Genomic DNA, 144,179 nt, shown 5'->3' with positions numbered 1-144,179 from the left:
TATGCGTACGTGGACTGAACTCATGCAGAGAACTTTGCGACTCATGTACTGATGGACTGTATATTTTTTATTGATCCGGTGTTCTACTGAGTGTTATATTTAGTGTCGCTATTCTTCCTTTTTGCGCAAATTTGTTTCGTCAGCCAAGTGACAAGGAGTAGCCGGTGCCACCACATAAAGGCGCCAACCTCTCCTAACATTCACTTCAATAAAAAAAAACTGTCTGCAGTGTGTTCGGTCTTTATAAATGTCGATACTTTGCCTTAAAAACATTACGCATTTTTATTTGCCTTCTATAGAACAGCGGCTGCCGCTGCTAAGGACGCGATCTCTTGACCCAGTCACAAATTGTCACGCAGAGTAAACTCCAGTCGGCGCAGCTACGGATCTGCAGTGCCGTCTTAAGGCTCCGTCGCAAAATGGCGTATCCAATAGACACACAAGTAGTTCAGCACAAATTTTACATTTCCTCGAGTTTGGTTGGCTAGGTTCTACGCAAATGAAGCTTTTGTTGAGCTAAGCATTCGCTAATTTCACTAACAAGTGGTTACTCTCGAACAATACTGGAACACCGTTCATTATGTTTCGCAATCCTTACGCATAGTTTACTCAATCTCCCGGGATACGAATTCTTTATTTCGTTTGAGTTCTAAACATTTGATATTAATATTTTGCAGCGCATGATGGAGTTCTTTCTGTTCATTGCACCTTTAGGAAACATGAAACCAGTCCCAAAGCATCACGTTGTATTTGCCAAAAAATAAAAACTTTTCAAAGTACGAGAACATGTCACCGGCAATTGAGCAGTAAATGTCAGAGAAATAAATCATCTTTACGTCGCACCTCGCTGATGGGCCGTACCAATGATTTAAGCCGCGCTCACGACGTTGCAAAATGTTGTTTAGCAGCTCATTCTACACACGCCCTTTCTCTTCGAGAAGTGAAGAGGAATTCACTCTGATCTGGAGAAGATTGCCGAAAGCTGCATTTTAAATAAATTTATGAATGAATGAATGAATGAATGAATGAATGAATGAATGAATGAATGAATGAATGAATGAATGAATGAATGAATGAACATCAGCGGCCTTCTTTATGTCCGTCTTGAGAAGGCCTCTTCCTGCGATCTCCAATTACTCCTGTCCTGCGCCAACCGATTCCAACAAGTGCTTGTGAATTTTCTAATTTCATCGCCCAACCTAGGGTACTGCCGTCCCCGACTACGCTTCCCTTCTCTTGTTACCCTTTCCGCAACCGTAATTATCCACCGCTTGTGTATCCTATATGTTGCATGACTTGGCTAGCTCCATTTTTTACTGTTAATGTCAATTAGAATGTCAACTATTGCCGTTTGCTCTCTGATGCACACCACTCTCTTTCTGAATGCACACCACTCCATCGCTCTTTTCGTGGTCCTTGCTCTCAAGCTGCTTCATCAGTCCCCCCCCCCAAGTTGTGCCCCGCATGTTAGCACCGGTAAAATGCAGTTATTTGCACCTTTCTTTTCAATGATAACGGTAGGCTTTCAGTCAGGAGCTGACAACGTCTGACGTATGTGCACCAACCCATTTTTATTCTTCAGTAAGTTTCTTTCTCATGATAAGGGTTCAATACGAGTAGGCAAACTGTGACCTAGGTGTGACCTGTGACGTAAATGTGACCTGGGTAAACGAACGCTTTCAGAGAGTGTATAGGCTGACTGGTGATCCTGAACTCTTCTTTCCTGGCCAGGGTATTGATAATTATCCTTGTCTTCGACATATTAAGCTTCGACCCTACTCCAGCACTCTTTCTGTTAAGGTCCTTCATCATTTGTAGCAACTCATCCCCCCTTTCCTAAACCAGACAACGTCATCTCCAAACCGAAGGTTGGTGACATATTCGCCGTTGATTCTCACTCCCAAGGTTTCGCAGGTTAATAGTTTGACTACTTCTCCCAAGCAAGCACTGAATGGCATTGGAGAAATTGTGTCTCCTTGTATGACTCCTTTATAGGTATCTTCCCACTTTTCTTGTGAAGGGCTAAGGTAGCTGTGGAATCTCTGTAGATATTTTCAAAGATAAATACGTAAACATCATGTTCTCCTTGATTACGTAATGTCTCTATGACTTCTCGTATCTCTATTGAATCAAATGCCTTTTCGTAATCTGTGAAATCAATATAAGAGAGGCTGATAGTACACTGCGGATTTCTCCATTACCTCATTCATGACATGGATATGATCCATTGTAATGTAACCCTTCCGGAAGCCAGCCTGTTTCCTTGGTTGACTCAAGTCCACAGTTGCTCATATTCTATTGCAAATTATCTTGGTGAATACCTTATGTAACGCAGGGAATAAGGCAATACGCCAATTATTTTTAATTCTTTAACATCTCCGTTTTTGCGGATTAGTATAATGTTCACATTCTTCCAGTTCCCTAGGAACCTTTACGTCGATACACCGTTTGTAGAAAGGGCCGCCAGTTTTTCAAGCAACATGTGTCCTCCATATTTGTTTAAACGGACTGCTATTGCATCTTCTCCTGGAGCTTTTCCCTGTTTCATGTCTTGCAAGGCTCTCGTAACAGAATCCCTAGTTGTAGAAGGAGTCTGCATAACGTGTTCGTTGCTACTTCGAAAGGAAATGTCGTGGCTGTTTTGAGTACTGTTCAGGTGAGTATGGAATTATTCGGCTGTTTTCAATATATATTCGAGGTTGCTGCTATTATCCGGTTTATCTTTCAGTGCATACATATTGGTTTTTCCTGTGCCAAGTTTCCTTCTCACTGATTTCATGCTGCATCCATTTTTTACTGCTTCCTCATTCTATCTCACGTTATAGTCCCGAATATCCAGTATTTTCGGCTAGTTGATCACTTTTGACAGGACCCGCCGTGGTTGCTCAGTGGCTATGGTGTTGGACTGCTGAGCACGAGGTCGCGGGATCGAATCCCGGCCACGGCGGCCGCATTTCGATGGGGGCGAAATGCGAAAACACCCGTGTGCTTAGATTTAGGTGCAGGTTAAAGAACCCCAGGTGGTCAAAATTTCCGGAGTCCTCCACTACGGCGTGCCTCATAATCAGAAAGTGGTTTTGGCACGTAAAACCCCAAATATTATTATTACTTTTGACAGTTCCATGAATTCTACCTTCTCTTGAATTGGAAGATTTCTTTCTTTGTCATTGCTTTTCTAGGTGCTTTGTTACTAAGAAGAGCTTATCTACTGCTTTGCTTGGTACCTTACCTCCCATTTCAACTGCTACTTCTGAAGCCAGCCTAGTTGCAATTTCATTGACTGCCTCTATGTCATCTTCATCCTTCTTTTATAAAGCTCGATATTTGTTTGCAACTACCCGCCTGAACTGGTCTGCTTTTACCCTAACTACGTCTATGTTGGCCTGTTTCTTCCTGACCACTTTTACTCTTTTTCTCTTCAAAATCAGGTGAATCTCACACCTCGCTAACCTATGATCACTGCGCTTTACCCTACTTAACACTTTTACATCCTACACTATGCTGGGACCGGCAGAAAGCATGAAATTTATTTCATTTCAAGTAGCATTTTAGTGCTTTTGCAGGTCGACTTTCTGTTGCTATGCGTCCAGAAGAAGGTCTCGATTATTCGCTGCTTATTTCTTTCCGTAAATTCTATGACCATCTTTCCTCTAGCGTTCCTAGAATCGACGCCGTAGGTGCCAATGGCTTGTTAATCAGCCTGCTTTTCCCCCACTTTTCCATTGGAAAGCGCATTGCCAAAGTACGCTCAGTGCCCTTTTCTTATGGCTAATTCAACATATTCAGAAAACTGATATATTTCATCTTCATCATGACCGAAGTTTGGAATGCAGCTTTTCACTACCTTTGTTCTGCACCTCAAGTTTTACTGCAACTACTGCTACCCTGTCATTAATGCTGTATAATTCGTCAATGTTGCCCTCTGTGTCCTTATGGATTAGCAATCCTGCCCCGTATTGCTTCTTATCTGGGAGTCCTCTATAGCAGAGGGCGCGGCCACTACTCAACACTGTGTAAGCCTTACCAGTTCTTCTAACCTCACTAAGGCCAATGATATCCAATACAATGCCTGATAGTTCCTGATACAGTACTGCAAAGCAAGCCTCTCTCGAGAGAGTTATAGACGGGTTAACCCTGGGAATGCAGGCGAAGATCCGAAAGAGTGGCTGAGTCATCACCAACGAGTACGCAAGTCCAACGACTGGGACACTACCGAACAACTAACCAACGTTGTCTTCGCACTCACTGGCACTGCCCTGATTTGGTTTGAAAATCATGAAGAATTATTAGAGAGTTTTAGAATTGGGGGCCCAAGCGGCTTGGGGACCCAAGAAAATTGCGCGCCACAAGTGCGCATGCGCAGAACCCAAGCCAGTCTTGGGTTCTTGCGTTCGCGTTAACCCAAGACCCAAGAATGGAAAACTAGCGTGGGCCCCCAAGCCGTCTTGGGCCGCCCTCGCGGGTGACAGTGATGACGTACAGCAGATGTTCGCAGAGCAAACTTTATTTACTTCAACTGATTTTCGCCATTTCACGCGAGTGAACTCAGTTTTTTCGCAGCGCGACACAAGAAAACACCAACTAAGAGCATCGCACACTTAATTTGTAATACTAACCGGTACTAACACAGTGATTAAGTTTCTTACATTGTTCGCTCTTTTTGCTCAAAACTGCATTCTGTTCGTTTTCACTTGCAAGAAAAAAGGTTCCTTTTTTTTTGCGTTCAAGCACCTGCCTATTTTCCACACTGCGGCGCCCCGAGCGCTCAACCCAACGCTGTGTGCGTTCGACCCAATCCTCAAACTCTGCTGCTCATCTAAACCCAAGAGCAACCGACGCAACGCGGCTTGGGGGCCCAGTGCCTTGCGCCCCCAATTCTAAAACTCTCTATTCACTACGTGGGAGTGTTTCGTCATTGACCTCAAGAAATGTTTCGGTGATTCAGACGCAAAAAAAACACGCAAAGCACAACCTGGCGCGGAGAGCATAGCTACCAGTTCAGACTTGCACTACCTACATCGAGGAGATTTTGAAATTGTGCAAGCAAGCCAACGCAATAATTTCAGAAGAAGACGAAGTCGGGTACCTACTTTAAATCATAGCGGATGATATCTAGGATTTCGTTAACAGCAATGACAGTGTCGCTTCAGCGTCTGATGTCATGAAGCACTGCCGTACGTTGGAGGCACTGAAGATGTGGCCAGTGTCGACATCAGCTCGTCATTTGTCCTGGTGTCAAATCGTCCGTCAGATCGTCATGACAGATCGCCCGTGAAGAGTTATACAGGCACAACGGGACGCCACTTCGCCGGCCTGACGTCTCCGAAGCCACTTTTTCGCAAACCCCCTGCCACATCTCCACCTCCAAATGTGTGGCATCCGTCGGTCGACGTCGCATATTAGAGTACCGACGCGGCCCGACATCATGCACCATCTACTCTTCGGATGCCGGATTTTAGCCTCGCCCTCGTTAAGTGCGCTCCTCTCGACGTCCCACGACAGGCACTGCTCCGCTTTTTGACCCAGTCACTCGTCCTGGATGTGCTGAAGTGCCTGACTGTTCAGACGACTACCGGACAGGCCGTTATTTCCTACGTGCTACATCTGCGGCGTTCTTGGCCACAAATCCCGATATTGTCCTCATCGTCAAAGCCTTGGTAGGATCAATTTGCAGCCCCAGCGCCCAATACCCAATGGCCTTCAATGGCACAATCGCCTTTTAGCATCAACATTTGTCAAGGAAACTTCCGGAACCATTCCCCCGCTTCTCACCGTAGTGTGGCGCCGCCTCTGGTCCTCGACTGTGCCGGTCTGCTTCAGCAGTCACCACTAGCGGGAAAATAGAGAGGGCAACCAATGGAGGTGACGTCGCTGGAAATTTGCTGCTGAAAGTTGTGCCTCCGCCTGCTTTTATATTGAAGAACAAAGTGGAAGTCCTTCTTGACGGTGCGTCTTCAATGGCGTTAGTGGGCACTAGTGCTATTGTTTCTGTGATGAACATCGCGTTTAAAAGGTTATTAGAGCACAAAGTGGTCTTTGAATGGAACCAAGTGGCCACATTTTGTGGCGTAAGTTGGAATCGTTACAGCCTGTTGGCGTTTGCACTGCACAAGTGTCAATGTGTGGTCATGTTTTCACGACTGAATTTTACATTCTCCGCCAATCCTAACATTATGTTATATTGGGTATTCATTTTCTACAGATGTGTTGTGTCAATGCTGATTCCCGAATAGGGGAGGTGTTCGTAAGTGACCACATTTCGTGCGAGCTCAGGCAGGAGGTTCTAAGCAAGGACGGCGCATTTCATGACTTTGAGGACACTCTCGTGCCTGCTTTGTCCGCCTGTGTATTCCGTTGGGCTATAATCCTCAGGCCTTCAACGCCGCAGTGGAGCCTGCGCATTTACCACGCTCGAAGAGGAACATTTTTCAACCATATTGTCTTGTGTTTGTGCCTCAGCGACGCTATAACTTTTTGATTGTCAACCCTTCAGGCGAAAACGCAGCGGTACTTCAAACGCAGCGGTACTTGCAGCGGTTTCTTCAAAGAATTCAAGTAAACGCGAGTCGCCGTGCTCGCCGATGTTCCACATAAACGAGTTAGCACTTGTTCGGAAGACTCAAAGATTCTTCCTATGATCAGAAACTCAATCAGCACTGGACGAGTGCCGCACACCCTAAAAAAAAGTTTACAACCTTTGGGTTGTATGTTGTCCCCAAACAATAATCGTTATCGGTCTTGCCCGAATTTCCTTTACGCTGCGAGCCCGGTACTTCCTAGTCACGAACGGCTGCCGCGTCATCAGCTTCTCACAGCATTCTCGGCAGGAACGTAGCGAGCGCCAAGTTTTCAAGAGAGAAAACGCAAGCAAGGCAGATGACGATTGCTGTTTGGAGAAAAGGTAAGCCCCAAAGGCTGTAAACTTTTTTTTAGAATGTACATTAGTGGGAACATTCTAACTAAGCACTTATGTATCTTTGCCTTGGCCCAGGAAGACAACGCGCCGCCCATTCCTGCGTCTCGGACAAAGCCAACAATTAACACGCTGTCAGTTCAGCCTATTCGACAAAACCCTATCGAGTATCACCGTCAGAGCGCAAGATTATCGACGATAGAGTTCGCGAAATGCTGCTGAAAGGAGTTGCTTCAGTTATACTTGTAAAAAAGAAAGACGGTACTTGGAGATCTTCTGTGGATTCCCACCGTCTCAATTCCATTACCAAAGAATACGTTTACTCTCTTCCGACGACAGATTACGCATTGGACTGCCTTCATTCGGCGTCCTACTTTTAATGTGTTGATTTGCCATTTGCATTTTGGTACGGGCACATCCCAATGCACGAAGCGGACGACGGAAAAACGAAATTTATTACCCCAGACAGCCTGTTTGAGTTCAACGTCATGCCTTTGGGCTCTGCAACACACGCGCGACTTTCGAAAGATGTAAAGACCCCATTCCTTGAGGCCTCAAATGGGATATTTGCATGTGCTACCTAGACGACGTCGTCATCTTTGGCAGCACATTCGAAGACCACAACTGGCGCCTGAAAGTTGTCTTAGACTGCACCAAACACGCTGGCATAATACTCTATTCTAAGAAATGTCCCTTCGGTGAGCGGCAGACATCGGTGATTTGCCATCAAAAGACCCACAAAAGACTGCAGCTGTTGGAGCATTTATGCCTCCTCGGTCTTTTAAGGACCTTCGTAGTTTTCTAGGCCTGTACTCTTATTTCCTTCAATTTATACACGCTTTTGATTATATCACTGTCTCCTGACTGGTCTACTGCATAAGGACACCGCTTTTGATTTCACTCATGAGTGCAACGCTTCTTTTCATCCACTGAAGTTCCTACTAACGATGTGCCCCATTCTTCGGCATTTCGACCCAGCCGCGCCGACAGAGATTCACACCAATGCGAGTGACGTCGGCGCCGGTGGAGTCCTCGTTCAACGATGTGACCGGAAAGAGCCTGTCATTGCTTATGCGAGTCGCACGCTAAGTAAGCCTGAACACAATTACACCGTTACGGAGCAATAATGTACTTCCGAATAGTAACAAGAATGCCTAGCGCTCATTATGGGCGCCCATTCACAATCATTATGAATCGTCTATCGTGCTGGCTTGTTAGCCTCTGTGATCCGTCTGGTCGTCTCGCGCACTGGTATCTACTTTCCACGAGTACAATTTCTCAGTACAAGAGTGGTCGCGGACGCGCTGATGCAGACTGCTTTTCGAGAAGGCCACTAAACCCGACACTTTGTGATGTGGATAACTTTGACCACCTCATTGCTTCTTTGGCGCCACTCATTTCCAGATAAGAGACCTCCGAGAATAAGCAGCGAGAGGACCACAGGTTACAGCCGCTTTTCAACACTCCGCATGACTCCGCAAGAACCCGAGGCTTTTGTGATCGTGGTGGCCTCGTCAACAAAAGCACTTTTGCAAGAACTCGTGCCCACTTCCTTCTTCTTGTTCCGGAGAAGCTACGCTCCAATATTATGCGGGCCACGTACGACGACCCTATCTCCAGGCATCTAGGAGCAGCGCGTCTGTTTAATCATTCCCAAAAGCAGTTTTGCTGGGCCCGAATGCGTCGGTCGACTGAAATGTACGCAGCTGGTTGCGCTCAGTGTCAGGCCTACAAGCACTTCACTACCACGCAAGCTGGACTCCTACAACCACAGACGCTTCCTAGCTCTCCCTCCGAGCAAGTTGGAACTGACCTCATGTGTCCTTTTCCCCACTCATCGAAAGGAAAAAGTTGGATCATCGTAGATGACGATCATCGTATCCTGTACTGCCAGATGGCTGCCTTGCCATCTGTCACCGCCAGGCAAGTTTCCCTTGTTCTGCTGCACTCGATCATTCTCCGTCACGGCGCTCATTGAGTCATCATCAGCGACCGCGGTCGCCAATTTACTGAAGATGTCGTAGAAGAGCTTCTTCGATTGTGCGTTTCCAGATTTTACCATTTGACACCGTGTCACGCGCAAGCAAATGGGCTGACCGAGCGTAACACACACGTTGAACATGCGGCACACTGGTGAACATATCCATGCACGTCGCATCGGGCCATAAAGACTGGTATGAAATCTTGCCCTTTATTACATACGCCTATCTGACATTTTGTCGTATGCAGTCGCAGACGCAGAGAAGGGAAGAGCCACGGCGTCAACCTGAAGAGGAATCGAGTCATCAGGCACATCACAAACACAGTTTGTGTCCAATTATACAGGAAAACCGAGGCACTCGTCATGATGCAAGCTTGATGAACAGAAAAACGGATTCGAAACCTAAAGTGCGTTTGAGCCCTGGCTAAAGGGAAGGACGGCAAAGGGAACGAAGAAGGAACGACGGCGTGCAGCAAGTTGAGCCGGCGGGAAAAGAACTGCGGAATCGTAGAAAGCAGCACAAGAAGCGGGCACATGGGCGGAAGAGAAAGGAGTGATATCAGTGTCGGTGGCGATGAGCGCTGGGCAGAAGACAGAGGCAAATCTTCAGAAAGACAGCCTCAAAATGGAGTCTGCACGGACACAATAACTGCGTGATGAGATGAAAGGAAGCCTCATACTAGAATGATGGCATGAGAACAGCGAGGAAGAACAAACTCAGTGCGGCGTAAACTATCTTATATGGCGACACGGATGGTGCATGTTCCTAAAGGTTCAATTGCCTCAGCGCTTTCTGTACGTAGCAATAGGGTAGAAAACGGCGTCGCGACTTTTCGGGGCGTACGGCGAAGCTGCTCGGCAATCACGCATAATGAGGCACCCGTGTCGACAAGTATGTGAACGGCGGTTCCTTCGGCGTAGGCTTCAATAACTTTCGCAGGGTATAAACGAGTACTTGAGCATTTCGAAGATGTCGAGTTCTTGCTTCCGGAGCTGCGCCATTTTGTTTTCCTCCATAGGTGGAGGGCAGCGAACGTTGGGGGACGCAAAACGTCGATGGGGAGATGTGGACCAAACAGTGTTGAAGCTTTGGGGAACAGGAAACGAAGGAGCGAACTGCGGAACTGGTGAAGCATAGTGTGGGTTGGGAGTCGGGAGCATTTCGATCTATTCTCGCAGTATCGTGAGGATACCAACCGCGCGGGCACAGAACTCTGCCACGTAGCCAGCAGATCAGCCGGTTGTCTTAGGTACACCCCGAATTGTGAACAAGGTACCTAGTTTGAGGTGCAAAATGCTGAGCCGGGCCTAGGGGCGACGGAGACGCGCAGAAGTCGTTTCTGGGCGAGCAGTTCGTAGTTTCAGAAGGCGAGGCGTAGAAACCACCTGTGTGCGCGCAGTAAGCGACTTCAGGCGGAGGTCTTGAACTTCCGACGACAGCAGAATACGTGAGGAAAACCGGCGCTGGAGGTGGCCGATTAGCGAGAGGCAGTGCGTAGCTGGCTTTTCATGTATAACTAGTCGGAGTTCCGGAGGCGACAAAGAAGATTTCCTGCGACAAAGCGGGCCACAGTGAGTGTTGACGCGTGTCTTCCTCGCAAAAGAATTGTTAGATTTAGTCGAGGAATGAGGAGGGGACGGGAGCAGCACTGGAACTCTCTGTTAGGGCCGAAACCGCGTCGTCCGGCGCTACAGCTCGGCGCGTACTAAGGCGTTCTTTGCAGGGCTTGTGGTTGCTCTGACACAAGATAATGACCTCGTCAGCTGTTTGAGTATATTGAGTATAAGGGCATAGAGGCATCATCCTCTATGCCCTTCATAATATTCTTTATCTTTTCAGTGTCGGGGCGGGATTAATGCACTGGCAATGGTCAACCACGTCTTCAATAGAGTTGGTGAAGTTTTCACCCTATGCGGAGCCGAACACGCAAGCAATTTTCCGCGTGATTCTTGCACGTAACAGGGCGACCGAAGACTCTTTTGAAACAATTCGCAAATGCTGTCCAGCTGGAAAGGTTGCATTCATGATTCCGGAACCAGAGATTTGCGACTCCAGAAAGATCGAAGAAAACGGCAGTCAGTTTAGCTGTGTCATCCCATTTGTTATCTGCATTCACGTGGTCGTATTAAGTCAGCCAATCCTCCACGTCATGGTCGTCGCTGCCGCTGAAGAATGGGGGACCTCGTTGGCGCAGAGCACTGGAGCAAGTGACTCGCGATGCCAGGAAAGGCTCGGGCTACGCGGCGCCCCGAGGCAGGGCAGAAACGCTCGGGAGCGTCCGGCGGCGGAGTTCCAGGTTTGTAAAGGGGCGAGCCCTTCCACCAAAAGTCAAGAGGCGTTATAGTTTAATTGCTGAAACCCTCAGAGAGTAGTGCACCGCAGCGAGAGGTCACACAGCTCAGGCAACACAGGCACAAGGCTTCGAACTCGTAGTCGTCGTCTGTCTCAAAGCAGTGCATGCTGCTCATTTTCCTCCAGTGCAATATATATATATATATATATATGTATATATATATATATATATATATATATGATGAATCAATAACATTATTACCACTTATTAACAGCTCTTCTTGATGCACGGTAACCTGCTCACGTGGGATAGATATATACAGTGTTCACCAAAACAATGCGCAACAAAAAAGGCACCGACGTAAGAAAAGAAGAACACACAGCAAGCGTAACCTTTCAAATAAATTTATTGTTCCACTGAAACGGTTTATTCGTGACGTCCAAACTAACAATCGTTTGTCACAAACAATTTATCGTTTGCACCATACATTTAGTTGAAAGTCTGCGTTTGGTGTGTGTGTGTGTTTTTTTTTTGCGTCCATCTCTTTTTTTGTTGCGCAAGAATACTTGAGTAATGGATTACCAACTTCTCCAGAATGCTGCTCTGATATACAGGGCGGTTTTTAATGACAAATGTTCTTTTTTAATAAATCCATAAGCACAGTGAAGGTGGCCTTTTCGAAGACGAGTTCCTATGTTAAGTGGGCATACTTTACGCCAAATAACGTTAGCTTGAGAAGAATATTTCACAAACAAAATAATAAATAAATGTTTTAATGTTGAAATAAAGGCAGTTTTATTGGCCAAATTTTCATACATTTTCATAGACAGTCGTTCTTAAAAGTCGCCCCTCCATTCGAAGTATTTCCAATAGAATTTTAATGCTAAATCGAGACAATATTGGAACCGAGCGCCGCGTGCGCGCGTGACGTAAGGCACGCTATCGTACCAGACCTACCCGCCCCATGAAGACTAGCGCGAGGAGGTTAGAAACCGAACGTCTCGGCCAGTCGCTGCAGCTACCAATTAATACAGCCCGCTTTACTTGGGAACAGAGTCGGGCTGCGAGTCGGGTCAGGATTTGCGCCGGCATGCTTTGCTTAAAACTTGGCCCATATAGAAATGCGTTCAATGAGACCGGACACTCCCATACAGCCCAGCGGCCGAATTGACTCTAGCGCACCAAGCGGATGGGAATAACATCTTCCAGTTTGGCTTTTGGGCGCGTACGTTTTGAACGCTAGCTAGCACGTGTTGCGCCGCCTACGCAAATTGGCGCGGCATTTTCTTGCTTTTTTTGCATCTGCTGCTCAACCGCGTGCGTTCTTAGCGCGCAATCGTTTTATTTAGCACAAATGATTGCGAAGAATCTTTACAAGCCTCCTTTGAATCTGTGCCACGCGCCATTTCACATAGTACACGCAAGACGCCTTGTAAAACAGGAAATGTTTATTTTGTTCTACATAAATGCTTGTTTCGGGCTTTTCGTGCATCCGTCCAATGTTGTGGCACCAGGTAACAAGCAGCAGTTCTCGTACGAAGCTCCAGCGGACGGCATCAGCTGAAAAAGTTACGAGCGTGCGTCGTTTTTGTATGTAGACACAATACTAGTACTACTGCGTGTAGAAACGAAACGAGCAAAAGTTAAGATGGGCGTCATTACAAGCAAAACAATTCGCTTCTGCGTACACATCGCGCAGAAAATAAAATACCCGACGCATCCCAAACAATAACACAAATTATGAAAACATCTGATTTGCTCATTCCCCATTACCCATTCCAGGTCATTATTTCCTGCACTTTAAGAGTGCAAATACACGGGCATGTTTCCAAAACAACTTCGCCTCAGCGAACGCGATGATAAGCTACATCCAAAGAACTACCCACAGCACACCTTCTCAGCCAGACCATGCTAGACGCTGGCAGAATTCCGTCTACTCGCACTCAACACACATAAGTGGGTGCAAAGCCTGGTTTTAGTCGTTCGGAAGACAGAATTTTCAAGTTCTTGGTTTTTGAGCTCTTCGGAGTTACTTTTCGCGTGTTCTGCCGGCGCAAGCAAGACACTCCAATGTTATCCCTCCTGGCAATCGCTCGTCGCGTTTTCGCAAGCGTGAGTACCGAAAGAAGGTATATACTGTTGCGGGGTGACAAAAATCATCACAAACTTGTCCCAGTGACAGTCGGTACACGGCAAACCTTCTCACCACGACTGAGCTGCTTTACGCTAACTGCGTCACAACGCCAGGCGCGGTGACCGTGCCTCTATAGTACCCCAAAAAGTAAGTAATTAAGTTACAATAACGTTGGGGATCGGAGAATGCGTCGCGAATTTGCCCCAGCAAGATTCAGTACTTGTGAAGCTGCGTCACACAGCCGAACTGTTTTTCGCTGAGTAACAAAGCGGGATGCGGCGAGCGGGCCTCAAAAGTACCCCAAAATGTTACGAATTGCAATAATGTTCGGGATCAGAGAAAGCGCCAAGACCCATCTCAGTAGGATTCAGTACACAAAAAACTAACTGCGTCACACGGCGGAGCTGCTTTTCGCTAACCGTGTCACAACGCCGTGCGCGGCATGGCCGAAAACTCCGGGAAAACAACTTAAAACAATGTTGGGGCTCATAGAAAGCTTTGCAAACACCCCATGGACGAGCTCGAAGCTGCACTGGCCTTGTGCAAGCGCTCATCTTCACCAGGACCCGACGGTATAACCTACCGTGCCCTGTGTAACCTTGGCGATGAGGCTCGAAAAGTGCTCCTGCTCCTGTTCAACAGCTCCTGGCGGACAGGTACGGTTCCCCAAGAATGGAAGAACAGTCGCCTAATTCCACTGCTCAAGCCTGGCAAGTCGCCTGTAGACATTGCATCATACCGACCAATTGCGCTTGCCAGTTGCATCGGAAAACTAATGGAGAGGATGGTTCTAGCACGGCTAGAATGGTACCTCGAACATTACCAGGTATATGCAGATGCAGTGGCCGGTTTCAGGCGTGGCCGTTCTTCCATAGACAACGTTATCGACTTGGTGACGTACGTCGAGCACCAGAAGTCCTGCAAAAGATTATCGGCTGCCCTGTTTCTGGACGTTAAAGGAGCGTACGATAACGTAACGCACGAAGCGATTTTCAACGCGTTAGAGGCAGTAGGACTTGGCGGCAAAGTATATTTTTGGATAAGTAGCTATCTACATAAGAGATCCTTTTTCGTACTTACCGAGGATGGCCCGACCTCCCAGCATTACAGTAACCATGGGGTGCCTCAGGGCGGAGTACTCAGCCCGACGCTCTTCAGTCTAACACTCATTGGACTCACCGACATCCTCCCAGGCACCGTTAGGCTCTCCATCTATGCCGACGACATTTGCATTTGGACGCCGGCTATGACGCGACTGCAGCTTCGCGCGCGGCTTCAAAAGTCAGCTACATTAACATCATCCTACCTTCAAAAACAAGGACTTCATATATCATACGAGAAGTGCGCAGCGGTGGCATTTACCAGGAAATCAATGTCTCCATACGTGATATCCGTCGACAGACACATGATCTCGTACAGCACGAGTCACAGATTTTTAGGGGTGGTCCTTGACAAAAGCTCTCCTGGACCCCTCATGTGAATTATGTGAAAAAACGCCTGACAGGAATTTGCCATATGTTTAAGTTCCTTGCAGGAAAGACCTGGGGTGTGCCAATACACTCTATGCTGCAACTGTACAGGATCCTCTTTATGGGATTCCTGCGGTACAGCCTACCTGTCATGTCCAACACCTGCAGAACTAACCTGAACATAATCCAAAGCATCCAAGCCCAAGCACTCAAGATATGTCTCAGTCTACCGCGGAGTGCGTCAACGACTGAAGTTATTGCAGTGGCTCAAGATTTCACTATTAGAACGCACATTAGCATTGAAACAATGCGTGTGCACATAAGACACTTCGCCCGGACCCCTACCCACCACCTACCAAGTCTCCCAGTAGATAGGCCCCACACGACATTCAGTGCGACTGTCTTCGCGCACCGTGCCTCTTTCAGGTCAGGTTACACACCTGCGGCAAGGCCTTCTATTCCTCCATGGTGTATGCGCCGTACTCAAGTGAACCTTACAGTCCCAGGACTTCAGAAAAAGTCGGACTTGCCATCATCAGCGCTCAAGCAACTAACTTTACTTCTCTTGTACGAGAAATACAGCGACTGCACACACGTCTACACTGATGGATCAACTACATCAACCAGTTCCGGCGGCGCTGTAGTTATACCAGCAATGAGAATAACCAAGCGGTTCAAGACTTCCCATGTCACTACGTCTACAGCTGCAGAGCTCGCGGCTCTCCGCGACGCGCTTCAAGTGATAAATACTGAAAGTCCTAGAAAATGGCCAGTCTTCTGCGATTCAAGGCCGGCCTTGCAATGTGTGCATTCATTTCTCCGACATGGAACTGACGATCAGCTCACGTGCGAAATCGCGGAACTTGTCCATCACTTAAGAGAAAAAGGCCATGATATCTTTTTTCAGTGGATACCAGGTCATTGCGGTATCATTGGTAATGATGACGCCGATAAGGCAGCTCGGACGTCAAACCAAGAAGACCGCTGCGTCCCCATTCCGCTCTCAAGGACCGACGCCGCGAGACAACTTGGCATTCTGGCACGCACGATCTCCTTAGCAGAGTGGAATACCGTACATACAAGGCGCACAAGACTGCACCGACTAAACCCATCACTTCAACTCAGACCTCCAGCCGGTGTGCACCGGCATGAAGCGTCTCTTCTGTGTCGGTTATGGCTTGGAGTGGCCTTCACGAATGCCTACTCAGCACTAATTGGAATGGCTGATAGTCCTGCATGTGATGTTTGCGCATGCGAGGAGAACATTGACCACATATTGTGCCATTGTCCTCAATTTCAAGCACAAAGACAGTATTTGTCCGACAGATTGAAGAAACTAGACGATCGTCCTCTGAGTGAACAGACAATATTAGAGCACCGTCCCGACCGATCATCGGCTCAGAAGGCAGTGAAGGCACTTTTGTGTTTTCTCAGAACTTGTGGTTTGCTCGAGCGACTTTAACTGAAGTGCTGTCCGTACACGTATCTACACCTTCTCTCTCCCTTCTTTCTCTTCCCCTTCACCCTTCCCCCAGTGTAGGGTAGCCAACCAGACTATTGACTGGTTAACATCCCTGCCTTCCTGTATTCTTCTCTCTCTCTCTCTCACCTCCCAAAACGGGTCAATATTTCAAACTAACTACGCCAGGACGACCGAGCTATTTTTCGCTAACTGCGTCACGAGTTCGATGCCGTAGAAGGCTAAACTGCTTGAATTGCGTCGCAGACTGTGAAACTAAATTTCTCACCGTGCCGTAGCCCAATATTGCAGTGGCGCCATGCCGAAATGCAGAAGGAACGCAAGAGGCCACGGCCGCGCAGTTACGATGCCACTCTCACCCCTTATGTTCTTCCAGGTGCTGCGGCTATCATTCTTGGGCTAGCTGTCTCCTGTCACGCCGGCACTGTTACGGATGGTCATGCCTCAACCCTCTTGGTGTCCTGATGCCGCAAGTCATTATGCGACTCCATTCTCAGCCAAGTGCACTGCATCACCGCAACCACCACTGCCAGTTCTGGACACTATTGTGTATGCAGTCCGGCAACATGGAACGGCGTCAGCTGACCCAGCCGCTCAAAAACGCGCACATTTCACCGACGCAACGGGCCACAGCACCGCAGTTACGATGCCACGCTCACCGCTGATGTTCTTCCAGGTCTGTCAGTATGAAACTTTGTTACCGTAACGACGATGTTTGCCCTCTCGCGGTGTCGTGGCCACCCCATTCTTTCAAATGTGCCCTCGCTGCTTTGATGTACCTTTGGCGCGTTTTACTTCTCGGTGGCGATGTTGAATCGAACCCTGGGCTCATGACTAAGGCACAAGAGGTCAAATTAGACAATGTGGTTCTTGTGGTCCAACGTTTGGAAGCTAAGCATACTACAGTCTTGCAGTCATTGAATAAGATCCTAAACATTCATATCAGCCTCAAGAATGACGTGGATGCCCTAACAAAGTGTGTCGTTCAATTGGAATCTGAAACTGAATAGGCGCCATCTACACAGTCCGCGTTAACCCCGAACTTAGAATTGTCTAAAATACAAGACAAAATTGATTGAGAAAACCGGTCTAGACTGTCTAATGTTCTTTTTTATGGAATCCATGATGCAGATGATGAAACTTGGGCGACTTCGGAGCAGCTTATGAACGAATTTTGTTCCAGCAAAGTTGGTGTCGTCACAACTTCAATTGTGGGAGCGCATCGTTTGGGCCGTTTTTCTACAAGTAAGGCGAGACCAATCATTTTACATTGATAAAGAAGTTGAATCTGTGCTAAGCAACGGATCGAAGCTGAATGACACTGCCTTCAGCATCGCTCGTGATTATTCTGAGGCTGTCCGACAAAAGCGCCGTCATCTCTGGCAGTATGGGAAGTCTGTAAAAAAAGAAGGTGACCGCATTCGTCTCGCATTCAACAAGCTTCACATTAATAACAATACATATGTATGGGACACTTAGGCTACTCGCGTAGTATGTGTTTCTCGGCATCCCACGCAAGATTAATATTTGTCTGTCACTCCCTCAAATCAGACCCCAGCTTTCCATTCTCCTCAATGATCGCCACGTAATGTTTCCGAAACCATTTCTTTCCTTTACACTAACATCAGAAGTGTTGTATCGAAGGATATTGCTATCTCTTCACTAATCGATTCATGCTCGGCATCACTTGTAGCGCTAACGAAAACATGGCTGACTGATCGTATTCGTGATAAGTCAATTTTTGTCAGTCAGACACGTTTTAACATCTTTCGATGTGACAGACCGTACTGTAAATGAGGTAGTGTTCTCTTGCGGAATAAGGGATGATTTGCTAACCGTGCCTGTGATGATTAGTTCTTTTCTTGAATGTGTATGGGTTTCTTTTAAGTATTGTTCAACTGATGTAATTATTGGGGCTATTTGCCGTCCTCCAAACATTAATGATGTTTTTTCATCTGAATTTCATTGAATTCTGTGTGAAATATGTACGCGTTTCCCAAAATGTACTTTACTCATATTTGGAGACTTCAACTTCCCTAGTATAAACTGGTTCTCACAATACATCACAGCGAGTGAAACCGAAGCTGACATGTTTCTTCAGTCATGTCTTGATTTTTCGCTAGCACAACTTATTACCAATCCCACGCGTCGCACATCGTGTACCGCCAACATAATAGATTTAATATTAACGAATAATCCCGATATTTGTTCAGATATTATTAATCTAGATGTCTTTTCGGATCATGACGCAATAACAGGACGCATTACCGGTTCCTTTAACGAAAATAAAACTACTATTAAACAAATGAGATGTTACAACAGAGCTAACTATGAAAAAAAAAATAAATTGCGAATTAGATTATTTCACCACCCAGTTCATGAATCAATATATATTGCGCACTGTTGAGCAGAATTGGGATTTATTCAAGAGTACTTTTAATAACCGTGTTGATGGCTTCGTTCCACTTATGACCATCCGATGCAGCAGCAGTGCACCGTGGTTTAAGGAGAAGTTACAGCGTATGAATAATAAGAAAAAGTGATTTTACTAGGAGGTACTAAAAAATGGTCTTCTAAGCGCGTGAGACAAGTATAAGAAATGCGACAAGGACTACCAGTCACTCCTAAAATCCTCTCGACGCCAGTTTTTCAATCACGACCTATCATCTCTGCTGACCAACAACCCTCGTAAGTTCTGGCACATCATAAATCGTAGCTTTCATCCTGACATTTTGCTTACCGACTGTAGCGGTGTCAAAATTAATGTGTCTGAGTGTGCTCAGGTTTTTAATGACACCTTTTCATTAGTATTACCCGCCGTGATTGCTCAGTGGCTATGGTGTTGGGCTGCTGAGCACGAGGTCGTGGGATTGAATCCCGGCCACGGCGGCCGCATTTAGATGGGGCCAAATGCGAAAACGTCCGTGTACTTACATTTAGGTGCACGTTAAAGAACCCCAGGTGGTCGAAATCTCCGGAGTCCTCCACTACGGCGTGTCTCATAATCAGAAAGTGGTTTTGGCACGTAAAACACCATAATTAATTTTTTTCATTAGTATTCACCAAAGAACACATTAGCTCATCCCCTGATTCAAATACAATCCATGACATTTGCGTGCCTGAAATTCTGATAAATGAAACAAGTACCTTAGCTTTATCAAACAATCTTAAATTTACTAGTAGTTCGGATGACCCCGGCTTTAAGGATGAGATACTTACGAGTACATCTCAAAGCATTTGCGTTGTGTTGTGCTGTTTGTTTGCGCAATCTTTATCACACGGACTAATTCCTAATGACTGGCGGATAGCCAAAGTAATACCTATATTCAAATCATGTGAGCGTTCCACTCCATTGAACTATCGACCAATCTCGTTAACCAGCACCGTTTGCTAACTTCTTGAGCATATCATTCACAGCCAAGTCATTAACTACCTCGAAGATCATAACATTATTTTCAATTATCAGCACGGTTACAAGGAATTTTCATGGGACACTCAACTAGCTGGCTTCGTTGACGACTTACAGTTATCACTTGACGCGGGCTTTCAGGTTGACGCAGTGTTTCTAGATTTTTCAAAGGCTTGTGATCGGGCTCCTCATCACAGACTTCTACTGAAACTAGCACAGCTTAACATCCACCCTATCGTGCTCCCTTGGATTAAGGACTTTCTCTCATCTGGAACACAGTTCACCTTGGTTAATAATTCTCACTCTTCCTGTACTCATGTGACATCTGGTGTACCACAAGGAAGTGCGCTCGGACCTTTGCTTTTTTAAATATATATTAATGATTTACCTGCCTGTGTAACATCGAGAATTCAACTGTTCTCTGATGACTGCGTAATTTACCGTAACATTACTAGTGGCAGGGACGGCCAATCCCTACAATCTGATCTCAACGCAGTAAGCTTAGGGTGCTCATCCTCGTTAATTTCATTAAACGTTTCTAAAACAAAACAGACATCTTTCACTCGTCCCACAGATCGCATTCCAACCACTTATATTCTTGACAACAATACTGTAGAACTAACAACAACATACAAGTACCTTGGTGTGCACCTTCAGTTTGACCTATCATGGCATCACCATATCGACCTCACCCTAGCGTCTGCTAACTGCTCACTTGGTCTTCTCAAACGTAACCTCAGACACGCCTCTATGCACGTTAAAAATCTGGCTTATATAACTCTAATACGCCCTAAAATCGAATATGTTGCGGCCACCTGGGACCCTGAGCAAGCCTGCATTATCAATAACATCGAATCCTTGCAGAGCCACGCGGTTCGCTTCATCTTTTCAGACTACCCACCCTTCACAAGTGTTACAGCATTAACCAAACGTACCGAACTGGAAGATTTGTCATATTGCCGCAAACTTGCTCGTTTAACACTTTTCCATAAACTTTATCACCACCCCTTCCTTCGAAGTGATTTGTTTCAGTCACCTCATGCCATCTTTCTACGCCGTGATCATTCTTTCAAAATTAAACGTGTGAAGTGTCATTCCTCTTCTTACGCCAATTCATTCATTCCCGTATTATCATCGAATGGAATAAATAAGCATCAGCCATCACCACAGAAACTGACATCATAAAATTCCAAGAGTTTCTTGGCTGTGACGGAAATGTGTAAAATTTGCTGTCTTTGTTTGTGTTCATTTTTCCTTTTTGTGCTATGCCTTATGTTTTATTGCCCTTATTACTGAAATGTATCGCGTTTATTAAAAGCTGGATCGCCCCCCCCCCCCCTATGTAATAGCTCTCCTGGAGGGCCGTTAGGGGTAACGTGAATAAATAAATGAATAAATAAATAAATAAATAAATAATACACCGGGAGCCCAACAAACCGCCTACGGCCTAAACAGACGGGTCACAGGAGAGGCGAACTTTGCATCCACCGCTGGCTTTGCTCACTTCGGTGACGTTTATGGCGTATGACGCATGCATATGGTGCGTCTGGCGAACCGGTAGCTTGTTGCTAGGCGACGCGAGAAAAATATGTCGCAAAGTATAACTTGGTCTATACGCAAACCTATCAGTCTTAGCGGGAGAAAAGCAATATATATATATATATATATATATATATATATATATATATATATATATATATATATATCATTGTCTAATTTCCTTTCACACTCTTTTTTTGATGCTCGCGTCAGCTAACGGATGGAATTAATACTAGGCGTGACGTGTTTCCTGTGGCCAGTTTTTGCCGCGTGTCCACACTTGTTCAATTTCTGTCTCTATGCTTCGCCCGACGCTTCTTCACGGGACGTTGCCTTCCATAGCAGAGAGGGACGATGCTTGTCAGAGGACCATGCGCGATTTTTAAGATCTACGTACAATTACGTGCCATTTTCAAGATTCTAAAATGACAGGTGCGTAGGAAAATGTCAATGTCTGAACATTAGCCGTTGAGACAACTGCCCCCGAGGCATTAATATAAAATTATTTATTGAATTTTTGTTAATTAGTCATCTGAAGCATACTTAATTACCGGCGAAGTATACACGCCTCATCTTGGAACTCATCTGCAAGAACGCTGTGTAATCTGCTCTCATTAATTTTTATAAAAAATGTAGTTTGTAAAAAAAGTCACCCTGTAATCATATTATGCAAGGCATTTCACGTAAATTGAACGAAGAATATTAAAAAGTTGTTCACCGCAACTGAATGAAACCAACGACATATTGTTTGCCGTCAAGTGGCACTCCTTAGGATATTTCTTGTATTGTTTAATTAGTTCATTAACTAGGATCAATTAAGGAATGTTTTTACCATTCCCTTTAGGGCCAAATGCGTTTCGTTATGTTGTAGAAGGCATCCGAGAAGAACCTTTCTAATTGTTTATGGCAACGTGCATGCTGCACGGGGTCTTTTTTTCAGCATTTAAAGAAATCCCGCAAAATAAGAAAACCACCTGATTGTGCTCGTGCGTTATCACATTGCAGTGCGCTCAACCGTGCATCGAGCCTATCGCTTATCGAGGACGACGATGCTACCTTTCCCACTGATAACTTCACGGATGTTGACGCATTGTGAAGCCGATGCCTAGAGACGTGGCCGCTCACTTCGGCACGGTCCGCGAGCACTGTTCTATCGCATGAATTGAGTTCAAGGTCATGCCATTCGGACTGTGGTCGGTGCCTGCAACGTTCCAGCGCGTAATGGACACGGTGTTAGCAGGATTGAAGTGGCGCACTTGTCTTGTTTACGTGAATGACGTCGTCGTCATCGCCGCAGATTTCAACAATTGCCTTAGGTGACTTGGGAAAGTACTACAAGTTATGAAGTCATCAGGGCTCATCGCAAGCAGGAGAATTGCCCTTTCGCTTACGACGAGCTTCTAGTTTTGGGCCACATCATCAGCAAATCTGCAGTCTGCCCTGGTGCACAGAAGGTATTTGCCATCGTTAACTTCCCACAACCCACGAATAAGACAGGAGTGCGCAGATTCCTTGACTTGTCTTCCATTACAGAGGCTTCTTCAAGAACTTTTCGCATGTCGCCAAGCCAAAAACTTCTTTGAGAAAATCATACGTCAATCGCAAGTGGCAAGCGCCGCAAGCCGAAGCCTTCCAAGAGCCTAATTAGCGCCTGCAGTGAACACCACTGCTCGCCCACTTTCACGAAGGTGCCAAAACCAAAATCCACAGCGACGGAAGTAGCGTAGGCCTCGACGCCGTGTTAGTTGCAATGAAAGACGGATTTGAAAGCGTCACTTATTACGTTAGTCGTTCGCTGTCAGAAGCGGAAGCCGATTACGCCGAAAAAAGAATGCCTTGCCATAATTTGGGCTACCACGAAATGCTTCCATTACCTTGATGGCAGGCCTTTAAATATCGCAAGCGACCACCACGCCTTGTGTTGGCTCGCCAGCTTATAGGACTCCTCAGCACGCCTCACACGATGAAGTCTGAGGCTCTAGGAATTTACATAACCATCTTCTCCAAATGCGGACGGAAGCACTCTGATGCCTACTGCCTATCACGCGCCCCCATTGACCCGCCGCCACAAGACAATAATGATGATGACGGCTTCCTAGGAACAATGAGCGCAGAAGACTTCGTTGAACAGAAACGCGGAGATCCGGAAATAAAAAGCCTCGTCCAGTGTTTGGAAGGCAACACCGACGTTGTCCCTAGGGCATTTAGGCGAGGATTGTCTTAGTTTTCCCTGCAGAGCGAAGTAAAAAGCTTCTCACCAGTCCGCTCAAACTATCTTGTCGTTCCTTCAGCACTGCGCCCAGAAGTACTGCACGCACTACATGACGATCCGACCGCTGGGGACATGGAGTTTCAGGGACGCTATTAATAACAGAGGAAAGGCATTACTGGCCGTGCCTGACTATCGACGTCGCCCGGTACCTCACGAAATACCGAGACTGTCATCGACCCGAGACACCACCGACAAGGCCAGAGGGGTTATTACAGCCGACTGAGCATCCTTATCGACCGTTTCAACAAATCAGGATGGACATATTGGGGCAATTTCCGACGTCAATGACCAGAAATGAGCAGATTGTCGTGGCTACCGGCTCCCTTACCCGCTGGGCCGAAACGGAAGCCCTGCCTAAAGTTGGTGCGGTCGAAGTGGTGAAATTCTTCGCCGAAAATATACTGCTACGACATGGTGCCCGGGAAGTGCTCAACACGGAATGAGGAGCGGATTTTACAGCAGAGCTCAGGCAACCCATTCTGCAATACAGCGAGACAAACAGTGGAAGGATAACTGCCTACCACCCGCAGATGAACGGTCTTACGGGGAGCCTAAGCAAGACCCTCGCCCACATGTTGGCAATGGTCGTCGACGTCGAACACAAGATGTGGGATGCCGTCTAGCCTCCCGTACACAAGCTTTGCTTATAACACAACCGTATCAGAAATAGCGAAGATCATGTCATTCAAGGTATTTTGCGGAAGGAACGCTACGACGACTATCGACGTCATGCTGCCACACGTTACCGGCGAAGAGAATCTTGACGTCGTCGCCTATCTCCAAGGCACTGAAGAAGCCCGACAGCTCGTCTGCCTGTGCATCAAGCATAAGCAAAGGGCCGACAGTCAGTTATGATCTCCATCGACGATACGTGTAGTACCAGCCCGGTGGCCGTGTTGGGGTTTAGACTTCTCCGGCACTACTTCAGACCATATAAGATAATCCGGCGAATTTGCACACGGGACTATGAGGTCGTGCCAGACGGCATTTCGATATCACAATGAAGCCTCTCACTACCTGAAACAGTCCATGTTAAAAACTTCCCGATCTGTTTCTTTGTTACTCTTTCTTTGCTAAGCGTGCTTTTCCTTTTCATTGTCCTGTTATGTTTGTAGCATCGGGATTATGGTTTTTAAGAGACATTAAGACATTTAAGGACATTGCCACGTGTACTTGTTTATCTTTCACGGGTGACCATTTTTTCACCGGCTAACAAAGGCTAAACGATGTCTCTCAACCCAGGACGCGCATGCCTATATCGGAAGTTTCTCGAATGTTATCGATGGTTCTATCCGTTGTCTGTTGTCACCGAACAGTGTGTAATTTGACTGTAGGCGCGACGCGCATTGTGTAGTACTTGCTGGAAGACACGCAGGTACCAGCGATTAGTGTGGAAACTTCGATGACTCACGTATAAAAGCCTATGCGCTTGCCCCGAAGGTGAGATTTCGAAAATCGCCTCCTGTATTCGCTGCTATTGTTGGGCTTTGAGTGCAACTTGCCTGTGTAAGCGCAGGTCTGCAAAATAAGTAGTTTCGTCGTCAACAGTTTCGCGACTTTCTTCTTCATCGTCCCTACGACGTGACAATATATTGTGCGACTGGTGGTGGTGTGTTCCTTGAACTGGTAGGACGTATGTTGAGTGAGCTGTTGAACAACAGTTCAAAAAAGAGATGAATGCGGTTTAAATCATGCGCGACCTCAAGGAGTTGCGACGTAAAGCTGACCCATTTCTGTCTCATTTACCGCTAAGTCGCAATTGAATTTGTTTTATGCCTCTCACAAGAGAGGGTGAACATATGGGTCAAAATTGTAGGTGAATTCAATAGGGCAAAGTGTGAATTGAATGAAATATCGAATATTTGTCAAATAGTTTTTGTGGATGAACAGCGTTTTTTTGCCTGCAATTTTTACTTCCCAGTATGCGATAATAGTAAGTTCCCGCCATTGTGAAGCACGCTTTATAGAAGCGCATAAGGAGCTCTAGAAATAAATATTCAGTATTCTATAAAGCTTGAGTGGTCGACAGTTTGGAGAATGACGACTCTAAATGCAATCTTTTCTGCAAGTTAGCCTATGCGTATACTTCAAAAATAAAACGAAAATGTGCGTTTAACGCGGCGACAGCAGAGCAAAGGAGGCACTCTTCTTTTAGTTGGGATGGTCGCTACAGGGCATGCAAATGGAGCGTATTCTTACTTATTTCTAAGGGCACAGAGTTGCGGTATTGATGTGTAGTACCTGAAATGAGGCTTATTGTAGCGGTAGGCGGGCGAACAGGCTGCAGCCGGAAATGTTCGATTGGTCACAGCAACCACTCGCTCATGCACTGCGCGATGCTGCTGGAGCAACGGCCACTCTTCTTCGCTGAAATCACACTCCGAACAAAAAGGCGCCATCCTGGCGGCTTAAGACCAAAGCAGAAGAAATAGATCATAATGCTACTTGATGCGATGGATCTTCGCAAGTTCATGGCCCCAATGGTGCAGGTCTGTTGATGGCGTGACTAGCTCCGCGATGTATCAAACGGAGGACGTTTGCTAAAGAACGTGATAGGGCCCATGATATTTAATGACAAGTATGGTGGAGAGGCATGGTGAGGTAGCGGGTAGTCTAAGCCAAACCAAAGAATCAGAAGAAAGTTTGCGGAGAACGGCCGTCAGATAAACGGAAATGCTAGTGTGAAAGGTCCTCGGAACAAAAAGAACTGACAAACTCGCGGCATTCTTCGGGTTGTCGAAACAGATTCGAACAGCGGGATACCTTCGAGTGCATGACGATTGTGGGACATGATCGTGCCATGCGTATTAGAATGCTCTCGTCCGTAAAATAAAGTAGGGGAAAAATTAAGTAATGGCTTGTGGAGCGGTATTGTAAGCATATGTTAGAAAAGGAAGAAGCTGGTCTCGATTAGAATAATCACATGCGTTGTACATTGACAGCATATTAAGAAGACTGCAGTCGAAGCACCCTATCATGCCATATGTTTACGGATGGTGTGCTGTTCAGGTACGGTGATAGCTTTGCATTATTGGAAAATGCCTCCGAAGCATCCGAAAGGAACGCGCGACCTCACTCGCTGAGGAGCTCGCAAGCGACACTATGTGTGGAGAACGAAATGCCTTGAGTTGAACAAGACAACCACACAGCCTGTGGTCAATGCTGCCGCAGCTCTTTCGGCTTAGCCACTCAAGCACAATCCGCAATGAGCCTCGTGCTCTGGGCTCGGCGAGAAGTCCGCTTGTTGTTGATGGGCTACATGATGGTCTCGCTGCAGAGGTCTTGCCCAGACGAAGCCGCAAGTGATCCGCAATGAGCCTCGTGCTCTGGGCTCGGCGAGAAGTCCGCTTGTTGTTGATGGGCTACATGATGGTCTCGCTGCAGAGGTCTTGCCCAGACGAAGCCGCAAGTTGCGAAGGCGCTGGCTGGCTTCCCGGCTCTTCGGCACCAAATACGATGTATAAAAAGACACTTCTGCCAAGTTTATTGTCACAGAGCGTTCAGCCGTCCTAACATGGCGTACTCAAGGTGACAGGCATAATATCCGCATTTTCGCCGGTCGCGAGCCGATCCCTCTTGTCCTTTTCTTCGATGTGCCGCGCGAGCACGATTTCCAACATCCATCGCCCAAAAGGCTGTTGTGGACAGGGCCACGGAGTACGCCGGCGCCAGAGGCTTCCCGCAGTTTAAGTCAGCGCGTATCTCTATAATTGTTTAACGATAAAATTTTTATCATGATTATCAATCGAAGCGGCTCGGTGACACTAGGAACAATATAGGCTCATCTACGTTGATAACCTTCCCTGGCTTTGCTTCGTTTGTTTGCTTTTTCTCTCCGCTGTTCTGTCCGTCTGCCATTTGGCCTGACACCTCCCCAATTTTGCAAAGTAGCAAACCAGAATCTTATCCTGTTCACCGCCCTGGCTTTGCCATAACGTTTATCTCTCTCTCTCTCTCTCTCTCTCTCTCTCTCTCTCTCTCTCTCTCTCTCTCTCTATATATATATATATATATATATATATATATATATATATATATATATATATATATATATATATATATATATAGAGAGAGAGAGAGAGAGAGAGAGAGAGAGAGGGAGAGAGAGAGAGGCTGGTCCCGGAAATATTTCAGTCAGGCCGCACGAACCATAGGCCTCTGACGCTGACCGCGGCCTCGATTTCGAAGAACACAAATAAGGCCGAGTGCGGTGGAGGCAAGCACAGAAGGAGCTTCGAGGGAAGCACAGCTGACTTCGATAGGCTGCTAAGTGCGGTGCAGTATGCGAACGCATGCTGGCTCGCAAGCCTCAACTGTAACAGCACGTGTCAGGTGGCGACGATGAGCATCCAGAAGCGCGTTGTACATATCGCCTAAAAACGTGAATCGCGGCAGGTTTATGAGGCAGCGAGTAATGGCTTACTCGCTGCCAATACAATTTAATATAATACAATACAATAATATAATATCATACAATTGCGCATCTGGTCTTGAGCACAAGCCCTGCGGGCGTCAAAATTGAGTAGTGTTGAATGCAGTGGAAAAAACCTTTGTATTTAGGGGCTAAAAAATGCTCTTAGAAACACATTGGGCAGAATAAATTTCATTGGATGGCTTCTGAAACACCTTGTTGTGGTGCTTTCGTGCCAAAATTTACAACAAGCAAGGGTTGTTTACGGTGAAAATGTATCAATGCAACTATGCCATGTGGTATCTTTTTTTAATGTTCACTAAGCAAGAACAACTTTTCTCGAAAACACACAAAATTGTTTCGTATAATCTTATTGTCACAACACGTGGGATGCAGGGAATTTTCTTTTGCATAAAAATCTATATACCTACCGCTAATAATTCGCATCTTTAGAAATTAACTCGCGCTTCGAAAAATTAGCCATGTTGTGGAACAGACCAACTGAGGATGTCCACGGCAATATTGTCTTCTACTTCTTTCTGATGCACCGTTTTCTTGCGAGGCGTGACTGACGCGTGAGTTTTCTTTTTTTGAAAGATTTATGACAACCGCAGAATCCGTACCAGTTTTTTTCAGCAGCTGCGCCAAAAAGCATCTACATGAGTGCTGTTATCGGTGTTTACTTATTAGCCTTATGCATATAAAGGGTTCCGAAATGTGTTTTTATAATATTTTATGACTTCCCAAGTGCCGGACCAACGACATGAACGTTATTTATTGTCGAATATCCTGCAGATAATAGGAAGTACCCGGCAATGTGTTTAAAATGAAGCTTGCTTCAATGCTCTTCAAAATCAGCATGTAGTTTCTAGAACATAGATGGCAAACTAATATGCTTTTTTCACGTAATCAAAAACTATTTTCGACTTTCTCTCATCACATATTTGATATGATCAGATGCTAACAGCTCACAGGTCTCGATTATTCACTCAAGCATCCCTTTATACATTACCGGAGGACTCCCTCCTACAATACCGGTAAAGAGCAGCTATGAAATATTACACTCAACTCCTCAATGCCTCATTGTTGGCATACAGCCTCCATCAAACCGTAAGTACATGTTATCTTCTGCGCACTATCAATAATGCAAAAAACTTTCACCCTTCTTAAACGTAATCTGCTCAAATAGGAGAGGCGTTCAGTACATTGATTATCCACATAAAAGGCACGTCAAAATAAATTACAAAAAACAGCTTAGCGTGATCCAAAAATCAAAACTGCATAAGTAGTTTATGTACATAGCTGCATATTGTGCAAAGTTTGTGTGCGTTTATTACATCAACCTAGTGCAATAAAAAATTTAGGAGTTCGAAAAAGAACTGCCGGCAGACGCCTTTTCTACAATTGCAATAGCTTATAGCGGTACAGGAAATCAGTGAAATCAGGGGGTGCAGCGGTGGCGTAGAGGTAGAACATCCACCTCGCGTTCAGGGGGACCATGGTTCGAATCCTGGTGCCGCGCAATTGTCCACCGGATTAAAAAAAACAATCCGCGTGTTGATAAAATTGCACAAACAGGCCTGGAGTGCGGCCTGATCCCGGTGACCAGAACCGGCAATGCACTCCCTCACAAGAGCAGGATTGGCCACCCTGGTGCAGTACTTGGCCAAAACCTCCTATATGAATACAACAATCAAACCCCGGCCCTCAGTCCCCAGCAACTGCCAAGCAAATCACCACGGCGGCGGTCAGACGTGTGACAAGGCAGAGGGTGCTAAGAATCCCTGGTTCGGGACAGGCCGCCATTTGACTCTGAAACTGGCAACGTTTGACGCTAGAACGTTATCCAGTGAGGCGAGTCTAGCAGTGCTATTGTAGGAATTAAAGAGCAGTAGATGGGATATAATAGGTCTCAGTGAGGTTATGAGGACAAAAGAAGCATGTACAGTGCTAAAAAGCGGGCACGTCCTGTGCCACCGACGCTTAGCGGAGAGACGAGAACTAGGAGTCGGATTCCTGATTAATAAGAATATAGCTGGTAACATACAGGAATTCTATAGCATTATTGAGAGTGTGGCAGGTCTTGTTGAGAAACCTTATAAGAGGTACAAATTGAAGGTCGTACAGGTCTACACCGCTACATTCAGTGATGATGACCAGGAAGTCGAAAGCTTCTATGAAGACCTGCAATCGGCGATGGGTAGAGTGAAAACAAAATACAGTATACTGATGGGCGACTTCAATGCCAAGGTAGGCAAGAAGCAACCTGGAGACAAGTCAGTGGGGGAATATGGCATAGGCTCTAGGAATAGTAAAGGACAGCTATTAGAACACGTTTCAGAACAGTATAATATGCGGATAATGAATACCTTCTTCCGCAAGCGGGATAGCCGAAAGTGGACGTGGAGAAACCCGAATGACGAGACCAGTAATGAAATAGACTTTATACTCTGTGCTGACCCTGCCATCATACAACATGTGGACGTGCTCGGCAAGGTGCGCTGCAGTGACCATAGGATGGTAAGAACTCGAATTAGCCTAGACTTGAGGAGGGAACGGAAGAAACTGGTACATAAAAAGCCGATCAATGAGTTAGCGGTAACAGGGAAAATAGAGGAATTCCGGATCATGCTACAGAACAGGTATTCGGCTTTAACTCAGGAAGAGGACCTGAGCGTTGAAACAATGAACGACAATCTTACGGGCATCATTAAGGAGTGTGCAATAGAAGTCGGTGGTAACTGCGTTAGAGAGGATTCCAGTAGGCTATCGCAGGAGACGAAAGATCTGATCAAGAAACCCCAATGTATGAAAGCCTCTAACCCTACAACTAGAATAGAACTAGCAGAACTTTCCAAGTTATTCAACAAGCGTAAGACAGCTGACATAAGGAAGTTGGATAGAATCGAAGATGCTCTCAGGAACGGAGAAAGCCTAAAAGCAGTGAAGAAGAAACTAGGAACTGGCAAGAATCAGATGTATGCGTTAAGAGACAAAGCAGGCAATATCATTACTAATATGGATGAAATAGTTCAAATGACTGAGGAGTTCTATACAGATTTATACAGTACCAGTGGCACCCACGACGATAATGGAGGAGAGAATAGTCTAGAGGAAATTGAAATCCCACAAGTAACGCAGCAAGAAGTAAAGAAAGCCTTTAGAACTGTGCAAAGGGGGAAGGCAGGTGGGGAGAATCAGGTAACAGCAGGTTTGTTGAAGGATGGTGGGCACATTGTTCTAGAAAAACTGGCCACCCTGTATACGCAATGTCTCATGACCTCGAGCGTACCGGAATCTTGGAAGAACGCTAACATAATCCTAATCTATAAGAAAGGGGACCCCAAAGACTTGAAAAATGATAGACCGATCAGCTTACTGTCCGTTGCCTACAAAGGATTTACTAAGGTAATCGCAAATAGAATCATGAACACCTTAGGCTTCTGTCAACCAAAGGACCTGGCAGGATTCCGTAAAGGCTACTCAACAATAGACCATATTCACACTATCAATCAGGTGATAGAGAAATGTGCGGAATATAACCAACCGTTATATATAGCTTACATTGATTACGATAAAGCGTTTGATTCAGTCGAAACCTCAGCAGTCATGGAGGCATTACAGAATCAGGGTGTAGACGAGCCGTATGTAAAAATACTGAAAGACGTCTATAGCGGCCCCACAGCCACCATAGTCCTCCATAAATAAAGCAACAAGATCCCAACAAAGAGAGGAGTCAGGCAGGGAGACATGATCTCTCCAATGCTATTCGCAGCGTGTTTACAGGAGGTATTCAGAGACCTGGATTGGGAAGAATTTGGGAAAAGTGTTAGTGGAGAATACCTTAGTAACTTGCGATTCGCTGATGATATTGCCTTGCTTAGTAACTCACTGGGCCAATTTAAATGCATGATCACTGACCTGGAGAGGCAAAGCAGAAGGGTGGGTCTAAAAGTTAATCTGCAGAAAACTAAAGTAATGTTTAACAGTCTCGGAAGAGAACAGCAGTTTACGATAGCTGGCGAGGCACTGGAAGTGGTAAGGGAATGCATCTACTTATGGCAGGTAGTGACCACGGATCCGGATCATGACACTGAAATAATCAGAAGAATAAGAATGGGCTGGGGTGCGTTTGGCAGGCATTCTCAGATCATGAACAGCAGGTTGCCATTATCCTTCAAGAGAAAAGTGTATAACAACTGTGTCTTACCAGTACTCACGTACGGGGAAGAAACCTGGAGGCTTACGAAAAGGGTTCTACTTAAATTGAAGACGACACAACCAGCTATGGAAAGAAAAAGGATGGGTGTAACGTTAAGGGATAAGAAAAGGGCAGATTGGGTGAGGGAACAAACGCGAGTTAATGACATCTTAGTTGAAATCAAGAAAAAGAAATGGGCATGGGCAGGACATGTAATGAGAAGGGGAGATAACCGATGGTCATTAAGGTTTACGGACTGGATTGCAAGGGAAGGGAAACGTAGCAGGGGGCGGTAGAAAGTTAGGTGTGCGGATGAGATTAAGAAGTTTGCAGGGACGACATGGCCACAATTAGTACATGATCGGGGTAGTTGTAGAAGTATGGGAGAGGCCTTTGCCCTGCAATGGGCGTAACCATGCTGATGATGATGATGTTGATGGTGTTACGATATCGCTACAAGGGCAGCGGACGTAGCACATTTCGGAGTGGAGCCTTAATCTCTCCTGATTTTGCGTGCCGGCAAAACTACCTGTAACGGTTCCTTGTAGAGCTAATGGCGGTCTTGGTTACTCATTCGGAAAGTCTTAACACCTGAGCGATTTGGCTGACCGCACATGTCTTTTAACCAGAGCTGCTATTGTCCCCTCTTTAGATTAGCGCCCATCACTTTCCACGAGACAGGAGCCTCGTCCTCCCTCTAGGCGATCATGCACACATGCTCGTTTACAGGCGTCCCGAGTGGGGCGAACACGACAGCGAGGCACTGTGATAATACCACTCCAAGTGGAGTGGATGCAAAACTCCTTCCGGGAACCAAGCCTTGCTTCTCCCCAACCATGCCTGTCAGCACCGCTGCCTACAATTTCTCCCAATGGAGCTAGTGGCAGTCTGTTGCCACTTCGACCTTCATCGTCTCCCTGAAGAGTTTACGTAGGGTATAGAAGAGTGCAGTGTGCTCAACCATTTTCGACGTCTGTCCATTGGCTCCGAACAGTTCGGGTAGTCGGGTGGCACCGTGGTCAGCTGCAACCCCCAGTGGGACATCCAGCTTTTCCACGAACAATAGTGCTCATCAGGCTCCCTTAGGAGTACAATGTTCAGCGCTGGCCGAACGTAGCTTAAGCGAATCCGCCGCACTCGGTGGCGTTAGAAGACAATGAATGGGTCGGTCGCCCTATGAGCCAGCTTTGCTCTGGGGCTGGGGCGAACGTGAGCCAATCGGAACCCACTCTGCTTATGGAATTGAGAGCCACATCCCCTTCCTTCGAGAACATCCGTCCCGCCCCAACAGTTTCTAGCCAAGCTGGAGCAGAGACGTTGCTGCGCAACGCTGCCAGCATGCTCCCAATCCTATCTGAAGAGGTGAAAACACTTTTCGCTACGCCAAGGCTCATGGCCCCGTGTTCAAGTTGGCCATTCCAATACACAATGGATACAGTTACATGGAGAGTGACCGCGAATTCCTAGAAAATCTGGCAGATTACTGGAGAGCCACGGGAGTCGATAACCACGAGGTGCTGGAACGCGTTCTTCCCGGAGCATTGACGGATGCGGCAGCCAGGTGGTACCGATTTGTCGGCCGCCGGGCAGCAAACGTCGGGGCATTCCGCGTGGTCTTCCTACGCGAATTAAAAGCCCGCAGACTGTCATAACAGGATGAGGCAAGAGCCGGAGGGACGCACGCAGGCTCCCGAGAAGTCAATGCAAGAGTATATGCGTGCGATACAGTATCTCTGACGCGTCGAACGGGTTATAGGGCAGGCAAACCTAACCTTTTCGGCCTAACTGTGTGGCAGTCGGTTCCAAGATTTCGAGGAATTGGCCAGTGAGGCGAAATGCACGCAGGTGGGTATTATCTGCGCCCGCTCATACCGCCCGTCACCACCGGTCAGCGAGGCCCTTGAACCACGCTGTGAGTGGGGAGGGGCCATGCGCTTTCCCATCGGCGCCTCGTTGAGGCTGCCTGTGCATCAATGAACGGAACTAACAAATTGGAGCTGAGCGAACGAGCTTTGGGCCCCTTCCCCTATGCGCGTGGCTTTGGCTACTTTTCACTCGAAATGCACATAAGGGAATGTCATCGTTATCATCCGTTGTGGACGCTCAAAACAGAAAGCCCCTCCACACTCGGTCCTGACCAACCGGAAAGGAAAGCACTGATCCAGCCCGTGATCGAAATGCTGCTGGAATGCGCTGTTTCCGCTGTTCGCAGGGGAAGTCGCATGGCAAGCAGTTGCGCTGTTGATAGGTTTCTGGCGAGGCAGGGAAACGGAAACAGTGGTGGCTCGTGAGCGCACGATCGGCCGAACCCTAGTCTCTTCTCTGGGCGTACCGTACAATCTAATGGTGCTGGCGTGCACGTGCCGTTTATTCCGATCACCCTTTCTGGTAGTCAACTGACGGTGCTGCTGCACGCGTCTGCTAGCGCTTCGCTGTTAGACGATCAGGCTTTGTGTTATTTGAGCAACCACACATTGCGTTTGAGAGACAGCCGAACAACCTTCTACCTTGTGAAAGGCGTGGCCTACTTGGCTGGCGTCGCAAGGCTGATGTTCAGATGGGAAAAACGACGAAAACACACGTGTTTCACTCATCTCCAAGATCTCAGTGTTCCTGTGACTCCCGGACGGGACTTTCTCCTTAAAACCGGGATCGTAGTGAACATTATGGACAGCAGCCAGTGGGGCGGGCTCTTTTCACCGGTTAAGCCATTGATCAACCCGCCGGCACCTAAACTAGGCACCGCACCGTTGCCGCCAGTGCGGTTCACTTGGGTGATGCACAGAAAGCTCGTTTTTCGGCACTATTACGCCAATACGATGAGTTCCTCACCAATATGTTTTGCTCTACCAATGTAATGAGCCACAACATCAAAACCGGGGATGTGTTCCCACTGAAGCACAATCAGAGTCCGGTCAGTTTGGCCAAGAGGCAGTGATTGAGGGTTTGCTGTATGAGGTGCTAGCGATGTACATTGTTCGACGCTCTTCGAGTGCCTGGACGTCTCCGATTGTGTTGGTGCCGAAGAAAATAGCAGTGAACACATTTGTGTCCACTACCACTGCCTGAACGGAGTGACTCGTAAGTTTGCGTATCCGCTCCGGACGATTACCTGCATTGTAGCAAACCTGGCAGTGGGAGGTACTTTACTACGCGGGATGCCTCCAAAGGTTGTGCTTTCGCACGTGTGTTCACGTGTACACAAATTTGAGCACATTACCCGCCCTGTTTGCTTAGTGGGTTGGCGTTACACTACTATGCCGAAGCTTGTGGTATCCAATACCGGCCATGACGGCTGCGTTTCGATGGGCACGAAATGCAAAAATGTCCATGTGTTCTGCATTGGCTGTGCGTTCAAGAACCCCAGCTGGTCAAATTAATCCGAAGATTCCTTATTACGCTGTGGCTCATATTGTGTATGTGGCATGTAAAACCCAAGAAATTAATTTTAATTTGAGCCAGTTAGTGCATACACGGTTAAGTGGACAGAAGAAGGCCACGTCGAGTTCACAGAAACAAAGCACATGTCGCGCAGGAGCTCTGTAAAATTGTGAAGAAAATAGCAACGTGTTTAACGAACTGTGGCATGTTACCTACGAAAGTACAGCGCGCAGCATATTACGCAAGCCTCACCCCATGCTATTACTGCGAGGCTCGCAACTTACATCGCAAACTCGCATCCATGATCTCCGTTCAAGTTCTCGCTGGCAATTCAGCGAATCCAGGTCTTTCTACGGAAGGCATCGTGCTTGCCGGACGTTATTGGACTTGAGGGGCCACCACTAGAAAGACCGGCACTGCCATTGCTATTGCTTAGTAAGTGACATCGCATGACTCGCGTTCGCTAATTTGCCAGAGCCAAAGCACCTCACTTGCAGGCCAATTAAAGCCCTGATTGGGAGGTTCTAAATGCCGTGTTTCATTCTCAAGGCAGAAACTTAGTTTCTCCCTTTTACAGCACGGTTTGATGCTCGGTGCCGACGTGACCGACGTATCGACTGAGCCCAATGTACTTTACTGTACATTGTACCAATGGGAGTTTTCAAACGTACCACAAAACAAAAGGGCAGCGGCATGCTTGCCTGGTAAAGTCACTCAAACCTAAATAACATGGTGATAGTAAGAGTCGAGCAAACGTTGCACACAGGACATGTAGCTTGCTCGCTTGATAAGACATCAGTCAAAATACCCTGCGCCCAGGTGCATGCGACTTGCATGCGACGGAAGTGCTCAATGAGGTAAAAAAAAATGTAGGTGGTCGAACTGGTCGAACAAACCGGGGATAAATTATCGTCGCGTGATGGTTTTGGCGAATGTGGCAAAGTGCACTTTCCAGAGCGAATGCTGTGAATGGTACTTCTTATTGCGGGAAATGCGCACGTAGTTATTTTTCTGAAATATCATGCGAACTCCTTTACGAATATGAAAAAATCAGTTTGGTCGCTCGCTAAAAAACTTTGCTGTCCTACGCACCAGACTGGAACGAGCGCGATAGGTGTGTTGCAACCAAGACAATACACTTATAACGCTTATAATATTAAAAGGCTCGGCATTGACCGTGGCTGAACTGCTGGACATGTCGAACACTTCGCACTCGGTATTACGTGATGTTGCTTTCTACCTCACGAAAATATTCCAGGAGATGGCGCCACGGCATATCCTCGGAGCAAATAGCGGCGAGCTTCTTGCCTTCGCTGAATCAATCACGGTATATCAGTGCTCAGCAGTTCGTAATGACGAGAAGCACCGTGAAGCGACATTGTTCTTTACATGGTATTTTAGTTCAGGGTGCGCACAGAGAACCAAACGATGATTCTCACCAGTTCATCGACGCTAGTGTAGCAGAAGTGGGGGTGCAGCGTGACTGTAAACAAGTGAACATGGCGAATGATGCCACGTGACGCCGTTGCACCAATAGGAATGCGGATGCGTCTTCGGCGAGAATGAGTGAGGAAAATACAGAAATCCTCATCAAGGCGGCAATCTTCAAAGCGTGTTGCTGCTTTACAAAGTTTGAAGGGCTTTACCACCCCGTTGTTTAAAAATCCCGATCAAATGCTCTCGTTATTTATAGGAGGTGGCTATTCTTTGGTTTTAAAGCAAATAGCATTGCCTATCACGACAGGTCTTCCTTATCTAAATTCCTGGCAAGAGGTGAGGGGTGCGCAGAAGTGGAAGGGTTTACGGTGTGGCCTAGACAACGCAGTGAAATTACATAAGAGTGAGGACAGTGGCGCCGCGGTGACCGATTGGTCCGCTTCCCCTTGCTTAGCTTGCGCTGGTTGCTCAAAAATCATGGCCGCGTGAAACGGGGAGCTCAAAAGGCGCTGAAACAGGCCCTCCACGAAGATATGGCAGAGCATTGTCGTATACGTGCCGAAATGGCTCTACAACGCCATGCTGGCACGCAAAACATTTTCAATATTCGAAAGAAATCGATATTTACTGGTAGCTCCGAGTAGCCAATGCCAGAGCGATCGGCAGGCAGCAACTTTTCTGTTCTTCTCAGAACAGCGCAGTCACCTACTATTCCGGAAATATTTTGTCTTTGTGGCATACGTCTCTGTGTACACATCGGTTTTATCACGTCGCATGACAGGCAGTCGAAGTGAACTCCGCCCGAAATTTTTGAAGAATAGTGGAAAGCTAGTGGCGAAAAAGCGGTAGAATCATAAACAAGCTTTCTTTTAACCTAATCATTGACAATAAGTCAGTACATGTCATGTAACATTTCTCTGTTTTTCTGAGGTCACATGACAGACAGGTGAAGTGGACGTCAGCTGAAAATCTATAAGCAGTCGTGGATACCTAATGCCAGAAATGGAATATGAACAGATTGGAATACCACGCTGTTATATCACCCGCATTATACTAGGGAAAATACGGAGAATGCGGGAGATGGAAATTCAAGACGATGAGTAAAACGTGATTAAGTTGAAAGCAGGAGCCAATGCTTCGACAAGCGGACTTGTCTTCTTCAAGGAGGCGTATTCTTTCCTCGCCACAATATATATAGGTGGGGTTTTTCTAAAAGGGAAAGGGTGTAAGGCGGGAGGGTGCGGCAACAAGGGAAGGTGTGTTAGCGTGTCCAATAGAGAGTAAAGGAATGCTGTGCACAAGGCGAAGGCCGGGGCCACCCCGCCCGGTCTGTCAATGCGCGCATGTTAGCCGGCGTGTCAAGGGCGTCTGACACGCCCGCTGAAAAAAAAAAAGGGGGGGGGGATACGCCAAGAAATCAAACTAAGTGTTGTTGCTTATATCTTGAAATGCAGCATAGCGAATAGATTCTAAAGCTCCCTTTGAAACGTTTATCCCTATTGGTTCCAATGTCTTCAACTTATGGATAAGGCATGATTCTCTGTATTTTCTTTCTCGTTCAGAACGGAAATTTGACTGTAAGATGTAGAGTTTAAGTTCATCAAAGTTATGAATTGGTTGGTTGAAATGCTTGGCGACGGCTTTGGGAAGCTTTTTAGCTGTGTCCGCGCGTTGTCCGTTTAATCCGACGTTCATTGATCGTCTTCTTTCACCGATATATTGTTTCTTACAGAAGGAACATTCAAGCATATAAATCGCATGCGAACTTGTACAAGTGAAGATAGATTTTACTTAATGTGTATAACTATTTGCGGTGCTTTTAATTTTATTGTCACTTTGAAGGTGCCTGCAGGTTTTGCACCTAGGGCGACAACATGCTTTTATTACGGGAGAATGCTGTTCGCTGGCTTTTGCGTGCACTAACATGCCTTTAAAGTTCCTGTTTCGGTGGTTGGCAACCCTAGGTACATCCGGGAACGCTTTTCGCAGACGCTCGTTACTTGATAATATTGGGTGGTATTTTCTTAGGATGTTGTTGATTTTTGGGAGTGCATTACAATATTTTATTATAAAGGCCGGTGGTCTGTCAGATTCTAGTGTGGGCTGGCTCTTCGCCAATTCCGACTGTCTCTTCGATCTTCACGCGGCATCATAAGCTCTATCGAGAGCGACTTGGGGATAGTTCCTTTCTGCTAGCGTTGTTTTAAGTTCATTTAGGTGGTGGATATAATCGTGGTCTTCGCTGAAGATTCTTCCTATCCGCTTTGCTTGTTCGACAAAAAATCCTTGCTTGCAATGTCGCGGGTGATGACTGTTGTAGTCTAAATATTGCTGGCAATCTGTAGGCTTCCGGTAAACTGTCGTTCTCAGTTTTCCGTTTTCTATGTCAACCGTCGTGTCCAGGAAGTTCATCTGACTAGGAGAGTGGTGAGCAGTAAATTTAATACTAGGGGGAAAGCGATTGAAATGGCTAATTAAGTCGGTTAAGGTGCTTGTGCCGTGTTCCCATATTATAAATATGTCGTCAATGTAACGAAGATAGGTGTGGGGTTTTAAAGGGTAGGATTTCAACAGGTCTGCTTCAAGCTGTCCCATGAAAATGTTCCCATACGTGGGAGCGAATGGCATACCCATGCTAGAGCCGAAACATTGCAGGTAGTGAATAGAATTGAATTAGTTGAGCGTGAGAACTAACCTAAGGAGCGATAAGTAAACTTCAGGAGCGTGCGCTAGGGGATTGATTTCGAGGGATGTAGAAACGACTTCAATTCCTTCACTCATGGGAATGCTCGTGTAAAGGGCAGAAACATCCAAAGTGACTAGAATAGCGCGGTCGGAAAGATCGGATCGTGGCAAATCATATCCATTGGTTGCTCAAAAAATTGTCTCTCGTCGCGGTACGCGGGGCAATCAAGTAATATGTGCTCCATTGTCTCTAAGTCGCCACAGTTATCACAATAGGGGTTACTGGTAAACCCTATGCGGTACAGATAATTGATTGTGTACGCCAAGTTCAGTCGAAAACGATGGTACAATGTCGCTAAGTGTCGAGGAAGTGGTCGTGGAATTTTCGGTCTCATTTCTGGGTCAATATAACGCAGGAAGTTATCTTGGTGAAGCGGCAGATTCCAGATGCGGTCTTTTTCGTGAGTGGCAATTTTTTTGCCATGTCTTATGCGGAAGCTTTTCTAAAAAATGTTGCTTTGAAATTGCGGTATTGGAGTCCCTTTCGGGCATCTTCATCCGCTTTTTTCATTTCCCGAAATACCCGCATGGCCAGGTATCCACTGGAACTAGATGTAATGCCTAGCAATCTTAGCCTTGTGGTGAAGATAAGCAACGTCAAATGCTGCAGGTTGGTTATTACGAAGCTTGTGTCTGTTCCACATACCTTGTAGGGCTCCTTTTAAATCCGTAAAAATCATCCGTGTCTTTGGCGGCTGCTGTCGACACACATACCGCCACGTGTAGGTAGTGGCTCCAGAGCAAGGGTAGGCGAGCTCACAAGAACAAAGAAGACCGCGCGCCTTCCCTGCTCGCGAGCCAACCACGGCGAACGCGCTTTCCAAGAGCGTGTGCATGGTTTTATCACGTTGTCAGAAACGTCGTACTACAAAAACTCGGCTGTTTGGCAACCTTCGAACTGCAGATGATTCACGCTGTCTAGGACGATTACACGTGGGGGTGGAGTTAGTATTCTGGTTCGAGATGGACTAGTAGTGCAGCGTATAGAAGATTTCTATACTGTGACCGAAGATTATGAGGTACTTTCAGTTATATGCTCAAAGTTATTGGTTACTGTATGGTATAAGCCGCCTGATGGTAACATTGAACGTCTTTTTTTGTTCCTTGAAAACTTCTTTACATATATCTCTAATAATCACTATGAAGTTATTTGGGGTGGCGACCTTAATATTGACCTACTTGAATTAACCCCCTTGTGTCGTGACTTTAAGCTCTTGTTACACTCCTACAGTTTTTCAAATGTTATCTCGTTGCCGACAAGAGTGACCGGCCACACAGCCACCTGTATTGATTTATTTATTACCAATTCCCGCGAGTGTAATACAAAAGTTCGTGTCTGTTCTGTTTTGAGTGATCACTTGCCAATTGTTTTGCATGGCCAAGTTAATTTTCCACCCGGCTAATTACACCATTCCGAATGCAGAAATTTCGTGAACTGTGACATATTGACTCGAGTTCAATTTTTCAGTCAAGATGCGCTAACTTCGCGTATGAAATTCTCTTGGTCATATTTCGTGTTCTCTAAGACCGGCATTTTCCAACTCGCACTAAAACAAAGCGCTCCTCAAAGAAAAGAGAACCATGGATGAAGTCAGAGCTATTCCAAGAAATCAAAGAAAAAATAGGCTATAAAACAAGTTTATCGTGTCTCATGACATGGCAGATCTAGACACGTTTAAGAGATACCGTTATAAACTTAAGCAGCTGCGACTTGCTAAGATTCGCTATAACAATGAATATTTCGAGTTCTGTTCGAGCGATAGCAGGAAAGTATGGAAGAAGGTCAATTCGCTACTGGGTCGTTTACCTGATGCCCTACTCCCTGTTATTATTAAGAAAGACGGGGTTCATATTATCGTTGAAATATTACCTGATGTTTTCAATGACTATTTCACCAACATTAGTACGTTGCCCACAAATAGCAGTGCTTATAATAAACCCGCGCCTCACGACACCGTTTTTCTCCGGCCGACTGATGAAAGTGAAAATATCTGTATTTTTTTCACATTTAAAAGACAGTAGCACATGGAGATGAAACCTGTTAAATATGTTCTCGATGTAATTGCCCCAGTGTTAACGCATATTTATCACCTATCACTCGCTAGTCGTGTCTTTCCACATAAGATGCAAACTGCAAAAGTCTTAGCATTAGTCAAGAAAGGTGATAAAACAGCGATGTCCAATTACAGGCCAATATCTATACTCCCTATCTTTTCGAAAGCTTGAGAAAAAATCATTTTTATCCGTGTATCTAACTTCCTTGAAACTAAAAACCTCCTCACTGACTCGCAATATGCCTTTCGCAAACAGAGATCGACTCAGCTTGCACTTCTTCAGCAGAAAGAACACATTTTACAAAATTTTGAGGACCGCCAGCTTACTTGAAGGGTATTTATTGACTTTAGTAAGTCACTCGACTCCATCAGTCATGAACTATTTTTAAATAAAATTAACTACTTCGGTATCTGCGGTGTAGCCTTAAAATTATTTCAGTCGTACTTGCAGCACAGATATCAATATGTGTACATTAACAACAAATCGTCCAAACTTTCTTGAGTTACGGCGGGTGTTCCCCAGGGCAGTATCCTTGGGACTCTCCTGTTTATTCTTTACATCAATTATCTCGTTAGTAATGATCCTGATGCCAAATTCATAATCTGTGTCGACGACACTACTGTCTTGTTTTCGTCCAATAATGCTCCGGAGCTAGTGTCAGTGGCTAACTCTTGCTTGGAAAAAATATATTTATGGTCTCTAGAAAATGGTCTCAAGATTAAAGCTGATAAAACAGAGGCAGTTTTATTTCAAGCGAAGAATAAGAATACCTGTCTTTGTAGGGACGTGGTGTTAGGGCCTTCTAAAATTGAACTCGTCGCTTCTGTGAAAACACTTGGGTCTGTTTTGATGAAAATATGAGCTGGAGCGATCACATTAATTTTCTTGCAGGCAAACTCTCCGAAATTGCTAGAAGCGTTTTCTCTATTCGCTACATGCCACGGAAGATTAATATGTTAATTTATAATGCTTTGTTTGCGAGCCGCCTTCATTATTGCTGTCTTATTTGGAGCACAACATCTGTTACAAATATTACCCGTTTGCTTGTAATATAAAAGAAAATCGTTCGCGTAATTGGTGATATGTCCTTTGACTCCCCATCTGAGTCTCTATTTAAAAGAACTTCGGGTAATTCAAGTCAGTGATATGTTTAACTACCGCCTTGCTCTTGGATACCTAAAAGAAAGCAAACAGAACTTAAGCCTTGTTTAATCTCTGGCAAGATTAGAACACATCCCATGTTATAACACCAGGCACCCGGAATACTTGCATGTGCCGTATGTGCGTTCAACCTATGGTAACCAAATGACTTGTTACACTCTCGATGCCACTCTCTTAAATAATCTCAAATCTGCGTCCATGGATGTACCTAATTGTTCTGATACAGAACTGTAAAATTTATATTCCCCCATAATGAGGTTTGACCATGTACCTAATCTTTTTTTAACGGTTTTGTGTATCTATATATTTATATTGTTTATTTTTCGCGAGCTGTTTGATGTGCGAAGCCAACTGTTTAAGTGATATCTGTGTACTATATTTTCTCACTCTCTCTTTCCTTTCTCCCTTTTCGTTGTTCCTCTTTCATTTTTCTTTTCTTTCTTTTTTTTTTCTTGCTCATTGCTGTCTGCTGCCTTTTGGACCTTCTGGCTCTTAGGACCAGCGAAGTTGCTTTTTAGCAACTTTTTTCCTAATGCCTTGGCACTTTGTACCACTTGTTTTTATGAAAAAGGTATTATTATGATTTTTATTATTATTTACCACGATTACGGATGCTCCAATATCAACTAGGGAGTCCACACTTCTTCCATTTACCATCATTTTAACAAATAAAATATTTTATTTCAAAGGGCATACATTTTCCATCTTTTCACAATGGTTGGACTCGGTATTAAGACATTCCACCGCTTCACCATGTGCGTCAATGCTCAGTGGTAGAGTATTACGCCTGTTGATGAGACCCTCAATGAGACAATCGCTGGACACATACTTAAGGCAAGCAAATAAGTCATTCGTGGTGCTGGAAGTTGTGCGAGAACCTCTGTTTGGGATTCATTAGCCATGCCTTGGATTATCAGTGGAAGGATTGCAGAGTCCGGTTGACTAGGGTCGGCATCGTAGAGTAACGTCTGTTCTCGAAAAAATAATTCATGACTGTCCCTTCTCTGTGTCTGAAAGCTAGTGCGTCGTCCCATCTGTCAACCGGATTTCGCTCAAAAGCAGAAAGAAAACTATCTTTCCATTTGAGCATGGATCACGGCGTTGACTTGCGATTCGCATGTGCCACCATCTTCCGGCATTGTTAGATAAAAACCGGTGCACTTCGTCGTCCAATGACGTCCAGTGGTTTTGCGTACATGCGTATTCATAAAATATGAGCCACAAGTTGGCGGCACTGGACGCCCCATCGAAACTATCAAGACTAATCTATTCTCGATGTGGTTTCTGTGGTCTTAGTGAGTCGCAAACTGCTTCGAAAATCACTCCCTGTTGCTCAACCTGCGTGGTCTGCTGCTGCAGCAGCGCTTACAACAAGGCCTTATTCGTGTTCTAATTCTCGTTTGAGGAATCTATCCCTGAATTTTCTGGAAACATTATCTCAAGTTCAGGCATAGAAGCATCGATTCGTACCGCACTTTTCTCAGCGAGGGCCGCTTCGCTCAGTTGACTCTTCTCAGCGATGATGCGAAGCAGGTCCGATGAAGTCGCTGATCCCTCAATAAGCACTGGGTCTACGCCTTCAAGCTGGTAGGTCTTCGTGGTCGCCTGCCCATCTGTTCTTACCAACATTACTTCAAGCCACATGGCCGGCTGCACCAAATATTAAGTACGAGTTAAAATACACTCATTTATTTACAGGGATACAGCTTGACGACTTCTTTCTTTTCTTCCTCTTCCTGTTCTTGTCTCTTCCGTCTTCTTGTCCTTTGCCGGAACATCACAATGTTTTGCATGTAACTCTGTCTTTTGAAGCCTCAATTTTCGATTTCAGTAACACAAACGTTTGGTTACCATTTCGAAATTCTCTTCAGAAATGCAATAGATTGCCCGGCTAAATTGATTCTTAATTTTTAAATTGCGCGTTTGGTGTTGCTTGTTTATTTCTGCTTCCTTCCCCACGCTGCACTTTATATTAAGACTAAGTGCCTAAAGACACGTCAGACGTACGCGTGAACAAATACAATGCGTCGTCCGAAAGATGAGGTGGAATGACTGATCCATAAAGAGAATGCTCTTCCGGAACCACATTTCGCAAAGCTTCCAACTGCCTTCACAATTCATGGCTTAAAATATTTAGAGAGCTAGTTATTATACACGCGCACCTTCCCACCATCAGATGTGTGAGCTAGAAACCTCTACAAACAAGAGGGAAGAGTGCGTGGTGCAGCACATTTCGACAACAATCAGTACTAGCGAGGTGAAGGGTTGGCTATTCTAACAAAAAAGGCATTTAAAATGACTGCAGGCGTTGAATAAGTTGTAGAACAAAATGTTAGAGAATAATGTAGGTAAAGCGAACAATGAGTGGTTTTGGAAATGCGAAAATCAACAAAAGTAATGCTGCAAAAGCCTTCAGAATTTCAGGCACGGATCATTATGAGAATTGCAAAAGCCAACTCGAAAGTTGGACCGGACGCGTAGAGTTGAAATCTCTACCTGTCACGCCGCGCTTCGCGGTTCAATTATCCAGCGGGCCCTATTTGCTTTACTCAGCCTTTTTTTTATTTCTTCCTTAATTTTTTTTCTGACAGACACACAGACGTAGAGGAAACACTTTTCGCCACTTAGATATCGTATTGGCAAATGACAGCAAACAACGCATCCTCTTCACCGCTAGACAGCCACATCAATGCACCGTCGGGACATAGGAATAAGTACATTTATTTCGCTTCTTCTAGAATACATTTATTCCACAGCTGTAATATGTGCTCTGTCGCGAATGTAAGAACGACGCGAGAAACTCACTTAAACACGGTGATCGGTCAGTCTGATTCGTGGCAGTCCTGCAGCCGTGACGATGCAGTGCTTCGTTTGTCTGACATTGTCAGAGGCGAACTGCTGCCTCTGACAACAAAACAGAAAAATTGTGCATTGCCATCTAGAGCAGGTACTCAGCGTAGCAATCGATATTTTAGCGCAACGCTAACAAAACCGCCGACTTGTAATAATTTTAATTTCTGTACTTGTAGTAATAACCATTAACTGAGCTAACTGTTCAGATTTCTGTCGGCTGATTTTTGTTTATTTGGGTATGTTTTTTAAACTATTCCTATGCCTTTGACCATCGTTTTACACTAACTTTTATTCTGACATCTTGAATACAAACATAGGCTGCTTGTTTCCTTAGAAAAGCGAGTCCTCAGCCACGTTTGCACTCATTAGCATTCAAGGGAGCTACTGTATTTATATTTTCAGTCACGTTTGCATATAACCCGATCTATAAAGCATTCGTTAATTTACGTTGAAGAGGCAGCATCAAAGAAATATTCTGCATATTCTACGGACACAGTCGCAAATTCTTATAAACGTATGCAGTCTTACACGATGGCGCACTTGGCACTACCAATTTTTAAGTCCCTATTATTGGTCTGCCTAGCATTAGGATTAAACCAGTCTCCCAAAGCAGCCTCAAGAGCAGCCTCAGTTTTAGAATGCAATACCATATCGCCCAATCTTCAACCCAAGTGAACTCAAGAAATAACCTCTTTGGGGGACAAAACAAGTGGTACAAGGGTCATCGCGCCTGCTCGCGAACGAAAAGTGAATGAGGCTCGAAGCGCGATAAGCCGAGCTAAGTGCAGTAAGAAGAGTTGCGCTCCACCGCTTTTGTTACATAGCTAATTTGGTAATTTGTGGATTGCAGTTCCGACGTCGACATCTCCAAAACTGCGAAATGCTGCAACACGACCAGATTTTCCCCACTCGCTGAGTGGATCGGTGGTGAAGATTGGGCCATATTAGAAACTTGAGACTTTAATAGCTAGAGCGAAACAGACATTGGACGAGACCAAGCAGCATACAGGCAGAATGGAGTGTTGCTCTGTTTGCGAAAATCACGCGCTATCTTAGTATCGTGTCAAGGGCCACCAAATGAAATGCACTTGTCTTGAGGTGAGAGCGCGCATCAGTGCTAGGAAAGGTGATGCGGCAGTTGTTACGAAAATAGTGAGCCCACCGATCAGCGTGGGCCCACCCACGCTCATCTAAACAAGCACGCTACACCACAACACATATAACAGGCGCCGACGCGGGGTAAACATTTATTAACTGTTCAGCATGCTTATGTCCGACGTACTTTTGCATGAGAGATGGAAAAGTGAAATTTCGCCGTCACACGTACTTCTCTAAAAACACTGCTCAATCGGTCTAACGTAAGGAAAGTTGAAGGGAACATTGTACGTACCTTTATCCACATACTTACTATTAATTCCCAATTTACAAAATGGTATTTCCCCACAACTTATTCGTTTCCCTTAATTCGTTACGGATGGCCGGTACCTTTATGCAACGTGCCAGAACTTTTTTTTCTTGCCGAGTTTCGATACCTAGTTCTAAGCTTGTCGGGTCAACACTGAACTGCGGGTAGTAAGCGTCATTTCTTGTATGAAGCAAGAATACAGGACATGGAAGAATAACTTTGGTACGCTACTGGCTTTCTTTTGAAATTACGCTCAGTGATTAATGCAATATATCCGGCTGCATTGGTATCGCAAACTTGATGTCAAATCGAATGAAATGTACAGCGCTGGTTCACGTATAACAAGCGCTGTGCGCACACCGGCAAAACGAAGCCATGCATGGCTTGTGGTGAATACCACGTCCAGTTTTCTGCCTTCTGTTTGCCGCCTATTGCTGAAAAAGTTTCCTGAAAATATTGCTTTTCTTTTCGTTGGTTCTGCTTGTTGTCATTGTGTATTGCATATGTACACAAGAAAAGAACAAGAAAATTGGAGGGTGTATTTCTACCTGATTTGTTGCCAATTCCTCACTATGGGTATCCACCACAATCATTGAGGACAACACCACCGACTTAACATACGTTGCGTCGCGTCTCTATGTAAACGAAACGAACAGACCGCCATGTTATTTTATTCGCTTTTTTTTTCATGATGAAAACAAAAATATTACTAGCACATATTCTATAAGATAGCCCTAAAATTGATATTGACGAACATTAGCCGTTTATAGTTCAATTTTTAATTCACAAAATTCAATTTAGGCATTTTTTTCCTGTTTGCCCAGAGCCGCACGATTCATGGTCGATCCCTGTAGTGGGTTGAGCGATACCAGAGGCCCCAAACCAAACCAAACCTGTTCGGATTCGCTCCACAGCTGGTGACTATGGATGTCTGAACTAAACGTAAGCTTGTGCATGGCATTAAGGTGGAGCTATGCCGTAGATAGAGCAATAGCTGACACCGAGAGCGAACGCCAAGCAACGACCCTTGAGGCCGCCGCATCCGCTTCCATCGCTGTCATGATTTTACCGTCATCCTCCTGATAGAGACCTGTGCCCAGAAGCCCGCGTTCTCATTTCTGCAAGAGGAGGCGTAGTTAGATTTCTCGCAGATAACGTCACTTACTCGCGAATACTTCATTGCCATAGATGCGATTCCGGTGCCTGTCGCCAATGACATTTCTAATATTTAGTATAGTCCGCACACAACGCCCCGGCCTCACGTTGCGGCAAAATTAAGACAAATAATCTGGAAAGTGCCACCACATCTCAACACTCCAAGAATAGGAGTTGGTCAACCATCATCCAACATAGGCGCTGAGCCTCATGTTCAATCGTCTCGGCCCACGCGCTTCCACTGCCGACAACACCCTTCCACTTGAGCTTTTCGTCTAGTGCTCACCAATCCAAGTTAAAATGGTACTGGCCACTCGGCCGCCCTCCACGTGCCAGTGCAATCGCCGCATTGACCTATAAAGTGATAGAAATTACCACACCTCAAAATATGGATGCCTCTGTGGGTCTGGCGGCAGTATTTACTGCTGTGCGTTCCTCACCGCCTTCATGCCCTACTAAAACCTCGACACCATGGCACGTCGCTGGGCTGTGTGATTCACTGCATGAGCTTGTAGTGGCGACTGCTCGTCAGCACAATCATATATGACCCCGTCACCATTGCTCTTGATGGCCTCGTCACCACCGCCCATGCATCCAGCAGCAGCGCTACCAAGGCACAGCAGTCAAATATCTATTGTTAGCCCCCGCCGCTTCGGAGCACATGTACTTCGGTGGCTCCTCTCTTGCACCTCGTCGAGAAGCCGACCGCTTGACTGACAACGGCGACGAACTGTCATGGCCTTGCTCCATGTCATCTGTTTTATATCGTCAAAAAGTTCACCCACCAACGCGAAGGTGCCCAGGGCAGTATCTTAGCTGCTACCTGAAGGGATAGCGCAAGCGCTACAATATTACACTTGCAACTCTTGAATAGGACCCGCATTGCTATCTTTCGACAATGGTCTTTCACACTGAACAGGGCCTACGAAAGACATTTCGGTGGCTATTCCTGGTTGCTTGCGTTTGTTCTACCATTATCGGTGGCGATTTTCGCACTGACGATGGTCTCCTTATCGATATCAAGTGACGGCCTCTCATGAATGCAACATCTCTCCATCGAAGGTATTGCTGTGCCGCAGTCAAAGCTGTTGTCACCTCTTGCGGCGCGGTTTCGTAGAGAAAGTTTGCAGCCTTGCTAAAGAGCCCTCGGTGCCCACCCAGCCATAAAAATAAAATGCCCGTCTGCCATTTTTTAGGCCCGTATGTCGTCAGTTCAGCACCTCCTGCATTCTTCCAGCTGCGTCGACTTGCTGCAGACAAGCTCAGGGAGGTACGTGCAAAGTTTGAACATTTGTTGGAGCTATGCAGCATTCGGCGAAACTCGAGTAACTCCACAGAATACCCCAAAATGCAGCGACTGGAGAATATGCGATGTCTACCGGTGTGTTAACACTAACACTGTTCCTGGTCGGCATCATTTGCCCAATACTCAAGGCTCGCTGTCCATGGAGCCTAAATTTTTCAAAGAATGATCTTGTGCGAGCCAACAGCAGCTTCCTATGGCTGAGAAATATATACCAAATTCGGTCATCACAAAACCCTTCAGCCTTTTTGAGTTAATGTGGATGCTTTTTGGTTTCTGGAAGGTGTATAGCCATTCCATCGTTTTATTAAAACGGTAACGCGCGACATCCCATTCACTATTTGCCAACTTGGAAAGCTTATTTGTGAATTCGCCAGTCGAAAAAATTTAAGCCTTTGCCTACAACGTTTATCTCAACCACGCCGCATCATCAATGTCTCAGTGTGCTAGCTCGGTGTTTCAACATTCTATATTTCAACTGGCGTTTCAGCCGCGGCCGTACTTGACCTCCAGCGGCATTTCTCCACTCTCTTCGAAAGTCCGAGGTATAGTCAACTTCCCCAGAATCAATCCCCAACATAAATACGTGCCCAGCTCCATGGAATCGCAAAGTTTTACCACCGATTCATAAGGTGCTGTGCTACGCCAGCGGTGCCCGCGGACCACGGGCTTGTGAAGAATAGTGAGTCTATGCTGTCATGGGATGTCGCCGTCGCCGGCGATGCCTTCAGCACAAGCAAGCCGGCGCCGACTCCACGCGGCTCGCACATCCCAATCCTCCCGCGCCCCGTACCCACGTAGGACACGCATCCGCTAGGATCGAGCGGTTCTGTAGGAACGCCTTCGAGATTCTCGGCAGCCGCTGGCTTTGCTCTCCTGGAGTCTAGCTCCGACCGAAGCCGCCTGCAGCACTTTCGGTCGAAAGTTGCTCGGCATTTACCGCGCCGTCAATCTTATCAACATACGCTCCAAAAGTATACGCCTGACGGATTATTGTCGACGTATAATCCACGGGAAGTCCACCATCTCTCGTTTATTGCTACCAAAGTGTGCACAGTGAAGCTCATATCCGCGTGGACGCCGTGACATTGTGGTCTCATCTGGCGCTTCTCAATCGTCACGCGCCAGGCTAACTATCCCAAACTCCCTAAAATCCACTAATATGCTACAGCATAAGCTCCATACAATAAACAGGCGACGTCACTGAGTAGCAGCGGTGTCACGCTGCTCAGCGCCGCCTATGGCGAGCGGCGTGACACTGGGAAGGTGGGAAGACCGCCAAATTCGAGCTACGTGCACACGTCGCCGAGAGCGACGCCACGTGTATGCGTGCTTCGCCGTTTTATGTGCGCGCGAAGGAACAGGCGTGCTCCTCGGTGATGTCGCAAGTACTTTTTGCGGGTTTAGACATGTTCAAGAAATAGGAGAGTACTTTCATACCGCTGCATTAACCAGCGGAGACAAGCTGTACGCTACTTCACATGTTCTTTCCGCGAAAGAAGTGGACAGCCTAGACGTTCACGCCAAGTGCCGTTCGCAGCAGGTAAAATCTGTACGAAGTCATCCGGCACGTGAGTAAAGTCTACTGGGACACTAACATTGAAGTCACTAAACTTGCACCCTGAAAACGTTGTGCTTCTACTAGCTTGACCGATGTTTAATTGACGTCTTACTATTCGCGATGCATGCTTCCTTTCGCTCCGGCACGTTGTATCCGCGGCCTATCATTTGATGCCCATGTGACATTGTTACTTTAGATCACTATACAGCTCGAACTGGACCGGGTATAGCTGAGCGATGACTTTGGATCGCGATTTTGCTCGATCTGCGTTGAGTCGATCGCGATCCGCGCATCAAGTTCGAGCTTCCCACAAACTCCTATCCTTGCATATGTGTTTTACTTTGTCAATGCGATTTCGCAAATGTCAAACTTTCGCAAACTTTGCCAAAGTGCCCAAATCCACCGGCACCCCGTTCCCACAACCCGCCAGTTGCTACAAGCTGACCATCGCTTTAATGTTTTCAGCACTTACGTCCTAGAACTAACACCATCTCAGAATCTTTTGTCACCTGATCCCTCTCATCGACCAGTTTCCGGATGCGGTGTACGCATACACTCGCCCTACACCCGTGTTACCTACAAGCCCTTCCGTGCCTTGGCTGCAAAATAACAACTAGTTCGGATCATTTTTAGGGATGGTTACCTTCTACATTAAGTTTATGCCAGATCTTTCTGCTGTGTTTGCAGCTTTGTAAAGCCTTCTTTAAAAAACGGTGCGAAATGGATTTGGCACGCAGAAGAAGACACGAGATTTCAGCAGGAAAAGAACGCTTTGTGTTTGGACCCCTGAGCTAACGCACTTTATTCCCCCGCTAAAGGTGCTGTTGGAACGCCACGCTTCGCCCTACGGAGTCGGTGTTACTTTTTTCCACCATATAAACGGCGAACACAGGCCAATTGGTTTCTGGTGACGAACGCTTACCTCGGCTGAAAGGGAGTACTCTCAAATTGAGCGAGAAGCTTTAGCCTTAATGTTTGGAGTGACACAGTTTATCGTTTACCTCTTGGGTGGAAAATTCACGCTCGTACCGGATCGCTGTTCTTTCTTGCGTCTTCTCAAACCATACCGTCAAACTTCTGTCATGGCTACCGCCTCAATTCAGCAATGGGCACTTTTGCTCTGGCCACAAAATAGAAGCCTATTTGTAAACCTGGCGAACAGATTTGACATATGACGCTCTAAGCCGCATACCGTAATCGTTGCAGCAGACGGAATCAGAAACAGAAGATATGACGGAATGGTGTTTGTCATTGGCCAATAGGAACAGCCGGCGGTTTCCTGCAAAGAGCTTCAATCACTCACAGCAGCTGACAGTGTTTTGCAAACGTCATGCAGATATGTGACAGAAGGATGGTCTTGCGTCATCGAAGGTGACATGACAGAAATGACGGATAACCGGAAAAGGCGAAGGGGCATGAGTTGTCCGTGGAGGGTGGGTTGCTGTTCTTGGGCAATCGTGTAGTGATACCAAGGGTTACGTGTGATAAACTGTTGAAGATGCTCCATGAGTCTCATTACGCGGCGCTAAAATGAAGAGAAGGGTTAGGACTTGGTGGCCCGGTCGGGACCAAGACATTAATAGAATTGCTTCCAACTGTTGAAACTGTGTGAAAGCATTGCCCAAACTCCTTGCACCGGACCCCGTCAGTTGGCCGATTTCGCGGATGAAGTGGTCACGGTTGCGCCCAAATTACGCAGGGCCTGTTGAAAACAAGATCCTAGCAATTGTCGATGCATATAACAATTTGATAGAACCTATTCCCCTATCTCGCGCGACAGCTCATGCCACTGCGGATTCCATGCGCACCTTGTTCAGCTGGTGTAGATTACCCCGCATTATAGTTACGGACACCAGGACGCCGAGTATCGGGTCCGACTTTTGCTCACTGTTTGCTAAAATATGCAATCGTCTACGTTCGTACCCTGCCATATCACCCTCAAAGCAACAACCTGGAATAACCCGCCGTGAAAACCAACTAGGGTGCATTGAAGAGAATGCCTGGAGTAGAAGTAGAAACTGCCCTGGCCAGCATTTCTTGTCACGACAGATATCCACTGCAGGCTTCCTGGCTTTTGCCGCGCGAACTCTTAGGCAACCGGTTGCCTACTAGACTGGACATGTACTTTTTTGCCAGGAACCAGGAAATGCCGATTAATCCTGGTCCTAATCCGGGAGCTAATGAAGCAGACGACGGAAGCGAGAAGCATTTTCGACGAAATAATCGTTTGCTTTGAACTAGCTGCTTTATTTTTACTGGGAAGGAAAATTATTTTGTTTTATCAAGAATGTTAGGTTCAGTGCCTTTATTTCAGTTTCTTAAGAAAAATGTCAAGCTTGCGCCCCGTTGTAGTGCCCATAATCACGTCACGAAAGCAAAACAGGGCCACCAGCGCCATTTTGTACGCGTCGAGCCTACGTCACGCATTGAAGAAAATGGCGAAATGCCCAGAGTAGAGCACCCCGTTTGGTTTTCATGCCGTAGCTGCTGGCCACTGCGCGGTAGAACGTAACATAAGCGCTAAACCTTCTTGGTTACTAAGCAATTTCAAGAATACCATGGTTTCGCTTGCCGACTTTACGTAGAACCTGACATGTAGACGGAAGAATTGATGCAGCTGAATAAGCCGTGAAACTAAGAACGTGTTTGCCAATCGCAAAGGCGCCTACCGAAGGCACTCTCAGCAGACTTGAGACGGAAGCCACAGTGTCGTCTACACTTTATCCGCAGTCCCTGAGCTCAAGAAGATGCAGGTGGAGCAGTTAAGCGCGGACGTAGCCAGAAATGATGACCAAGCAATGGACTAGCAGCTGGGCGAATTTGTATGTGTTAATCGCACCAATCGCACTAAGTACAAGCAGTGGTAGCGTTGGGCCGCGAGTGCTACAGCCAATTACTCCTTCCCTCTCCGGTAGGAAAATGTTCCCGAGAGGGTATAAAAGCAAGGCAAATTCATCTACACTTTTCGTTCACGAACAGCTTCTTGTTGAGCTGATCGCTCTTTGCGTAACGATTTAAATGATTACCTTGCGTTTCGTTCTTCATCGCCTGGGCCCTGTTCCTCGATCCGGGCGACTCCATCAGGTTCCCTGAACACCCATAGGTTTCGTAATTTGAGGACATCATCTTTATTTGTCGGTTTACATTTTGGTAACACTTCCGCGCAGTTTTGTACAAAAGGAAATGGGAACAATTCTTCAAAGACCTAAATCAAATTACGTTAAGCATACGTCACAGTCCGTTCTCGTCATTCATTTGGAGTTATTTGCGATCCTTAGAGTTGCTTACAGGATAAAGCTGCTATAAAGGTGGTGTTGCAATCGACATTAAAATTTCCGAATGTGTTCTGGCACTGCTATGTTAATGCTAAACGTGTTTTTGTTTCCTCAAATTTAGAACAGGAATAGGCCTCCTGAAAAATTACAACAGAACATATAATGAGTTTTAGGGTTCGGTAACACATGTAAATACACGCATGCAATATTCCCATGCACTTAATCTTGTTCCTTTTTACAGATAAGACGGCGTGTGCGATGTGGGCTACAGAAACGGCCATCAGCCAACTGCCGTTTACTTGCAAATTTATATTCGGCGAGTATTGCGAGAATCCTGGCGATCTTTTGAAAGAAGTGGACCCTACGTGTTGTAAGTGTAACTCCTCTGAGAGGAAATTATTTTATTGGACACATCGGCTTGGTGTCGTACTATAACTGATTCTCTCTTTCATTTCAGGACAATTGTGTGGTGCAGAATTAATGAAATCTGTAGGACCACTGCGAGTAGCAGTAGGCACAATAAAGTTGGTCACAGCCAATAAAGCATCTGCTTGGGGGATTTTCGCTACCACTGTTCCAGAGAGAGAATTTGTCTTTTCCTGGCCTTACTAGCAGCTCTAGCATTGGGTGACAACTTCGTCGTTGTTCGACAACAAATGCATTAGGGCTGTTAGACATAATAATGACACACAAAACGAAATTAGGCAGTTAACTTTTATAAGATGGGTTCGTCGAAGTTTTCTTGGGAGGGGGGGGGGTGACAGTTTTCGTACATTGCTACGCACGTTTACCTGCTATAATGTATGATGTACTGTGGCGCGATCATCCGCCCTGCCGATGTTTTCACTTCCCTGTGCATAGCTAGATGTCGGCGTCATGATCTCATCAATTTTAGCCACATTGAGAAGTTGGATCAATCTACTAAGTTTAGATTTGTTATATTGCTTGCTTAACATGTTTGCCTGAGTAAAATGGTTTTTTTAAAGCTCCAATTATGCCTAATTGGCCTGCCCATTGCAAGGCGATATCTTAAATTTAGTGAGATATATTTTGGTACCAATGACCGTGAAACAGAATCACGGCAACGATTTGGTGAACGGAAATAAAGCCAAGTGCTTCGGTATCTGGAAAAGAGATTTCGCTTACGAGACCAGCACATTGCGAGGCCCCAGAGGAAAAAGAGAATAGATTTCCTCCCTCCCCCCCCCCCAAAAAAAAGAATAGAAGGAACGCAAGAAAATTTAGTTGAATTACTCAGCATGTCCAACACTGCAACAATTTATTCGCACTCGATACTGCTTACGTTCGCCATGACGTTTCGAATATATACGAGCATCTATGTATTAAATAAATGCCATAAACAAACTGCCCGACGACCGGACTCGAACAAAGGGCCCCTAGCACAAAAGCCGGATACTCTAACCATTAGGCCAAGGACATTTTCAACTTTTTCTTTACTTGCCAGATACATCATATACGGAAAACAACAAAATTATGCTCTTTACGTAAGAAAAGACGTCAGCTAATGTTTAAAATCCGCACAGACACTTTGCTTTGCATATATTATTAAAAACTCTTCAGTCTAACGAGATCATTCACAAGCCTTAAGATTTTGTGATCTGTGAAAATATGATTGCACAACATGTTTTATACCGTGATTTTGTCTTAGATACCTAGATTTAGTGGAGACCTATACGTATATTTAAATAACTTGTTGCGAGGTTTTGTGTATACGTGCCGTGAACTTTGCTTAAAGTGGCACTTTTTTCCCTTTATCAAGCTGTATCTTCACATTTGTATATTCCATTGTACCTTCGCATTTGTAATGCATGAGGGCGAGTCAATTGAAAGTGAGCCAATCTACCCCGCGCTATGATGGTTCGGTTCATTATCGGCGAGGCATGCGCGTAGCACACAGGCATCTCTCACAAATTTGAAACGCAGGTTTGAGGATAAATGTTCTTTAATGATATCATACAGTCGGTTGAACATGGTTGGGTGACATAATGGAAGCTCCAAAGTTGAACAGCGTGGTGTCGTGAGGTTTTTGACAGCTGAAGGTGTTCGCCGAAAAGAAATTACTCGCCGTATCGCTGCCGTGTACATTGAACATTGCATTTTATTGGCCACTGTGAAGCATTGCAGCAAAGATTCAAAGAAGGAAGTGAAAGTTGCAAAGGCGATCCAAGACAGGGCCAAAGCAACCGTGCTATCACCCCCAACACAATTGCAAGGGTTGATGAGCTGATTAGACAAAAACGGAGGATAAGCATCGATGAACTGGCAGCGCGTGTGAACATTCGGTTCACACGCTCGGTTCGCTTCACACAATAATTCATGAACACTTCGGTTATCGGCTCTTGGTGTGCGCAATGTGTGCCCAAGATTTGGAACCACCGCCAGAATACGAAGAGGTTCGGCAGGGCCTCGTCTCATCCGATCCAGTATCACATTGGGTGGTGACTTCTGTCTGCAATTGTGACCGGGGACGAATCATGGTGCCACTAATACGAGCCTGAAACACGACGGCAAAGCTTTCAGTGGAAACACTTGAATTCACTACCCCTCAAGAAAGCAAAGGCCATCATTTCCGCCTGAAATGTGTTGCTGACTTCTTTTTCGATCATCAGGGACTATTACTCATCAAATTTGCTAAAACTGGGTAGTATATAAATTGTTTCCAGTATTGTGAAACGTCAGATCGGCTTCGTGTCACAGTCACGAACAAACGACGTGGAAAATTGAGGGATGGGGTCATCTTGCTCCACAATAATGCCCGTCCCCACGTCGCTAATGTGATTAACACAAAACTGGTAAAGTTGACGTGCGAAACGCTGCAGCATCCGCCATAAAGCCCAGACCTGTCGCCTTGCGACTTTCACATTTGGGGCATTTGAAAAAACAGCTCAAGGGAACCATATTTGTGTCGGGCGATGACAAGAAAGAGTCACCGACTTTTTGAAGCAGCAACCCAAGGAGTTTTGTGAGACGGGAATCAGGTGACTCGTTAGGGACAAATGTCTAAATGCTCATGGAGACTACTTTTAAATAAAAAATCCCGTTTATCATATATTCGCATTGGCTCACTTTAATTATACTCGTCCTCATATATTTTGCAGAACTCCTTTTTATATGTACTCTCTGTTGCAACTATAGTTTCGGTTCCATTACTCACAATACACGACCAGTGACAGCTGCTCCTGCGCAATACATTAGAACAAAGGATATCGTCATTGAGATTTTTCCTAGGCCGTTGCACATTTGACTTAATTCTAACAACTACCCCTGATTTTCTCTCTGATGTTGCTTGCTATCCTGGAATTAGTGACCACTTACTTCTTAACTTTCACATCGAAAGAACCGCGCCAAAGCGCTCAAAACAATGTAAAACTATTCTTGACTACAACAGAGCTAATTCTGACGCAATCAATACTTCATCCATTCTGAGACGTCTTCTTGCGTAACTTCGACAATAATCAGTACAATCGAATTTGGACACATTCGAAACTAAAGCGCACGAATTAATAAAAAACATCCATTCCAAAGTGAGTCATCACCACCCATTCGCAGGCACCATGATATAACAGCCATTTAAAAGGGCTATCCAACAAGAAAAAAACGTCTTCATCGCGCAGCAAGGCTTTCACCTTCCATATTTATGTTGGGATGCGTGCAAGAATGCATCTGACGCTTATCTTGCAGCCATTAGAAAAGCCAGAGAAAACTTTTTATCTACTGTGCTTCCGTCGATGCTTGCCTCTAACGTAAACAATTTCGGCGCACCATTAACCCTTACGCCTCATGACACCATAACCTTACAAGATTCTTCTGACGAACCAGCACCCAACAATCCTTGCACGACCCTTCATAATCAAACATTTGTACAGAATTTTTCCTCTGCTTCTTCAAATGAATTAGCCCCGACACAACCGTTCAATTACGTAGCTATGCTTTCAGTACGAATGGATGCATCTGGTGTCGCTAAGCTTACTGACGGGTTAAATAACTCGTCATCTCCTGGCTTCGACGGTATTAACACCAAATTTTTGAAAAACACTAGCGCCTGCTGCTCTACTATATTAAAAAAAAATATTCCAACAATGTTTCGAGGCGGGTACGCCCCCCAAAAAAAAATTGAATATATAGAAAGTGATTCCAATTTTTAAATCAAGCAATAAAAGCTTTCCTTCTAATTATCGCCCTATTCCCATCACCCGTAACTGTTGCAAAATACTAGAACATGTAACCTACAGTAACTTGGTTAACTTTCTGGAATCAAACTCATCTTTTGGCGCGGCTGAACACGGCTTTCGCAATACATATTCATGTGAAACGCGACTTATATGTTGTACTCACACATTGAACCAAATCTTAGATCGATCACCTCAAGCAGATTGCTTATTGTTAGATGTTTCAAAAGCGTTTGACAAGGTCTCACATAGAGTACTTCTTCATAAACTAAATTAAGTACATTTAGACACTAGTTTGTTAAAATGGATTGAATTCTTTCTTACATATCGTCCGCAGTTTGTTGTCGCGAATCAGTGCTCCTCTGCTTTTAGCCATGTTTCTTGAGGCATTCCGCAGAGATCGGTTCTTCGACCGCTATTGTTTCTTATCTATATAGATGACTTGACGTCTCTCTTAAAATCTAACGTTCTTTTATTTGCTGACGACTGTGTTATATTTTTCGAAATAAGAAATACTAATGACACTACCCTCTTACAGTCCAATCTTGATGCTGTTGCTACCTGGTGCAAGGCATAGTTAATGGAACGTAACACTAGCAAATGTAAAACAATGCATCTTTCTCGCGGTAAGACCTCCACATCTCCTTTTTACCTTAACAATGTTGAATTATAATCAGTCACCTCGTACAAATACCTTAGTGTTCACATTACCACTAACTTAACCTGGAACCTTCGCATCGACATATGATTAGCAATTCAAACCGCTTGTTAGGTTACTTACGTCGTGACTTCCTTAGAGCGCCATCGTCACTTAAATTATTATTGAACGAAACACTAGTACGTTCCAAGCTAGAGTATGCATGCTCGATATGGGATCCAAGTCAGGATAAACTTGTAACGGCACTAGAACTGGTTCAAAGTAACTCCGTTAGGTTTATTTTGTGTAACTACAATCGAACCGGTAGTGTTACTGCCATGAAGTCTAATCCGGCCCTCCCATCCCTGTCTGCGCGGCGCCAAATTTCCCGACTAACTCCTTTCATAAGTTGTATTATCATCCTGTTTTGCGCGACCAATTTATCTCTAGGCCACATTACCGATACCATCGCATCGGCCACAGCCACAAAGCTGGTATTGACATTTGCAGCACTAAGCATTTCTTTCGCTCTTTTGTTTTTGGCCCAGGACTAGTCGCGATGGGAATCACCTTACTTCTGATGCTGTACCTATCAGTCATAACCAACACTTCTGAAATTTTCTAGCTAACAATGTATAAACAGAGTCTTTGTAATGCTGGTATTTCATGTTACTGTGCTAATATTTTATGTATTTTTTCCAATGATATAACTAACATTATATTATGAGCGAATGTTTTATTTTTCTTTTACGTTTTGCTTGTATATTAACACCACTCCTTTCTGTAATGCCTTTGGCTCCGAGGATATCACAAATAAACAAATAAACACTGCGTTGCATGAGACAACGAATTACAGCCCTTTCTATTTGCTTGATGGTCGATCGCCCCGGAGCTTCCTCCACACGATTCTGCCGCTTTCTTTGGACACTGAGGATTCTGTCGCCAAGACACTTTCTCTTGCCGAGGAAGTCCGCCGAATTGCACGCGTCTGCGCAGTGGCATCGTAAAACCGCTCGGAGGATCAGTACGATAGTTCCCATCAAGCCATTTATTTTGAAAAAGGTGACCTAGTGCTGCTATGGACCCCACAGCACCAGCGTAGCTTGTGCAGCATGCTCTTGACACATTATGTGGCCCGTTCTTGTTTTACATCACCTCAGCGACCTAACTTGCATGAATTCACGGGTTTCGTCTACAGATAGGCGTTCCAAGAACGCTTTCTATAAAGATGGTACCACCCTGTGGGTCGACAAGGGCAATGATGGTCAGATAGAATCTACATTGCAAGCAGCGGTCTCTGCAGTCGAAACCTACCTCCAAGACATAGGTATCCGACTATCTCCACTCAGATCGGAGCTGCTCCTCTACCGTCTGCGCTGCCGGCCCAAGTCCACAGGCGAGTCGCACCAATATGACGAAATAATCCTGTATACGCAAAACGGCTCCTCTATTCCCCAAGTCCCGAAGATACGAACCTTGACATACATTGTTAGGAATGGCCGTACGGGGTGACAACGTGCCAGCTATTTCAGTCCGCTGCACCTGTTCCAATCCAACCGGACGGGGCGCTCTTCAGAGAACTGCGGTTAACCGGCAGCCACGTGACGGGGGGTCAGCTCGAGAATGCGCTGCCCGGCGTGCCACCCGGGACGGAGCAGAGTTCTACGAAGCCCCTCTGACGTCGGCTCCGGACCTTTACACCTGTGTGTGTGTGCGGCACTGAAACTTGTGCAACACGTGTATGTGAGCCCGCCTCCTCCAAAAGGGCGAGTCATCTTCGGTGACGTCGAACGGTGACGTCGAACAATGACTGGACGAACGTTTCCGTTCGCTTGGAATCAAGGGGGGCCCAAGTGCTTATAAGCAGCGATTGTCGGCTGCTAGTGAGTGCTCGTCGTCGGGAGCTGAGTGCTCGTTGTCATGCTAGAAATGTACTCGTGAGCTGTGTGCTCGTTAGCTGTTTGCTGTATGTTAGTCTTGCGGGCTCCATATGGGAGTCACGCAAGACTGTCGATGTATGTCTTGTCTAAGATGTAAATAATGTAAATAAATCCTGTTCACCGAGTTCCTCTCTACGACCTTCAACTCCTTCAAATGGTGGCAGCGGCGAGATCGTCCGACGACTCCTACATCTCGTTGACCGCGGTAGGATCGTCCGACAACTCCTACAACATATAGCAGCCAACTGGGCAAACATAGAAGCTATCCGCAAAATCGAAAGCAAGGTTACAGCGGGTAGCCGCCTGATCGAACACATTACAAACATGCACACGGGCATGAAGGAGGACAGCTTCATGCGCCTCTTACACTCTTTCGCAATCAGTCTCAGTACTTATGTGGCTGCTTTCCACAACTGGAATGTCACCGAAAGGGAGAAAATCAACACCCTTATACGCAAGACTTACAATATCGCCCTTGGCCTACCGGAGTCCACAAGCACTGGTCGTCTGCTACAGCTGGGGGTGTACAACACGCTTGAGGAAATCGGGGATGCGCAATGAACCTCGCATATCGAACGCATGTCCCTGACAGCCACGGGCCGGTACATCCTGCAGAAACTCGGCTTCATTTGCCACGTCCAACACGATCAGAAACAGGTCATTCCACACGACCTCAGCGACCCACTGATCGTCGCCCCTATTCCTCGAAACATGCTCCCCTAATATAATCGGGACCGACGCCCGGCCCGTGCCGAGGCACTGCTGCACTCCTTGGGCGGGAAGAGGCCTACTCGCTTCCTAGACGCGGCAGAATGCACACGAGAACACCGCTTCACGCGGGTAGTCGTAGACGTTAACTCCCGGCTTACACATGCGTGTAGTGTCGCAACGGAACACCCAGAAACAGCGGAAGAGGTAGCGATTGCACTAGCGATTACCGACCCCCTCTGCGAGGTAGCACTTAGCGACTCACAATCCGCAGTTGGCAACTACGCGCGGATGCGCATTTGCTTCGAGTCCCTCCAGATCCTAAGGAAAGCTCGTCGACAGCACTTCCATAGTACCGCGATAATGTGGTTCCCAGCACACGTCGCCACCCCAACCGACGAGGGCCCCCCTAACTTGAACGAGGTAGCACACCGCTCTGCGCCAGAACTGACCCACCGTGCAGAATCGGACAGTGCCTCTTCGAGTTTGCAACTCCTGGTTCAAAACACGCGAGAACGCTTGGTCAGATACAATGACATCCCCAAGCACTACCAGCTAGGCAGGCGGTTATCACCCCCACGTCGCCAGGCAGTCGTCTGGCGACATATGCAAACACAAACCTTCCCCAGTCCGGTGCGATTGCGGCACATTTTCCCCGCGCAGTAACCGAGTGCTCTTCGCAAATTACGTCTGGAAACTAGAGCGATGCTCTCACACATGCTGTGGGAGTGTCGTATTATATCAACTACAATGGCAGTAGCTCCGGAGTCTTTTGCGCCGAAATGGGCCGCAGCTCTGCGCAGCTCCAACCTCAAGACGCAAGAGTGGGCTGTCCAGCAGGCCCGAGAGGCGGCGACGAGGTAAGGCATCCAAGTCCCCTCATGGGAGACCTAAGCCCGGGTCGTTAAACTTTGCCGGATTTAAAACAAAGTTGTTTCCATCCATCCATTCCAAGAACACCCAGCTTGCTCATGTTGCAAGCCTTAAGCGCTACTACCCCGCCACAGAACAGTGACTCTCCCAGTCAGCTTCGTCTGCGAAAGGGGGATTGTCGCGTGGCAAAGAGAGGAGTAGACAGAAGAAAAGGAGGACAACGAGTTCAGTAGCCGACAAGGCAACCTTTCGGTAGCGACATCATGGCGACCTTTCATCCATCCCGGTCTTCATCTGTAAATAAACATCGAACATCCGTAACATTCTCCGATGTATGTTTCTGTAGCTTGCTTTTACATTATAATGACACATATGCAGTACACCACTGAATTGCTACTGGTTGACTTGAGCATGCGCTCGTGCAAGATTGAAACTATTTTATACGTTGCAAAAACAAACATTCCGACTGGCACCAACACCATCTTAATTTTGTCCAACCTGCCTCCGCTGCTCGGCGGCACACGATATTTTACACGCTAGTCCTCAATGAAAATATCATATCCGGTTCGCAATGCAGCACAATAACCAGCATACTTCTAATCCCTACAATAGGTCCCCTGAGCCACGAATTACAACTTTCTTTATATAAGTTACAATCTATAGGGTACGAGACATTTGGCGTTGCAGTAACCTTTAAAATAGCTACTTCGACACATGTAACATTTAGCCGCGACGGAAATTAACAAAAACACAAATATCAAGTTGGTTTAGTAACCTACTACCCTTTATGTTATAGGTTATTTGCAAATAAAGGTAAACTTAAACGCTCCCGCGCTAAGAGGGTATATGCAACGTATTCGTTATTATGCACTGAAATTATTCGCCCAATCAGCGGGTCACGGTAACATTTACGGGCTAGTTGCACAATGAGTGCATTATCGCTAACTTGCGATGTTGTTTTCAATCATTCAAAAACTTCCACCGAATGAAGAGGCTTTTTAATGTGAGTCCTTACAGGTGTGACTAAAACAAGAGGCAAATGATAAAAGTTGTTGATCAGGATTTAATGCAGTTGAGTGGTGAGAACCTACGTGACAAGCATAAAACAATTTAAAGTATGAAGGATGAACATAACAGGAAAAGGAAGTAGCGTATTACTGCATGTTATATATTGTATATACCTTTACAAGTGCGTTAGTGGTTGATCAGTATCTTTATTCATGTTCAGTACAACAGCATGTAAAGCAACAGAAGCAAGTATCGCAATAAACGATGCTTGACATGCACAGGTCGTTGTAAGGAAACCCCAGGACTAAAGTCAAGATTAACAGAAATCATAGGTTTATTCACCAACATAGTTAGTGTAGTAGGAACAGTATAGTAAGAACATGAAAAACTCGTCAGTGTTCCATGGGCGGAAAATTCCTGTTTACTACAGCATTCAGTTAAACCATCCAGCGCCACGAGGTTTAGTAACTTTATTCGTGTTTGGCGGTCCATGCTGCTAGTAAAAGAAATGGATCCTGCAATGTAAACACAAGAATCAACAATCTCATTTAGCGTCCGAGGGCCTTCACATGCGCGTCCGTAAGCAAATTATAGTAGTCATGGTACTGTAAATGACCCCTATTAAATTAGTTGCGTTTTTTCTAATCCTAAGGAAGTCGCAGTTTCGCCTGATAGGCGAAACATCGGTTAAGAAAGCAAATTGTTAGACAGCTATACGAAGGAGGGATAAGAGGTTTATCAGCTGTGTAAACTTCTATACACTGTCTTACTAACTAAAAGAACAGGCATAGTGCCGTGCGCGCACAGGCAAAAATTAACACATTCACTCGTTGATCGCGAGCACGCGCTGTCAAAAGGCTGGCTTGAGGAAGAACGGCAGCAGGGGCGACAGAATTGACCCACGTTAATTCGTTCGGTAGTGTCTCTGGCTCTTCGGTAGACTACGTACTCATCGCAATCGTCTTCAAGATAATGCCTCCGCGGCTGCGCTCAGCCGCGTCTAGCCACGCCATATGCAGCCGCCACCCACGTAGTACGGCCCCACCCCCCTCCTCCGGTGCCTCGAGTGCAACAGAAGACGGCGCGCTTCCTCCCCGTCTTCCTCCCTTGCGCGCGCGAGGTCGTGCTACCATCCTCGGCTTACCATCGCACTCTTTCACTCGCACTTACAGCATACGGCGCGGCCACGATGTTATCATATTTGGACTTTATACGGAGCATCACGCGATGACTACGGTTGAAATGCACCTGGAATGTCCATATTATTGCTACCTCAATAAATGTAGCAACTCTTGCAATGCAGGCGATCTTTAGATTCGACGGGTTGAGAAGCATTAAATGTCACAGCTGTCATGCTCGAACGCGTTTTGAACCTGGTTCTTTATGACAGAATAATTAGGAAAAAGGTTCAGATCACAAAGATAATAAATAACCTTGCACACAGACTGGAGTAGAAATAAGCACTAAAATTGAAGGCCGATATCCATACTTCAGATATTCAAAAGCTTCTGAGAAATTGATTCATATTTGCATGTTGCCCTCCCTTGAAAAGCACCAAATCCTTATAAATCTTCAGTTTAGATTCGATAAAGACTTTTCGACTGAGCACGTTCTCATAGCCCAAAAAAAGAGATCATTTTACATTTCTTTGAAAATGCCCCAGCTCAGGAGCGGGTGATTTCAATTGCGCTGAAGGTCTGAGGACCCTTCAGAGGCAATTTTCTCTTAAGCTAAGCCTTCTTGTGACACGAAACAAGAGCTGCGATGTTTGTATGAAGGTATCTTACAGTCCAGATTGACTTAATACTTGGCTGCAGTGGCCCTTTGAAGTACCTAAAAGTATGGTGTGTTTGGTCGTATTGTTGCGCGGTACAATATATAGATTACATATACTACGCTGCGTTTGTTGTCTCGCAACAAGATGTATTTCATTCGACGTTTGTTGCCTGCTGACTTTAAGGATGCAGTGAAGAATAAGCCTATAAGCGACTTTTTTGTAGGCTCAGCACAAGCGTCCAGTATATGAAGCCCACATAAAGTTCATTTTCATGTGCAAGTTAGTCTTGATGGAGGGAAGTACGTAACTCTATCTGCGCATAATCATCTGCATTTTATTTTTTTCGAGTGAGTTGTGCTTAGTTTTCTTGTATAAAAGATCGAAGCCTCTAAAGCTACGTCGGACGTACGCATGAACGATTCAGATAGTTGCCTACAACACAGCGGGTCCTTAAAGAGACAGCATTTTGCACAATAGCATCCTACAGAACTTCGTGCTACCTCCAGACTACCATAGTTTCAATATGTGCAAAGGGGCTTATTGTAAATGCATACCTTCCCACCACGTAGAATTTTGCGCAAACAAACAGGGGAATCAACAAGCTGTAGAATAGATCGATGGCAATCTGCACTAGTGCGGTCTAGGGCTCGCTATTCAAACAAAATACGCGTTCAGCAGTGACTCTAGGTGCTAAATACGGTATACGACTGTGGAACAACCAAGCACAATTGGGAGCACAGCAGTTTCATTTCTAGGTCCCTTCACTTAATCTACTCCATCGTTTCTCTCCTCCACCTCATCTCCTAAGCCGCACTCCACTACTTGCTCTTGTCTAAAACCAGCGACGCGCCAGAAGAGTGAGTAAAGACTTTATTGGAAAACAAGACAAGCGCTAGCGCTTTTCCTGTCTTGTCTTTGTCGATCGTCTTTCCCCCGCTATGCTTCCAGTGTAACTATGTATTGCCAAGTAACCCAAGCCTATACTCTTATCGTTAGGCAACCACGAGCTCCGGGGCCCGGGCGGCTTCTTCAGCTCTCTTGATGAACTTGGCCGGCAGGTAAGGGTTGGCGCTCAGCAACACGGCCTCCCACTGCTCAGTATTACTCAATTCGTGATTTGTGTGATTTTCAGCTGGCCATCACCACAAAATGTGGAACAGATCCGCTTTTTTCTTACAATGGTTACACGTATTAGGGTATTAGTCCGGGTCGTAGTGGTGATAAGCTTGGGGTAGGTGTTCGTCTGAAGTCGCCTCCAAGGTACTTCTTATCGCTCGTTCAGCGATTTGTGTGCTGGTGGGTACACTGCCCTGGCTAACCTGTAGTGCTGCGTAATTTCCTGGTAACTGACCATGCGATTCCTCTCTGATCCTAGCGTGAGCCGTCCGGGTGCTCGTTTGGCGAATCCTCGAGTGGCGGTGTGGGCGGCATCGTTGCCGGGTAGGGAGGAGTGTGCTGGTGCCCAAATGATCTGGATTGGTCATGGGTGTTGGTTTTTGTCTACTATGTGTTTTACGGGAGCCGACACCTGATCCTTCGCAAAATGGCGTACCTCTGCTCTGGAATCGCTAATAATGTAATGAGAATATGTGGAGGCTATTGCCAGAGTGAGAGCTGCCTCTTCCGCTGTTTCAGTGCTCTGGTTAAAATTGAACGACCAGTGCGCATTTGACCTGAGGAGTCCACAACTGCGAGGGACATAGAGTGGCGTTCTATGTGTTCTGCTGCGTCTACATAAACTACGTCTTTGAAACCGTGGAATTTCTAATGTAAGGCTTTGGAACGTTCGGCCCTCCGTTCCATGTGGAATTCGGGCTGCGTGCTTTTAAGGACATCACATGACACGAACTTTATGAGTCCTGGAAAACCGGGATATAGGGGAGCCACAGTATTGGTCTTAGTGGGTGGCTCCGCCTACGATGGGAACGAATTCCCGCCGCAATGTTGTGGGCCTTCTGGACAGCCTGCAATTGAATATGTAGATTGCTGCTCTTGGGAGTTTCCTCCCATTGCTCTTTCGTGGTGGGTGTAGAGGTGTTAAGGGTTGGGCACAGCCAGAGCATGCGATTTAAAGAGCATGAGTCAGGATCACATTTGAGGCACGACTGTGAGTGGTCCAGGTCTATCCTGTTAAGGGACCGAGGAGTGGGATACGAACGGGTTTGCGGAATTGTGATTGTGCTAGCCTGAACTTTCTTCAATTGTTGGGGGGGGGGGGGGGGGTAGAAATGTCCTCCTACCACGCCGGGTCAGCAACCTAACAGCAGTCACGCCGGGTCAGCAACTTCATATAACTTGATATTTGACTTTAGTAAAGCACGTGGCGTCATCAAGTTTAAGAAGAGACTGCACTGCTGGTGTAGCCTTTCCGTTAAAAAAATTACGTTGGGTAAAACATCAAAGCCTCCGTCTTTGTGAGCAGGTAAAAGCGCAAAATAATGTGCCGTCAAACAGACCACAACGTTCTTCGTTTAAACTGTTTTTCTGAATGCCTGAGATCGCTTCACCACGCTTACGCCATCTCTAACACATCTTTCACAATCGGCCTCAGGGTCCTGGCGGGCAACTTGCCTTACCAGCGTGAGCAGTTCAGGTGCGTACTTGAGGGCTTGTCGACGCTGCACATTACGCATGCTTTGCCAGTAAATGACACCCTGAGATTTCTCATTTACTCACTTACCTCTCTTATTTATGCTCCATGTATGTGTCCTATGTAGTGTAAATGTACTCGTTTAGCAACCAAGGAAAGGAACAAACACTTTTACCTTAGAGCACGGCGCATTCTAAGCTAGTTAAATTAAACGTTACGAACTTATTGTTTGTCAACGCCTTGAATAAATGCTTCCCTCACGCCCGGCAGACCAGTTTTGACACACCGGTAGGGCGGTTGTTGAACGCCGGTTTCCCTGAAACGTTGCTTCGTGCTCTGGCCGAAAGGACGCTGAGGCTGATTCGGCAGAGACGTCCGTACAGTACCTGACCTCACTGACAAAAGGTGGTTGGTTCTGCTGTTCTATGCAGTGAATGTCTCGCATGGGTTTAAAACGATTCAGGTCGTCCTTTCAGCCGCTGAGTAACTCCACTAGTTGTGCAAATTGGTGTACGCAGCCCCTCAAGTGCGCCCCAGCCTTTTCTGTCAAACACAGCTCAAGTTTCGTCACCAACTTAGTGGTCCACAGTCATGTGGGAAAAGGCACGTCGGGCAAACAGGCAGAGATGTCAACGACCGGTTGTGTGGGCACCACAACTTTTTAAATGCAGTGCCGGGTAACTTTGGCATTCACTGCCGTGACTGCGGTTGCGTACATTTTTAATGAATGCAAAGTGATTGCAAAATATATAGTCCAGCTAAATCGCAAACGTATCGAGGCTCAAATAATAAATAAGCTGTATGATACGTGTACGAGCACACCTTCCTTCGCACAGCCAAATCGCGAATTTGAATTTCTTGCGAGGTCTTAAGACAAATATTTGCATGTACTTGAATTATGACCGTGGAATTATCAGTCACTCTCCTTGTATATGAGTTATGGGTTTCTTGCCTTGTTTCTTTCTTTTTTTTACCAGTGTATATATTCGTTCTTGAATGAAAATAAGGCTAGTTGTAAGTCAGCGCTATCTCACTCTGTCTGTTCCATTTCTCAAGTATATGTGCGCTGCGAACACACTCAAGATGCATCGTTTCCAACTCCCCCAATCTTCAGCCCGTGCAAATGAACAAACATTTATAAATTTTTAATTAATACATGTGGTTAGAGCAACATATCTCTCTTATTGACGTCAAGCATATGTTACTTTGTTATTCATTGTTATTATTTCTACAAACTGCACCAGTGTAACTTGAAAGTGACATGGCGTACAACAGGCTCGAGACAAGCATGGACGAACACGATGCCGTGTTCGTCTCTTTTCGCATTTGGGCCTATTGTTAGCGCTTTTGAGTTTGAATTACTGAAATACACGAATCAGCCCAACTACACTCGCCGTTACTCCAAAGGGTGCAATATCCTTTATTTGGTATTGTTGCCTCTAATTACTGTCTGCACTTATCTAGCGTTAAAATAGTTTGTTACAGTGGCACCTTTGTCTCTTTCTCATTTTCATTTCATATTGTAACTCTATTTCTGGTCCAAGTTCATGCTTACTGTTACATAACGTTTCTCTTTAAGCACCTGGCTTTTTCGCCATCTATCATGCTGCATTATATAACCTCTGTGCTAATGTCTTTTTGTCGTTTTAAAAGGCATATCTTCTATTTTAGATTGAAAACACAAATTATGTCCTGGTACAATTCTGCATAATACCGAAGATGCAAAATGCAGCGTCCGCTGTAACAACGGAATAATTAGCCAAAAAATTATTACCTTCTTGTGTGTATCGGGTCACCACCTTCCTAACTTACGGAAACATAGGTCTCTAACTTAATGAACAGTGCATAAGTGCTGCGAAAGCAAATACTGTGATTGCTTTCGTCGGCCTGCTAATGGCATATTGCGGCACCTTAAACATAGTAACTGTTAAAAAATCACCCATCGTGCTAATGCACGTGCCGTGATTATTTCACACTTTTATCAAGATATATTTGGTTCGTCATATTGACACAGAACTGGCTGTACAACCCGCTCAGGTCTTTTTATAGCGCTGTGGCGCTATTAAATATATGTTCTGAGCAAATTTGCAGCAGCACAATGCGTGTTTATGCAAACAATGTAATTCTAATAACATTGAATAAATGGTTGATCACTAGTGCACTTAATATGGGCAAGAAATGTTCACTCACAGCAGGCACACATGCAAAGCTTCTTATCTATACTGCATTGCGGCCACTTCAATAAACCGCACTTTCTGCTCCAGGGAAATGAACAGCCCCCTACAAGTGAAGCTGGAACGATAAAACATTCGTGCAAGGTCATACTGAACACACAATCCTATACATCTCTCATACTTTTATCGGGAAGAAAACTATATATTGTCACGTAGTAGTGTGACGGTGAAGAAGGCAGTAGAACTGTGATTGACGAAACTGGCCTTTCAATGGGCGAACTTGTTCCCTGAAAAGCAAGCTACACTCAAGGAACAACGATAGCGGCGAACACAGTCGGCGATCTTCGAAAATCTTATCTGCGGTTCAAGCGCGTCGGCTTTTATGCACGAGCCATCGAACGTTGCAGAGAAATCGCTGGTGCCCACGTGTCCTTCAGAAAGCTTACATCATTCGCGTCGCACATAAATGCCATTAGATTAAACAAGGTTTGGTTACAACAGACGATGGATTGGACCATCGATAACTTTCCAGAAACTTCCGATACGTGCCGGCGCGTCCCGGGCTGCGCGATAACATTTGTTCGACGGTGGAAAGCGCTCACCCGAAAAAGATAAACAAGTCGACGTGTCAATATGCAGGTATATTTCTACAAAATCTACTACTGCTAGTCTAAGCGCCATTAGTTGCACTGCTTACTTTCTTCCTTTCTTTCTTTCTTTCTTTCTTTCTTTCTTTCTTACACACAATCTTTTGCATAATACACACGTCATAATAGTAAAAAATATGCTAGAAATATCATACTTTAACACCATATCAATTACAGAATTTGGTCAAAGCCGGTTGCAGATTCAAATAAAAAAGGGCAGGAGACTTGTACGAACTTGTGGGAGCACACGCTAATTTTCAGTGACACTCTTGGTGCTCCTAACTTCAAGCAAACATCTTTTCTTTCTCCTTCTTGAAATTGGCGCTTCAAAATATAGGATGGTAATATGTGCCGCTCACTTTTTATTGCGAAGCATTCTTTTCCACATTCTTCGCGCTTTAGGGTAGATAGCTAGGTTGCTGTTTCGCTAATTTTCAGTGACACTCTTGGTGCTCCTAACTTCAAGCAATCATCTTTTCTTTCTCCTTCTTGAAATTGGCGCTTCAAAATATAGGATGGTAATATGTGCCCCTCACTTTTTATTGCGAAGCATTCTTTTCCACATTCTTCGTGCTTTGGGGTAGATAGCTAGGTTGCTGTCTCGTCTCGCTTTAATAAAAATGCGACGACACCTAAGCACTTCTTGTGAGTGGTGAATGCGAAAGCATTATTATCCAACTGAACGCCGCTGAGTGGTCCTTCACGTTTTGAACTCCTCGCGGGCAAGCGAACGCGTTAAGACACTTGGCGCGTTTGATTTGGCCTTACTATAGAATAAAGAACAACTTTAGAGAAGGGAAACTGTACCTTCCGCAGTGGTTCGAAAATAAGCAGCGACAGCGCATGGAACTTACCTAGGTGGACGCCAGATGGCGCTGCTAAAACAGGAAGCGGAAATGCGCATTTCTTTTAGAGCAATATTCAATATGGCTGCTTTTCGCCGGTCGTGTACGCTTGCATTCGCTCGTACGCGTCGTACTCGCCCCGCCGGCTATGCCGCATGCCTCGGCTGCCGCGTAGCCGGTGCGTTCTAAATGCCTAGAGACCAAAGAGCCTCTGCTGACGCCCATATAAACAATCCACAAGGGAGTGAACATAACGTGCGACTTTACTGGCAGAAGACAAGCAGTGTACATTCTCGTGCAATAGCAGAAATAGAATTTGCATGTCGAGATACGCTGGAATCATTGACGCGAGCTCGTAAACGGCTCACCGTCGTCGTCCCACATGGCGGTCTGGTAACGAGCGACAACCAGCGGCGCAGGCAGATTGGACAGAGTGTCCCACCTGTTTGCAGCGGCAGTCGCTGTTAAAGATAAGCAACTTGCAATGCGGTGCTATCGGGTGACGCAGGCATCTGCTGCCGCAGCCAACACAGTGACATGGACTGCCCGGCATTTTAGCGTTGACTCCTTTCCAACCTACTCGTTTCTTTTTTTTTCGGGGGCCGCTAATGTGTGGCTCACACGTGGTGTCCCACATTGTCTCAATATGGACAAGTCGCTTTTGTGCGCATCACCTTCATCAGCCACTTCTGCGGGCGTTTCCACCCATGTGGCTATCAACTTCCTACACGTCGGACCACATAAGCGCGTATGCTGGTCTCCGCTCGTGCTTAATCGCAGCCGAGAAAGGCCACAGGCGCAATTTTTTCATGGCTGCAGCAGGAGAGGGTGAACAGGGAGCACTAATAATGGTGTGTGTAAATTGGGAGTCTGTGTCGCTGTGCAGACTGCAGGAGCAAATACTTACTTCGAGAGACTGCTTTCCAATGCAACTCACCAGGCTGCCACATCCAAGAAGCATAACACAGCGACCGTAACCAAGTGAGATAACAGCAAAATTAAACAGCAATTAATCACCGCATAGGGTTCAGACAATACATTATATATTGGCTACGAACCACATGGCAACAGTGAGCATTCACGCACATGGGTCTCTTACGGTACATTCAGCCGCCTACCTACAGGCGTAGTGCTTGCCTTCGTCGCATGTGGTGGTCTGGTAACGAGCGACAACCAGCACCACAAACAGATTGGACAGTGTGTACCACCTGTTTGCAGCGACAGTCGCCGTTAAAGATGAGCAACTTCCACTGCGAAGCAATCAGGTGATGCAGGCATCTGCTGCCGCAACCAACACAGCGACATGGGCTACCCGGCATTTTAGCATTAAGTCTTTTCCAACCTCCACGTTTATTTCATTTCCAGGGACGCTAATGTGTGGTTAACACTTGTTGTCCCACTTTGCCTCAATATGGACAAGTCGCTTTCGTGGGCATCATCTTCGGCAGCCATTTTTGCGGGCCTTTCCACCCATACGGCTATCAACTTCATACACTTCAAACCATATAAGCATATATGCTGGTCTCAGTTTTGAGCAAATAATGGCCGAGGTAGGCCACAAGCACAATTTTCCCATCGTTGCAGCAAGAAAGAACGAACGGGCAGCACCAGTCACGGTGTGTGTATACTGGAAGTCTATGTCGCTGTGTGGACTGCAGGAGCAAATGCTTACCAATGCAATTGACCAGGCCCCCACATCCGAGAAACGTAACACGGCTACGACAACCAAGTGGGGCACCAAACCAGATTCTGTAATCAGTCACTTCAATGTAGCTTGCGCAAGTACCCAGGCTATCGAGAAAGAAGAGTAATCATTGAGACCAGGAATATGGAAAATGAGAAAACTTGCATTCAAGAGAGAAGCCACTCTGCTCTGCAAGCATCGAAGGCTTTAAACATCAAGAAAAGTAAAATGGTACATAGCACACGGTGTGTAGGTTAATGCAAGACCCATGCCGATGCTCCATCAGCTATTTGAGGAGAGGAATTGTGCACAACAACATAGACTAGAAGATACTGCTACAGATATGTTAGGCTACTAGACAATGATTGGTATTAAGTGTCAGCAAAGAATCAGTTGACCTTTATATTTGGATGAGGATGAATGATCTCTAACGAGAATGGGCAATGAAAAAGCTTGCATTTATAGAAGAAAAATAACACTTGGCACAAATGGAATTGACATGCCCAGGAAGCTTATTAAGGGCAAACTGACGAAACTAGCGTCGTCCGTGCTTGGTCAAAAGTTGCAGCTGCATCTGAAGACGAGGAATTTCTAGAAAGTCCTTTTTGAGTTACCTGGATGACTCAGCCAAATGTCCGTGCTGGTGGAATGGTGGCTGAAGCTCTTTTCAGTCTTGGCACAGTCCTCTGCAGACTTGATATCTCATCCAAATTCTTCTGCGTGCGCTTCTTTGTTCCTGGTGTAAAAGCCTTGCAAATTCAGCTCCAGCCCCTTCCTGTTGGTGTAGATAGGAGCTCCTGTGATGAACAAGATGTGCTTAGCGTAGACTCTGTTGGGGCAGAACGGTGACTCGAGATACAGACAGCACAGATGAGCCAAACTCATGTGTGTTTTCTTTTATGTTCGAACCAATTATACTGAACCATAAATATGAACAAACATTTATATCTGCTGCAAATAGCAAGCCAATACTGCATATATCAAGCATATTTATTTCTGAACCATGTGTTGTTTACCTTGTAACAGCAGCCAACGTCCACAACATGGCCTTATTGTAGCAGGCAGCAGCTTCTGTTTAATGCGTGGAGCGTGTTGCTTTATACTGGTGCCGTCCTCATTACTGCATGTCTGGAACAGAAATTTTGACTGAATCAGAAATTGAAAAAGCACAATTTTGCAATATGAAATGCTAAAAGATGTGACATATATACTGTAATGGTTTGCGACTACAGAACACATGCGGATGTACACTGTCTGTTCTAGGGTGCTTAAGCAGCATGTCAAATAAATATTGCTATTGTCCATAAAATTGATGTCTGCCTAACAACAATGCATGTCAACAACTTCAGTATCATTAAGATCACAAATGAGAACATTTGTGCGTTCATTAATACACTAGAAGAGATCACAATGCTGGTTCCACAAGAAAATTCATGAAAGTCATGAAGCTATTAGAACTGATGCATTATTTTTCTGCGTGAACGTGATGCACCGCTTCACTACTGCAAAAATAAATGCCCTACGGTAAACCAAACTAAACAGCAAGAACATTTGGAACCAACAAGTACGAAATATGGGTGAATTATCATGCTTCCAACTGTTTAATACATTAAATTCTGTACTTTCACTTCATTTTACCAAAGTATTATTCGGCTTTGTGGACGAAAGAAGTTGCCGGCAGACTCGGAAAAAGTTTTATATGTATATTGATAAGTCTACTCAGTCACCTATGACCACGGCTACAATAAGATGAAAAATGAGACACGCGTTCCGATATCGCTCTTTCTTTCCTGATTGTGTGTGTATAATGACAGCCTCGCAAGTAAAGGTTTATTTAGAAAACACCAACTGAGATCCTGACTGACCATATGTAATGCAGGATCTAGTTCGTTAACTTATCCCCGCCTCTAAGTTAATAAGAGGGCTATTATATAACGATTCAAGCAGCGGTGTTAAACGACTCACCGTTATTGCCGTTGTCAGCCGCAGCAACATCCAGCTCCCGTTGCGATGCAGACGTGTTCCGAATGGCTCACGACCGAAACCCAACTTTCGGGCTTACATGTCCGCTTGTAAACACGTCACTTCAACCCAAGTTAAATAACGCAAGACATCGAAGCGAAATGAACTTGTTTTAGCAACAAAGAAGCAACCAGTCTACGTGTACGAACGAGTGAACCGTGCACTCGAAAATACCGGCGAAAATTTTAAATCCCGACCAGAGGTCACGTGAAAGATCGATGATGCTAAACGCTATTTGCGCCTATAGTGACAAAGGAAGAATAAGCTTAGTAATAAAAAGTACAATATCTAATTAACAATGACCATTTTGCCCTCTTTTTTTATGTAATAAAAAGGCTTCGATAATTGTAGGAGAAAGTTTGCAAAATAAAATGGCGCATTTTACGGTGCCTCTAGCGGGAAATATTGGAACTAACGTAAGCATACCGAAGGGATTCTACTATGCTGGTTTGGTTAGCAGCGGCGCGCGGTCGATTTTTTCGCCCTCTGTGGCCATTTATTGAACGTGAGAGTGTGCGAGGCCTGGCCTTACCGAGGCGCACTTACAACGCAGGCGAGAGCTTGCGCGGACAACGAAGCGCGAATAACACAGGCTTCCGAGAGAGACTGTTACGTGACGTCATGGCTATGCTCTCTGACCTCAGGCAACACCTGGCGACACCTGGTGCGCAATAGCGGCAACAGGTGCACCTTTTAACCTCTTCTGCTCCGTCGAGGTGCGCTCGCGACGTGGCGTCGCAGCTAGTGGGAATTTTGCTGCCATTTCGCTGCTACAGATGATAAACACCCCCTTCGCGCTCAATGAGCCAGATAACGCTCTCACATCAAAAAGAAGATTATGTGTTACCGATGGCCAAATTCAATCGCTCCTGTCGAGTGCAGAAGCCCGGTACTTTAACCACTAGGCCACGATCACTTTCTGTCACGTCATTGCCTTGCTTAGTACATTATAACAGGCAAAACTGAATTACACGCGTGCTTTTCTGTTTCCACAGCAGCCAGAATTTTTTAAATACCCGCCGCGTGCGTGACATGCTATTTTCTCGTCGTCTTTCCTCGCGACAGCTCGCGCTTGGAGGAGCCGTGTTGGATTGCACAGTCTCAGGACAAACTCACTTTTCTCAGTACTTACCTCGTAGCAGTTTACGTTATGTAGAAGCTTTGCGACGTTGTGCCAACTTCATGAACGACCTAGTTAACCATTTGTAACATGTCTTCGCCGGAGCTTAAATGAAATCGTCGTTTCAAGACACAGCATATCACTTAACCTTAAGTATCTGTGATTCTATAAAAAGTAGTTGCTGACGACGTCTCAATCCACATTTGACTAGCTTTCGCTCGCCCAGCACTTATGTGGAACACAACTATCGCATGTAAGCTCACCCCATCATGCCATGGTCGCCATACGATCATCATCAAAGGGACAATTGCCATGCTTCTATCGTAATACGCACGTACACTCGGCACCCACAAACACAGTTACACAATTTACAAAAAGACCTTGGTCTACCTAGCAGCGCATTCAGGAACACCAGGAAAGCTAGACAGCCGAGAAGCTACAAACTTTTTCACATGAAAAGGATTCCCAAAGTTCGTCGGATCTGCACATTTTTTTTTTACCTGGAACTGTAGTTCTCGGTTTTTACATCACTTCGTCTGCGGATATTTTGCCCGTCGACTACAAGTAGCCGCGTGAGTTGGTTTCACACCAGCCCATTGTAACAGTGCGTCTCCTTCTCAATACGACGCGAACATTAATGCGGCACTTTTTTGACGTAGTAGGGAAACGATGCTGATCTGTAAACTGTGGTCCTATGGGCCAAATAAGATTGCACTGATTGCAGCTGGTAGTTTACAATTTCCTACAAAAAAAATCACTGACGATTACAACACCCCCTAATGCGAAATTTGAGCGCAGCTCTATACGTGCTTTCATTTCGCGTTATACTGAAGCAAACAGTTTATGAGGGGCATGTAGCATACTCGGTAATCGTTGAAAATCTGATCTGCGGATCAGGCGCGTCGGCTTTGCTCATGACTCGTCGAAGTTTTCAGTATAATCGCTGGTGCCGCTTGGCTTCCAGAAAGTGCTGCAGAATCACGTCGTGCGTAGAATCAGATTACAAAAATTGGCTGTGGTTTAGCTCTTCTTAAACCTGGTTGAATTGCGAAAGCAGTTTCCTCGGCACGTCGCCACCGCTTTCTCTCATTCTTCCTTGCTTGCTTAGCTTTCGCCGTAGAATTTAACTGTTCCGAAGCAATAGAGTAACTAGATTCAGATATAGACTCTCCGTCGGTAACTTCCATGGCGAGAGTGATCAACGTGTAGCGCACCGCTATATATCCCAGTCAAGCCGCCACGGAGCGAGCGCAAGGCGAGGAGGTCGTCATATTGTTACGTAGGAAGACACCGACGAAAAGTTATTTACAAGTATATTTACAAGACAATACGCCGCAGTTGGCCAAGAGGCAACAGCCCGCGCAAGCTTCCAATCGTCGTCGTCGTCTTCTTACTGCTCAGCTCTTCGTCATTGGAACTACTATCCCGTAGCACTACCCCCGGCGGCAAAAGCGCCGTCCCGGAGCGACTAAGGGCCGGACTCTGAAGCAGTGTAGTAGGTCTTGAGCCTACTGACGTGCCCGACATCACTAGATGCCAGAGTAGATGACGAGGTTGAGCTCACAGGAGCAATTTCGTACGTCACAGCCGTCACCTGGCGCAGCACGCGGTAGGGCCCTGTGTATCGCGAAAGGAGCTTTTCTGAAAGTCCGACGTGACGAGAGGGCGACCACAGGAGCACGAGTGCACCAGGCGAAAACTGTACGTCACGGTGGCGGGCTTTGTACTGACGCTGCTGCGTGGTTTGCGAGTCCGTCAGTCGAGCACGGGCAAGCTGGCGTGCATGGTCGGCGAGGGCGATGGCGTCGCGCGCATACTCGGTTGTTGAGATCGCAGCAGGAGGAAGTAACGTGTCAAGGGGCAAGGTCGGTTCGCGACCGTAGAGTAGATAAAATGGGGAAAATCCGGCGGTGTCGTGCCGGGAAGAATTATAAGCAAATATGACGTAAGGAAGGGCAACGTCCCAGTCATGGTGGTCCTTCGAAACGTACTTAGACAGCATGTCGGTAAGAGTACGGTTTAACCGCTCTGTCAGGCCATTGGTTTGAGGATGGTATGAGGTAGTCAGCATGTGTTGAATAGAGCAGGAACGCACAATGTCGGCGATAACTTTCGAGAGGAAGTTACGTCCACGGTCAGTAAGCAGCTTTCGCGGGGCGCCATGCACTAAGATAATGTCACTCAAGAGAAAGTCCGCGACGTCTGTGGCGCAACTGGTAGGGAGAGCCCGCGTGATAGCGTATCGGGTGGCGTAATCAGTTGCGACGGCCACCCATTTGTTCCCAGAAGATGACGTGGGAAGGGGACCGAGGAGGTCTAATCCAACACGAAAGAATGGTTCCACGGGGATGGTGATCGGCTGGAGATGACCGGAAGGTAGCACCTGAGGTGTTTTGCGACGCTGGCAAGGATCACAGGCAGCAACACAGTGTCGGACGGAGCGAGCGAGACCAGGCCAATAGAAGCGGCGGCGGACGCGGTCGTACGTGCGGGTTACCCCAAGATGTCCTGCAGTGGGTGCGTCATGCATCGCAAAGAGCAGTCTGTGGTAGATGTTTTGGCACGACAAGAAGAAGATCAGGGCCATCAGGAAGGAAGTTCCTTCGGTACAGAATGCCGCCCTGCAGGACATATCGGCGAACGGATGCGTCGGTAGGTGTAGAGCGCAGACGCTCGATGAGTAGTCGCAGCGATAGGTCGCGGTACTGCTCATCAGCGATGTTAGCGAAGGCAGACAGAGAAAATGCCGTCGGCGGTACTACTGTCGGCGTCGTCAGGCTCGTCTACCGGGTAGCGAGACAAGCTGTCAGCGTACTTGTGTAGTTGGCCAGATTTGTAGGTGACAGAGAACGAATATTCTTGGAGGCGTAAGGCCCAACGACCAAGTCTTCCTGTAGGGTCTTTCAATGAGCATAACCAGCAAAGCGCGTGATGGTCTGTGAAAACGGAAAAGGGTCGGCCATATAAGTATGGGCGGAACTTCGCAACCACCCAAACTAGGGCCAGACACTCACGCTCAGTGATGGAATAGTAGCGCTCCGCGGGCGAGAGGAGACTGCTGGCGTAAGCGATAACACGGTCGTGGCCACGCTGGCGTTGTGCCAGTACTGCGCCAATTCCGTGACCGCTGGCATCAGTACGGACTTCGGTAGGCGCAGAATGATCGAAATGGGCCAGAACGGGAGGCGTTGTGAGAAGGTCGATTAGAAGCGAGAATGCAGAGGCCTTGTTATCGCCCCACTGGAAAGGGGCGTCTTTTTTCAAAAGCTCGGTTAGTGGTCGTGCTATGGCCGCGAAAATTTTCACGAAATGGCGGAAGTACGAGCAAAGGCCGATGAAGCTGCGCACATCCTCGGCACACTTTGGAACAGGGAAGTGCGTAACAGCATGGATCTTGCCTGGGTCCGGTTGCACTCCGTTCGCGTCAACGAGATGTCCAAGGACGGTAATCTGGCGACGGCCGAATTGGCACTTCGATGCGTTGAGTTGCAGACCGGCTCGCCGAAAAACGTCCAGGACTGCTGAGAGGCGCTCGAGGTGCGTAGCGAATGTTGGGGAGAATACTATAACGTCGTCCGAGTAGCACAGGCACGTGGACCATTTGAAACCGTGAAGAAGGGAGTCCCTCATGCGCTCAAAAGTGGCAGGAGCGTTACATAGAGCGAACGGCATCACTTTGAATTGATAAAGACCGTCGGGAGGCAGTCTCCTTGCGGTCGAGATCGTCCACGGCAATCTGCCAATAGCCGGAGCGAAGGTCAATAGAGGAGAATAATCAACGGAGAGACGCCGGCTCGGGGGCCACGGCACACGCGACGAGCGGCTCCCTTCTAGGTGCGCCGGGGAGCAAGATGACGTCACGCATCGTCATAGCAACGGACAGAGCTGACGTCACTCCACCTGCTAAGCCTAAAACCCCTTGATAATTTGAAAGTAGCGACACTCTCCTCCTCACGGCGCTTTCCTCCTTGATTCTCCTCGCCCGTCGGCTGCGCACGGCGCGCTTTTCCTCCTGGGCTTCCGCGGACGGGCCGCAGGATTCTATGGAGGCGTGTTATTTTGGGCCAGTTGCGCACTCCAGTGGGGTTGAAAATTTTGAGAAATGCTAATAACGGCAATAACGGCATAAACGGCTGGAGGCAACGTTTATGAGGTGGTTGGTTTTTTTCTTAAAGCTGTATGAACTGGGTATACCGATGTAAAGGGAGCTTTGAGGAGAGTTCTATACTCCAGACAATTTTTCTGCCACATGATCAGATGCTTTACTTGGCGCGTCTGATCTAGTATTGCTTGTGGCACATCCCTTTATGTGTGGCTTAATCCTTAATCTACCCTAATCCATCCTAATCGGTCTTAATCCTCCTTTATCAACCCTAATTCACCTTAATCCACCTTAATCTTCCTTTTCCCACCTTAATCCCCCCTAATCCTTGTTCATGCACCCTAATCCACCCTACTCAGTCTTACTAGCCTTTCACCAACCCTTCACCTTAATCCACCATAATCCTCTTCCACCCACCTTAATCTTTGTTCATGCTTCTTAATCCTTCTTAATGCACTCTAATCCTCCTTAATCATCTTTAATACACTCTAATTAACCTTAATCCTCCCTATCCACCTTATGACAATCACTAATGATTCATTAATTAACTTGGGTAATCATTCTGTTATACAAGGGTGGACATGCTTTGGGTCACCTCTGGCCTTCCTTGGGTCGCGTGATACTTCCAGTTTACAACGCGATTTTGAAACAGAGATCTAAAGGATTTCGCCTTAAAACTTAAAAAAGAAACTCAATGTTGACTAGCTAACGCGCATCACCTGCAATACCACGGGTATACTTGCCACTATATATATATTTTTTTTTCAAGGCGTAAAGCGGAATCTATAATGCTGCACTTCCGACTGAATAACAACAGAGAGCGACGTGCGAGGTGATGGAGCCGCCCCAGAATATTAAGCATACTAAGGACAACCGCAACAAAAACGCTGGTGAGCAGGCCGGAAGAACGAAAAAAAAATGCAGCATTACGGGATGCATTTCTTCGAGCTATAAGAAAGGCACCTCAGCTCGCAAACAACGCTGTTCTTTGTCAGAACAAAGTTATTTCGGCCACTGTCATGCAGACACTGCTTCCAGCGCAAGCCGTCACGCTTTCCTTGTGGTACCATAAAAACGGTATAACCATCTTCAGGCTTCTTGCTGCAGCTATATGCGCAACAGCCCGGCATAGCGCTAGCACATAGAGCAGGAAACACAGTGTACAACGTTCGCTACGCCGAGCTAAAGCGCCGAGCCAGCCGTGCGCAGAAGGAAAATGACGCGAACAAAAAAGAAAAACAAGCAAAACTTAAGATCCGCGCGTTTCCCAGCGGAACGGCAGGGAGACCAATCGTCGGGCAGAAAAACCGGGGCAGAACTGGTTGCCGCGCGCGAACGCGCAAGGGGCGAGGAGGAGGCGAGGAGGTCGCGCGGCGGTGGCAGAGTTCAAAGAGTGTCGCCCCTTTCAAATTATCAAGGGATTTTAGCTAAGCCAAAGCCACGCAGCGCCGGCTCTAGAGGGGGGGGGGGGGGGGGGGCACGGCATACGCGACGAGCGGTTAGACCTGGCGTAGTATTGCTTTCGCAATCAAACGATCTCAAGCCATGACAATCGAAACAAGATCGAACGAGACCAAACCAAGTAAACCAAACAAGCGCGAGCGAAAGCTGCCGCGAGCGCACGATAGTACGAATGGAGCGGTTCGGCTGTGACCAGATACGAATACGCATCGAGTGGCCGGGCGGGTCCGCATGAAACCAGTTTGCCCCGTGCACGTCACTGTAAGTATGGCGGCTAGAGCTGGTGGCTAGAGTATGGCCCTCTAGCCACCATACTGTAAGGGTCGCTCTCATTGGCCTCCGCCATTTGCGGCTCGCGTCTTTTATCGGCCGCTGTGGTTCACTCTTTCATGTTTCGCTGTTTTGCTCTTTCGCTCGGTTGCGTCGCGACCGGCGCTCGCCGCAGGACAAGCTATTAAGAGCTGCGCTCTAAAAGAGTTCAAAATCGCTTGCTCTTTCCTTCGCGATGTCGTCAGCAGGTACATTGCAAGCGTGAAGAAGCGGGCCCAGTAGGTATTGGCAGATTTTGTGATCGCCAGAACATCCTCAGCAATAATACTATAGCTAACTTTCAGCTAAATTAATTGGAAATATCTATGACTAAGATCTCCAATATAGACGTTTTCCCTTCTGTGCGGCTACCGCGAAATCTTGTGGGTTTTCGGTAATCGCCGATTGTTCGTGTGCGCGCGGAATTAGTCGAGTTTTGTCTAGTTTCTGCGTAAGCACTGTGAAACTGGATCCACCAAAGTAGGGTTGCCTCTACACAGACTTACGCTATGCTTTACGTTGCTGCTCTTTCCTACTTATGCGTCGGCCCAAGGCCATGTTGAGCTTTACGTTTGTCCAAATGTCCGCGAACCAAAATAACTGTGGAGAGTGCCCGTCGTGGTCGCTCAGTGACTGCGGCGTTGAGCAGCTAAGCACGAGATCGCGAGTGCGATTCCCAGACGTGGCGTCCGCATTTTGTCGGGGGCAAAATGGAAAAAACGCCCGCGTACCGTGCATTGCATACAAGTTCTGGAAACCCAGGTGGTAAAAGTAATTTGTGAGGACCCACTGCAACATAAATCCGATCGCGGTTTAGGTAGTAAACTTTCAGAGCTTCTTTAATAAGTGGGGAGGTTGCTGGCGGTAAAGGCTTCGGCTGTAGCACAAAAGCGTTCCATCGAGTGCGTCAAGTGGCCAAGAGGCGGCAAACGTAACATCTGTGCACCCAGCTTAAACACTGAGTACATTGGAAACGTTTGTTCGCGGAAGCTTTATCTGCCGATGATTGCGATAAGGACCCAGCGGTTTGGCAAGCTCTGGCATAGCAAAACAGAATAATTTGTCGATGAAGACGGTATCGAGTCTGTTTCACGATTAACCGTGCCGGTAACTTCGACGTAATATTTATATGCGCTCCGTATAGCAGGGTTTAACTAGCTGAAAAATTGATACTGTGGGACATAACGCGCTGAAGCGAATGCGATTTATATATTATGCTTCATTCAAGTCAGCTTAATGGGAATCATTCTTTGACTCATCCTTGGCACTTTGCTGTAGATAGGAAGGTTCCTGTCTCGCCTCGCTTTAGTAAAAAGAAAATAATGTGTAAGCAATAGTAAAATTGGACATCTAGCTGCCATGGCGCACAGCAGACCGGTTCTCTAACCATTAAGCCACGATCTTTGTTTCTATTTTTGTTGCCGGCAGAACTCATGCACATAAATACACTCAACTGGAAATACCAAAGGAATTACAACATATTTTAGATGCTAGCCCAACACGAGCTGAACTTGTGGGAATTAGAAAGGATTCATGTGCAGTAGAGTTTCTACACGTGGCACCCGCTCCCGAACACAACTTTCTGATTTATGCACTTCGTATGAAGTTATTACCGCTTTGCGAAAATACAGGCTCGGTAACAGGCTCGGTAACATTAATACATCAAAAGGAGCACCATCATCAATTATTAGTGCTAAATACCTATTCCAACATACATTAAAGAAAGATCTGATAGTAGGCTTGCATGGTAACTAGGGCACGATCGCACTCATCCTCTTCTCATTTTAAGGCCAGGCAGCTCTTCGAAACGCTCGGCGGTTACGCTACGTGTCACTTTCTTGTCTTTCTTCGTCATAGCTCGCGCTCTGAGGCGACATGTTAGAGTGCACAATCTCACGAACCAGCCCACTTTGCCAGTCACTCTCCTCGTAGCTCTTTACGCTAGTTAGACACTGTTCGACGTTTTGCCAACCTCGTCATCGCCCGAGTTAACCATGATTTAACATATGTGCGCTGGAGTGAAAATGCGACTGTCGTGTTACTATACGCCACCTAACATAGTCATAGGTACGTACGAATGTATAACTGTAGTCACTGATGACCTCACATTGCGTGTTTATGTCGGTCGTCCGGCCTCTACCCATGTAGAAATCAACAATTGTCATGTCGTAAGCTCGCGTCAAATGGCAGCCCTAGATACAATGCCTTTTTATGCCATGCGATAGCCTTCGATGGGGTCAGCGTCGCGCTATTGTCGTCGCATAAACGTATGCTCGCGGCCAATGCACACGGCTGCCCAATTTACACAAATACGTTAGTTCACATGGTAACAGTTTGCGGAACCTCAAGTAATATTAGATAGAAAGTTACATGCAGACTGGTACACATATCATCGATTCCCACAATGAGTGTGATCTGCACAATTTTTCACAGATAAGTAAGTGACCGATGTAAACGGCAGAGAATGGAATAACAGGAGCAGCAACATGCCGGTAAACGGCACCAAAGTTTCAGTTTAAGAAATTATGGTGTTTTAGTTGCAAAAACCCCGATCTAGCTATGACGCACGCCGTAGTGGGAGATTCCGGAAATTTGGACCACCTGGGGTTCTTTGACGCGGATATAAATCACCACGGGTATTTTCGCATTTCGCCTCCACCGAAATGCGGCCGACGTGGCCGCGATTCAGTCCCGCGATCGCCTGCTTAGCAGCCCAACACCATAGCCACTGAGCAACCACGGCGGGTAAAGTTTCCTCTCTAGTCCAAAAAATGTAATGAGTGTAGAATATGCATGTATAATTCAGGCATTCATGTTGCGCCGAAATGGGCTTTTCCTGGTATAACAGGAAAGTTGGCTGCCCAACATATTTTTTCTTGTCTGCTCAAAGGTTTCATAACCCACTTGCTTCAAGTAGCACAAATGTGTCTTGAGCTGTATTACTCGAACAGGGGGTCATTTCTCACATAATGTACCAGCGATTATATTGTAACAAATTAAGAATATTTTATTAATTCTTACTTTAGGAAATGCATTGTATGCATTTGTCAGAACGGAGCTGGTGAGTTAGCAGAAATGTTCCCGCGGAAGGGATACTGAGACTGGCAACAGTTTCAGCTTGTTCATTCTCAAAACATGTAGGTTTGGTGACAAGATTGACCTGCTGTGTACAAAAAAGGTATTTTCCTGAGAACAAGATTGCATGCCGATGCAACTAGCTTCTAAATGTTAGGGCTGTGTTTTTAGCACTCGTCAGGGGAGGTAGAGACAAGTGAGGACGTTGACGGCCAGAACCGACGTTTACGTGAAAGACAGTCTGTATGCAGGAGTTGGGAAAGTACACTTTCTTCAGGTGGCGAGACGAGGAATGGGACGACGGGAGAGCTTGCCGTTCTTCGTCCGGTTCTTGTAAAACTGCAAGTTGCTGAAGCGTGAGGTTAGCGTTGATGAGCTTGCAGATTCGACTTAGATTGTCAGCAGTATTGCTGTCTCCGCCTTTTACGTGCGGAATATTCGCTGTGACTACCGGCAGGAATTCCAGATGGCGAATTTCACATGGCCTGTTAGTATACTTAAAGAGGACTGACTCATGCTCAAGTTGGCCTTGCATTATAATTACGGTAGTCTAGCGCAAATTAATACGCGGACACAAGAGAACGATGTGGACAAGGACGGGTGCTTTAAGGACGGTTTTAAGTAGTGCGGGCGGATGTGACGGCTATAGTTAGAGGCTTGTTATTAGTGATTATAATGAAGTGTCATCGTTTGAGGAAATACCAAAAGTGTCTCACCGTCAGGTAGGCGGCGAGGAGCTCGCGTCCGAATGCACTGTATCTTTTGCTTAGTTTGTATCATCCGTTAGCTTTTACAGCAAAACTATTAGCCTCTAGGTGGTCGGAGTTTTTCGTGTCCGCGTCCGTTAGCAAGAATGTCGGCGGATCCCAGCGGCAGTGCAGGGCAGGAGCAATGGCTCGTACCCCCGTAAGGCAGAAGCTTCGAGCACTCAGCGAAGTGAAGTGAAAAATGGATACGTTCTTTGGAATCACGCATACAACATACAGAACAGCATTCGCTTCAATGAAGAAGAAGCACAAAACAAGAATCCGAACGAGATGATTTATGATGAGGTGCTCTTGACAACCATGCGAAGCACGTAGCGCTCCCCGCATCCCGGTAAACATTTCTGTTGCGCACGCTGGCGCGGCGACGGCTGCTTGCGACGGGGGGGGAGACGTCTCTAGCCTCTCGTATATGAAAGGACCAACCTGGCACGTGATTTCATGGTTGTCGTAGCCACGCTGTGGGTACGCAATGCAGAGTTAAGAATCCCGAGGGGCCGCGTAATTACGGCGAGCGGCAAAGGGAAAAAAGAAACGGCAATGCGACGTGCTGCCAAAATTACTATTACTCCCATTAACGCCAATACACTAAATTACCATTTCTAGCATTACCCTCAAGCAATAAATCACTGCATACCCCCCTCACCACTTGTAGTCGTGGTTATGAACGGCTTCGCTGGACATCCACTCTGGCACGACCAGGATGGCGAGTCAATTTTTCTGGTGAAAAAAACTTACACGAGAGCTCATTTCAAGATGATTTTCCACGGTAATGCGAATAGGAATCGGGCAATGTAGCGCATGACTGTACCCCTGAACATACGTTTATCTAACACATGTAGTGGTGAGAAAGAGAGAAATAATCTTTATTGTGAGACAAGGCTTCTTGAGCCCAAAGGTGGGTGGCCTCCTCAGTCCAGGTAGCTATGGCTCGCTGACGCCGCCCGAGCCCTGTTCACCAACCGTAGCTGGCTGTCAGGGTCTTGCGTCACCAGCAGAGCCTCCCACTGGTCTTCCGATTCTTCCTCTATATCCGCTTCTTCCTGCATGTTATCGCCTGGTGGTGATGATGACAGTGGTACTTCGCGGTTATTTCTGCACTCCAGCACCATATGGCGCAAGGTGTTGGGCGTGTCCAGCGGGCAGAACTTGCAGTCTAGCCGGTAGGTGCCCGGATACATGGCGTGCAGCAGTGTTCCATGCGGGTAGGTTCCAGCCTGGAGTCTTCTCCAGGTTAGCGCTTGCTCCCTACTCATCTTCTTATGCGCGGGCGGGTAGCGACGCCTCTGCTTCCTGTAGTGCGCCAGGATGTCCGAGTACTTCTTGGATATCCGTTCATCATCCTCGTCGCAGTCGTTGTTCCGTGTTCTCTGCGTGTCGGAGATGGCTCGGCGTGCATGATATCGAGCCGCGGCGTGCGCCGCCTGGTTCCCCGCGAGAGACTCGTGTCCCGGCGTCCAGAGTATTTGTGCTGTTTCTATCTCGGTGTTGGTCAAGACCTGAAGTGCTGTCTTTCCGATCCTTCCGTTGACATACCTCCTGTACGCTTCTTGCGAGTCCGTCACCACGGTAATCAGGGTCTTCTTGCACGTTGCGATGGCCAGGGCTATGCCCAGCTCCTCCGCTGTGCTCGCGTCCTTGGCACGTATGGATGTGGCTGTAAGTTGTTCGCCCTTCTCGTCGACCACGCTGATTGCAAATCGGTCGTTTGTTCTGTACGCAGCTGCGTCCGTGTATCTCACATTTTCTTCTTTGCTGTTGGTGCGTTCCAGTATGTGCTTGAGCGCCTGTATTCTCGCCGGTCTCCTTTCCATGTTGTACTCGGGATGCTTGTTTCTGGGAATGGTGCTTATGTGTAGCTTGTCTCTGATCCCGTGGGTAATACGCTGAGGTAGGTGCCTCTCATCCTCGACTTGGTATCCCAGATCTTGGAGCAGGGCTCTTCCCGTTTTGTTAGCTTTAATCTCTCCAGTTGGTTGACGTTGTGCGCTTCCACGAGCTCTTCCCACGTGTTGTGAACTGCCATTTTGAGTCGTTTCACTGTGGATGTGGAAGGCGACAGGCCCAACGCAATTTTGTAGGATTTTCTGATGAGGGCGATTACTTTGTCTCGTTGACTGTTCATCATATCAACGTATGGGGTCCCGTAGGTGACGATGCTCGTGAGCAGCGCTTGTATTATTCTCGTGCAGTCTTCCTCCTTGAGTCCGTGCCTTTTGCTCGTCATTCTTTTGATAAGGTGGGTTATTTATTGCATTGTTCTCTGAATGTTTTCCAACTCTGCTACCCCGGCCCCGTCCTTTTGAATCAGGAGTCCGAGGATGCGGAGCCTCGTTACCTGCGGAATCATGATGCCTCCCACCTTTACATCCGGGTCTGGTACATGCTCCGGTTGTCGGCCTCTTGTGCGCTTTTTTAGCACCAAGAGCGCTGACTTTTCTGGAGCGCACGTCAGTCCATATGCTTCCAGGTACCTCTCCGTTGTGTGAACCGCTTCATGCAGAGCGTCTTGCTGTTTACCTGTCGACCCTCCCGTAGTCCAGATGGTGAGGTCGTCAGCATATATTTCGTGATAATCCCTTCTATTTCCTTCAGTTGTTTGGGTAGCGAGCTAATCGCTAGATTGAATAGAATCGGCGAAATGACGGAGCCTTGTGGCGTTCCCTTTCGCGGTATGTCGAATTTCTCAGAGCGTAAGTTGCCTATCCCCATTGTGGCTGTTCGTTCTTTCAGAAAAGCTTTGATGTAATTATATATATTTTTACCGCAGTTATATACGTTGAGGTGTTGCAGTATGGCTTCGTGTGACACGTTGTCGAAAGCCCATTTCACGTCAAGTGCAAGGATGGCTCTTTTGCTGTGCGTGTCCAGTTTGTCGATGGCTTTTTTGATCTGAAGTAACACGTCTTGCGTGGACAGGTGAGCTCTAAATCCGAACATGGTGTTTGGGGCGTGTCCGTTGTCTTCGAGATGTTCGATCATGCGGTTGTGCACCATGTGCTCATAGAGTTTTCCAGCACACGAGGTGAGGGATATAGGTCGAAGGTTCTGCACGCTGATGGGCTTGTTGGGTTTAGGTATCATGGTTACCTCGGCATGTTTCCATTCCGGTGGTACTTTACCGTTTTCCCAGCACTCATTGATGTATTTTAAGAGTGCGTCTACAGAGGGTCCGTCAAGGTTCCGGATTGTCTTGTTGTTTATTCTGTCGTATCCCGGTGCCGTGTTGCGGGTGAGCTTGCTCAAGGCCCTCTCGATTTCTGCTTCTGTGAAGGGCCGATCCAGTTCTATATTTGGTTTGCCTCGATACTCGTCAAAGTGCGAATCTACAGTTATGTTCCGCTCTGTACCGAGGAACTTCTCCTTCACTTCTTTGATAATGTCTTCCTCTTTCCCCGGGTGGTTGTGTATAAGTCACTGCACTTTCTGTTTTGCGGTGTTCTTGTTCTCCTTCTTTGATAGGAGTGTCTTGAGTTTCGCTCAAGTGCGCTTGCTGCTTAAGGTCCCTTGAAGCTTGTTACATTTTTCGCGCCAGTTCTGTTATTCAAATTGTTCAAAGTACTCTTGCGTTTCCTTGATCAGCTTAGAGATCCGAATTTCGAGTTTCCGGTTGCATTTGTTACCCTGCCAGCGTTTCGCGAGTCCCCTCCGCGCCTCCCACAAGTGGAGTTAGTGGGGGTCGACCACGGGGGTGACTTGCGATAGCTGGATTGTCTTCGTATGCTTCTCGGCTGTTTCCACGACTCCTCTGATCCATATTTCTATGTCGTCTATCGTCGCATTAATGGCGCTCTCATCTTTGCGAAAGGCCTGCCAGTCTGTGATCTTGGCTTTTCCAACCTTCATGGTCGCTTTGTGGTGCGGGATGATCGTTTGCACTATATAATGGTCGCTACCGAGATTCTCGTGCATGCAGCTCCACTCATACTGTTTGAGGTCGTGTACGAAGGTGAGGTCGCGGCTGGTGTTTCTAGATACACTGTTGCCGATGCGCGTGGGTGTGTGTGCGGGTCGTTGAGTAGCGTGTGGAGGTGTTGTTGGGCTATGTTGTGTACATCTCCTTTCTTCTTTGAGGCCGCATATCCCCAGGCCACAGGGGGAGTATTAAAATCACCAACGACTATCTGTCCGTTACCCTTGCTCAGCTTCTTCCCTTCTCGCATTAGCTTGTCTAGATCCTTTAGGTGGGTGGTGCTTTGGCGGGCTGTTCACGTTTAACACAAAGAGGCTTTGCTGCTGTTTTCTCTCGGGTACGATTTCAACGAAGGTGTGTTCGATGCGGTGTTGGATGTCGTGTCGTTGAGCGTTGATGGCCTTCTTGGTCAGGATTGCTGTCCTCGTCTTACCGTCGGTGACGCGACTGAGGTAACCACTGACCTTGAAGTCTTCAGCTTCGGTTTCTTGCAAGGCTATTATGTCCGGTTTAAACTGCATGCAGAATTGTACAAGGTTGCTTCTCTTACTTCGGATAGAATGACAGTTCCATTGCCGAATTTTGAGCCGTCGGTGTTGCTTGTAGTCATTTTTCTCTTTAATTAGCCTCGCCATCTTGTTCGCTTAGGGTCTGCATGATCTTGGCTTCTCTCGCAGGGTACTTAGGCTTCTTGCGAGTATTATCTCTTTATTCTAGCATGTGGATGCGTTGACGGAAACTTTCTCCCGATTGAGTCATTTTTTTCTGTAGGGCCTGAATCTGATTGTCCATTTCGCTCTTGAGAGACTGGAACCCAGTCTGTATCATGTGGGTTACCGTGTTTTGCATAACCTGTGTTACCGTGGACATTGTGGTTTCCATCATGGTGGTCACGCTGGCGTTGATGCGGTCTTCAAGTGTCTTGAGGTCGTTCTTGGTTACCACCGCTTGGTTCGACAGTGTTGCTGGATTTGGTTGTGTTGCTGTGTTGTGTTGCTGAAGGTCGCGGTAGTGGTGCTTGCGATTGCTGGCCCTTTTCTCTCCGTAGTTGTTCTATTTCTCGCATGAGGTATTCGAGCTGTTTTTCAGTGCTAGCTTCCTTCTCTTGTGTCTTCTTCTTTTGTTGTTCTAGCTCTTGCTTCAATTCATCGTTCTGTCTTCGGAGAACCATTATCGTGTCCTCGTACCTCGAGTATATTGTGGTTTGAACGCGATTATTTTTCCTCGACGTATGATTGTGCCCTGTGATGACGTTGGCCCAGCTTACGTTACGCTGGGTGTTGTCGTGTTCCATGCCCGTTGCCTGTATCCGGGGGTTGCTCTGTTCTCTTTCCTTCGATCTAGATCCCGACTTTGATCTCGATCTTTTTGTCTGTTCGGTCTCATTCGGTGACTGTGGCGCTGGTGACATGGTCATCATGTGCTCGTTGTCGTTGGTAGTTACTACGCTGGCCTGGTACCAGAATCTTCTCTGTCTCGATCTTGACCGCTCCCTGACTCTCAACGGTGGTGGGGCCGGTTTCAGCTTCCTTCGACAGTCTCTACTCGCCGTTTCAAGGGGCATTCCGCAGACCTTACATTTCGCCTCGCATTGGTGGTTGTTTGGATCAGCGTTGTGTTCTCCGCAGTCGTCACATAGTTAGTCGTTTGGATTAGGGCAGACGTCTTGTCTGTGTCCTATCTCATCGCAAGATCTGCAGTACTGGACTGACCTTCTGTAGGGTCTGCAGCGGGTGAGCGTACATCCAACTTTAACGTAGAACGGCACATGCGGGCCCTCGAAGGTGATCACTGCCGACGTCGATGTTCCCAGCATTTTAGCGTAGAGGATTTTGCAATTGTTGGTCGTTGCTAGTAGATCTACTAGCTGCTCGTCGGTGGTGCCTTCCTCTATTCCGTGAACAATGCCACGTACAATGTCTGGAATTGGGTTGAGGTATCAGTGTGATTTCGTATGTTGCGTGTCCTATTTCGATGCTTGTTATTTCCGCTAGTTTAAGTGCGCAGTCCTCTTCTTCGGTACTTGCCAGAATTAAGTTTTGTTGCCACTGTGTCTGTATGATCACTTTGGCGTAGAGGTCCTGGGGTGTGACTCCGCCTGCTTGGGCTAATCCTCTTGCTATCACTCCGTCTTTCCAGTTTGATACTTTCACACCGGCTTTAGGTCTGTACACAATTTCGTAATGGTTTTCTGGTAGCGGTGGAGTCGTTGGCCAGCGAGGACGTGGCTTGCTTGCGTTGGTTTGGCCCCATGGCTTTTGAGGAGCTTGTTGTCGTTTTCCATCATTCGTGTTCTGCCCCTTGCTGTCTTCTTATGAGAACTCCTTCTGCGTATTCGACGCTGCAATGGATTCTTTCTTCTTCTGATGTCGCACTTGTAGCATCACCCATGGTCCAGTCTTGCATAGTGTTTTTCCGCTGTTGCTGTCGAACGTCGGCTCCGTGTTGTTCATCTCTGCTTCATTATTTCTTATTCCTGCTATGGAGCTCGTTCGGTCAAGTTCCATAACGCTTGGTGGCGGCTACGTTTGACGAGAGAAAAACATTAAAAAGCCCTTGTGGGGCGGCCCGGCATGCACGTGGATCTCGAAGCACGAGGCGCGTGGCCCCGGGCAGCGGGATCGGCCATCGTGGGTCGGCTTAGCTGGGCACGGCCATCGCCTTGCAAGTTTCAGGAATAGTACTTGCATGAAGAATAAACTCACGTCGGTTTGCGTGGTCTGTCTGAACGGCGTTTCTTGAGATGAGTCGAATGCTGCGGGCAGTCAGGCGTTGCGAGGGGGCGATCCGCAGGAATTGCAAGCTGAATCAGGAGCACATGTATAGCAAGTCTGCTCGGTTGGCCCTCTTCTTCTTCTGAGAATTCTGAGAATTTTGTTCCTGGGGTTTCCTGCCAAATAATTCTATTTTGCTATGGTATTCGTCTGCTAAGGTCACCCGTGATCGTGAAGGCACGACGACGACTGTGCGAAGCCGGCGCTGTGACGATGGAATAGCGAAGATGAAATGATATCAACGCAACAACAAAGGTCTACAGCGACGACAGATGACGTGACGTCAATGACATGTCGATTCCTAGTTGTGGCAATGGTATAAATGATCACAACGTAAGCACGACTGATATGAAGTGCTGTGATAACACGTGTCAAACATGATTCGTTCTTTTATGTTACGTCATAGGCAAGTAGCCTATATATATAGTTTGCTGTCACTGCAATAAACGTTGTTGTGCGTTGCTCTTGGGTCGTCTCCGTCACTCTGTCAGCCGCTACAACAGTGGCGACGAGGGTGACCACCCCGCGGAGCCCCCGCCAAGAACAGTGGCGTCTCGGTAGCGCTGGGAGTCCTGGTTGGTACTGAAAGTAATCGAGTCTACGGAGCATCGGCGGTCATGGCCCTGGCTACAAACCTCGGTACCCCAAGTTTCGACGAAAATCAAGATAAGTCGGATATTTACTTGACTCGACTGGCGGCATTTTTTGAAGCAAATGATATTAAGACAGATGATAAGAAAAGGGCGCTCTTAGTTTCGACACTGTCATTTAAGATGGTAGGCATTCTTGCTGGACACTGCGCCCCCCAGACAGCAAATTACCTGAGTTACAAGGAAGCACTTACCTTCCTAAATAACCACTATGCGCCAAAGACTAATGAGGTTGCCGCCAGTTACAAGTTCTTTACAAGGGACCAGGCTGCAAACGAATCTGTCCGTGACTATGTTGTTGAGCTACGCAAGCTTGCGGATAAGTGTCACTTCGGCACCCGTTTGGACCGCATGTTACAGTACCGCATTGTTTGTGGCAGCCGAAATCTTGCGGCGCAGCAGACGCTGCTGGAAACAACTGAGCTCACACTTGCCCAAGCTGAAACCATTGCCACAGCGGCAGAGACTGCCGCACTGGAAGTAAGCGCCATGACTAGACCTGATAATGAGGCAGCGGTGTGCACTGTAGCGAGTAAATCGCGCCGATATCAGACCTTCACCACAGATAAGCGAAGCCATACTGAGTGCGCACGCTGCGGAAACTACGATAACGAAGCAAGCGACTGTCCGCACAAAAAGCAGCAGTGTTTTCGTCGTCGGAAGAGTGGCCATTTCGCAAGAAGTGCCGCTCCCAATCGGGGCTCCGGGCTGGTCGTAGGCGCGATGGCGTCGCTAACGCAGTTCATTATGAGAGCACTGTATCCGAAACGGAGGAAGGCGATATTTCAACAGTCTTTACATTGCAGGAATCACGGAAAAAGAAATCTTTGCTCCACGCGTTCCGCAGAGTTATCCGCTGGTGTGGCGTGCCCTTGAATACGATTATTGACACGGGATCACCGTTTTCTATGGTTCCGCAGGAGGTGTATCTAAAGCACCGTCTGAGTTGGCCACGCTTATTGAAATGCAAACACACGCTCAGCTGTTACTTTGGCAAGCTACCCATTGTCGGTGAACTGCACCTTCAAGCCCATATTACGGGGAAGACTGTACCTGCCACACTGATAGTTATAGGCTTTACGGGTCCCAGCCTTTGCGGAAAGGACTTAATCCAAGCGTTCTCGCTTTCGCAGTCCGGTTTTATCGCTACGGTTCAATCGACGTCAGCAGATCCCGACAGCCTCAGGGCCGAGTTTTCTGCCCTTTTTGAGCCAGTACTTGGAAACATTCAGGTGCCACTTGTGAAATACCACATTCGAGAAGGCGCCCAAACGAAGTTCCACAAGGCGCGGTCAATCCCTTATGCTCTTCGTGAAAAAGTGGAAACTGAGCTGAACCGTTTAGTTGAGCAAGGCATATTATCGCCCATAGAACATTCTGAGTGGGCGGCGCCAATCGTACCAGTACTGAAGAAAGATGGGTCCCTTCGCACCTGCAGCGATTTCAAAGCCATAATCAATGCTGCCTGCATAACTGAGCAGTACCCCTTATCAAACATTGAAGGCATTTTCGCGTCGCTACGTGGGGGACCATTTTTCACAACACTGGACCTTAAGGATGCATATAACCAACTCCCTTTGGATGAGGAGGCGAGGAAGTTGGCTGTGATAAACACTCACAAGGGGTTGTTCTGCTATAACTGTCTTCCGTTTGCAGTTGTGTCGGCTCCCGCGATTTTTCAGCGGCGCATGGAAACTGTCCTGGCCGGTCTTCCAGCCGTGCAGGCGCATTTGGACGATGTATTGAAAGCGGAACGTCAAGATGGTAATGGCTCAGCGCTCCGGGACGTTTTGCGCAGGCTTCAAGACAATGGTATCAAGCTGAAGGCCGAAAAATGCCATCTTCGCAAAGACTCAATCGTCTACCTGGGCCGTCGCGCTTACAAGGACGGCTTGCATCCGCTTGAGAAGAACCTAGCAGCAATACGCAACTGGCCACGGCCTACGAATGTGGGCGAACTGCGCTCGTTTTTGGGTCTGTTGGCTCATTATCACCGGTTCTTCCGACACGATGTTGGCCCCGTTGTATCTTCTGCTTGAAAAAGCACATAAATGGCACTGGGGAACGGTGCAGGAAAATTCATATCTCAAGGCTAGACAAACACTTCTGAGTTCGTCTGTTCTGACGTATTTGGATCCCAACCAACCAGTGCGTTTGGAATGCGATGCGTCACCTTCGGGTTTAGGTGCCGTAATCTCGCACCGAATTGGGAAATTGGATAAGTCAATTGCCTTCCGTTCACGCACGTTAACACACGCCGAAAAAAATGGTCTCAGCTCGAAAAGGCAGCGCTCGCACTGGTGCTCAGAGTAACAAAGTTTCGAGACTACCTGCTGGGCCGCGAGTTTGTATTGGTCACGGTCAACCAACCACTGGTGGGACTTCTACGAGAAGATCGACCTGTGCCCCCAATGGCGTCGGCATGTATTCAGAGATGGGCTTTGTTTCTAAGCCAATATCGTTACCGAATCGAGTACAAGACCGGCAATAAAAAACGCCAACGCGGACGCACTCAGCCGCTTGCCCGTGCCGATAACAGATGCTTGTCGATCGGGCACGTTACCAGAATACGTGCTGTCTTCAGCGGATGCAATACGGGCGCTGACGAATGGAGATGAAAACCTCAGCGTTGAGCAGTACGTTGTACTGAATGGATGGCCTAAGCGCTTGTCATCGTGTCACAATCACCTTCCACCTTATTTTGGCAGAAGACTGGAGCTGTCAAGCGTAGAAGGCCTGCTCTACTGGGGTCATCGCATCGTCGTACCCCGGAAAGCGCGAGTCTCCATGCTCGCTGAGCTGCATCGGTCACACCAGGGTGCACTTGCGATGAAAAGACTGGCTCGTACGCTGTTCTGGTGGCCTGGGTTGGATGGTCACATCAAAAGCCTTGCACGTACGTGCATCTCATGTGTACAAGCTTAGTCAATGCCTCACCTACAGGTTCCCATCTGTTGGCCAGAAACGGTGACCAAATGGTCAAGGCTTCACATTGATTATGCCGGACCAATAGAGGGACGCATGGTGTTGATAGTCGTCGACTCGAATACTAAATGGATCGAGGCACTTCCCGTCAGGTCTGCGACCACAGAAGTCACAATCGCGCGGCTTCGCGAATTGTTTGCTCGTTATGACTTGACGCAAACAGTTGTATCAGATAACGGGCCTCAGTTTGCAAGTCAGCAGTTTTCCCAGTTCATGACTGTCAACAACATAACTCATCTACGTAGTGCGCCGTACCACCCACAATCTAATGGTCTGGCAGAGCGCGCGGTTCGCACAATAAAGAATGGCCTTCTTAAGCACTCGATGGTGAACGAACTCGAAACAAAACTAGCGCGAGTGCTGCTAGCCTATCGACGTACCCCACTGCCGTGCGGCAAGGCTCCTTCGGAGATGCTGCTAAACTACCAAATTCGTTCGCGTTTGGATACTTTCGTCCCTTCTCTACATCGAAGTTACTCGCAGCCTCCCAGATTCCAGTCCGGCGACCAGGTGTGGGTGCGCAACTTTGTCCAAGGGAGGAGCTGGCGTCCAGGCGTCGTCAAGAGTGCAGAGGGTTCACGGCTGGTAACGGTCGACACTCCAGATGGCCTAGCCAGGCGTCACTTCGACCAAATTTTCCGTCGCGTGCCTGTGTCACCCGTGACCCCAAAAGCGGAAGCTCGCGACTCGCTTCAACCCAGCCCGGACAGCAAGAATCGCCCGACGTCAACGCCAGAAGCTGGTGCAGCCTGGCCACTCCAGAACCAACTGGCGTCATGCCTGTTCCTTCGACAACACCTCCAACATCCCTTCCAGCCGAACAGGCTCTCTGTCCCCCAAGTGTGCCGGTCTTACGGAGGTCTACCCGACAACGAAGACCCGTGCAAAGACTGCAGTTTTAAATGAAAGGAAGAAGTGATATGAAGTGCTGGGATAACACGTGTCAAACATGATTCGTTCTTTTATGTTACGTCATAGCAAGTAGACTATATATCTAGTTTGCTGTCACTGAAATAAACGTTATTGTGCGTTGCTCTTGGGTCGTCTCCGTCCCTCTGTCACCCGCTACAACAACGATGAAACAGGTATAATGAGATGACGATGACAGAAAGAGGACAGCCAGATAAAGAAAGTGGAAATGATGACGATGGCACGACCAAGAGGGCATGACGACGACGGTATGAGAAGAACGAATGGTGGCGTCTGTGTGACGACGACGCAATGACGACGATGATATGACAACGGCAGCGTAACTACGATTTCGTGACAACAGCAGGATTATGTTAAAATGACGAACGAGAACTGGCGTTGATGGCTTGACGAAGGGGGCATGACGACGACATCACGACGACAATGGGATGACGATACTGAAGTAGTGATGATGATTATGAAACCACAGCGTGACGAAGGTGGCATGGCGACAGCGATATGACTAAGACGGCATGACGAGGGCCGGATGTCGAAGAGGCAATAATGACGATGGAAGGACCACGGCGACGTCCCGACGACGGTACGACAACTCATGCATGACGCACACTGTACGACGACGATGGCATTATAACGGCATGGATACATTGGGATGACGACGGATGTATGATGACAAAGGCATCACGATGACTGTGCCACCAAAGCTGCATGGCTACGATGGCGCGACCAAGACGGCAGGATGAGTCGTATGAGGATGCTGGAGTGACGATAATGGCGCGGTCACAACGGCATTACGATGACGTTTTGACAATGGAGGCAGGATAGCGACGGTCTAATGATGAAGGGATGGCACCGGTGACATCACAATATAAGTACGACAGTATGATTACAACTTCAAGGGGGCGCTTAGTTATGCCTACGTCGATGAATGCGAAAGCATTGCAACCACCCTGCGATGCTTAGACATTATGCGACAACTCAACGCCATGGGCTCGTTTCTCACCAAAGGTTGTGAGTTAGAGTGCCTTAATTAATAACTCTCCCTTAATTCGCTGCGCCTTAATTCCGTCTTATTTAACCGCAAAGTTCATGAGTTCGACTCCCACCAAAGGTCGTGGGTTCGAGTGTGTTAATGAACTTCATGTTAACTAGTAACTCTTAATGAACTGTCTTAATAAACAACTTTACAAATGTGCGTCCAATACTTGAATGCGCTTGTGCGGCGTGCGACCCTCAAACATCGTACATTGTTGACAACCTCGAACGAATTCAAAACCGTGCTGCCAGGCGCGCTATAATGTAAAACTATTCGAAACTTTTCTATTCCAATTCTGCAATCAGCCCTCCGCGATTGGTCAAAAACATTTTTGGACCGCCCCCACTTCACCTGTCTGTCACGCGACGTCACGAAAACCGCGATATCTCCCCATCTGTTATGACGTGTACACGCTGATTCTGCATGATTTCACCGAAAAAAGTTATTTCTGATTCAACGCCTTTCCGCCATTGGTCCCCCGGCAATTGGTCAAAAGTTTTCGGGCTGCACCCACTTCACCTGCCTGTCACGCGACGTCACAAAACCGCAAGAAGTCAAAGTGGCGTGTACGCATTAAAGATGCATTAATATGCCGAACAAAACTGAATTTCCTTCTGAATAGCCGCAGGCTGCCCCGTTCCGAAAGGAATAAAAGATAACTGCCGCCGATCGCTCAGGCGCTGGATACTCGCACCTGCCGGAGAGCATCGGTTCATTTGCGTATAATATAGCTTCTTGCGTGGAAGTGTAACGTTTTCGTTAACTTTTCGCACGTTTACGACCTCATTCTACTAACTCTTCCCTGCTGAGGATCCGTTTTAGCGTCATCCTTAAGTTTCCGTTGCATGCCGCCGTGATTTTCGACCAGTCACCGGAAGCTAAATAAGGGAAAGCGGGCCAATCACAGACGCCGGCACCTTATTCTTCATCCATTTATCGATTTTCAGTGCAGTGGCTCGGCCCTTTGCAATCCCTCTCCACTTGCGCGTGCGCCTCGCCTCTTGTCAGTCAATTACATAAGACAAACCGCTCAGTGTAGGCAATGTTATTCGTTTTTCCAGCAAAGAAAAGCGACCTCCTATGAACGAGGAGAGCGTTTGATTGGTCTGTTCAGACAACTCTGCGAGTGACCGCCCGGTGCTTGCGTCAGCGGTTACGCAAATTTGGCGCCAGGAGGTTGGAATAAAAAAATATTGGAATAGTTTTACGTTATAGGCCCCAGGTTTGTAGGGCCCCACCTCGTAGCCCAAGCAATTAGAAAACTGAGAGCACTGTGTCTGACTAGAAGGTGGTAATAATTCACGAGTGCCAGAAAGCAGCGTAAATGACCTAGCAATTCTAGTCATGGTAATTGAATGATGGCTGTGATCTTAGAGAAAGGCGACGATGCCACTGGCGTCGAGCAAGTGATCCAAACACTCCAAGGATGGAACGCATAATTCGCATTTGGCCTCGTTGATGGTCCGGCCATGCTCGGGAAGATGCTGGAAGAGGAGGAACAAGTGCCGAATGTGTTCGGAAGGCGAGACACTGGCGACCAGGATTTGATATACGTAGGCGAACACGAACGGTCAAATGATATCAGTGAAGCGTTGAAAACCTTCCAGGTTATTTCTAATGCCGAAGAGCATGCAGGTGAATTCGAACATCCCGAATGTGGTAACAATAGTGTTCTGAGGAGCGCCTTCTGGAGCAACGGGAATTTGGTGGTAGGCTTTCTAGAGATCGAGATTACAGAATATTGCGCATCCGTGCAAATCAATGGTGGTCTTACATGGGGGGTAGGGGGAGGGGTCTGGAACAGTTGCCAAGTTTCCAGCGCGGAAATCCCCACAGGGTGGCCAGTCGCCCCCGCCTTTTTTCGGAACCACGCGCAAATGCGCCCGCAAGCTTCTTAACGACGGGCGTGCAATTCCAATCTCAGCCATGTATGTGCTCGAACTCCTGACGTGCAATGCGGATCATTTCAGGAGCGAGACGGCGTGGCGTGGCATGGGTCAGCTAGCCCTTGGTGATGATACGACGAAGGAAGTCATGCTTGATAGGCATAGTCTAGTCTGGTTTACCGCTGATTGAGGGAAACTCTCGGACCAAATCCTCGTTTGCTGTTGAAAATTGTACACGAAGAGCAAAAGCGAATGGGTAGAGGCCAGAAGTACCCGAGACATGGAGACGTGTGCTGGCGTTGAGGTTTTTCGAATCCTCTTAACAGAAGAGAGAAGCGAAAATAGAAAATCTTCTCCAAGTATAACATGGCAAACATTGGCGACGAGGAAAATCCAGCGGAATGATCGACGCAGGTTTAGACTTACTAGCAGCGATCTGCGTCGATATAGAGAAATGTTCATAACATTCACCACTTGAACATGGCAGATGAGGGAAAGGATGCGGTCGATAGAATTTGCGGTCAGTGCACTGACCTCGGCTCATGTGTCAACACAGAACTGGACTCTCCTGACGGTGCCAGTGACGTAAAATAGGCCACATTGAGTAAAGCTAGAACCATCCGTCGCCATATGTAATCCCAGTCGTCGTGTTCGGGCCAGGCACGTCGCCTGTGGCACCGCCGAGAGGCTGATGATACCTGCAAAAGTGAGTGCCGCGCTGCCGGCTCAATGAACGGTTTGGGAAAAGGGTTCGAGTGCAACAGTTGGTGCGGCGAGTGTAGAATCACCTGCAGAATCCAGAGCTCAAAGTGCAGTCGACATTTGGATGTGTTTGCGGAACCATCGAAGCAACAAACTCCCGGCGGCGATTGATGTCCTGGCGCAATGCCATGATCTCGTTAGCTGAGTAGGTGGAATGAAATAGGCCGTGCGGCGAAACCATATAAACCTCAGGAATGTGCACCGATGCAACAGGTTGTTCGACAGGATATTGTCTGGCAACTTCCATGATTTCGTCAGCGTGGATAAATGGATAAATGGAGTCGATAGGCAGAGGTCTGACGCCGTGGCTACGATCATCTGCATGGATGCTGGCAGACGTTGCAAGAAATGCCCCTACAAGAGCTGCTCACCCAAAGTTGCTGTTCAATATCCTAACAGCGCTTTCGACTGATGGAGACGCAGTTGGTCGGTGGTCACTGAGGCCCTCTTGGGAAATAAGCTGTTGCAGACGCTTATGTTCTGAGAGCTTGGTACGCTCAGTGACGCTTGCCTATAGAGCATCCTACTCGTTTGTCGCGGGTGGACTGACGCCGTGCAGTAGTTCCAGTGCGACGTCACTAGAGAGGGAGTACTGGATGTGAGCAAAGCGAGCATGTTGGGAGGATATGCGGTGTAGGCGGAACAGTCCTTCCGCTTGCACGAACGAAACGTACAGCTGTAGAGACTAGGCTCATAGAACACGGACCGTTGTCAAGATAGCCTGTTTTATTGCTTCTGCTGCTGATGCTGACGATATCCCTAATGTGACTCGTACCCACCTTCGAGGATACAGGCCAAGTGACACTTACCCAGTACTGCAAGTTGGCGTCAAAGAATTTCATCAGGCAGCGGCAGCTACCCATTTCCCCCATCAACAGTGTATGTATGTACACATTGCCGCATATTAAACGAGGTGATGGGTTTTCTAAGTCCAACACGCCTACGACAAAGTGAGGTCTGTGGTAAGGGTGGCCTTCAGGAGCAAATGAAGTCCTTCGATGAAAGGTACAACAGGCTCTAGTTATGGACAACCGAGACAAACCGACACAGGAGCAATGTGAGCAGCATAAGAAAGTGAAGCTCCCTAGCGCAGAACAATAGGATGCGGGGCAGAGTTGAACATGATCATTTGCGAAGAAACGTACGGAAAACACACGAGGGGAATGCAACTGAAATCCCTCTCAAAAAGAAGCGGCCATCACTGGCAATCAAAACGTCACCGTTCACAACTCTGTCCAAGGTGATATTCAGAATATTTTCGGTACCGAGATTTAGAACGTGATTGGCATTGGGGACGAGACCTATGCCGGAGAGTAATTGCAACAGTTATATCGTATAAATGGGATGTTACTACCAAGACATGAAAGTGGTTGGAGAGACTAATAGGTGTCCGCGTAAATGATGTGGACACCGACGGAGCACAGAAAATAGTATGTCGTATGGTATTCCACCAATAAAAACGCGTAAGATGCACTGAGCGAGGAAATAAACTGCCTTGTTATTGAAACCGCGAAAAGGAGCACCACAGTAATGTAACTTTTCGATAGCAGGTACCGAGGTCGTCATAAATAGATCAAAGGGTGGCGCTTGTGTCTAGTAGGACTGTGGTCCCCAATCCTACAATTATTCCCAAAAGGTTGAAAGGGCAACCTGGAGTAGTTGGGCTGTGTCCAAACAATGGAGCTTTCTTGAAAAATTTTAGCGCTGAGTTTTCCGAGCGGGATCCAGGCTGTTGGTATCATGGTCTAAGCGGAGAAACAGCGATGCAATGGCGCAGGTGAGCGTCGGCTAATGCAACGATGTAGCGTCGCGAAATTAGCAGTGTCACGACGATATTCAAGCGATGCACAGAAGCGCATAGCGTTCTTTGATTTCCCGCGGGTTTAAGAAGCACCGTCATGCTCCTGAGGAGCGTACTCGCATCGTTCGTCTTGCTCGCGTCGTCTGCAGTAGCATGCAAATTGTTACCGGGAGCCAAAATAATAACAAATGGGACGGCTGGCGACAATATTTTTCTAGATACAGCCCGTGAATGGAATAGCCTTCCTTGTGAAATCGCCCTCATCACTGAAATTTCTTGTTTCAAAGCTTCCATCGAAGACCATCTTTCAAGTCGCACTACCTAACCTGACTAGCCCTTTTTTTTTTCAAGATGTGCCCACTCTCATGTAATGTTCCGTCTAGGGCAAAAGCGTAGCAGTTTGGGCGAGTTGGTCGCATTCTGCGGTATAATAAATAAATAAATAAATAAATAAATAAATAAATAAATAAATAAATAAATGGCAAGTAGTAAATTGGCCTGGGACTGGCGAAATAGTCGCTGTGGGAGAGCGCTCAGGTGGAGACTAAATGGCTTCACTAAGAACAGGCGGTATCTCGGCAGCATAGGCGTGCGAAGGCAGAAGTGGCGGGTCATGGCAGAGGTGAATGACCTTAATACATATTTGATGATCTCCTAGAGGGAGGGTGCAGGTGCAGGGTCTGTAGCAGGTAAACTGCAGGCAGAGCAATTGCTCTGCATTTTCGTCAAGTAACCTCTCTAAAATTTCTCTAAAATTTCGTCAAGTAATTGCATATGTGATTACTTACGAAATTTTTTTACGGACGATGGCGCGTAAGAGATCTGCAAGTCTTATCCAGCAGATTGACGGAAGTCACGTGCATTGATAGGTAGAAGAGCCGACCACAATTCCAGACTTTGGCCATGTAGCGATGACATCAAGTACAGTACTCAGTGATACAAACAAGATACTCAGACAACATGGCGGCCGGTACTTTCTTGCGCTACCGGTGGACGCTGGTGAAACTGAGATAATGCATCTTTGTGTTACATGAAAGCACGAATCTTTTTTGGTGCATCGTAAGTGCATTTCGCGTCCTGAGTGATCTGATCACCCAACAATCACCGGTGGAACAAAAAGCGCTGGCTAACATGCTGTTCGAACATCGCGTTTTAATCGCTGAGCACTGTGCGGTACCTGACTTATACGTAACCAGGGCTTCAAAGAAGAACAATTGTTTTTGAATATGTGTTTAATGCGGTCGCTTTCGGCCATGATGGCATTGACGCCCGAACAAGACCCAAGTTCACCCTGCATGTAAAACTGTAGGGTACGTTGTGTTAATAAATGCAGTCATTCTTAATGCATTAGTCAATGTTTCGACAAGTGGACTTGCCTTCTTCAAGGCCTTGAAGAAGACAAGTCCACTTGTCAAAACGTTGGTTCCTCCTTTCACCTCGTTTTCGTTTTGCTTATCGTCTTCAATTTCTATCTCCCGACTTACCCTGTTTCCCCTTAATTAATGCATTAATATTCTCAGGGAACTTCACCCACTTCCCGGTGGCTATCCATCTATGTTTGTATGTATGTTAGATCTCTGCTTCTTTGTATATACGTATGTAACCGCTTTCCCGCAAACCTGAGTCCTTGGGTAGCAATATTTTTCAACAGGAATTTTTTTTCTTCCTCCACTTGTGTGGCTGCGGCAATAAAAATCTGCTAAATTTTAAGAACGTCCCAGTTGAGAAAGTGACGGTAATGATTTAGGAGCCATGTATGAGCGACGTCTGATATGTACAAGGAGTCATAGAGAAATTATTGCTAAATGTATCACCCGTGCAAGGCGCTGTCGTTATCATAGTTTTTGAGCCAGTCTTCTAATCCTTATTCGAGAACCCCGAGGAAACTTCTGGGTCTTGCTCGCGGCTGCTCATGACATATGTGGATGTAACCGGTTAGGAGTAGACGTGGGTGTCGCATGATGCGACTCTTTCAGCTTTAGACGTTACGATTGACGACGCAGGCAAACAGTAACCCAAGCCCAGCTCCAGTGGTTAACGGCGAGAGGTCGTGGAATAGCTTTTGCCCTTGCACCACCTAAGAAGCAGTCCGTTATTGGAGAGCCTTTCAGAGTGAGGAAGATTCCGCGCCTAGTGATCATATTACGTTGGATAATATATGAACAAGCTTTCCATTTTACGGTTTTGTTTCTAAGAAATAAACGAATTATACACAATTTTTTGCTTTAGAAATGCAGTTTTGCCAGTGATTTGGTAGCTCTAAGATACCCTCAGCATATGTTTTGGCAGAACCGATCTGAGGATGACTATCGACGTTAATCGATTATGATTCAAGTGACGTACGGCATTGTACAAGACACCTTTATTTTCAATTTGTACTCGTAATTTTGATATGTCTCCTTCCATTTGTTCGTTAACAATTGCATGGATCACACGCTTATATGAGAATCGCTGTGAAGAGAACCTTCCTTTGCTGTCTGCGCAAATCCTAAATGTACATCTTATGCTGAACAAAACGAGAATGGCGGAAGTGGTTCTACAAGATAACGCTCGTAGAACGTCCATTGGGCACTTAGCTGTAACAAACTTCACTCTTTTGCACTTCAATGCTCTGTGCTTAGTGTACGCTAAAGCACGACAGCAGCCAAGACTATACAATCTCGCACAGTAGTCACTGAAGTCCCAGTTTGTTCCCTTGGATTGTTTCTCCAGACTCGACTGCTCAACTGAAGTCGTTGCCTACTTCATCGCTTCTTTCCTCTGGTCCTACTGTAAATTCGCGTACATACACATCATGTCGCATTAGCCAAACCTGGTCTCATACCCCATGACACATACTTAGTGGCCTAAGTTGTCTGTTTGCACACGTGTTCGCTGGCATATGCTTACTGCCACTAGCCAAGGTAGGTACGCAGCCGATGACCTATACTCAGTGACCTCAATTGTCAATAGGGCACTTATTGAGTAGCATATACTCAGGGACCAAACTTGACTATTCAGGCACTTAGCCAAGGCCACACAAACACTTGCCCATTGGCTCACGTTTAATATTCGTATATATATCCACAAATTGTCACGTAGAAAAGGGCGCGTCCTCAACTTTTTCAGCAAATGCTTACCATGCGACGCGACTCACGTACAAAGCGCCTCAAAGTTCCGGCTTTCGTGATTGAAGCTTGTAAGGATGTTCTGTGGGATTACTAGGCCTCTATGCATGGTCTAATGGGTAGACCATTAGGCTGATGCACTCATGCTCGCCCGCTTTATCGTCCTTGTCTAATCCTTGGCCTTCCGATGTTTCTTTAGTGACCCAGAGACATGAAAGTCACATAACAATAAACCGGGCTTACAGGAACAGTATGCTAGTGGCACCCAGCCCATTTTCTTTATTTCTGCACATGATATACTGCTGCAGTTTGTGGTGCGGCGTTGTCATGGAGAAGACCGCCCTTTGCGCCGATAAGCGAACGTAACCTCACTCAAAAGCTCCCTGTTACATGCAGCACCAATAGTACGACGATTATTCAGGAAACCAATGTGCAAAATGCCGCTGGTGCCAAAAAAAAAATCACCTTGCATATTGTGATCTCTACTACTCCTCCGTGTGCTACGATCATGATTCTTGTTTTCAACCTTTTCACGGCCTTCAATTAATTACTTATGTCGGGAACGGATATGCGGCATTGGCAGTATTTCTTCCCTGAACTGTGTCGTAATCTATGTAGAATTTTGGTGGAGTTTACATGCTCACGAGCAAGGAGCTATAACATTACGTTGCGCCATTGACAGGTGCGCCTGCCACGGCGTCTTAGCGGCTATGCCGTTGCACTGCTAAGCACGAGGGTGCGGGATCAAATCCTGCCTGTGGCGACCATATTGAAGTGCAGACTAAATGCAAAAGCGCTCATGCACCAAGCGCTGGTGGCAGGTTAAAGAAATCCAGGTGGACGAAATAATGCCGGAGTCCTCCACTACTGCGGGCCTCGTCATCAGATTGTGGTTTTAGCAGTTCGAACCCCAGAATGTTTTGTTTCTTATTGGTGGGTGTACCTTTTCTCAGACAGCTTCTTAAGGAATACCGAAGAAATGTAACAACCGACCAGCTGCTTACGTGACTCCATACTCATCTAGCTAACACTCAATCAAACGGTAGCGCGCGTCGAAGAGGAAAACGTGCTCAACAGCAATGGTCTCGCGTATATTTGATCCACCTATGGCAGATGAGCAACATTATTAAAAAACGTGCACAATATATATATATATATATATATATATATATATATATATATATATATATATATATATATATATATATATATATATATATACTCAAGTATAGGCGCGACCATTGCTGTAGAGCTAGTTAGTTATATAGTTATGGCAGCGGAAATCACGCTGGCCCCGGTAGTAAAATGAAGAAGAGTACGACGTACGTTCTATCAGCACAGTATATTTGACTGACGTTTCGGCTAATGTAGAAGCTGGTTTCTATCAGTAGGTTTGCGTGAAAGTTTTGTCAATAATTTACCTTCGATAGCGTAACTGTGACGTCCAGAAAGTTGACCGAAGTTGACGAGTAATTGTGCGAAAATTTGATTGAAGGGTGAAAGTGATTGAACCCTCCTATGAACTTAAACAGGCTACCCTCCCCATGAGCCCAAATTAAGAAGATATCGTCAATAACATCAATTGATATATCGTCAATAACGTTAATATGAAATATCGTCAATTGACGATATCTTCTTAATTTTGGCTCACGGAGTGGCTAGCCTGTTAAAGGTCATTGAAGGGTTCAATCACTTTCACCCTTCGCACAATTACTCAAATCTTCGCACAATTACTCGTCAACTTCGGTCATTTTTCTGGACGTCACAGCTATGCTATCGCGAGGTAAATTATTGACAAAACTTTTTCGCAAACCTACTGATAGAAACCAGCTTCTACATTTCCGGAGCAGCCATGTGCGACTTTGCAAAACCGGTATTCCCTACAGTCAGGCTCACCGCTTCAAGCGATTGTGTTCGGATCGCAAAGATTTCATTCATAATTGCGAACAACTCAAAAGTGCTCTCGTTAAACGGCCGTATCCGTCAAAGTTAACTGACTACGCCATATGCCAAGCAGATCAATTAAGCAGAGCCGATAGTCTTAGCGAAAACCGGTTACCCGAAAAACGTAACATCACCAATCTTGTACTAACATTCGCGGCATCAGCGCCAAAAGTCTTTTCTATATTGAAACGCCACCACAATATCCTTTCCGAAAGTGAACATCTTCTCGATATTTTTCCTGAACCGCCTCGCGTCGTGCACCGACGGTGTAAGAAGCTCCGCAATATGTTAACATCCTCAAAACTAAATTAGCACAACAAGACGTCTGGCTGCGCCCCATACAACAAAGCGCGTTGTAAGGTGTGTGTGCACATGCAAACCACAGAGAGAATGATTAGTACATCTTCAGACTTCACCCTAAAACTTCGCGGATCTTTCAATTGCGATACCACGAATGTTGTGTACATGCTTGAGTGCACAGTCTGCAGAAAACATTATATTGGCCAAACAGAAACTTCGTTCCGAAAACGCTTTAATAACCCCAGATCGCATGCTAATACACTTCCTAACCTACAATTATCAAGATATATTCGCTTACCAGGCCATTCTTTCGGAAAACTCAGGGCCACTATACTTGAATCAGGCTTTCATTCCCATCACAATCGCGAAGTCCGCGAGTCTTTTCTAATCTATAAGCTTAACAGCGTGTCATCTGGCATTAATGAAAGCACAGGCACACTAACAAGCGTGCCTACTAAGCATCCTTGACATTAGCCATGACGCCTTATGTATGCCATGAGACGCAGCTTTCTTTCAAGAACCCTCTATTAGTATTGTCTTTTTTTTCGCTGTTGCGTCAATTCTGTGTCACATAATGTCCATAGTCTGCACACGACACTGTATTCCACCGTACGCATGCCAATAAAAGCCCTGGTCATTCGTCCTTCTCGCTATGACGACTACTAAGCAGTGCGCTTCACCCACACCCTGAATATACTATCGCGCGGTGCCTTATTATCTCCAAGTTTCTTTTTATTGTATTATTTTTTTTATTTATTGTTGATTTCAAGTGGTTTCCATTGTAATATTGAGTAAACGAAAGATTCATCTCTGCACTGTGCGCCATGTGTGTGGTATCGACATCGCCAAAGGTATCGCTATATTTATGTTGTTTTGTCTTGTTGCTATTATTGTGCACAACTTTATGTGATGTATCGCGGGTTTCTAAGGAAGCCCAAATGCATGTACATTTTACTTGGACAAAGGCTCGTCCACCAGCCGAAACGTCAGTCATATATACTGTGCTGATTGAACGCACGTCGTACTCGTCTTCTTCATATATATATATATATATATATATATATATATATATATATATATATATATATATATATATATATATATATATATATATATGTGTGTGTGTGTGTGTGTGTGTGTGTGTGTGTGTGTGTGTGTGTGTGTGTGTGTGTGTGTGGTGAACAATGTTCATACGCTTCACCTTCTCGTCTATACATATTCATCATCAGCGTTTTTTGTCTGTGTCGTGAGACTCTCGCTCAAGCTAGAGAATAAAGAAGAGTCTGGCGGCCTAAGCGTTGTCTCACAAGTGGCGCAATGGGCTGTCCGGTTCCTCAGTCCTCTCGCTCCCAGTCCATCTTCAGCTTCAGCTACACAACACCCCTGGAGCTCCGTTCAGGACGCCCCCTCTACCACCTGCGCTCGACCCTCTCTCAAGACAAGCAGGCCAATACCGTGACATCAACATTGCCTGCTCCTGCGGGAACCCCTGCTTGTACGGTCACCACTCCTCCGAAGGATCCACAGGTGTTTGCTGTACTTCGTAGGGACGACGTTGAATACTTGTTGGAGCAGCACGAGTTCCTTTAACCACTGGGACGAATCTCCAATACTTGCGCACGTCGGATTTTATCTAACAGGCTTCGCAAAAGCTTCGTTTTACCGCCATGAGTTCGATTTCGTAAAATTTAACACGTTTAAACACCACCTACGCCAGATTGTCTCGAACTTTTCCGTCCGCTCAGTCCGCATGCACTTTGTGACAGCCATTCATCACATACGCCTACAACACTGCACCACAGACGATCACAAACTTTTCGCCATTCTTCCTCCTGTGTGGCCGCGAACCTTCGACTAGACTCGACACCATTCTTGCGTACCGAACCGACTCGTCCGAATGTACGCCCATCTCTGAAGCGGCCTGTCGCGCCGAGGAATGCCGTCAGCTCGCCCGTTGCTTTACGATCGTTGACCAATGGAAACAAAAATCTCGACATGACGATGACCATCCGCATTATCACTTACTTACAGACTCCCTTGTGTGGCTATCGAATCCAACTGTTTATGCTCGCCTCTCATTCAAACTTGTCTCCAAATATCAAGGACCCTACCATGCTGTAGCGCAGACATTGCCTGTGAACTATATTGTCGAGCCTGTCACGCCACCTATGGACCAACGTTCTCGTGGTCGTGAAATTGTTCACGTACAGCGCCTGAAGTCGTACTAAGACACTTTGAAACTATACCATAATATTACCATGATATTTACCATGAGCCCCCAGGATGGCCTATAGAAAACATCTATGGGACCTTGCGTCCCGTAGCTCGCAGGACCTTTCATTAACGTTATTCAATCCAAAAATCTAGGATGGCCACTTGTCCGATTGGGGGGAGGGGGGAGGGTGATTGAAGCGAAGAGAAATGCTCGCTGCTGCAGCCACATCGCGAGTCTCCGGAGAGGCGCGAGCTCGAGATCGCCTCGGCTGCTTTGGTTGATAAACCTTGCCAGCCCTTCCTGCTGCTCTAGTGTCATGTCATTTGCTCACTTTAGAATATATATACATAAGCGTATATATACTGCCACGTCTGTAGTTCCACAAAGGTGATGACAAGATATATCGGCATTTAAAGGAAACGTAGCGAAAAGAACTGACTAGCACGCGGTATTATACAGTCCATTCTTGCTGCTGTTCCTGCTGACTAGTGCGTTTGTCCATCGAGTTTCCGGCGCCGCGACACTGATGGACGTTCTGGGTATTGCGTCCTCATGTTCGGAACCCCAGTAGGACCCCACATGCAGTCTGGGGAAGCAACCCCTCGTCATCACTTCAGTGCACTGATTCAGGCACCGCCTTCTAAGCCTGAGCCCCGAATTCGCAACCATTCGAGCTCCTACCAGCACGGAAATTCGTACGTCAGCGAAACTGCCTCCTTCACAGGTGGTGAGACGCCTTGTTCAGGTGACTTTTCAACATCGTCACGTTCCGGACATACTTCGTGGCGATGCATTTGAAACGGTGAGGATTGGCTTGATAAGTATGAAAGGGTTCCTAAGGTCAACAACTAGAGAGCAGAACAAAAGCTCGTGCGTGCTTATTTCGCACTAGAATTCAGCCCTTGCACGTGGTTCCATAGCTGGTAAGCGTGCTTCCAAACGTGCAAAGACTTCAGACGCTAGCTCCTGGATACGTTCTCCAGTTGCGGCCGGCGGGATTACACACAAGCTTGTCGAAGCGCGCTTTCACGAACCGAACGAAAGCGCCGCCACGTATAAGGATATGGCCTGTTTATTTCGCAGATCCGACCCCGATATGCCCGAGACTAAGAGAGTGCGTTATCTCATGCGAGGAATTAAATAATTGTTTGCAGGCCTGGTGCTAAGCCCACGCACTAGGTAAGCAAATTTCTGAAGTAGCCCACTACAATCGAGCGGGCACTTCAGCAACGATGTTGGCACTTCGACCGCCTGCCCAATAACACACCGATGAGTGCCACCGCTCAAGATGCCGCTACTAGTGAAAGGTCTCTGCGAGAGCTGATTCGCAGAATACTACGTCAGGAGTTGCAAGACCTGGTCACTCTTTCTACCGAGCAAGCTGTCACTTCCTTTGCCGCCGACGTGCGCCAGGGGTTGCGGCAAGCCTTGTACTCGCCCGCTCTGTAGACATGGCGCCGAAACATGCCCGTTGAGCTATACCGATGTCATTCGTCGTCCACAGTCGACAACGCCCTTCCATCTGCGACCTGTTAACACAGCATCGTGGCAGCGGGAGCCTGGGAGGCAACCACTAGCTCACTGAATTAAATTGTGGCGTACTCCACACCGTCGGCCACTCTGCTGTACTGCGAGGAATCAGGCCTGATTGCCCGTTACTGCCCTCATCGAGAAGACGCGTTTCGAGTATTTCCACATCCAGCTTACCCGCGCTTTGAGTACCGTCGTGTCTCGGACGAGATCACTTGTCGATCAAACGAGCCGCTTCACCACGTCGTCGTTAGCATTCTTTGTCACCTCTACGTTACTCTTTCCGCAGCCACCATAGTTTCGCTGACGTCGTCAGGGGCGGTCCTCACAGTACTAGCCGGGGAAACTAAAGGCCACAACCTCCAGGGGGAAGGTTGCCAACTGTCTAGATGCCGAAAAGAGCCGCCAACCGTTGCAAAAAGACAATATGACGGTTACGGGTAATCCCAAGGAAGGTGTCCGCGGCGACCTAAACCTTTTAAGGCGTAAGCCTTTAGTGGCTCATGAGTGTTCCGGCGCTGTCCGTAGTGGACGCAGGAAAGAGGTGATCATCGGCGAGCGGAGCAAGGAGAGGAGGCGCCATGCCAGTAGCTCTGTGCGAGTGGGCGCGTGGGAGAGGGCGGACATGCGCGTGGCGGTGCGCGCATCGGCGACAAGCCTTGCAGCCATATGGCTGTGATTGCGTCCCATGCTCGCGGCCACGGCGGCGTCCGTTCGCAGGACAGTTCAGACAACAGCAACAGAGGCTGTCATAAGTAGGCTTTCGCCTACCGTAGTTTAGCTCAGCAAGGTGTCCATAGATTTTTTTATTTATGGACATCCCGTGACAGCCGTTGTGGAATACGATGCTGATTTCTCTATTATACTTCAAGAGTTGGTTAACCACCTTAGAAAGGAGAAAACACCATCTACAGGGCCACACATCAGAAGTGGTGCGGATCAGTTAATAACGCCAACGGGTAAATGTACCGCAAGACTCCGCATCGGTGATTCGAGTTTTGTGGCCCCGTTCGTTATCCCCCTCGAGTGCTGCAAGAAACTCATTTTGGGGATGGCTTTCCTGAGGCATTATAGCACAGTTATGAATATCCCGGAGCGTTAGGTCACATTTCTCGTGAGCCCAGATGTAGATGGCGACAGTTATGAACAGCACCAGCGTTTACGACTAGTCGACGGCATGACGATAGCGCCGCGAACTTGCTGCCTTATGCCTGTCTCTAGCGAGAGGGCTTGTCATGGGGATGCAGAGGAACGGATCAACGGATCAACGTATGTTGCTCACACAATGCGTTTTATCTTTATTTTTTTGCAGGGTTCATTCCGACATTAAATCATGGGCATGCCGAAGTGCTCTTTACGAAATTTAGCAACGAACGCCGCCACATCCCAATCAGAAATGTTTTGCGTACTGCGATTATATAGCACAACTAAAGGACTGTTTGACTATGCAGCATCACCGAATGAATAAAATAGCCATTCCGGCCGCGACAAAATGGTCTGTCGACGTTAGTTCCACCCTGTTGCCCTCTGAGAGGCAGCGCCTACTGGAACTGATAGAGCAGTTTGAGGATTGCTTTTCTTCCACGTCCCAAGCCAAGCAACCAACATTGACCAAGCATCGAATAATTTTGGAAGATGCCACGCGATCGATTCTGCAGAACTCCTGCTGCACGGCCCGAATGAATGCGAAGAAATGCAAAAGCAGGTGAAGAAAATGGTCGATGATGGTGTGACACAGCCTTCGAAGAGTCCTTGGGCGCCCCTCGTGGTGTTGGCAAAGAAAAGACATGGCGCCTTACACTTCTGTATTGAATGCCGCAAGGTAAATCAGGATACAAAGAAAGACGTATACCCGTTAGTACACATACATGATTCACTAGATAGGTTTCGCCACGCACGTTACTTTTTCCTCCATGGACCTACGCAGCGAGCAATGACACATATAAGTCGATTAGAGATATCGTGAGAAAACCACCTCCGTGACGTCCTACGGTCTTTACGAATTAAGGTGATCCCATTCGGTTTGTGTACAGGGTCAGCCATATTTTAGCGTCTAATGCACACCGCTTTTTCACGCCTAAAGTGGCAAGCGTCCTTGGTATACCTGGACGACGTGATCGTGTCTTCAGCTACATTTGAGGTTCAGCTAAACCGGCTACTGGTTGTTGCTCAAGCCATACGCTCGGCTGGCCTCACAACAAAACCGGAGAAACGTCATTTTGGCCTTAACGAACTCCAATTCCTAGGCCACGTCGCCAGTAACGCAGCTGTCCGGCCTGGCCGAGACGAAATAGACGCTCTCACATAGTTATCCACACCATCTGAAACGAAGGCAGTGAGACGCTTCTTCTGCCTGTGCGCGTGTTACCGACGGCTTATTGCGGACTTTTAATGTATGGTCTCGCCGTTGATGCGATTAAGACAAGAGGGTGTCCCGTTTGTGTTTGTTGAAAGAGAGAAAATAGCATTTAACGAATTACGTCGCACACCTTACTGACGCAGCCACGATGTGTGTCGCCACTGTCTCACCCGCCTCATCCTTTACACATTGTACACCCGCGGAAGGTCCCTCCAGTGCTCTCAAGGCCAATTTGAGTCCAGACATCAATCCAACTCAAACCGACGCGCTGTTGACAATTTTTGGGGAACGCAACGCTTGCTCTGACGTTTGTTCGCGTGGCTTGGGTCAGACTACTGTGGCCGCTCATGGCTTCGACAGAAGCCGCTTTGTCGTCATTCACCGCCACCCGTACCGTGTATCGTCTTCTGAACGTAAGCTTATAGAACAGGTTAACGAAATGCTTGCAGATAACGTTATAAGACTTTCAAGAAGCTATTGGTCTGCTTCTACTGCGCTTGTTAAAAAAATAGCAGTTCGGTACGGTTTTTCGCCGATTACAAGGCGCTGAAGAAACTTACCCGTAATTATGTTTAACCTATGCGTCTTATCGACGACGCTCTTGACACCTCACAAAGTGCTGAATATTTTTTTACCCTTAACCGACGCTCCGGCCTTTTGCAGATTCTTGTGCGTAAGCCTGATGGGTCTGCGGTCAGCCTAGTTGGCTGGGTAGTATGGAAAATGCGCTGTCCCGTAGAATAACGCGAGTCTCGCTCGTTTTGTGCGTTGTTTTGGGTTTCGCGCGTATATCTCGCACTCGAAAAGCGTTCGACACGTACGTAGGGCGTTGTGCGCTACCCAATGCAACACAGGTCATGGAGTGCGGGTACTTCCTTGTCCGATGAACCATGCTGAATGCGGGCGGACCCGGCGAGTATACGTCAGACTCCGCTGAACAGCGCGCTGTCCCCAAGCATCGTCACCAGGGCTATTGGTGCCTGGTGAATTGCCATGAGGGTTGTGGGCCTGCCATGCTGGAATTTTTGGCACACTGGGCCACAACTTGTTCACGAGAGACAAAATTGGCTGCGTAGTATACAAGTCGCCGCACGCCGCATTAGGTTACGCTGCCAGCGGGCTGTATACAGCCGGTCTCGCTTGATTTGCACGTGTGCTCACGGGCCATTTTGCTGTTTAGTTTGGTGTTCAGCTATCGGGAAAAGCACCTGTATTCCCTGTGAGTAGCCTGTGATTCATCTCGTTGAGAGCGCTTAGCCGTGAAAAATGTTAATTTAATTTTAGCTTAAGCATGAAAAACGCAGTCGTCTCTACAGGTGCATGCGGCTGATTATTTTTTTATTAGAAAACTGTCACGCACGGGAATTTACAAGACCTAAAGCAATTTCTCATGGTGAAGTGGCCCACCTAATTAAGCGAAAGTTCATATAGAGTCGTTGAAACTGTTTCAGAACGCGTTGCTTAGAGAAGAAGCGAAACATAATGGATCGACTGATGTGGCACAGTCAGTTGCGGCAATAATTAGGGAACTGTACATAAAAAATGGCTTCTAAACAGCCTTTGTCACATCCAATGTCGAATAAAAAGTGGTGTCTAAATAGCCTTTGTCGCATTATATGTTACTGTAAACAAATTAATGACAACAAACGAAACTGTTCCTGGGACTGTATCGTTCTTCCTCCGAAAAAAAAAGAGCCACTGCGCGTCAGCCAGCGCTAACGATACAGACACTGAATCACAGTATTTACTGAATGCCATGTCACGAAATGTGCTTTTGCGGCCTAAGCATGCATCTGGCCGGCAGTCTCAGCGTCAACACATGCCAGAGCCGCTCAAGCTGAGTCGCGGTGCTAACGCCAGCAGATTATTATACTACTTTCATTATTTAACTAATTCATTGTTATTTGGTCACGGTTCTGAGTTGGTGCACGTGCTTATGCGAATAAACACGTTGCATCAGTCTGCCGTTGCAGCTTGGCATCATACTACTTGAGCAGCACACGCGTTGAAAGCGGCCGCGCACCGATACGGCGCCTGCGACTTCTTGTGCGCAGTGCACGCATTCCGCACAGCATTTTGCTTCTTTGGCGACGGAAGGCGTGCTACAATGCCTACCATGCACGAAATCCTCTAAAATGCGCACCGAAGCGCATATTTGACGATTCAAAACCAGGGCATCGCATTTTCTACTACCCGAAACCTACAGGTGCGGCATAGAGGGCTCTGTTGACCGGCGTTTCCTCAGCGCCACCTAGGCAGCTCAGGCCATAAAGAAAATACTGCATTTGGCACACGTGATGTATTTTACGGGTATAATGTGATGATTGCGGACTGTGCAATGCGCCAGCAACGTTTGAACAAATGATGGGTACGGTACTGCATGACTTAAAATTGAAGACCTGCCTTTGGTTCCTGGACGACGCTGTCACCCTTTCCTCTAATTTCTCCCAACACTTAGAACATTTAGAAAAAGTTCTCACGCGTCTAGCCATGGCTGGTCTCCGGCTGAATAGTAAGAAGTGTGGATTTGCAAACAGAATCATCAATGTATTGGGAGACGTCACCGGTAAGCATGGCATTCAGCCGGATCCCGATAAGGTAGCCGCTGTATTGCAATTTACTCAACCAACGACACTGAAAGGCTTTCGCAGCATTCTGAGCTTACCGCTTACCGTCCCACTTCCGCCGCTTTGTCTGTTACTTCGCTTCCATCGCAGGTCCTCTTCACAATCTTCTGACCTCGGGTGCCTCCGTCGTTTGGCTGGACAAATGTGAATCACTTTCCAGAGCCTCAAGTGATGTCTCATCCCATGGCCCGTGCTCCATCATTTCGATGTAACAGCCTGCACTATCGTACGCATTGGCGCAAGTGGGCATACAATCGGCGCGGTCCTGTTTCAGCGGAATCACGCGTGCGCCGAGCACGTTGTGGCTTATGCGAGCCGTGCTCTTTTTCATGCCGAGCGAAACTATAACACCACGGAACAGGAATAAACAGGCAAATGTTAATTAATTAATGACAACGACCAACGCGGGAGCAATGCCACGAGCAGGTTCGCGCGGTGGCGCCGAGGGGCGCCAACGAGCCAGCTGTGAAAGAAGACAACGATGCTGGAGCCATCGTGATAACGGTAGTTTTGGGTTAACACACGGACACAATCCTGATGAAGCAGCCCTTAACAGCTTCGCTGTAAAAAATGTTTGGTGAAAAAAAAAGCCTTATTGTGTATAAAAAATTTGTAGACAACTTGAGGTACTCTCGATGCCCAACAGGGACGTAGTACGTTTGCATGATATATCTTTAGGAAGAGCAGGAAGGTTAACTGCACACGAGTGTCCGGACTGCTGCTCAGAATCATTTTCCAGATAAAAAAAGAAGATTGCCAAACATTTAGTACATACTGACAGCTGCAGTCTGTGTATTAGTGCATATCAAATGTTCAAGATTTTCATACTTGGCATTCAATATGCGAAGGATAACCAGCAAATGCGTTGCGAAAAGGAGAACTTGTAGCGCCAGTAAAGAAAGACAAGAATGTAAATACGACAAGGACCTTATCTTCTTTCTAGGACACTCTGAAAGAACTATAGAACACTGCAACTTACTAAAATCTTAGTAAATATTTGTTAACCTTTGTCAATTTAATTCATTTTTATTTGTTTATTTATTTACAGTCAAGGCCAATGGCATTAAAGAGGGGAGGAAAAAATACTATTACAAATAGAACAACAAGATACGATGAGTTATAAGAATGATTTCGAACAGACAAGTACTTAAACGATGGTATTTAGTTCAAAACAATCACTTACTGCAGTCGCACTGACAGTAGCCGCCGTTAGCACCAATGAAACAGCTCAGCAATTCATGGTCAGTACAGTTCGATAGATTCGTGGGACAGACGAGGCCCACTGCAATCAGAGTTGAAAGCAAACATTATAAATTAAAATTAAATATCCAGCTTCATGGCATGGGCATATTTTTCAACTCTGCCTAAAGTTAGCTGGGACACCCTGTATATATTACCACGCGCTAGTAACGCTGAAAGCGGAGGACGAAGATGTTTGTGTGGTAGCTGCTACACAAAAAAAAAAAGAACAGTAAACTACGAATAGTACAGATCAGTGATCTTACAAGAAGCAAGAGGTTCATATTATGCTTTCACTGAGAACCATGGCCATTCCCACCTCGTGGGTACGTGCCAAAAATTGAAGGAAGAAGGTGAACAGTAAACGTTCGCTTGGAACTGACTGCTTGCCTTTTCCTCCCGCGACAAAATGGTGGACATGCTGGGTACGCATGTGCCCTATGCTTGCTTGTGCTGAACTAGGAACTACCGACGCCAGTAGCTCGGCGACGGCATAAATCCATCGAAGCAGTCGTCACCTACAAGGTGTTCCACCATGATAGAGTCCCCTGGCAAGCCGTCAGTTCCAAGCGAACGGTTGTTGTTGTTGTTCCGTGGCACATACCTACAGTTGCAGATTGGCCTAGAATAGGGTGGTTAAATTAGGTGTATAAAAAAACAAGGGAGTTAGCACCTTGAACACTGGTGTTTAAAAAGTAAATGTTTTGTATGTGGAGAAAAAAAATAGTAATCAGAAGAAAACCGGGTATAAAAAGGATTTTAAAAATAATAAAAATTTTATAAAAGACAATAAATAAAAGAAAGCTATGGTGGGGAGGGAGAACGATCAGTCTAACATGGTAATCGATTGGTTTCAGTGAGGTAATTTTGGATTGCCAAGCAAACATTTCTGTGGCTGAACCCAATAATGGAGGCTCCAAAATATAGGATCAGAGGAGGAGGAGGAAAGAACTTTATGGTGTGCCCTGCGAGTTGGTGGGGAGGGCCAAAGGCCCCGCCTAGGTGACGGCCAGGAGTTCTTAGGTCCTGGCGGCATCCTCGGCCCGCTGGACGGCCCATAGTTGATCTTCGAGGGCGGGGCTGAGCAGCGCGGCTTCCCAGCGCGTGCGAAGGCTGCTGCTAGAGGCCACGTTTTCTTTATTGTTATGTATCCCTCGGCATTCCCATAATATATGCTCCAGAGTGGCTCTGGATTCACATGTTTTGCATTTGTCCGTAGGATATACATCCGGATATATGATGTGCGAGAGCGCAGGATTCGGATACGTCCTAGTTTGTAACTGCCGCCATGCGACAGACTGCTTTTTTGTCAATTTTGCGTGAGGTCGCGGGAACATGCGCCTCTCTAACCTATAATGTTTCGTGATGTCATTATATGTGGTCATTCTGTCCTCCCACTCCCACTCATTTACTGCACCGTCACGTCCGGAGGGTGTCGGGGCGTCACTTGCGACTGCGGCTCGGTCCGTAAGCTCTCGAGCCGCGTCGTGTGCCGCCTCGTTGTTGCCGTCCTCCGCGAGGGTGTGAGCTGGTGTCCAGGTGATGTATATCTTTCTTTTGTAATTTTGGCCTCCTGCAAGAAGAATTCGTAGTGCCTCCGGGGAGATTCGGCCGTTGGCAAAGTTTCTTATTGCCGTCTGAGAGTCGCTGACTATCACGGTTGCGTTAGTCTGAGCTGCTGCGAGCGCTATGGCTGCTTCTTCAGCTATCTCGTTACTTGTGGTGCGTATCGTCGCGCACGTCTTACACCGCTTCTCCCTATCGATTACGGCTGCCGTAATCCCCCGTCTGCGACTGTATCGATCCGCGTCTACGAACACTGCGTGCTTGTCGCTGCCGAATTTCTTCTGTATTTGCTTCGCTATGTTCTTTCTTCTGTCCTTATTGTGTTCTGGGTGCATGTTCTTTGGTAAGGGAGGTATTACCAATCTTTCCTTCGTATCTCTCGGAATGTCCACCTTGACACCATGCTGTGTGTGGCAACCTATGTCTAATCTCTCTAGGATGTGTCTGCCTCTGTAGTCTTAGAGAGGCGTTCATATTGTGCCGTACATTGTGCTTCAATGAGCTCCTCTATAGCGTTGTGTAGGCCTAATTGCAGCAACTTGTCCGTGCTGGTGCTGATCGGTAGTCCTATGGGGCACTGATAAATTTCGGCCAATATTGCGAAGCGGGATTTCGAGTAGCCGTTTTCTTATAGAAAAACGCCTGCAAGGCAACAAGAAATGGTCTATTGTATCCGATTCGCCACAGAATGAGCGTAATGGTGAGGGGACCAGACCGGATCTGTGGAGACAAAGGGCGCTAAGAATCTATGGATCTGGACAGGCCGCCATTGGTATCTGAAACTGGCAACGCTTGGCGCTTGAACGCTATCTAGTGAGGCGAGTCTAGCAGTGCTATTGGAGGAAGTAGCGGGCATTAAAAAGGACATAATAGGGCTCCGTGAGGCTAGGAGGACAAATGAAGCATATACAGTGCTAAAAAGCGGGCACGTGGTGTGCTACCGGAGTTTAGCGGAGAGACCAGAACTAGGAGTCGCATTCCTGATTAATAAGGATATAGCTAGTAACATACGGGAATTGTATATCATTAACGAGATGGTGGCAGGTCTTGTGAAACTTAATATGAGGTAGATTGAAGGTCGAACAGGTCTACGTGCCTACATCCAGTCATTATGACCAGCAAGTCGAAAGCTTCTATGAAAACGTGGAATCGGCGATGGGTAAAGTCAAAACAAAATACACTACACTTCTGGGTGACTTCAATGCCATTGTAGGCAAGGAGTAGTCTGGAGACGAGTCAGTAGGCGAATATGGCATAGGCTCTGGGAATAGCTGGCGAGAATTATTAGTTGACACTGCAGAGCATAAAAATATGCGGATAATGAATACCTTCTTCCGCAAGCGGGATAATCGAAAGTGGACGTAGAGAGGCCCAAACGGCGAGACTAGAAATGAAATACACCTCATACTCTGCGCTAACCCAGACATCATACAAGATATGGAGTGCTCGGCAAGGTACGCTACAGTGACCATATGATGGTAAGATCTCGAATTAGCCTCGTCTTGAGGAGGGAACGGAAGAAACTGGCACATAAGAAGGCGATCAATGAGTTACCCGCAAGAGGGAAAATAGAGGAATTCCGGATGAAGCTGCTGAACAGATATTCGGCTTTAACTCAGGAAGAGGCCGTTAGCCTTGAATCAATGGACGACAATCTTACGGGCATCGTTAAGGAGTGTACAATAGAAGTCGGCGGTAACTTCGTTAGACAGGATACCAGTAAGCTATCGCAGGATACGAAATATCTGCTTAAGAAACGCTAATGTATGACAGCCTCTAACCCTACAGATAGATTATAACTGGCAGAACTTTCCAAGTTAATCAACAAGCGTAATACAGCTTACAAAAGGAAGTATAACATGGATAAAATTGAACATGCTCTCAAGAAAGGAGGCAGTTTAAAAGCAGTGAAGGCGAAACTAGGAACAGGCAAGAATCAGATGTATGCGTTAGGAGACAAAGCCGGCAATGTCATTACTAATATGGATGAGATAGTTCAAGTGGCTGAAGACTTTATAGAGATTTATACAGCACCAGTGGCACCCACGACGATAATGGAAGAGAGAATAGTTTGGAGGAATTCGACATCCCACAAGTAACACCGGAAGAAGGAACGAAAGCCTTGGGAGCAATGTAAAGGGGGAAGACAGCTGGGGAGGATAAGGCAACAGCAGATTTGTTGAAAGATGGTGGGCAGATTGTTCTAGAAAAACTGGCCACCCTGTATACGCAATGCCTCATGACCTAGAGTGTACCGGAATGTTGGAAGAACGCCAACATCATCCTAATCCATAAGAAAGGGAACGCCAAAGACTTGAAATATTATAGACCTATCAGTTTACTGTCCGTTGCCTACAAAGTATTTACTAAGGTGCCCGCAAATAGAATCAGGGACACCTTAAGCTTCTGTCAGCCAAAGGACCAGGCAGGATTCCGTAAAGGCTACTCTACAATAGACCATATTCACACTATCACTCAGGTGATAGAGAAATGTGCGGAATATAACCAACCCTTATATATAGCTTTCATTGATTACTAGAAAGCGCTTGATTCAGTCGAAACCTCAGCAGTCATGCAGGAATTACGAAGTCAGGGTGTAGACGAGCCGTATGTAAAAAATACTTAGAGATATCTATAGCATCTCCACAGTCACCGTAGTCTTCCATAAAGAGAGCAACGAAATCCCAATAACGAAGGGCGTCAGGCAGGGAGATATGATCTCTCCAATGCTATTCACGACGTGTTTACAGAAGGTATTCAGAGACTTGGAGTGGGAAGAGTTGGGGATAAAAGTTGAAGGAGAATAGCTTTGCAACTTGCGATTCACTGATGATATTGCCTTGCTTAGTAACTCAGCAGACCAACTGCAATGCATGCTCATTGACCTGGAGAGGCAAAGCAGAAGAGTAGGTCTAAAAATTAATGTTTAAGTCTCAGATGAGAACAGCAGTTTACGATAGGTAGAGAGGCACTGGAAGTGGTAAGGGAATACATCTACTTAGGGCAGGTATTGACCACGGATCCGGATCATGAGACTGAAATAATCAGAAGAATAACAATGGGCTGGGGTGCGTTTGACAGGCATGCTCCGATCATGAACAACAGGTTGCCATTACCCCTGAAGCGGAAAATATATAACAGCTGTGTCTTACCAGTAGTCGCCTGCGGGGCATTAACCTGGAGGCTTAGTAAAAGGGTTCTACTTAAATTGTGAACGACGCAACGAGCTATCGAAACAAGCATGTTGGGTGAATAAAGGGAAAATGAGACATCCACCCGTTCGTAGCAATTGCTACAAAGAAAACCCATACGGGTTCCTCGAAAGAAAAGCCTCATAGTTGAAGAAAAATTCGTCCTGGTCCGGGACTCGAACCCGGGACCACCCCCTTTCCGGGGCAGCCGCTCTACCATCTGAGCTAACCAGGCGGCTAGCAGATGGCAGGGCGAAGTCGAATTTGTCGACAACACGAAGCAAAGGCAAGAGTTTGACGTAGTAGTTCTGCGGAAACCCGCAAGGTGGAGAGAAGCAATGAATAAAGGGAAAATGAGACATCCACCCGTTCGTAGCAATTGCTACAAAGGAAATCCATACGGGTTCCTCGAAAGAAATGCCTCATAGTTGAAGAAAAATTCGTCCTGGTCCGGGACTCGAACCCGGGACCATGTCTCATTTTCCCTTTATTCATTGCTTCTCTCCACCTTGCGGGTTTCCACAGAACTACTACGTCAAACTCTTGCCTTTGCTTCGTGTTGTCGATAAATTCGACTTCGCCCTTCCATCTGCTAGCCGCCTGGTTAGCTCAGATGGTAGAGCGGCTGCCCCGGAAAGGCGGTGGTCCCGGGTTCGAGTCCCGGACCAGGACGAATTTTTCTTCAACTATGAGGCTTTTCTTTCGAGGAACCCGTATGGGTTTTCTTTGTAGCAATTGCTACGAACGGGTGGATGTCTCATTTTCCCTTTATTCATTGCTTCTCTCCACCTTGCGGGTTTCCGCAGAACTACTACGTCAAGCATGTTGGGTTTAACGTTAAGGGATAAGAAAAGAGCAGATTTGGTAAGGGAACAAATGCCAGTTAATGACATCTTAGTTGAAATCAAGAAAAAGAAATGGGGGGGAGGGGCATGCACAGGACATGTAATGAGAAGGGAAGATAACCGATGGTCGTTAAGGGTTGCGGACTGGTTTCCAAGGGAAGGGAAGCGTAGCAGGCGGCGGCAGAAAGTTAGGTGGGCGAATGAGATTAAGAAGTTTGCAGGGACGACATCGCCACAATTAGTACATGACCGGGGTAGTTGGAGAAGGATGGGAGAGGCCTTTGCCCTGCAGTGGGCGTAACCAGGCTGATAATATATATATATATATATATATATATATATATATATATATATATATATACAGAGAGAGAGAGAGCAGATCGTGTGCGGTTTGCCCCCCTCGCCCCTGCTGGAGATATAGCTGGTACGCGACTGTCCAGAAGTTGGCATTTATTTGTTCCACGGGGCTACGCAATCTGTATTTGGCTGCTCCAAACTGCTACAAAAATTGCTACATATCTCAATTTGTAATTCGCACCACTGTGAACCTTTTTGATGCCAACTATTGAAGCTAGGTATGAACCGCGGGAAATGTGCCGCTCTACCATGCCGCTCCTCTATCATTCGTGATGGGAAATAAACATTATTATTATTATTATTATTATTATTATTATTATGATTATTATTATTATTATTATTATTATTATTATTATTACCATGACGAAAAAGATCCCTTAAGTTTCTCCGATAGTGAGCGGAATTGAACTGACGCCACACGTGTTCCTCAAGGAAAGAGAGAGAGAGAGAAAAAAAAGCAAGGATAGGAAATGCAGGGAGGTCAACCAGAAGAGCATCCGGTTTGCTACCCTACACTGGGGGTGGGGGAAGGGGGAATAGAAAGAGGAAAAGGGTAGAAAGTGAGCACTGAGTGCGTGTGGGCGGGACACTATGCACAGGGACACTATAAACGGTCTCGTAAGCCGCTGCACTTCAAGTATTGCACTAATGCACGATTCACTTTTCGTGCCACTGACGAGTGTGGCCACGGTCCGAGTATCTTTGACTCGTTGAACGGTCCTAAGCCCAGTCGGTGTAAAGTTTCCCGCAGAGAGAGGCGTTGTACTTCCAAGCGGGGGTAGGTACGCAATAAGTGCTCGATGGTCTCCTGGCACCCGCAAGAATCGCACATCGGGCTCTCGGCCATGCCCAAACGATAAGAGTATGACTTCTTGAACGCTACTCCCAGCCAGAAGCAGTACAGCAAGGTTCCTTCACCGCGGGAAAGGCTAGATGGCAGTTGTAGCCGTAGCGTGTGGTCCAGTTTATATAATCGGCAATTGCAGGCACTTGAACTCCAGAGATCTTGCGACTTTTTGCGTGCATGTAGGCGAAGTTACCTGGCAGCGTCCGACCTCGCCAAAGGTATTGAACACGTTTGGGTATCTTCATGGGCAGACCGGGCAGCCTTGTCAGCTAAGTTGTTGCCGACGATGCCACAGTGAGCAGGAATCCATTGAAATATGATGGTGTGCCCTCTTTCCAGAGCATGGGGGTGCGCTTCCCTGATGTCAGATGTCATCTGCTCGTAAGTTCTGTGACGTAATGCAGACTTGATGCTGTGAAGGGCTGCCTTAGAGTTACAAAATACGACCCATTTCTCTGTTGGCTCTTCGCTGACATACATCATAGCGGCATGGAGAGCTGCAAGCTCTGCCGATGCAGATCTAGTCGTATGCGACAATTTGAATTTAACTGTAACCTTCTTGGCTGGAACGACGAATGCGGCAGTTGAGCTGGTACGGCAGGTCGAACCATCGGTATATATATGTATGTGGTCCTGATACGTCTGGTGCAGTAATAGGAGCGTAAGTTGCTTCAGAGCCGGCGATAGATGATCGGACTTTTTTGTAATTCCAGGAATAGCAAAATTCACTTGAGGCTGTCGTAGGCACCACAGGGGAGAGGAAGGCTTCGTCGCCGGGGTAAAATATGACGGTATGCACTCTTTATGAGCGTTAATCACTCTTGAAAAGGTCGCTTGAGGTCTCTCGGCTGGTAGGGGGGGCCAAATGATGGTCGGGGATCCTTGACAGATGGCGAATGTGCGCTCTGAGAGAGTCGACAGCTACGTGTGTCTGGATCACATGGTGCACAGCAATGGCAATTGTTGCGGCTGTTGACGTGCACCGAGGCAGCCCTAAACACGTGCGTAGGGCTTGACCTTGTATGCTCTCCAAAGTGCGAAAGTTCGTCTTGCATGCATTTGACAACACTGGTATACTGTAACCTAGGAGCCCGAGAAACAGTACCCTGTAGAGCTGCTTCATAGAACTGACTGGTGTACCCCAGTTTTTCCCGCAGAGAAATTTAAAGACCTGAGCAATGGCAACTAATTTCTTCTTTAGATAGACGCAGCGTGGGCTCCACGAGAGGTTGCGGTCAATGATTAGACCCAGAAAGCGATGTGTCTTAGCATAGGATAAAGCTTGACCGTTGATTGAAACAGGATACGATGTCATTTGTTTGCGCGTAAAGCCAAACAATGCGCACTTTTCAGTAGACACGCTGAGGCCTTGTTCTCGGAGATAAGACGCCGTCACGGTTGCCGCCCGCTGAAGCCGGGCTCATACCTCAGGGCGAGTCACCGCAGAAGCCCAGATGCAAATGTCATGGGCGTATATTGACACGTGAACTGACTGCGGTAGGTACTCCGCTAGTCCTACCAAGACGAGGTTGAACAGAATGGGGCTCAACACCCCACCCTGCGGCACACTACAGCAGGTTTAGTGTTCCGAAGTTGGGCCGTCTTCAGTGTGTAAGAAAAAGCACCTCTCACTCAAATAGTCCCGAATCCATTGATACATCCGGCCACCAACTCCAACAGCCTCAAGCGCTTGAGGCTTTTTTGATTTTGGACATAGGTTACGACGTCAATGACGTTGTCAATGGATGATCGACCTCGACGAAAGCCTGTCATGGCGTCCGGATAGATGTTGAATCGCTCTACGTACCATTCCAAGCGAGCGAAAATCATTCTTTCCATCACTTTACCGACGCAGCTCGAAAGCGCAATCGGACGATATGATGAAAGCTCACGCGGAGATTTTCCAGGTTTCAGAATGGGGATCAAGCGGCTCGTTTTCCGTTGTCTAGGAATGGCGCCGTTCTGCCAAGACTCACTGTAGTAGCTGAGCAGCTCATCCCGTGCGTCATGTCCAAGGTGGCATAGGGCAGCATACGTGATGCCATCAGGTCCTGGTGACGAAGAACGCCTGCAGGTCGCCAACGCAGCATCGAGCTCTTCGGGTGAAAAGAGCACGTTCATTTCTGGTACACGTGCCTCAGGGATGTCATTCAATGCTACGTCAGCAATGATGGCCACGGACCCAGCAAACCGTGCACAGAACTCTTCAACCACTTGAAGTTCCGAGCGGAGTTGGTAGAGGGCCAGAGCAGCAAAGGGCTTCCTTTGATGCGGAGATGAGCGAAGGCCCCTAACCGTTCGCAATATGTGCGAGAGCGATTTTCGGGGATCAAGTGACTGACAGAAAGTTTTCCATCGCTTGTCTTCCAATTTATCCATACGACGCTGGACTTTCTTCTGTATGCGTCGTGAAGCCCTCAGATCCAAGACGCACTTCGTACGCCGATACCTCCTCTCCGCCTGTCGGCGTGCCGCACGCAGCCTCTCCAGTTCCATATCCAAGTCTGTTCGCCTTGCTGACCTTGTGAGCGAGCAGATGGGTGTTTTCAATGCCTCTGCGATTGCATTTTCGATAGTGTGTGGAAGGCCTTCCCGACATGCGTCATCCATATCCTTCTTAAACTTTGTCCAACTGTACGCAAGACAGTAGAGGAACGTTGCTCAACTCCTCTAATCTTTATTTATGTTGGAATATGGTCGCTTCCATGCGTTTCAATGTCCGTAAACCAGTGGATGCTCGGGGCAAAGGGCCGTGACACCAAAGTTAAGTCCAAGCAGCTGCTATAGGTCGTGCCTCGCAAAAACGTATGGCTGCCGTCATTCACACAGCACAAATCATGGTCGGCAGCAAAGGAGGCGAGACTCCTGCCTTTGGAATTAATTTCAGTGCTTCCCCATAGCTGGTGATGCGCGTTGAAGTCACCTGTGATAATCCAGGGGCCATTGTTCGTCAGCAATATTTTCTTGAGTCGTTCGCCGTCAAAATGACCCGCTGGGGATATGTAGGCTCCAATTATTGTGAATGACACATCCTCCTTTTGGATATTCAGGCAGACATATTGGTTGTCGTCATGATGCTCTACCGCATTAGCGACATATGTAAAGTCCGTGCGGATGTAGATTATTACTTTCGTGCTCACACCGCATGTGGACGAGACGAAAGATTCGTAACCGGACAGTCTGAGTGGAGTTGGTGTATTTGGTTCGCAAATGGCCAGTATGGGAAAGCCATTTGTAAAAATGAATTGGCGAAAGTCTGCTATACGGGTCCTTAGACACCTAGCATTGCACTGAAAGATCGAGGCACTTTTAACTTCAGTGCGGAAGGGGACTATTGGTCGAGCCATGATGCTTAAACCATGCTAGCAAGCACTGGATTTAGTGCATCCAGTATTTACAGAGCACTTGGAGCTGCTCGGGTTTGCAGCTTGTTCAGTATGATGCGCATTGTATTAATTAGCGAGTGGAGCATATTAGCCACCTGCTTGTCTTGGTCGCATAAATGACTGACAGTAGACGTCGGGGGTTGTCCACAAAATTTTGCTGTGATTTGGTCGGTGGATGCTGTCGTTTCGGCAGAGCCGGCCAAGATTCTGCCGATGTGGTCTTCTCAGTGGCCTTGTTCCTCGAGGTCCTTTCCACAGAGTCTGGCCTGGGTGGCAGAGGAGCCGGTGGTGTTGTAGGAAGTGGCATGCGCGTCGCGGAGACAACACCCTTCCTTGAGGAGCGCCGGCGACGGGAACGTCGCTTCCTGATTTTATCGGCGGCTTCGCGATGAGATGAATGATCTCTCGCCATCTCTTTCAAGATAGCCATCTCCTTCTTAATATGCGGGCATTTCTTCGATGAAGCTTCGTGTGACCCTCCGCAGTTTGAACACTTCAGTGCAGTCGCGCCACATTTATCTGCAGCGTGTGGCTCGGCGCAACGGGGGCATGCTGCCTGATTTTCACAGAAGCTGCTCACGTGCCCCAGTTTCATGCATTTTCGGCACTGAAGAGGTTTCACAATGAAAGGCCGCACTGCATGTCTGAAGTGTCCCACCTTAACATGCGAGAGTTTATATTTACCCTTGAATGCAATCTTCCCGCAGCGTGAACTGCCTAGCCGCTTAACATCAACAATGACCTCATCATTGGCTGGCTTGATAAGAATCGGCACGTCGTTATTAAAGATGGTGACGTCTACGTCGTAGATAACGCCGGTGACTACGTCAGATCCCAGAGGGATGTAAGAGCGCACTGAATGCCATAGATGTCCGTCACGCTGCGTAGAGTGGTCAGAGCAGGTACATGCTGGACATCAACCGCCAGTAGATTTTTTCGGGTGTTGACTCGAATGTCTGATATTTCATTTGGCACAAGGGCTTCCAGTGACATCGACACAGATTGCCTGTTGAGTAGCTTCATGTTGACGGTGGGAAGCAGGGGCACAAATATGATAGTATTGGCGTCCGGCCGCTGCATGTGTCTTACTGTTTGCGTGCTTGACGATGAGGACGTCCTGGTGTTTCCTCTCTTCGCTTTGCGGCTCTGCACCAGCTGGAAGTCGTCATCGGAAGTGTCCTCACTGCTGAGAGAGTAAACATGGGTGTCCTCGCTGCCGCTGTCGCTCTGCTGACCGATCCGCTTCCTGGAGCCGGCCGCCGCTGACGCCGCCGTCGCCGGCAGACGTGCGGGGTCGTCCACTTCCATCACGACCGAGCAGGGAGCGAGGACCAGCGGATGAACTTAGATTTTCACAGGAATAAACTGGAGCTAGAAAGAACAGCGCTGTATCAAAAGACACTTCGTCGTCGTCCTTCCTCAAGGAAAGCAATCCCACAATTTAGTAGGCTACCCTCAATGCAATAGGCATGCGCCGCTCTTCAATTAACTTCCCACCAACTTAGGTCACTGGGTATGTGCCACTACCCTCTAAAGAAAGTGCACACCCTTTGGATCTTATCTTGTCCCCAAACAATGATCGCCATCTGTCTTCCCAAGATTTCCTTTCTTTAACACTGCGAGCCCGGTACTTGCTAGTCACGAAGGGCTTGCGCGTTATGAACTTGCCACAGCATTCTCGACAGGAAAGTAACCAGCGCCAAGTTTTCGAGAGAGGAAACGCAAGCAAGACAGGTGACGAGTTTAGTTTGGGGACAACATAAGCCCCAAAGGGTGCAAATTTTTTTTAGAGTGTAAGTGTACGACAAGTGAGGGAAGAAATCTCAGGGGGGGGGGGCGGAAGGTTCGCAAGCACCGACGCGCTACGCTTCTCGTCTCGGATGCCACGCGCGGACCTTACGGTAGCACCACAAGGTGGCGCAGCGCATCAAGAATGTAGCGCAACAAAGGATCCCGGTGGCTGCATGGCACCTACTGAAAGTTCGCACGCTCCGTTGCGCTATGCCTTTTGGAAGCCACACGCAGGCTTCGCGGCGGCGGCGCTAGATGGCACAGAGTGTTGTTAGAAAAGCGCGAAAGAGGAATTCGGCTGCAGTGCGCTCCTAATACAGAAATTACTTCGACAGTGGCAATACGTTGTGTTATTAGATTGATCCAATGCGGATCGACTCAATGGTAACTGTATAATCGTCGGCAGTCATTCTGAGATGGAGCCCGCAGAATTTTTTAGCCCTACCATGCCGCGATTTAAAACAAAGGTGAATTGTAGTTTCCCGATTAGCACGGCTACCAATACGGATGGAGGTACAGTGAACAGATTGTGCCTACTACAGAATTTGAACCACGACAAAAGAAAGCCGCTTTTGTCTTTATCAAAGCGCCACAGAATCTAAAGAAAAATAGGCAAACACGCTATCGGGCTTTGTAAAAAAATTCACTGACGATTACGATACTCCCTAACGAGAAATTCGAGCGAAACTTTATACGTGTTTTCATTTCGCGAAATATTGGTTGGCGCGGACAGTCTTTCTCGTGCAAACGGCGAAAAGTGTGGCGCGGCTGTCTCGCTAAATTGGATATCGCGAGAACCAGCGCGCGGGTGACGCGTGGGCGCGGTTCACTACAGCCTCCGCCGACAGAACTCCCAGGCGAGGCGCGCTACTCTGGCGCCATCTCGTAGCCATCGTCGCCCGTACTAAGTTTTTCTTCTCACCATTTCGCCATACCTTCCTCCTCCACTTTACGCTCATGGTTCCGCTGCACCCACCTCCTCCGCTTTCCTCCTCACGTCTCTCATCCACCGCTGCGCTCCGCATTGGCTTTCATCGTTCGCTGTGCTCGTCTGCTCGGTTACGCCGACGCCCACACTCGCCGCAAGAACGAGCGCCTAAAGCCGAGACCACGCGTACGCTTGCGGACGCGCGTTAAGCTCGAGTCCGCGCGCCTAGCGCCTGCCGCGCCTCGCGAGTAATGGCGGTTTGCATCCACAAAGACGCGCGACAGCGCGCGCTCACTGGGCTGACTCACAGACGCCTTGGTAGGCACCGCTTCGTACTTTGTTATCGACAGTGTTTCAAAATGCTTTAATTTATATAAACGTAATTGTAATATTTTTATAGCTGTTAGAGCAGCGTAAAAAGAAAAGAAGAACCACTTTCTTGCATGATATAAATCTGCTTCACCGAGAGTTGAACGTTTCGCGCCGTAGCTGCGTAGCTAGGCGCGCCGACGCGAGTCAACCGAAGCGCTCGATAACAGAGCGGAGCTGTTCCCCGAGATCACGCCGCGTTTCGACGCGTACGAGCCATGCCGCACCGTCTGCGCATGCGTGGGCGCGTAAAAGCGAGCTTGCGCGCGTCCGCAAGCGTACGTGTGGTCTGGGCCTAAGAGCTGCCCCCTAAAATAAATCTTGTCTATTAATTGTTCTACAGTAGAAAACAAAATGAAAGTCAGGCCATTTGGTCATCCCAGCCGGGGCCAGTCCGGATTTGGGACGTTTACTCGAAAGTCCGGACTGTGTCGATGAATTCGGGACGGTTGACAACCTTAGTCACAACGCTGGTGCTGCTGCGTGATTAATATGCCTGATAATTCTATGGTGCTGTGAATAAAATAAGACAATTAGTCCAGGATTGTAAAGATAGTGCCACCTTATCCGATGGTATAACTACATTGGTGCTGATCATTTAGTGACAACAATCTAAAGCGACGAAATCATGACCCTGCCAATGCAGTACACGTAATATAATGTGACGTTACGACGATAACGAAGAGGATATACTTGCTCGCATTCTGGGTAGCCAGTAGCAACAGAAGGCCCAGAGTTATGTAGATCCCCGTCTTCAGAAGCCCAGGAACCACGGACTCTGTTCTTTCAGCGCGTGCTGCATAATTAATGAGCCGCTTACGCATTGGTACAAACAACTTGGAGTAAATTATAAAACATTCGCAGGCTAATTATGAAATGCTCAGGAGCTTCTAATTTCAGTTTGTAAGTTTCTGTTATAGTCTTTCTGAATAGCCCCTGAGTGATACCGGCAGGTATGCGTAAAGAATGCTTGTTCTCGCGGCTCGGCGTCTCTAGAAAAATGACCTCTGTGCAACTGTGGCCAAAGGAGAACAATTTTAAATTTCTTTGAAGCATCGACTCACATTTGAGTCAGTCTGTTTCTGTCTATTTATGATCTACTTAGCGACACTAGCTGCAGTGGCGTAGCTAGAAATTTCGTTCGGGGGGTGCTCACCTTGGAGCTCGGCCTCCTCACAGAATTTGTCGAGGAGTAAAATACATGAATAATAACTGAATTAACACTGCCAAAGAGGGTGCAAACGAATTTTTGGACGCTACGCACTGTCAAGACAAAATATGTGCTTTTGCATAAAATAATAAATTCCTATGTCCCAAAAATTGTGCCAGAAATAACGGATATCAATGCTTCCATGTTTTTGTCTGTTTAATAAGAAAGAAAATATCACACCAACCTTAGAACCATATCAGTGCGAAACCAGCAAAGCAGTGCGTACCGCTGATATGATAAATGTAGAGGCCGTGAAATGAACAAGTTCAGGAAAAATGTTTTAATGAAACTTTGTCATTCAAGAACCTTGTTGACATTTTTGTACATATGCAGCGGCAGGGAAAGATCTCAGCGACGTTGTCCTTCGTTCCAATGTACTGCGCAGGAGCAGCTGTCACCGGTAGTGTATTGTAATTGCACCGAAACTGTAGTCGCAGCCGAGATCACATACAAAAAGCAACAGTTCTGCAATATATACAGTAGAAATGCCAAGTATAATGGAATGCACAAATGAGAAGATAAAGCTTGATAAAAAGCAAAAAAGTGTCTCTACAAACAAAATTCACAGCATGTATCCAGAAAACCTCGCAACAACATATTTAAATATACGTATAAGTATCCCATAAATCTACGCATCTATGCAAAAGTCACTGTATACAGGGTGCTTGAGCTAACTTTAGCCAGAGATAAAAAGTGTGCCGATGCACTCTAAGACGACGCATGTTGCTTGTTGTTGCAGTGCATGTTGCTCACTTTTTATGTAGTGTGTCACGCTATGTTTTGTATTTTGCTTAATTACATTTGTAGTCAAGATTAATAAACCAATTTCTGGAGTAACGAAGCTAGGAAAGAAATTCTGATTAGAAAATTGCAGAGAGGTATGCAAAACGTCCGAGTAAACAGTTTTTGTCTTTCTATATATCTGTTAAGTATTAGTGTATTCCAGGTTACTGATGATGCCGGCGAAATGCAAAACACCAAGTGACATGCCCGCTTGCGCTTCGTGATTGAACTACTTCCGAAGGTTCCGCGCACAAACAGCCATAGGCGCGCTGCCGCTTGAGAGGCGACAGGGCGCAATTGCAGATTCACAAATCACAGAACATCCGGCGTGGTTGCTCCGTGGCTATGGTGTTCGGCTGCTGAGCACGACGTCGCGGGATCGAATCCCGGCCATGGCGGCCGCATTTCGATGGGGGCGAAATGCGAAAACCCCAGCGTACTTAGATTTAGGTGCATGTTAAAGAACCCCGGGTGGTCGAAATTTCCGTAGTCCTCCACTACGGCGTACCTCATAATCAGAAAGTGGTTTTGGCCCGTAAAACCCCATAATTTTAGATCACAAAATCCTAAAGCCCGCCCACCCTCCCTCCACTCCTTTGATGCATCGCGCGCGACGGAAGGCGGCGCGCTTCCTCCCCGCTTTCCTCCGTTGCGCACACGATACTGACCCACCATCGTCGGCTCACCCCCTGCGCTTTCACTCGCACATACAGCACGCGGCGCGCGCTGACGATGTTATCGCCCTTGGACTTCATACGGAACATGACGGCGACGACAGGTATTCGCCTTGAATGTCTATATAATTGAATAACTTGATAAGAACATCCGGCAACTGAAGGGTTCCGTGGCCCATTACTTTTCGCAAAAGTAGCAACAAAATCGAACTTCCACCATGCGACAATACGCTGCGCCGCTACAATGTCTTTTTCGGTGTGCGTGCGTGCGTGCGTGCGTGTGTGTGTGTGTGTGTGTGTGTGTGTGTGTGTGTGTGTGTGTGTGTGTGTGTGTGTGTGTGTGTGTGTGTGTGTGTGTGTGTGTGTGTGTGTGTGTGTGTGTGTGTGTGTGTGTGTGTGTGTGTGTGTGTGTGTGTGTGTGTGTGTGTGTGTGTGTGTGTGTGTGTGTGTGTGTGTGTGTGTGCATCGAAATGAAGAAATGCAAAGGAAAGTATGTTGGCCACAACTGAATGCCCACTTGGGGCACCTAATGTAGCTACCCAAGGAATATCGAAGAAAACGTGAGACACCTGGTCCACAGAGAACCATGCGCATGTTGCTCGTTATCCTACACTGGCGAGATAAATGGCTATCCGTAGACGTTGCGCTAACATCGAAATGATAGTGATGCCCTCAAGCGAACGCGTTGCGAACGCGTTCGCTCTGCGAGCTGCCGCGACGTGCCCGCTCGCCATCAAAGCGCCCTTGAAACTTTGTGCTCGGATGGGGATCTTTGCGTTATGTGACTCCAGGTGCATGGGCATCGCCACGAAATCCAGCCCGAGTTCACAATCTTCGCGCCGGAATGCCTTTTCGAGCGTGAGAAATGATTTCCGGCGCTGAGGGTTGTTTAATGGGCGGTGTTTCAGAGCACGAAAAAATTACGGAAGGGTAGGGGTGGGGGGCTGAAGCGCCATAACCCCGCCCCTGGCTACGCCCCTGACTAGCTGTAACTACTTTTTGAGAAAATTAATGAAATAATAAATGTCCGAAGGTCGGTATCGAACTCCGGCATCCCAGCACAGAAGCTCGATCCTTTATTATTTTTTTCCCTCTTAGCTCTGATTATAAGACAACCACAAACTCATGCCTGAAAATGCGCAATAAGCTCGTGCAAGCCCCTACTTGAGACGCATGCTGCGCCAAGCGCCTGGCATAGCAACTATTCTCGGCCGCGGTGGGTTAGCGGCGATGATGTTGCTCTACTACACACGAAGTCGTGGTATCAAATCCCGGGCGCGGAGGCCGCGTTACGATAGGGCCGACATGCAAAAAAAAAAAAAAACGCTCGTTTACCGCGCACTGGGGGCACGTTAAATATTCCCTGGTAGTTAATCTAGTCTCTCCCACTACGGCGTGCCTCATAATCAAATCGCGTTTTCTGCACGCAAAACGCCGTAATTCAATTCATAGCAACTATTTACCTCCAGAAACCTGAGCCTGCGCTTCTTCTAGACGAAATGAAAAAAAGAGAAGAAGTTAGTGACGCTTTCTTCCCCGAAATTATGCTCTGATCATTGAAGGCTCATTTCGGTTATAATCTTAATAAGACCATTTGTGAAAACCACCTGCTTCTTGGCCAATCTCCCGTAGTGCATATGAGACATTCTCTGGCATTACCAAGACATTTTCTGCGCGTCTCTCATTGTGCTGTTTCGCTGTCGCGTGTCTCTGCAAGGTCAAGCATGTCGTGCCATCCAATAGAACACGTTTCAATGCAAACTAAAGGTACTGCTCTCTCTGCAAGGTCCACCATGGCGGCTGAGGGGAACATTCGTCACTAAGTTTAAAGGATTTGTATTGTGCATTCCATCGCTTTGTAAAGACATTACGCCAACGTTGATACTGAATTTTTTATAATTACGGTACCACTCTAGCTCTAATGGTAGTGTTAGGCTGCCAAGTAGTAGTTGTAACAAGGACAGCGTGCTTTAAGAAAGACGACATATTCTCTGAATTTCTCTAGAGACTTTCTCTGTGACTGTAAATAAAGCTTTTTGAACATTTAAAAGGACGATAGTACATTTGGCTTACCCATAATATTCACATAGATTGCAGGAAAGGGATGCAAGGTGCAGTTCCACGTCAACTTAAGAGAGCGTGGCTAGAACCCCGTTGACGCTTACTGCCCTCTCTGTTGCGTCACGGTGAATGCAACGCCAGCTGCGTGTGCTAATGCCACTGTCGGCAGGCTTGCTGAAAGAATGGGGAGGAAAACGTTCGCAGACTGTGCACAAAAGCAAGAAACAGGCTTTCCCGGGACTGAGCTATTAACGCATGTGTTGTGCGTGTGAAAGCAAGCCTAGGTGAATGCGTAGTCAAATGGGAAACGAAAGAGCTATGAGGAATTGAATTCTGGGTTTTTGCACGGCAAATCCGCAATTTGAGTATGAGGCATGCCCTTGGGGAGGGGGGAGGGAATCCAGATTAATTCTGGCCAGCAGGGCGATCTTTAACATGCCCCAAAGCACGGGACACGGGCATTTTTTGCCTAGCCCCCATCTTGATGCGGCCGCCACGGGCGGGAATCGATCCCGCGACCTCATTCTTCGCAGCGCAACACCATTGCCGCTAAGCCACCGCGACGGGTAGCGCTATGGGGGAGAAAGCGAAGATGCAGCTAACTAGGTGGAAGGGTTTTTTTGGGAATATATAATTTCCTAAACAGACACAATGCGAAAAGGAAAAGAAAACATTGAATCCAGTTAGAAGAGGCTACGAAAAGATGACATTTGAGACAAAGTGTTGACTAAAGAAGAAAAAGGTTGGCAGTATCAAGGCGTATAGTGCGTTCAACTGTTGTTTGTTTCAGCTCTCATTGGCCTAAACCAGAGTTCACTGGAAGAAAGAAAACATGCACACGCTTTTAGGAATGATAAAACACTACTTTCAGCCATCTCGCCGTGAACGTAATGCTATAAACCTGAAAAATAAGAAACCGACAACTGCAGGACTCTAGTAAAGGATCGTTACCCATCAGGGATTGTCGACATTTGATGCATTTTTCTACGTTTATTGCACGTCTCGTAGTCGCAGCGAATGATTTACTATCACTCGTGTCTTTTACACATCTAAGTGAATGTTTGTATTTTTTTTGATGCTAGGAAGACTCTTTACGGTGACTGCTACCGTCAGCAAAATCCATCGGCCCATATTAGGTAGTTTAGAAGAGCTAATGCTCCTATTTTTAACGTGTTAGAAACGTTTTGCTCACTTTCAATTTTTACTCAACAGCCTTCCAACGTGCTCGCTTTGCGGCAGTTTTCTACCCGTTATATTTATTAAACGGGCTATAATACTTTCACTTTTCATTTATATATATATATATATATATATATATATATATATATATATATATATATATATATATATATATATATATATATATATATATATATGCACCATCCATGAAAAATTAGAAGCAGAATGCGTGCTACAAGGAGTTGAATCTGAGTGAATTTCTTAATATCGTTAAAATGTGCATTTACAATGGTTTTACTTACAATGGTATTACCTAACCTAACCTAGCCCAGCCTAACCTAATGCAACGCACGAACTGAACTCGCAGGCAACTGTGTATCAATAACTAGCCGATTAAACAGCAGGCCACCTTTTTTGTGTGACGTCATTAGTGACATCATTACGTCCACTTTTCCACGTTTCGAAGAATTTCGCCAAATTCGCGCTGACGTCGCGGGTCTCTAACATGCAATTATGCGCTTTGGTGAGCGTTAATCAGTGATTTCTAATTAATTTAAATTATTCCAGACACTTCACAAACTCATCTTTTAGCTAACCTTGTGCTCTGACATCATATCTATAATGAAACTGATGAATTTTGTACCGTGCTATTATTTTCCTTTTTTTTATTTATTTTGAATTTGCTCCGCGGTCATCTCGGGAGGCGAACCGGAAGTGCCGCGTAAGAAACAAGAGCGTCATTCAATGCTCGTGCCAATAGTAAATAAATAAACTATACTGCATCGTTCTTGTCAATAGCGACACGTTAGGAGATTTCAAATTTTTAAACTTTCTTGCATGAACAGGCTGGAGGCTCCTGGCACTGGCAGGTTCCGTCGTCGCCAGCAGCCCGTCTCCCTCTCTTCAAACCGCCCCCTACTCCTCTCCACGTCCTGACTTATCCACTCGAGCCCGCAACTCTAGTCACATCCAACAGCAACTGACCTTCAACGGGCGTCAACAACTTGCTTTAGGAACACCCATCTCACCTCCGTTTCGCTCCGTATAAATCACGGTCATTTAGCGCAGATTTCATCTGACGAGCAAACTTCACTGGGCGCACATACTTGCGCTCTGCTTTATCTACTCTTACATAAAAGTATAGTTTACGCATAAGTAATGTTTCCGGGAAAATTAAGGGAAATCATCACCGGCCAGATACCGGGAAGACTGGCAGTTGCTGCCAGCTACACGGGCATAAGATCACTAAAACATAGTTAGTCTTGGCGGGTACAGACGGTGACAAAAGCAGGCATAAGAACACTTTGTTTAATTATAATATCCGCCCGAATACCACACAACAATCACTTATTTCACTGTGCCTACCTGCAGCTGCTTCTGCGGGAAGATGGAGGTCGCCATAGGACAGCACGAGCCACCACACGTGCCACGATAGCTTAGGGGCAATGGCGTCGCGCTGCCGAGTCGCGGAATCGAGCTCTGCCGCGAAAGCCGCGTTACGATGGAGCCGAAATGCAATGACACTGTTGTACCGGGATTTAAGGGCGCAATAGGTTAAAATAGGCCCAGGAGGTTAACATTATACCACATTCCTTCGCCGCCACATGTCTGGTAATCACATCGTGGTTCCGGCACGTAAAAGGCCACAATTTGGTTTTCATTCCTAACGGATGCTTTTGCAGGAAAGCGAAAGTCCTCACATGACACAGGACGCATTCTTAAAGCACCGACAAACTGAATACACGAAGTGAACGCTAATACGTTCCGCAAAACGTCTTAATTTTTGTTCCACAATCTCTATACTCACAACGTGTGCAAGTGAGTCGAACGATTCAGCGAGCGCGCAAGACATCGTAAAAGGGGTTTGAAAGAACGTTCCTTTTATAGCCAGTTTAAAATGGCTTTCCTTAAGCTGTATACTAATTGAATAATAAACTAAACGTAAAGCGGCGTACGGACCTAAAATAAGTGCAACCTAATAATAGCAATTACTGTTATAATAACTATAGAATAAATACGTTTCGATGGTTTCAACATGATTGGCTTATTCTTTCTGAAATATTCTCCAAATAACTTTAAAAAGGAAGATTTGCTTTCAGATAGGTAAAGTGTTATAATTGCACCAATTCCTAACTGCAAAGCGATGTCATGACACATGATAATGCTGCATGCCCTCCATTGCGTTTGTCTGCGTGCTAACGGCCGTTGGCTTCCAGATATGGTTTTGAGAACAATAGGGGTATATTCTTGCAAATCTGCGCGAAGAACGATTCAATTGTGTAAATTCCAAGAATAGGAATCAGACTAAGTTCCAAGAGCTCATGTAGGGTGCAAGCAAGTATTTTATTTTGTTAGTTTCCTTTCTTGTTTTCTTTTTGTTTTAATTTTAGCCCACCCTCCGCCGATTGTCACTATTTACTCTGCCTCCATCCACATTAAATAAAGTGAAAGAAAGGAAAAATATCATGATGCATGCAACGCAAACAAATCCAACTATGAAGGCTCATTGTTAACCAGGTTAGGTTTTAATCGTGATTCCGTTATGAAAATGTGCCTTTTTAGTCCGTGAAGATGTTCCTTGCCGAAAACATGCCTTATGATGATGTTAAATGTGAGAGTTTGTTGAGCTCTTGACCGTTCACCCTCATTTCAAGCCCAAAACAAACACACGAAAGGTGAATGTGGTTCTATCTCTGTTACAATATTATAATGCGCAAGTCTAACTGCGCAACTCAACGATAGCACAAGCATACGCCTACATCCTTTCGTCATCGTCGATAGCACATGCCCACGCCATGGACAGCACTTTCCGACCGCTTCAACCACGTGATGGCGCGACTGTGACGCAGCTGCGAGTGTGACCCATCCTTGAATCGAAACCGGCGTGGCCTCACGCATGCGCAGCATAGTACTTGTATTTCAACCACGGTTGCATACGAGGGGAGACTGTGGCGCGCCACTACCGCGAGCGTGTGTGCGCGACACCTGTGCGGCGCCGAGGTACACGATAACCAACTACACCCTAAAAACACTCGCACCATTTGGGATGTATATTTGCCACAGTACTATAATCGTCATCTGTCTTGCCAGTGTTTCCTTTCTTTACCGCTGCGAACGCGGTACTTCCCAGTAACAAACGGCATAAGCGTTATCAGCGTGAAAGAGCTTTCTCGACAGGAAATTACACTCTTAGAAAAATTTACACCCTTTGGGGCGTATCTTGTCCCACAACGATAATCGTCATCTGTCTGGCCCGCGTTTCCTTTCTTTAACGCTGCGAGTCTGGTACTTCCCAGTCACGAACGGCATGCGCGTTATCAGTGTGACGCAGCTTCTCGACAGGAAAGTAGCGAGCGCCGAGCTTTCAAGAAAAGAAACGAAAGCAAGGCAGATGACGATTATTGTTGTGGGACAAATATACACCCCGAAGGGTGCAACCGTTTTAAGAGTGTACCGAGCGCAGCGTTTTCAAGAAAGGAAACGCAAGCAAGACTGATGACCATTACACTCTAAAAAAAAGTTTACACCCCTTGGGGGTGTATACCTGCCACACAACGATAATTGTCATCTGCCTTCCTTGCTTGCGTTTCCTTTCTTGAAAACGCCGCGCCCGCTGCTTTCCTGTCGGCAATGCTATGTCATGCTTATAACGCGCATGCCGTTGGTTACTGGGGAGTACCACGTTCGCAGCGTTAAAGAAAGGAAATGCGGACAAGACAGATGACGTTTATTGTTCTGTGGCAAGATACTACTCAAAGGGTGTAAACTTTTCTTAGAGTGTATTGTTGTGAAATAAACACCCCAAAGGGTGCAACAGCCTTTAAAGTGCATTAAACAATTGTACGCCCTTTTGGGAGCATATTTGCCACACAACGATAATCATCATCTGCCTTGCTTGCGTTTCCTTTCTTGAAAATGATGCACTCGCCACTTTCCTGTCGACAATGGTCTGTCATGCTGATAACGCGCATGCCGTTCGTGACTTGGAAGTACCGGGATAGCAGCGTTCAAGAAAGGAAATGCGGGCAAGACAGATGACGATTATCGTTGTGGGGCAAGATATAACCGAAAGGGTGCAATTTAGAGTGTATGTGCTCCTATCAGTGCGATATTATCAGTGCTCACTTGCTGCGTCTCGTGTAGCAGCGCAAAGCCGACATTCATCTCATGCACGTCGTTGTTACCTCAACTTTCTGGCAGGTGAGGGTTCGTATGGCTGCTGTTTCAATTGCATGTTGTCTCTCACAACATATGGTCGTGCTTCTAGTCGTTTATGCTGGGCAATGTAAATTGCGATGAATGAGTGTCAGCGTTCTTCAGAGGCCAACTGCGCTTCGAATGAGTACACAAGCACCTGGAAAACTGGAGTCGCCGCGGGGCGGTGCCGCCTCATATACAGAGCTGGCGTGACATTATCGCACCATATATGTTTAGGTACAGCGAGGAATTTTTAACTATTCCGTCGAAGTACGCTGATGGGTAGTCGCAGGCGCTCCTCTCTTCAAATGCATCCTTCCTGCATCCCTCAGCGCTGCCCTCATCATAATTTTAATCATCGTCGGCCTTGTCGCAATATTCCCCCAAGCCACATTAGGTCAGAAAAACTAGGATAACACCCTAATAAATATTAGGACAATGGCTTGTACAGGCAAATATGCCAACTAAATTTTGGGCGCTAATTATGAAACAAATACTCTATTCTTTCGGCGTTTAGGAAAAAAACTACGAGATCATACAGGCAGCTGCGTACGACCCGAGGCCATGAAAGTGTCAAGACATTTTATGTACTATTGTGAACAATGAGGTTGGCCTCTTGCTAACCGTGATTTCTTAATTTTATTTAGAGCGCAGGCGAGCTCGAACAGTGCATTAAAGGGGTCCTGTTGTGATTGGCCGTTCATCCGCGACAACCTCCGGTCATGGATAACGCAATTGTGGAAAACGGGCCACGGCCTCGTCAAGGTCGTTCTCAAATGGGATGTTGTATGGCCACCACTGCAGACGTGGTCAGTGCAAGGATACGGTCCTTCACCTATCAGCCGCCCAAATTGGCACTTCCACTCGGGAGACGCGGTTGGTGCGAGGATACGGTCCTTCACCTGTCAGCCGCCCAAATTGGCACGTCCACGACGGAGACGCGGTTAGTGCAAGGATACGGTCCTTCACCTTTCAGCCGCCCAAATTTTCACGTCTACGCCGGAGAGGCGGTCAGTGTGAGGATACGATCCTTCAACTGTCAGCTAACCAAATTGGTATGGCCACGCCGGAAACGGAGTCAGTGCGATATCCCGCATCCCCTGTTTGTGTCCACTGATGTGCGTGTGTTTCCCAAAAAGCTCCCTTCGGAGGGAAAGGGCACCAAACCTCTGTATTGGTGGGACCGAAGGTGATCGGTTTCCTGACGCAGGATTGGGGGAGGCGACTGAACAATAACAGCGCAGGGGATAAAAAGAGCGATGGACGGCTGGAGTGATCGGCTGCTACAATTTCTTGAACTTTTTCTTTACTACTTTGAATGTTTTGCAGATATGTAATATAAATTTGTTTGTAAAACGTCCTGGATATCGGGCCCAACCCCACGTTCCCTTACTCCTCCAGGAGCAAAGTACATTCCACATCTTCGGACCCACAGTCGCAACAGTCCTGAACGACCCCATGGGCTTGGTGAAAAAACCTAGTCCGTAGCCCGGCCAGACGCGAGCATATGAGAGCGAGCAAGCACTAAAGCTCTGTCGTGCGCAAAGCGAACGCTGCGCATGCGCACTACTGTTGCATGTAGCTGCGGTCTGCTACGTAAATACCGCGGCGTCAATTTGTTTTCGTATATTTCATGCACGTGAAGTTGTATCTCTTCTCCTATAGAGAACCTTTCTTTCTGTTTTTACTGCGCAAAAGCCGATAAATTTTGAATATGTTGCGGACTTTGTATACTTACTGCACCTGTATTAACCCTTACCTTGAACGGTACTTAATTATACAGTTAACAACATTATCGGCTTTCTGCTATGGCGCAGTGGCAATGCACAGTGCCGCAATGTCATGTAGGGCTCCTCCAACAATGCGAAAGGCAGGCAAACAGCATCTTCTTTTGTAAGGTAAACAGTACAAGACGACATGTTAAAGAAAAGCAAATCAAAGCTCTGCGGGGAAGTCATCCAGTTACATCCCTTCCTGTGAATGATTGCATTCTTAGTATAAACGGTGCTTGCACGTGCACAGGTAATGACTTGCGCAGAAATATGGTTTCTAATAAGGTTGTGATCATATTTATTAGCAGGGAAAGCTATATAACGATATCCTCTGTCAATACTACCTTTATAAGTAGTCATATACACTGCTACTTGCAAAAAAATTTGAGCCTGAGATTTTCAAATAAATTTCTGAATTTCAAGTTCACAGGATATACAGTTTATTCTATAAAGCGCCACAAACGGTTTTTTCGCATTGACACATTGATTTATTGCAATTTTTAACAACATACAAGTAAAAAAACAAATCTGTGCACAACGAAATTATTCTGCAATTTATTCACCTGCAATTGGCTATGGCATTCTGCTTCTAAGACAAGGTGATGGGT

At 46.9% G+C, this 144,179-nt stretch overlaps 1 long non-coding RNA gene across 1 annotated transcript; it reads right to left on the bottom strand.

Annotated features, from left to right (window-relative positions):
* Positions 1-64,095: 64,095 nt before the first annotated feature.
* LOC142568154 (uncharacterized) lies at positions 64,096-136,589 on the bottom strand. The gene is made up of 5 exons (XR_012825373.1): positions 136,436-136,589; positions 132,393-132,491; positions 118,360-118,458; positions 70,348-70,449; positions 64,096-64,305 (listed from the first exon to the last, which is right to left on the bottom strand). It is a non-coding gene; the product is annotated as an uncharacterized LOC142568154 (long non-coding RNA).
* Positions 136,590-144,179: the final 7,590 nt, after the last annotated feature.

This window comes from Dermacentor variabilis, unplaced genomic scaffold, assembly GCF_050947875.1.
Source record: "Dermacentor variabilis isolate Ectoservices unplaced genomic scaffold, ASM5094787v1 scaffold_17, whole genome shotgun sequence".
Classification (NCBI taxonomy): Eukaryota; Metazoa; Arthropoda; class Arachnida; order Ixodida; family Ixodidae; genus Dermacentor; species Dermacentor variabilis.
Note: the sequence above shows the minus strand (reverse complement) of the source record. Positions and strands in the feature narration are given on the sequence as shown.